General features: G+C 49.4%; 4 protein-coding genes across 11 annotated transcripts; 3 read left to right on the forward strand and 1 right to left on the reverse strand.

Moving 5' to 3' along the window:
* Window positions 1-1,759: 1,759 nt before the first annotated feature.
* LOC105496059 (reticulon 4 receptor like 2) lies at window positions 1,760-18,903 on the reverse strand. Its single transcript, XM_011766093.3, has 3 exons — window positions 18,456-18,903; window positions 11,269-11,750; window positions 1,760-3,131 (listed from the first exon to the last, which is right to left on the reverse strand). The coding sequence occupies exons 1-3, from the start codon at window positions 18,484-18,486 to the stop codon at window positions 2,382-2,384; spliced, it is 1,263 nt and encodes a 420-aa protein (XP_011764395.1). The 5' UTR covers window positions 18,487-18,903; the 3' UTR covers window positions 1,760-2,381.
* LOC105496055 (solute carrier family 43 member 3) lies at window positions 3,097-74,714 on the forward strand. Of its 7 annotated transcripts, none has more exons than XM_071074588.1 (14): window positions 53,500-53,517; window positions 54,727-54,792; window positions 55,028-55,393; window positions 55,714-55,843; window positions 57,360-57,406; window positions 60,019-60,095; window positions 60,339-60,431; window positions 63,445-63,584; window positions 64,673-64,770; window positions 66,243-66,416; window positions 66,618-66,734; window positions 71,537-71,723; window positions 72,347-72,470; window positions 73,760-74,714. In XM_071074588.1, exons 3-14 carry the CDS (start codon window positions 55,210-55,212, stop codon window positions 73,862-73,864), a joined length of 1,476 nt encoding a protein of 491 aa, XP_070930689.1. In that variant the 5' UTR covers window positions 53,500-53,517; window positions 54,727-54,792; window positions 55,028-55,209; the 3' UTR covers window positions 73,865-74,714. The 7 variants fall into 7 exon arrangements, with proteins under 7 accessions (XP_070930690.1, XP_070930689.1, XP_011764393.1 ...); XM_011766091.3 differs by lacking the exon at window positions 53,500-53,517 and adding an exon at window positions 53,866-53,951; XM_011766090.2 differs by lacking the exon at window positions 53,500-53,517 and adding an exon at window positions 54,232-54,318.
* A 16,244-nt stretch (window positions 74,715-90,958) lies between these two features.
* On the forward strand, window positions 90,959-94,323 carry LOC105496054 (proteoglycan 2, pro eosinophil major basic protein). 2 transcript variants are annotated; one of them, XM_011766088.3, is made up of 7 exons: window positions 90,959-91,042; window positions 91,434-91,538; window positions 91,685-91,754; window positions 92,346-92,653; window positions 92,986-93,117; window positions 93,819-93,930; window positions 94,151-94,323. In XM_011766088.3, exons 3-7 carry the CDS (start codon window positions 91,697-91,699, stop codon window positions 94,207-94,209), a joined length of 669 nt encoding a protein of 222 aa, XP_011764390.1. In that variant the 5' UTR covers window positions 90,959-91,042; window positions 91,434-91,538; window positions 91,685-91,696; the 3' UTR covers window positions 94,210-94,323. The 2 variants fall into 2 exon arrangements, with proteins under 2 accessions (XP_011764390.1, XP_011764391.1); XM_011766089.3 differs by lacking the exon at window positions 91,434-91,538 and having other exon boundaries at window positions 90,994-91,159.
* A 6,600-nt stretch (window positions 94,324-100,923) lies between these two features.
* On the forward strand, window positions 100,924-105,641 carry LOC105496053 (proteoglycan 3, pro eosinophil major basic protein 2). Its single transcript, XM_011766087.3, has 6 exons — window positions 100,924-100,977; window positions 101,310-101,443; window positions 102,237-102,550; window positions 103,576-103,707; window positions 104,565-104,676; window positions 105,502-105,641. The coding sequence occupies exons 2-6, from the start codon at window positions 101,383-101,385 to the stop codon at window positions 105,558-105,560; spliced, it is 678 nt and encodes a 225-aa protein (XP_011764389.2). The 5' UTR covers window positions 100,924-100,977; window positions 101,310-101,382; the 3' UTR covers window positions 105,561-105,641.
* The last annotated feature ends 3,235 nt before the right edge of the window (window positions 105,642-108,876 follow it).

Genomic DNA, 108,876 nt, shown 5'->3' on the forward strand with positions numbered 1-108,876 from the left:
ACAGCCTGCCTCTAATTTACCAGCAGCCCCCCTCCCCCTGCCCAGGCCCCAGCAGCCCCTCCTCCACCAGAGCTCTTGCCTGGCTGTCCCCCCAATCCAACCCATTAACCTCCTCAGAGCCAGCCTGATACAATTCCCTGCAAGACCCCAGACTCCGAGCTCCCTGGGTTCCTGGCCAGCTGCTCTCACTCTCCCCCAACCCACCCCACACCCTTAACCACAGTCTACCTGCCTCAGGCTTAGATGCTGATTTCTTCTCATTTCTTCCTCTTCTTCTCAAGATCATTTGACCTACCCAGCCAGAGTCACAGAACCTCAGCCTGCCTCCTCAAGCCCTAGCATCTAGGCCCCCTCTGTCTTTCTATTCCCACCTCCCAAGCTAGATTTTTTTCTTTCTTTCTTTCTTTCTTTTTTTTTTTAAGACAGAGTCTCTGTCACTCAGGCTGGAGTGCAGGGGTGTGATCTTAGCTCACTGCAATCTCCACCTCCTGGGTTCAGGCGATTCTTGTGCCTCAGCCTCCTGAGTACCTGGGACTCTAGGCACCCACCATCACGCCTGCCTAATTTTTTTGAATTTTTAGTACAGACGGGTTTTCCGCCATGTTGGCCAGGCTGGTCTCGAACTCCTGACCTCAAGTGATCTGTCCACCTCAGCCTCCCAGAGTGCTGGGATTACAGGTGTAAGACGCCACACCCCACTTCAAACTAGATTCTTTATAAAAAATGTTTAAGAGACTCGGTCTCGATATGTTATCCAGGCTAGTTTCAAACTCTTGGCCTCAAGTGATCCTCCCACCTCAGCCTCCCAATTAGCTGGGATTACAGGTGCAAGCCACCACACCCAATCTAGCCCAAGCTGGATTCTTAACCCCAAATTCAAACTACCAAACTTCTCTCCAAGTGCTCAGTCTGATGAGACTTACCCCTAAATTCCAATGCAAGTACTTCTTAGCCTGAGCCCTTCCCAGTTCCCAGCCTCTCTTCCACACACCAGAAAGATGAAGGTTCTGATTGTACCTCAAGCCAGTCATGTATCCCAATTTGGGATTCCTGTCCCTCTGATCACCCTAGCTCCTCAGTCCCTCTTCTAGCCTGTTTGGAAACCTGCTTCTCTGACCTGGTTCATCCCTGATGGCTTCTACCTCACAGGAGCTGAGAGAGAGACCATATACCCACAGGGTTGCTGTGTGCAGGTGTGTAGGCTGTGCACTGCAAAAGGGCAGTTAGCCAAGGAAGCAAGTGTGTGCTGAAACCCAGCCTGGGTCTCTGTTTGCTAAGATGTTTGCTCTGGCACGGGGCTGCGTTTCCCTGAGGGAGCAGTGCCTTTTTCACATTTACCCAAAGTCATGTTTGGGCTGTCTGTGATCAGGAGTGTGTACATGATTCCTCCTTGCAGAACTGCTCTTGTTTCCTGAAGGAACGGGGTCTGGAAGAAGGCTGTTAACCAGCCAGGAGGGCTTCTCCAGGCTTCGTTCCTCAGGCGCCAGACAGCTCAGGGTTGGCTGCCGCTCTTCCCCTGGACAAATGAAGAGAAGAGGTGCCACCAGCACCCACTCTTGGCTGCCAGACTGCGTCTCACCTGGAATGCAGGGCTTCAGTTCCTCATCATGAGGGAGAGCGCACACCACCTCCAGCCACCAGGAAGCTCTCTGATGGCGTGGGAAGGCTCCCCTTCTCCAACCCTCCTGGCCCGGAAATCCTTACATTCTGAGACCTCATTCCACTTTTGGGGTCCCAAGTCAAGAAATCTTACAGTAGGTAAAATAATAGAATTTTTTAATAAATTTTTTTCCCAAACAACTTCTTTTGATCTTCACCACGCAGGGGCCACAGTGGAGAGGAAAGTTCTCTCCAGGTGCCCTAAAAAGTGTCCAGGGTAGACTTAGGAGAAAAGTATTCCTCCAGTGTCAGGAGGTTGAGGGGACTAGGGTAAGCAGGGGTCAGGATCAGCCTGGCCCTGACTGAGGCATCCCCCAAAGGGTCCTGGGTGGGGCTCCCTGGGGGAGCTTCCAAAGGCTCTGCTGGTGGAAGATGCTCTGCAGACAAAAGCCCCTTGGGGTCCGCTGTGCGCCCTTAGGAGAGCGGGTCAGCGGCTGCCTGGGGAGCCCCACCCTAGCCATGGGATGGGGAAGAATTAATGGCCAGAGTTGGGGAGGGCAGGGCTGAGCCACCACACGCGCCCTCTTGGGGCTGCCATAAGTCAGGACAGCCCAGGAGGCAGGCAAGGAGAGGAGGCCTGGTCCCCGGGGAAGGAGAGGAGCTGGGAGGGGAAAGGGAACCAGCAAGGCCAGGGGCGGGGGCGGGACTGGGGCCGGAGCCGCAGCCCCGGGTGGACGGGAAGCGGGGATCGGACACTGGCCTCTTCAATCTCAGCACCGCAGTCAGAGGTGGTGGGGCACCAGGAGCAAGAGGCAAAGCAGAGGGCTGGGGAGCCCGGCCGAGAGCGCAGGGCCTCGGGAGTCCGGGGACGCCTGGCAGGCAGCGCCGGGGCACGTCTGCTCCCCACGCTGGTCCTCACCCCCATAGCCACCCCAGTAGTCATCCTCGGTGGGCGCGTCCCCGCCCTGGCGCCCCTGCGAGTCTTCGGCGGGCAGATCTCGGTAGAGGGTGGAGGGGTCGGCGGGGGGCGCCCCGGCGTCTGCCACCCCGTACAGGTGGTTGGAGGAGCTGTTGCCGCGGGCGCGGCTGCCTGGCCGCGTGGGTGAGGCGGGAGGACACGCCTGGAAGTCGGCCTCGCGTAGCGCGCGCAGGTCTCGGCCCTGGCGCTCCGGGGGCGTGGCGCAGGTCACGTCGGAGCTGGACACGCGCGCGCGCTGGAACCAGGCCCAGAGCGGCCGCGCGCGGCAGTCGCACGCCCAGGGGTTGGCGTTGAGCCGCAGGAACTCGAGCGAGGGCAGGTCGGCGAGCGCCTCGCCGGGCAGCGAGGCCAGGCTGTTGTTGAACAGGTAGAGGATGGTGAGGCGGCTGAGGCCGCGGAAGGCCGCGCGGTGCACGCCCTGCAGCCGGTTCCCGTGCAGCAGCAGCCGGTCCAGGCTGCCCAGGCCGCGGAACACGTGTTCTGTGAGCAGCCGCAGGCGGTTCCCGTGGAGGAAGAGGTGGCTCAGGTTGGCCAGGTCCGCAAACAGGTCATCCTAGGTGGGGTGGGGTGGGACACGGAAGAATAGAGTGGGCCTAAGGCAGGGTGCGGACCCCGCTGGGGCCTGGGCTGAGGGAGGGAAGGGGGTGCACCGTGGCAGAAGAGAAAGGGTTGACCTTTTGATTGATTGCATCCTGGATTTGAATTCTGCCTCCTCTAACCTATTTGCTGTGGAAAAAGTGGTATTGGTGAGGTCAGTGGTTTTTAAACTTTTCGAGTGTATTAGAATCCCCTGCGGATCTCTGAGTGGGCGGCAGGGTGGGGGGCAGAGTTTCTGATTCAGGAGGTTTGGGGTGCAGCCTGGGAATCCGCATGTCTACAGGCTCCCCAGGGAAGCCAATGCGGCCATGACAGGACCACAGTTTGAGCTTCAGAACTTATGGTTTGGTGAAGTATGGAGACTGGGGAGCCAGCCTTTCTGATTTCAAATCTTGGATCTATCATTAACTGATGCCACCTTGGGCAAGTCACTCAGGATATCTGTGACTCAGTTTCCTCATCTGTATCATGTGGAGGTTAAATTAAGCAGCATGTATGAAGGTGCTTAGAACACCTTTCCTTGTGGCGTTCCATGAGTTAGCATTTTTTTTTTTTTAAATTTTTGTTTTTGTTAGCCATTATTCTTAACTTGGCCAAGCCAGTCATCTCTCTGTGCCTGTTTCCTCATCTGTAAAATGGGGATCAGTGTACCTACTTCCTGGGTTTGTTCTGAGGATTCCAGAAGATGGTTCACATAAAGATCATATGAGGGCTGTGCTGGACACATGCCCAGCACATAGGGATTCAGTCCAATGATGAAGCCCACAGACTCAGCACTTAGAGCCCTGGTTCAAAATCCAGCTTGCCTTTTCCCTAGCTGTGTTATTTTAGGCAAGTTTTAACCTCATGGAGTCTCAGTTTCTTCAGTATGTGTAACATTCCTTATTATGTATAACTCCCTCAGCAGGCTAAAGGAGGGCTGGATGATAAAATGCTGTTAAGGGTACAGTATCTGGCAGGTGCATAGTCAACCATCAATAAATGGTGGCTACTATGACAATAGAGGCTCAGTTAGAATTGGGTCCTGTCCCTTTTCTTTAAAAGAGGAGCTCCCTGGGGGAACCAAAATCCTGCTACTAGGCTGGGCATTGCGGTGAGGGGCATCAGCTCCACCCCCAGAGGCGGCAGGAGAGGAGAGGAAGGAAGCCTCATTGTATTACTACTCCCCTTAGAGGCGCTGTCCCACCTGCCTGGGGCTAGGGAGTCACCTAATCAGGCCACGTTAGTGTGGAAAGGACCTTGGAACTATGGTTCAGAATTAACGGGGGTGGAGGGGGGTGTGGCCCACGGTGGCAGTGGGGACTCCTGGACTCTGCATTATAACCACCTCACCAGGGTTAGTGAGCTGATGATCAGCTGACTTGGGAGCTAATGCCTTGGCACCCATCAGCCCATCTCACTTTTTTAGAGGAGAGCACCGGGGCTCAAAGAGATAAGGGCTTGCCAGCGAGGGGAGCAGGACTTCAGCTCCCTGACCTCACTGCCTTGAGGTCCTCCCTTCTTGTGCAGGGCATCACTGTGGTCAGCAGGTTCCAGGAGGTCTGGGTCTCAGAACAGGAGCATCCACTCTGCTCAGGCCAGCTCACCCCGGGGGGCCTGTTCCCTGACTGTGGCTCTCCCTCCCTCACTGCCTGGGGAGACACTCCCCTCCCCGTGCCTGCCACCCAGGAGCCTGGTCAGAGGCCTCAGCTTGGGGGAGGGCGTTGACTCCCAGCCCACACCCACAGCCTCCACCTTCCTGTGCTCCTGCCTGTTCTCGCCCCCTCCCATCTGGCTTCCGCCCTCTTCGCTACAGGAACTGAGCCTGCCAAGAGCCCTCCTCTTGGCCACATTGAGATCCGTCCCCCTCAACCTTCTCGGCTGCCTCTGACACCAGCGTTCTCCGCCCCCTGCTGCCACCACCCTAAATCCTGGCTCAGGCCTCCAGCTGGCTCCTTGCACCTCCCTGGCCTCAGACTGGCTCACCATGGCCTGGTGCTCTTTTTCTCTTCCAGGCCCATCCAGGGGGTAGGCTTGGAATCCCTGCCACTCAAACACCTAAATAGGGTTCCTCTTTTTATGGAGTGTCAGCAAGAGTAGGACACACCCAGAGATGTATGGTCAGAGGATCGATAAGGGGCCAGAGGTGGGGGGAGAGGGAGCAGGGGTAATTCACATTTTGGGGACCTCAGGAGGTCAGGAAGAGTAGACCAAAGCTTCAGAGAGCCTAGGGAATTCAGGTACCTTTGACCCACAGCCCCAGGTTTTGGCACACAGAATTTCTTCATTCCAACCTCCTCTCCTCTCCTTTTGTTTCTCTGCAAAAAGTCCCACCCCTCCCTTCTCTGAGCCTCCACCTTGGGGTCCATTGCCCCCTCCTGCTATCCAAGCTGTTGCCAAATCCCGTTGCCACTTCCTTGACTGTAGCTCTCAAATCCGGTCCTTCCTCTCTCCCCTGTTAAAACCATTCTCTGTGCATTAATAAGCTCTTGACTTTCACAGCCCTAGCTCTTCCTCCGCCCCTCCCTATCTCCCCTCCCTCTGGGCTGAGAGCCTCTGCTAAAGTCATCCTTTTCCATTTCGAAAACCACATTTCCCTCACCTCCCCACTGGCCGGTTCACAGCTCCCTGCATCCATTTGGAATCTTAACGCGGCATCCCTGCCCGCTTCCCTGACAGCATCCTGTTCTTAACCTTGCCTCCCTCCAAACTCCCAGCTCTTGGCTCTGACACTAATCAAATCAGCTGCTGGGCTGTGTGACCTTGGACAGCTCCAAGCACCTCTCTGTGCCTTGGTCTTTTCATCTGTGAAACAAGGGCCTTGGGATAGGTGATCTTTAAGATCCCATCCGCATCTGATTTTTATGAATTGGTGAGTTCTGGGATGTGCCTCATTCATTCAACAGAGCTGTACCGAGTGTCTACTCTGTGCCAGGCACCCCCGCTCACAGAGCTCATCAGTCTAGGATGGGTATCATCGTCATCATCGGCGTCAGCAATGTCAAGCAGGTAACTTACTGAGCTCTTACCGTGTGCCAAGCTCTGTGTTACACAGATCCTATATAGTAACTTAATCGTCACAACCCTATGAGGTGGATACTATTATTATCTCCATTTCAGAGATTAGGAGAGGGAGCCTCAGAGAAGTGAAGTGACTCGCCTAGGGTCCAACAGCTAATATGCAGTAACGTGGCTCCCAACTCCAGAGACGACTGAACAACTGCACTGTGGAGTCAGACAGACCTGGGCCAATTCTAGGTCACGTTCCTTACTAGCTGGGTGACCTCGGACTGTGCTTTTATTTTGCTGGGCTTCAGTTGGTGTCCTCCCTGGTAAATGTTAATGGATAGCTACCATTCATTGGATACTCACTTCGTATGAGACACTGGGCTGAGCTCAGTAGTGTCTCCTTTAATCCTCACAACCCCTGCTCCCCAAGGTACAGGTTATCCCCATTTCACAGATGGGTCAATCGAGGCGCAGCGTGGTTAAATAACTTGCACAAAACCATAGAGCAAATTGGAGGTGTGGCTGGGATTTAAACTGAGATCTGATCTGCTTGAGCGTAAAGACTGTTTTTAAACCATTCAGGCCAGCCGTGTACAGTGGCTCATGCCTGTAATCCCAGCAGTTTGGGAGGCCGAGGCGGGTGGATTGCTTGAGTTCAGGAGTTCAAGACCATCCTGGGCAACATGGTGAAACCCCGTCTCTATAAAATTACAAAAATTAGCTGGACATGGATGCACATATCTGTAGTCCCAGCTACTGGTGAGGCTAAGATGAGGGAATTGTTTGACCCCAGGAGGTGAGGCTGCAATGAGCCAAGATTGCGCCACTGTGCTCCAACTGGGTGACATAGTGAGACTCTATCTCAAAAACAAAAACAAAACAAAATAAACAAACAAAAACCATGCAGGCCATTGTAATGATTGAAAGAGAAAACAAATCTCGGCCAGGCACAGTGGCTCACACCTGTAATCCAGCACCTTGGGAGGCCTAGGCAGGCGGATCACCTGAGGTCAGGACTTCGAGACCAGTCGGGCCAACATGGTGAAACCCCGTGTCTATTAAAAATACAAAAAATAGCCAGGCATGGTGGCACATGCCTGTAATCCCAGCTACTTGGGAGGCGGAGGCAGGAGAATCACTTGAACCTGGGAGGCAGAGGTTGCAGTGAGCCGAGATTGTGCCACTGCACTCCAGCCTGAGCAAGAGAGCAAGACTTCATCTCAAAATAATAATAATAATAATAATAATAAAATAGAAAACAAGTATCTTTATCATCTGTCTACACTTGAGTAGGGAATATGCTGTGGGAGAACAGGGCCACTGTTTCTGTTCTCCCCTGAATCCCTAGCACCTGGAACATTGCCTGGCATGTGGTAGGTACTCAGTAAATATCTGTAGATGAATGAACTCACCTGGCACAGTGCCTGGCATACAGCAGACAGTCCCTGAGAACCTCCACCCAACCCCATCTCCATGTCTACCTTCCGCAATCTGAAAAGCTGTGGTCCTCTGGTGGAGCTTCCTCCAAAGCTCCCCTTTAGGGCAGGCCTGGCTCCATCTTGGGTTACACCTGTACCCTGCAGATCTCACCCCAACCCACATATTTCCTCACCTTCCTGTGGCATCTCCCAGCCCAGCTCCACCAGGCAGTTCACAGGCAGAGGCTGTTTTTTCCATCTCCTCTATAAAAGGCCAGGTGTGAAGTTGCTTCCTTCCCATGATGCCTGGTACCATTCATGCCAGGGGCGTGGAGAACAAACACTTCCTATTTCAGAAGACCTCAGTGTCCACCTGAGGTCCCCTCTGCCCAAGCCTTTGCTGACCTCAGGTCCTGATTGCTGTTCTCGGCCCGAGAGTCAATGGAGGATGGGATCATAATAATAACATTTTTTCAGCACTGAACTATGTTTTTTTTTTTCTTTCTTTTTGAGATGGAGTCTTGCTCTGTCACCTAGGCTAGAGTACAGTAGCATGATCTCAGCTCACTGGAACCTCTGCCTCCCAGGTTCAAGTGATTCTTCTGCCTTAGCCTCCCTAGTGGCTGGGATTATAGCCACCTGCCACCGCGCCTGGCTAATTTTTGTATTTTTAGTAAAGATGGGGTTTCACCATGTTGGCCAGGCTGGTCTTGAACTCCTGACCTCAAGTAATCTACCCACCTTGGCCTCCCAAAGTGCTGGGATTACAGGCATGAGCCACCATACCAGGCCTGAACTATGGGCTTTCTATACACTAACTCGTTTCCTATTTACAGCCATTCTTGGTGGAAGGTATTATTTTCATTATTCCCAGTTTGTAGATAAAGTAAGTGAGGTTCAGAGAGGGTTAGCAACCTGCCAAAAGTTAAATAAGTCAGAAAATAGCAGACCAGGGATTCAAGCTCAGGACCTCTGACTCCAAATTCCTCCTAAACAACTAATATATATTGATAAGGAGATTCTGAAAGCATTAAATGCATGATCAATTTGTAGTAGTATTTGATTTCAGTAGTAGCAGTAGTAATTGTTATTATAGTGCCCATATCTTGAGAGTATGGCCTTGTGCTAAATGCCTTACATTTTAATCCTTACAAAACTTCTTAAATAAGGATTATTATTGGCCGGGCGTGGTGGCTCACACCTGTAATCCCAGCACTTTGGGAGGCCGAGGCGAGTGGATCACCTGAGGTCAGGAGTTGGAGGCCAGCCTGGCCAACATGGTGAAACCCGTCTCTACTAAAAATACAAAAATTAGCTAGGTGTAGTGACACACGCCTGTAATCTTAGTTACTCAGGAGGCTGAGGCAGGAACATCACTTGAACCTGGGAGGCAGAGGTTGCAGTGAGCCAAGATCGTACCACTGCATTCCAGTCTGGGCGATAGAGTGGCACTTCGTCTCGAAAAAAAAAAAAAAAAAAAAAAAAGATTATTATTTAGTACTATCCTGATTGCCATTTTAGAGATGAGGAAATGGAGATTGGGAGAAGTTAAGTAATTTGTCTAAAGTTATATAGGAGCCAGGATTTGAACGTAGGTCTTGCTGAGTCCAAAGTGTGTGCTTTCAAACATGAGCCTGCTCATGGTACTCCAGAGTACTGTCCCCTTGTAGCCAGATCACGAGATTCAAGCACCAGCTCTTCCTGGCTATATGGCCTCAGGAACATTCGTTCCATGTCCCTAGTGCCCCTAACTGTCCCTATCACCAGGCTGTTGTGAGGCTGAATGTGATGGTGAGAAGACATGAGCCTCCAGTCACATCGACAATGGTTGAAAGATTTATGATTAGAGGTGACTATATCTCTATAGAGTCTTCAGGGCCCCCAGCCTCAGCTTCTCCATTGTTAACAAGGAGGCAAAAATAATCTCCCAACTGGACTATAGAAATGAGATGAGGTGGCTGAGTGCACTTCATAAACTGTGAGGTGCTAGGCAAATTTAGGAAGAGGACAAAAGGAGGGTGTTGTCTGGGACTCACTCATGACCTCAGTATAATCCTTGAAGTTGACCCACATCTTCAGGATGGAGTCCAAGTTGGGCCACTTCACTGAAACCAATGTTAAATAAGGCTCGTTTCTTTTTTTAAAATAGTATTTTAACAAGCATTTATATAGCACTTACCGTATGCCAAGCACTATTCTAAGTGCTTTACAAATTATTCATGCATTTAATGCTTTCAAAATCCCTAGGAGATGGGTGCTCTTGCTACCCCCATTGTACAGATGAGAAAACTGAGGTCTGAGGAGGTTTAGCCACACGCTTGTAAATGGCAGAGTGGATACCTGTAAAGAGCTTGGCACAGGGACTGACCCTGTGTACCCACTAAGTGGTGGCGGCTACTGCTATTACTGTCACTATTTAGGCAACAATAGAATAACAGAAGACATATTTCTCCAATATACTGTGCATTTTACTTCTTCCCCTCCTCATGGGAATGGTATCTCTGCGAAGGCAGGGGGTTTGGTGTGTTCTGTTCAGTGCTGTATTCTTAGCACCTAGCTCGTAGTGGGCGCTCAGTATATTTGTTAGATTGTTATGGCTATTGTTATTATCATTAGCATCATCAGCACTGACCTGATTTTCCAACCAGCAGATTGGTAACTAGTTAGGCACTAGCCCTGGATGAGGCAGAGGCAGCACCTTCCAGGTTCCAGTAGGGAGAGGGCAGAATTTGGATATCCTCACCCCCTTCCAGCCAGAGGCTCTGTAGCCAAGGGAAGATTTTCTCAGGGTGGCTTGGAGGGTGTGTTATTGCTTCCTGGAGAAATGGAGCGGGAGGATTTGCGTGTCAAACAGTCAGCATAACAACAACAATAAACAATAATTAGATCAATAATAATAACAATAAATAACAATTACTGTTATTCCTTCCATTTTCAGAGCATCCATTCTCCAGCTGCATAACAGAGATTTACCCTTTTCTTTCTTCCTCTGCATTGAGATGACAGGTTTGGACAACGAGAATCTAGAAGGGGTGTGGGCTTCTCCCGTCCCATTACCCAGTGAATTGGAGAGAAGCGCAACTTTCTGTGGGATGCCGGTGGCTGTGGCTCTGCCTTCTCTCTCTACTTCCCTGTGATGTGGGCAGATTTGAGGGTGGGTGAGAAAAACAGCTGCAAAGGCCTTTGGGCAGTGGACCTTGGGGGAAGGCAGAGTACCCTGAAGGCAAACACGTGAGATCAGAGAAAGAGACAGATACACACACGCAGACAGACATGGGGGTGTATGCAGAGTGGGTGTGTGAAGGGAGACAGACAGAAGAGGCAGAAGACAGATGGGGGAGGCAAGTTAGTGAGAGAGGCAGTGATGGATGGAAAGGGATAGACAGACAGACAGGCAGAGGAAGAGAGGTGAAGGTTGTGGAGTTAGAGGGAGAGGGAGAGAGAGAGAGAGAGGAGCAGCAAGGGACCTAAACAGGTAGAGAGACAGAAGGGACAAAGTAAAGCCCCTGGAGAATGTGAAAGAGACAGAAACTTAGAAAACAGACGAGACAGAGAGAAATGGAGATGCTGAGGCAGGAAGGGTGGCCTGGGGAGAGAGGAGGGATGCACACCAGGGTCGGAGAGCAGAGGGGCCCACAGAGAGAGGAAAGCAGAAAGGGGCTGAGGGTAGGCGCAGGGCAGGCTCACCTGTAGGTGGAGCAGGCTGTTCTCCTGGAGGTAGAGGTACTGCAAGCTGACCAGGCCGCGGAAGATGGTGCCGGGCAGGCTGCTGAGCTGGCAGCGGTACAGATGCAGCGACTGCAGCCGCTCCAGGCCCTGGAAGGTGTCGGGCTCCAGCGAGCGCAGGTGCCGGTTGTCACCGAGGTCCAGCTCCTCCAGGGCTTGCAGGTGGCGGAAAGTGCCCGGGTAGATGGTGGAGAGGTTGTTGGAGAAGAGCCACAGGGTGAGCAGGCTGGGCCCGAAGGTGCCTGGCCGCAGCGTGCGGATTAGGTTGTTCTGCAGGAAGAGTCGCTGAGTGCTGGGTGGCAGGGACAGCGGCACAGAGGAGAAGTTGTTGGCCTGGCAGCTCACAGTGGGTGGGGATGAGTAGCAGGTACAGAGCATGGGGCAGCTGGGGGCCGCTGGGGGCAGGGCCAGGAGCATCAGCAGGAGGCAGGCCGAGGCGGGAGCTGTGGGGAGGGGAAGCAAAACTTACAAGGTGGGCTTCCAGGGCAGGAGTGCCAGCCCACCCACTTGGTAAAGGCCTAGATCCGGCTGAATATGGTGGCTCACACCTGTAGTCCCAGCACTTTGGGAGGCTAAGGCAGGAGGATTGCTTGAGGCCAGGAGTTTGAGACTATCCTGGGCAACATAGGGAGACCTCTGTCTTTACAAAAAAAAAAAAAAATTAGCCAGGCACGGTGGCATGTGCCTGTAGTCCCAACTACTTAGGAGGCTGAGGCAGGAGGATCACTTGAGCCCAGGAGTTTGAGGCTGTAGTGAGCAATGATCACACCCTTGTACTCCAACCTGGGTGACACAACAAGACCCTGTTTCGGGGGAAATAATTAAAAAATAAAAATAAAGGCCTAGAGCCCTGGCGCTCCCATGTCTGGGGGCTTAGGGGACAATGTTGCAGCCTCAAGTGGCCTGGCCATTTCCACTTTCTGAGGCTTCTGGTATATTAAGAAATAATGCCAAAAGGCCATTGTAGAAAGCACTGTGAATTGTTTGAAGAATGATCATCTTTTCATTCCTGTGTTGCATGTTTGACCTTGTCTAGAGATTAATGTCAAAAGACTAACGTCAGGGTTTCTCTGCCTCAGTATTGACAGTTGGGCCGGATAGTTCCTTGTTGTGGAGGCAGCCCTATATAAGGCACTTAGCAGCATCTCTGTCTTCTACCCACTAGATGCCAGCAGCACCCTGCCTCCAGTTGTGACAACCAAAATGTCTCCAGACATTGCCAAATGTCCCCTGTGGGGCAAAGTCACTCTACTGGAGAATGACTGGAAGTAACTTGGGACCCTTTGGAGATCTGAGGCCCGTGTGAAATGGACTCACCCTGGGGTCTGGGCTTGCCAGCCCACTGGTGCCTAGTGCCCTACTTTCCTGTACTTTTCACCCTTGCAGAGTCAGAGCCTCTCTGTGCTGGGAGGGGCCTTAAGGGTCAGGGTCCCTAAGTGAGGCCACCAGCCAGTCCTAGGCACGATGCAGAATTCCTGGGGGGACAGCCTGGGAATCTGCACTTTACACCCCAGGCTCTCCTCATTCACAGTTACTTAAACACTTTTTTCTTTTTTTCTTTTGGAGACAGGGTCTTGCTCCATCGCCTAAGCTGGAGTGCAGTGGTACGGTTACAGCTTACTGTAATCAACCACTTGGGCTCAAGCGATCCTCCTGCCTCAGCTTCCTGAGTCGCGGGGACCACAGGCCCATGCCACTGCACCCAGCTAATTTTTAAAAAATTTTGGCCGGGCGCGGTGGCTCACGCCTATAATCCCAGCACTTTGGGAGGCCGAGGCGGGTGGATCACGAGGTCAGGACATCGAGACCATCCTGGCTAACACGGTGAAACCCTGTCTCTACTAAAAATACAAAAAAAAAAAAAAAAAAAAAAAAAAAAAAGCCAGCATGGTGGCAGACGCCTGTAGTCTCAGCTACTTGGGAGGCTAAGGCAGGAAAATGGTGTGAACCTGGGAGGCGGAGCTTGCAGTGAGTTGAGATTGCACCACTGTACTCTAGCCTGGGCGACAGAGTGAGACTCCATTAAAAAAAAAAAAAAAAAAAAAAAAAAATTTGTAGGCATGGGGTCTTGCTATGTTGTTCAGGCTGGTCTCAAACTCCTGGCCTCAAACAATCCTCCCACCTTGGCCTCCCAAAGTGTTGGGATTTCAGGCATGAGCTACCGCATCTAGCCAAAAAAAAAATTTTTTTTTTCCCAAAGTAACTTTTGAAGGTTGAATATGATCCATCCTTCTTACGATACTGATGGAAAAGCAGGCCCAGAGAGCCTGGGGACTAGAAAGTGGAGTGCAGGTGCCTATACTCATACTTTAATAGGGGTGCAGGGACTCCCATCATCCCTGGCCTTTACCTTCCTGCCGTCACTATAGCTGATAAAGTTCTAGGCCGGAACTCGCTTGACCTCTACACTTTCTCATGATTTCCAGGTGACTCCTGGGATTTTCTTCTGGCAGTTTTGCCTGGGGAGAAAGGGAGCCTGCACCCCCAAAGCCAGGCAGTCATTCCCTGGGCACACGGTGACTGAACACCTTCTGCTTCAAGCAACATCCTAGGCTTTTGAAGGCAGAGGGGAGGAAGAGCTGTTTCTGCACCCTGAGATCCTGGGGCTCCTTGGGGTCCAGAGACCCTGGGAGAGACTGAGGTGCTGGTGATTTTGAGTGTGGGATCTCCAAGGCTGCGAACTGCACATGCTTAGTGGTTGTTTTGTATGTGATGTGTCACGCTCCTGAGGTTGCCGTGTGTGTGAATGTGTATATGTGTCTGTGATTTTGGGTAGTGGTGTGAGCCAGGTGCTCACCAAATGCAGTGCTGCTGAGCCAGGTGTGCACGCATGGGACTGACAGGCCCTGAGTGTGGTGCTGGCATCCCAGCTGCCCTGGTGTTCCTCCTCCAGAGCGGGGAGCACACAGGTGCGGGGTGGAAGATCCACACTCCCAGTGTGCTGCTCCCCGCTTTTGGGCCCCACCGTGAGTGTCCCCGGCCCCTCCCGGCGCTGCGTCGGTGCTGCGTCGGTGCGTGCTGGCTGTCCTCCGCGTGTGTGTGAGCGCCGGGCCCCGTGCGTGTGTAGGCTGGGTGTGATGTAATACTCAGTGACACAGCGGCTGCTGTTCCATTCGTTCACACCACCTCCGCGTTTCTCGGCCCTTCTCACCCCTCCCCCGTGCGGCGTTTCACGATTACTTTCTCCTGAGTTTCTCAGACCCACGTGGGGTGGAGGAGCAGTGTCTCTCACCCCTCATCTGAACCAGGCAGAGGTGGAGTGTGGAAGCACAGTGGGGATGCTGAGTGGGTTTCATGAGGGTTGAGGTTTGGGGCTTAGAACTGGAGATTTCAAAGCTGGAAAGGTCCCCTCGATTCCTCTGGTTCAAGCATCTGTTCTACTGAGGTGATGATTGGAGCTCAGAGAGAGCATACGACTTACCCAAGGTCACACAGCAAAGTGTTGGCAGGGAAAAGGCTAGAAAAGTCTCTCGATGCCCAGCCAGGGCACTTCCCTTCCTGTCAGAGTCACCCTCTGATCTCTATCTCACTAAGGACTTGACACCAAAAGAAGCCAAATCCTTCTCTGATCCCTTAATCCTACCCCTTATCCACAAGCTCACCAGAGTGTGAGCCCTGATGGCCGCCAGCCCCTGGAGGATTACAGAGTTCTTCCCCAGCCTCCGCACTGACCGCTGCCCCAGGAGGGACAGAGGGAAGGATGTGCAATCTCAGAGGGCCCCAGAGGCATGGCCCATTCCCCTGGCACCAGGGCTCCTTCCGGCTTGAGGGTAAACTCTGCAGGAGCTGGCAAGGGTGCCTACTCCTCTTTCTTTCCCTAGACTCTCCTGCTCCCCACCTGCCCGCATTAGACTGCTTCTCTTCTCTTTCCCCAGGCTCCTTCCTTCCGTCTTGTTCCCATGTCTCCCTCAGCCAGGGCACCTCCCCCAGCCCATGACAGTGGTCCCTGCAGGCCCTCTGAAGAGCGACCCCGTGCTGGGCGCCCCTCCATAACAGCTGCTGCATAACAGTGACTCTGTTGCCATTTCTGGCCCTTGCCACTGCCGTGCAAAGCAGCTGTAACCCAAGGAGCTCATCCATAATTCACGCTGCGGCTCTCACTGGAGGCAAGGAGGAGGGGAGAGTGGGGGGCTCTGGGCTTCACTGCCCCCAGGCCTGCTGGGGCTGGAGTGAGCACTCCAGGGCAGAGGTGGTGGGACTGGGGGGTTGGAGGACCAGAGAGCTGTGCCTTTCCCTCCCTCTCCCGCCCTCGGTCCCTGCCCTGCCCAGTGTGTGCCCTTTTCTTTCTTGCCATGTCCCTTCCCCACCCCCTGTTCTCACACCTCCTCACCACCACTCCTTCCCTCCAGGCCCAGGCCTCCTCTCTCTCCCGAGGACCACAGCTCTGCTCCTGGCCTTCATTTTGTGAATTCCCGGTGGAGACTGGGGCAAGATGCACAGAGTGTCAGAGCTGGAAAGGGGGATACCTCGGTGGCCACCTAGAGCCGACCCCTCATGTCACAGGTAACACCGCTGAGAGCTGGGGAGGGGCAGTGTCAGTTTCTGAGCACCCCAGGCCTCCTGACCAGATCTCTACAGCTTGCCCTCATTGTCTTTCTCAGAAGCCTTCATTTCATCCCTCCACTACTTCATGGACAGAGGAAAGCCCTTTGTAGCAGCCTCCCCCACCCTCTCTGCTCACCCCTCCTCTAAAGTCAGCAGGGGATGGCTAGAGCTGCAGGGGAGAGTACAGCAGGGTAGGAGGAAACCAGGAAGCACCTATTTTGTCCCAGGCACTGCATTTGTACATGTTAACTTCTTTATACATTAAACACCACACACATAACCCCCTAGAGGTCAGTATTGTGGTCCTCAATTTGCCGATGAAGGAAGGGAGCCCCAGAAACATGACACAGTGGCCTCAGGTCATGCAGCTAGTACAAGGTGGAACCCAGATTGGAAAAGAGGGGCATCAAGCCCATGTCAGAGAGACTCTCTGACCTTTCTTTAAGAGGTCATCACATCCTCCGCAGAAACCACACCTGAATGTGTGAGACACTGCCCTTGAGGTAAAGACAGGAGAAAAACTGCACACAGGTGCCTAGGGCTGGGCCAGCCACAATGCTGAGTCTGTGTGACCATTTCAGGGTCAAGGCAAGAAAGGGACTCCAGCTCTCTCTGCAAATTTCATCTCCCAGGCTTCCAGTTGCAGTTGCTCTACAGTAGTAATTACATTTGGGAGTCAAGAAGAGATGACCCCTGTCCAGAAGATATGGCCAGAACTGACCAGGGGAGGGAGCCAAGAGAGGCTAGAACATGGTATTGATCCCGGAAGGCTGAAGTATCCAGAGCCAAAAGTATCCGTTCACTGAGGGACCACTGTCCAGGACTCTGGCTATTAAACCTTGGAGTACCAAGGCTCCGAAACAAAGTTCTCAGCCCACAGGCCACTCTTTGGGCTGGAGGCCCCTGTAGAAGAAGGAACTTGAGAAGGAGAAAACTAGACCCAAGGTAGGGGGCAGGATCCAGGCTACCCACCCACAGGGCAGAGTCTCTGGTGGAGAGTGGGATGCTCCCTGGAAAGGCAGCGGAGGCCTCTTGCTCTGAAAGGAGGGGTACAGGGTCCCAGACGAGAAGCAAGGGCTCCACACCCCACAGGCTGCTTCAGGGAGGGGCCAGGGCCTGCGGGCAGATGCTGAGGGGGCAGGGGCTGAGGAGGTGGGAGCTGAGGAGTGGGATGGAGGTGGTGGTGATACCAGTGACGCAGGGGCCTGGGGAGGCACTGACGCGGGTGACGGAGGTTTAGAGCTGCTGCAAACAGCTTCTCACTCTGCCAGAATGTAACACCCCAAAATAAGCAGCCACCGTGGTGGTGGCGGTGGCTGCAGAATCCAACGTCCGGGCCGGATAAATAAATGGCAGCACAGGAGCCAGCCTGGTTGCCCACCCTCAGAGGCTGCCACTCCCCTTCCAAAGTCTTCACCCTCTGTCCCTCACAGCCCCCCCCAAGGCTCTGAGCTCAGAGCACCCCCCATCTGGCCCACCAGCCACTCCCTGAGAGAAGCAATGTGGCAGGCAGGCGCTTTGGGAATGGAGGGCTTCCCACGTGGAAGTGGTTACCAGAAGCCTCTTTGTCTCATCCCTGGGCAGCACCCCCCAGCCCCCAGTCCCTCTCTCCCAGCCTTTCTCTTCCTCCTCCTTGTCCCTCCTCTCCAGCCCTTCTCCCACCCATGGTTCCCGGTCCCCAACCCTCTTCCCCGGTTCCTGATGCCCCTTCTCTAGCCACCATCCCCATCCTTCTCTGGTTTCTGATCTTTCCATTCTCCTTTTCCATTCCGGTCCCCAGGGTCCCAGTCCTAATTCTCTTTCCTGCTACCTCCATCCCGGATTCTGGGTCCCCATCCCTAGTCTTCTTCCCACCCCTCCCCTGATCTGGTCTTTCCTCTCCTTCCCTCTTCCTTGGTCTTCACCTGGGTCCCACTTCCCTCCACGCTTTTCCCGTCTAACCTTTATTCCTTCTCCCCCTCCCCCGCTCCATCTCCCTCCTCCTTTCAGCTTCCCTCACCACTTTCTCCATCTTTGACTTCTCCTTCCTATCACTCTCCCCCTGACCCCTCCCCACCCCACCCCCAATCTCTGGCCCACACCCTTATCTGTCACTCAATCAGTAGAACTATCCTCTTTCTAGCGCCCTCCATCTGTCCTACCAAAGAGGGCCACTTGGATTTCCCTCTGCGCCTCCTACCTCCCCAGACAGCCCCCTACCCACACCTCCTGTCTTCCCAGGTGGCCAGAAAGTGCTGAGGCACCGGGCAGGAGGAGTTGCTGAGTCGGCGCTTCCCCAGCCGGCCCGAGTCCTCGGCGTCCCCCGGAGCAGGTGGAGCCGGGACAGTGGAACCTGAGCTTCCCTCCCCCCTCCGGGCCGGGTCCACCTGCCCCCAGCGTCCCACCTCGGTCACGAGCTCCTCGCACGCGCCCGCAGGCTCCTAGCCAAGTGCCCTCCTGCTGAGAGCAGCCCTGGCGGCGGGGGCGCGGCCCCAGCGCTGAGCTTTTCCCCTTCCCCAGGTTACCCCACATCCCCAACTGCCCCACCCTAGATCCCTGAAAGAAGGGACGCCCTGCTTCTCTCCCCAGGATGCCCTCCGCTCTCCCGCCGCCGGGGTTCTTACCTTGCAGCAGGCGCCTGAGCCCGGGCAGCATCTTGTCTCGACGCTCGGGGGAGGGGGCGGCGGGGGGAGGGCGCTCCCACTCGCTCCCTGAGCCCGCCGGATGCACGGCGGGGACCCCGCGGGGCTCCGGGAGGGCCCGGGAGTCCCCGGGCTGCGTGGCCGGGCCGCTGCGCTCTACCCTGCGCCCCCCGGGCTGCGGGCCTCGGGAGGAGCCATCGGCCCCGACGGGACGGGGCGGGGCGCGACGGGGCGGGGAGGGCTGGGGCTGGCCGTCAACGCCCAGCGCCCGCGCCCCGCTAGCTGCACTGTCAGCTCGAGAGTCCGTCAGTCCGTCGGTCCGTGCGCCCAGGCTGCTAGCCGAGGGAGAGTGGGGACAGCGAGGAAGCTCTTCCCAACCACCCCCACTCCTTCCCGCACTCGCTGGCTCCTCCCTCGCTTGCTGACTTGCCGACTTAACCCTTTCTTGACCACTAGGAGGCGGGAGCGGCTTTCTAACCCCCCTCCACCCCACCCCCCTCCCCCCGCTCAAGGGACCCGAAGGACTGTGTTCGATCGTCCTCGCGGCGCCACGCTTCTAAAGAAATCCCTTCTTGGGGGAATGCGGTAGTTTAGGGGAACCCCGTGGACTTGTCCTGTTCCCCCCTCCCAACTTTCCAGGAGAAGATGAGCTTCTGGGTCACCCCCTCCCCCGCCCCCAGCCGCGTCCCTCGCGCCAGTGCCCCGGCCTCCAGCGTTTCTGTCCCCTGGGACAGCTCCAAGATTCCACTTTTCCTTCCATTCCCAGACCTCAAGCCCAGTGTGCGACTATAAGAATAGCATATGCAAGAGTTTGTGCGTGCAAGATCGAGTGCATATGAGCGTGCACGTGCGCGCAAGGATGCTTGTGCAGGTGTGACTCAGGATGCTTGCACGTTACCCTTTGTACGGGCTTGGGGAAGCGGGGGGCACGTGAGTGTGCACACGGGTGAACGGCTGCGAGTCCGCCAGCGTGCATGTCTAGGCTGGTGGGAAACGTGAGGCTGTGAGAGGTTTTGCGCTTGCGATCTTGGGGATTGGTGGAGAAGAAATATGTGCCCGGTGTGTGTATGCCCCTTAGCGCATTTACGAGCGGGTGCGAGTTGGGCACGTGTGCGAGTGTGTGCGTTTTTTTGTGTATGTGTGATGCGTCCGGGAGGGGAGATCTTATCCCCCGCGGGGGTGCAGGAGAGGACCCAAAGCTGGGGAGAAGACTGTTGGTTTCGTGCGAACTTCCTCTACCCCCTTTTAAAGAGGGGCGGATTATGGTCTCACTGGAGCCCCTCTGGCCCTTCATGGCGGTATCAGCCGACCCATCACCTATGCACTTCCCTACAAAGGCTCCCAGGTCTTGACTCGGTCCAGCTCGTCCGCGGAGCCGCCCCGGCGTGGGATACGCTCGGGGCCCTCGGGGGAGCCGCTTCGGGTACGGTGGCCAGGCAGCGCCGGCGGGGTTGGGGCTGCTGGAGCCGCGGGTGCGGCCGTGCGGGACCCCTGAGCCCCCTGCGCTGCCGTTCCCGCCAGCACAGAAGCCCCTCGCCCCGCCGCCCGCGCCGCGGCTCCTCCTTTCCTATCCGTGCCAGCGTCCAACGCAGTGCCTGGCATACAGTCGGCGCTTGATAAATGTTGGTCTTATTCTTCCCATTCATTCTCTGCTCCTTCCACGGTTTCTCGTTCTTCTTGCGTTTTCATTCGATTTCTCTGGTTTTCTCCCCCGACTCTTATTCCTATTTCGTGGTCTCCGTCTCTGTTCCCTCCCTCCCTCTCGCTCTCGGGCCTTTCCTCTCTCTACTCGTCAGTTTCCCTGCCCGGTCTTCTTTCTCACTGTCTCTCCGTGTCTTCGTCTCTCTCCTCCTCCCCCTCGGGGCTCCCTGCATCTCTGTCTCTCGTCTCTGTGTGTCTCGGTGTCTCTGCCTCCCTATCTCTCTCCCTCTCCCCCAGTTTCATTCGCAAGTTCCCGGCCCGCGGGCACCTCGGCTCTCGGGCGCCCCCTGCTGGTCCCATTTTGGACCTTCCGGGGCTCCCAGCTCCTCTCTGTGCCCCTAAATTTCCTCTCCCGCCCCTCTCGTTTTCAGATCAGGTAGAAACAGAAGGGAACATCTCTGGGGTTCCCGTCTCCCCTCACCCCGGGCTCCCCCTATCTCCGGGAGGCAGGACAGGCCCCTGCATTTCCCCAGGACCCACCCCGACTAGGGCCCGCGCCTGGGGGGAGGGCCTGGAGGCGGCGGCGGGGAGGGAGTGTTGGGGGTAGCAGGGTGGGGTTTGGCGTCCTTCCCCGGAATGAGCCGCGGCACAATCTGTCGCTGGGTTTGTTTGCCGAGCTGCCTCCGGAGCGCAGTGGGGCTGGCTCCCGGGGAGCGAAATATCACAAGATGCGGAGACAGACGCTGAGGGGCGGGTGGGCGGCGGGCTGACTCAGGTGTGCTGTCATCGGTTCCCGGGGCCCGCGCTCTTCGGAGAGGGGTGGGAGGGGACCCCGGGCCCCCAGCGCAGGCGGAACCCCGAAGCTGGGAGGGGAGTTCCCCCTCCCGGGACGAGCTGCGAGGAAAGGGAAGCCCCGTCCAGGAATCCCTGGCTCCAGGCAGTCGCAGCCCCTCTGCTCATCCCCGCCCCTTATACAGGTGTCACGGTTTCCCATAATTATCTGCTGACTCATCCCCTCCACACCCAACTAGACTACCAGCTTTTTGCGGGCAGGGAACTCGTGTCATCCATTGTTGTGTTTCCAGCAGGTGCCCACTGAAGACTTTTGGATGGTTGGCTGGTCTCGTTTTACAGTAGGTGCCACAAAGCATTTGGTCTTCTCTGTAGAGAACTCTGACCCCTCTTTCCTCCCGCCATCCACATTTGCTGTCCTCGCTCCACCCAGCTCCAGTTAGGGTTGGGGGGAGGGGGGAGAATTGGAAACCTGAGTCTGGAGATCAGAGTTCTCCAGGTGACCCTAGACAATGTACTCCCCTTCCTTGTGCCTCAGTTTCCTCATCTGTACGGCGAGGCTACCCGGTCATCGCGAGGCTGCATTAAGTCTCCAGGCACTCCACGTATGAGAAAGTGCTTGGTAAAATGAGCTCTGTGTGTGTGGAGGGGTGGTTGGTAGGTGATGTCGTTACTATTTTGGCAGTAATTCTTTGGTGGCGATTGTTGTCCCAGTAGAATCAGACACACCATGCCTGAACATGAGTTGGGCTTCTGCAGTTAGACGTTTTGAGATCCAAGGAGTAAGCTGATGGCAAGGTGTAATCGAGGACTCAGCCTCTGGCTGGGCTCTGGGCTGGAGGCTTGGCCGGGCTTTGGGGTGCTGGGTCTTCAGGCTTCGGCCGCAGTGCTGGCCCGCCCTCTGGTGGCTCTAGGTGGATCTGCAGCCCCACGGGAAGCCAAGATCTCTGGAGATGGGCTCAGCGACGGATTTTCCCTAGAAAGGAGGAGGACACCCCCCGCCCCGCCCACCCCATTGTCTGGAGAACAGCGGGCTTTGGAAAGGAGACCAGGTAGAAGGAGGAGTATATTGGCACAGACTGGATGAGTCTGGACTTCCGAGTTCCCACTTACTAACAGCGCAGCTACTGTCAATGTGCCACCCAAGATCCCACTTCCCTCTGGGCATACCCGCCCAGTGAGTCCACAGAACCTCCCTGGCTCTTCCCTTCACCGCTTTGGCACCTTCACTGTGTAGAACGCTTGGCGGTTAGTGTGCGAGGTGCGGTGGCTCAGTGGTCGAGAGCACAGGCTTTGATGGGTTTGTGCCCTGGCTCTGCGGCTCTCTAGCTAGAGCGGGGACCTTGGGCAAGTCGCTTCCTTTTTCAAACCCCAGTTTTCCCATTCAGAAGATGGGAGGGGCCGGGCATGGTGGGTCATCTTGGTAATCCCAGCAATTTGGGAGGCTGAGGCGGGAGGACTGCTTAAGACTAGGAGTTCAAGACTAGCCCTGTCAACTTAGCGAGACCCCTGCCTCAAAATTAACCAGTCAATCAATAAAAGAAATTGGGGGGTGTTGACGCTAGTTCCGAGCTCAAGTTTGAGACCATCCCTGGTGACTTAGCAGGACCTTGTCTCAAAATAAATAAATGAATAGATAGATAGATAAATAAATAAATAAGGTGGGAGGAAGGAGGGCCATACTGCTTCCCAGCTCATAGGGTTGTTTGAGGAGTAAAAGAAACAAAGCATGAAAGAACATAACAGAGTAGCTGACCCTGTGTTTGATAAATGCTGATAATATTATTTTTACTTTTAGCCTAATGACAGTCTGGAGAAATAGGCATTGCAGTCTAGAGGCAGAAAGAAAAATGATGACCTGCGGTCATTTTTTTTTTTGAGACAGTGTGTCACTCTGTCTTACTCTGTCACCCAGGCTGGGGTGCAGTGGCATGATCCCGGCTCACTGCAACCTCCACCTCCCAGGCTCAAGCAATCTTCCCACCTCAGCCTCCCAAGTAGCTGGGGCTACAGGCAGATACCACCACGCCTGGCTAATTTTTGTAGAGATGGGGGTCTCACTATGTTTCCCAGGCTGGTCTTGAACTCCTGGAATCAAGCAATCTGCCTGCCTTGGCCTCCCAAAGTGCTGGGATTGCAGGTGTGAACCGCTGCACCCGGCACCTGTGGTCTCATAAGGAGTGAGTGGCAGAGCCAGGTCTGGGGGTCATTTTTTAGATATGACTTCCTACCCACGTGAACTACCCCTCAGATGACCTTCACAGCTCCACCCTACCTGGCACTTGCCAGGGATGCCCACTGTGGTAAAAAGAATCCTGGCCCAAATTAAAAGTCCTGAGTTCCAGCGTGGACTCTGCCTCCGGACAGCTGAGTAACTGGGACAGACCTCTCCTCTCTGGGCTTCAGGGTCCCATCATTGAAGGGAATATCTTGGACTCTATATTCTTGAGAGTCCTGCAAAGCTGCATCTTAGTATCATCTGGGTGTCTCCATGACTGCCAAACTAGAAGTTACCAAAAATGGAGCCTCTCAGCTAGATCCCACGCTGCCTCCACTTTCCCAGCTCTGGGCACGGGGGAGAATCAGATTTTCTAGGGATTCCTCCAGACCCCACCCTGGGCTCCTCAGCTCTCCCACTGGTCACCAGACCTGCTCCTGAGCCAGTCAGTGGCCCCACGTGCTGCCTACTGTGCTGGGAGGTGGAGGGACGGAGGTGCACTTGTCACCCACACCCTTCCACAGTGAGTTCCACGCCCTGTTCTGCCTGGCCCAAGGGGAACAGGGCTCCTTTCTAGGCCCTTTCTAAAACAGGGAAGAAAACCTAGATTAGCATATAGGGCAAGGTTGTCAGAACATGTTTTTCTCTTTCCTTGTCTCGTTTTTAGGGTCCCTGTCCATGTATTTATTTATTTATGTATTTATTTATTTCGAGATGGAGTCTTTCTCTGTCACCCAGTCTGGAAATGCAGTGGCAAGATCTTGGCTCACTGCAAGCTCTGCCTCCCAGGTTCAAGCAATTCTCCTGCCTCAGCCTCCCGAGTAGCTGCGACTACAGGCGCACGCCACCACGCCCAGCTAATTTTTTGTATTTTTAGTAGAGACGGGTTTTTACCATGTTGGCCAGGCCGGTCTCAAACTCCTGACCTTGTGATCCACCCTCCTCGGCCTCCCAAAGTGCTGGGGTTACAAGTGTGAGCCACCATGCCCAGCCTATTATTTATAATATAATGGGTATATATTAAGCCCTTGCTTCATGTCATGAACTTATGTGTGCTGGCTGATGTAGAGTAACTCTATGGGGGAAAGTCTATTAATATCCCCTTCTTACAGATGGAGAAACAGGCTTAGAGAGGTGGTGCTGCTCTTAGATCTGGGCAAAAAGAGTCCTTTCCTGAGCCCTGTGCTTTGGAGGGCTCTGCTCTGGCCCTCCTCTAGCCAGTTTCCCTGAATGGGGCAAGAAGTCCCTAAGGCCAAGGGATGTGCCTCCCAGAGGCTGCATCTCTCTTCTAGACCACACTTAGGGTATCCTGGACCCTGGAATCTCAAAAAGCCCAAGTTGACTTCCTGGGCCTTTGTGGGCTTCTTCTCTGAACTACCTTTCTGCCAGTGCATGAACCCATGGCCAAAGGCTAGCCAAGGGGCAGATGTTTGGAGAGGGTGTGGCTGGGCCTTAGACATATGAGTGGGATATTCACATGTATGGATATGAGGCTCTTTGTTGCCTGAGATGGAGCTGTGGTTGGGAAGTGGAGGGGAGCTGGGTGTATTTATTTATTTATTTTTTGAGATGGAGTTTCGCTCTTGCTCTTGCTGCCCAGACTGGAGTGTGATTGCACGATCTTGGCTCACTGCAACCTCCACCTCCCAGGTTCAAGCAATTCTCCTGCCTCAGCCTCCCAAGTAGCTGGGATTGCAGGCATGCACCACCATGCCTGGCTACTTTTGTATTTTTAGTAGAAACGGGGTTTCACCATGTTGGTCAGGCTGGTCTCGAACTTCTATCCTCAAGTGATCCCCCCATCTCAGCCTCCCAAAGTGCTGGGATTACAGGCATGAGCCACTGGGCCTGGCTGCTGGCTGTATTTCTATGTAGAACTTCAAGGAGTTGGGTCATTCTAAATTTGAATCTAGATTTCGAAGGTCAGGTTCCTTTCAAAATGCAAGAGTGATGCTTGCAGTTGGGAGGCTAGGGATGCCTTGTGGACAGGGGTTGCCCGGCTTGTACTAGTGGGTTAGTGATTCCCAAGCTGTGGTACCAGTGCCTCCCTTTGCTCTCCAGCCCTGTCCTTGCAAGTGTTAGGGGCAGCTGGGTGGAGAGGTCACATAACTTCATCAAAGGTTACATGACTTAAAAGCTGCAAAGCCAGGCTATGAACTCAGGTCTGTGTAAATCTTTTCTTCTTTTTTTTTTTTTTTTTTTTTTGAGACGGAGTCTCGCTGTGTCTCCCAGGCTGGAGTGCAGTGGCCTGATCTCGGCTCACTGCAAGCTCCGCCTCCCGAGTTCACGCCATTCTCCCGCCTCAGCCTCCCAAGTAGCTGAGACTACAGGCGCCCGCCACCACGCCCGGCTAGTTTTTTGTATTTTTAGTAGAGACGGGGTTTCACCATGTTAGCCAGGATAGTCTCGATCTCCTGACCTCGTGATCCATCCGCCTCGGCCTCCCAAAGTGCTGGGATTACAGGCAATCTTTTCTTCTTTAATGAAGCTCCACACCAGTCTTAACCAGAAGTCAGAATTTTGGCTCCCTGGAGTTCTCTGGTTAGAAAGTTGAGTCCCATTGTTTCTCGGAGTTACCTTCCAGTGAAGAGAGCCTCCCTATCCCACTTGACTCTGAACTTGCTGAGTTCAGGGTCCATGTTTTCTTTGGCTTTGTTTATTTCGTGCACCTGGCACAGCCCTGACTCAGAGTAGGTGCTCAGCAAATGTTGCTGACCTATCAGAAACATAGTCTGCTGCGGGAGGCGCTCATCAAATAATCGTAGTGTGAGGTGCTATAGGTCACATCTGTGTTCAGCGGAGCCGGTAAAGTCTAGGATGGAGGTGGGGTTGGGGAAGCATTGCGAAGCCCTGCCCAGTGTGGCCGTGAGATTAGTTGCCTGGGACTCTCTCTCTTTTTTTTTTTTGAGACGGAGTCTCACTCTGTCGCCCAGGCTGGAGTGCAGTGGCGCGATCTCGGCTTACTGCAAGCTCTGCCTCCTGTAGTTGCCTCGGACTCTCTTAATCCGAGAACCCTCTATCATGGGGCAAGAGACTGATTATTCCCTGTTGCCTTTTGCACCAACTGTCCAACCCTCCCCCATTTCCTTATAGGCACCAGTTGGGGATGGCATCCCTTCATTAGGTGTCCCCAAGTGGGCAACACTTTTCTCATTTCTACAGTAAGTAAACAGGACAGATCAATTCCTTTCCCCTTAAATTCTGGGGGTTGAAGCCACTAGATTTGCAAGAGAGAGTGAGTACATGTATGCGGGGTATTGTAGGAGGTGGGGCAAATGGAAGTGCCGCAAGCTCTAATATGGGGGACATGGAGCCTCCTGCTACTGGTAGTGGGGGACTCAGGCCATTGCTCCAGTTTAGGCCCCCACTGTAGGATCAAACACAGTAGGCCACTGACACGTGTCTCTGCCTCTCAGCCCATTTTCTCCAATTAATTTAAAGTTAATCTGTCCAGGGTATAGTTTTGATCATGCATCACCCTGCTCAGAAGCCGCAATGGCCAAATCTGGCTGGAAGTGATTAATATCTATCGACTCCAAAGTGCTCGCTCACTTTTATAGGACAAGCCTCAAGACTTCAACAGATAAACAGGTGAAGGATGTGGATGACTACTTCACCCAAGAGGATATGCAGCGAGTAAACAAATACTTGGAAAATAGTTCAACCTGTTAGTGATCAAAGAGATGGAAATGAAAGCCGTGTGAGGATAGCATTTCATACTTATTAAATTAGCAGAATTTTATAAACACCATCACCCAGCACTGGCAAGGTTGGATGACGTCTGTGTTCCTACATCTCTGGAAGCAGTGTGCAAAACTCTGAAAAACAGTCTAGTAAAATATAACAAGAACCTTGAAAATATTATTACTTTTTGACTGACTAATCTCACTGCTGGGATTTGATCTTAAGAATATAATGCAATAGACAAAAAAAGCTCCAGGCATGACCCTGGCATTATCCTCCATTTCCCCAGACAGTGAAATGGTTAAGAAAACCATGGTTAATATAGTCAATGCAATATTATGCAGCCGCAAAATGATAATTATGAAGAATATGCAGAAACATGGAAACCAGTTTATAACATCATATTTGTTTATAAAAGGCAGGATAAAAAAATTGCATGAACACTGATGGCGACCATGCAAAGTAAATATTCGTATTGACAAAGTCTGGAGAATATGCAAAATTGAAAATTATTGAAGGTTGGGAGAAAGATGGGTGTTTTTCCTTTTACTTGAAGAATGTTCTTTGTTAATGTTGAAAAATTATTTTCACAACAGGATGCGTTCTGTAAAAACAAATCCTCTTTTTTTTTTTTTTTTTTTTTTTGAGACAGAGTCTCACTCTGTTGCCCAGGCTGGAGTGCAGTGGTGCGATCTCGGCTCACTGCAAGCTCCGCCTCCCGGGTTCCCACCATTCTCCTGCCTCAGCCTCCTGAGTAGCTGGGACTACAGGCACCCGCCACCGCGCCCGGCTAATTTTTTGTATTTTTAGTAGAGACGGGGTTTCACTGTGGTCTCGATCTCCTGACCTTGTGATCCGCCCGCCTCGGCCTCCCAAAGTGCTGGGATTACAAATCCTCTTTTATTGCTTATAGAATAAAGTCAAGATGCTTCAGACTGTGCTCACTATGATGATTACGATGATCACGTTTATTAGGTACGCTTGCTACATTCCAAAGAAAGAAGTGAGCGCGTTGCACAGGTGATTTATTACTATTATTATTCTTTTCTTACTTTCTTTTCTTTTCTTTTTTTTGAGACAGGGTTTCACTATCTTGTGCAGGCTGGTTTCAAACTCCTGGGCTCAAGCAATCCTCCTACCTCAGCATCCTGAGTAGCTGGGATTACAGGCACATGCTACCATGCACAATAAAATCTTGTGATTTTATTGAGAGCTCGTTTGGAGATTCTGGCAGGGGAGAACAGGTGCTCATATACCCTTGACTGAAGAATGGTCCTCCTCTATCAGGAAAGGTCTTCCTCTTTGACCAAGTGTGCAGTTTCAGGAGGAATACATGTGGAGTGGTGAGGGAGAAAGGGGACAGGTGCCCAGCCAGCCTGATCAGCCGAATCAACTCTGGAGATCAGTGGGGTGACAGAGGTCACAGCCAGAGCGTCCTCACATTTTGTCATTTCATTGAATCTTCACAACAACCCTGTGAGATTAAAAACTAGTATTATCTTGAATTTACAGATTAGAAATCTGAGACTCAGCAAGGTTAGCCCTCCTGCCTAATTTTACACAGTCAGCAAAAAAGCTGGGCTTCAACCCCAGCCTGTGTAATTACAGAATTTGAGCTGAATTCCAGAATTGGCATTGTAGGTTAATGTTTAAAGAACTTCAGTCATTAATGTATCACTATGATGATTTTGGGGATAGCTGTGGCTCACACATTATGTACTGTGACTTAGTAATTTTAAAATTTAAACCAACTCACTTTAATTTAAAGTGAATGCCTACTTTAGCATTTTTTGTAAAAGCAGGAATCCCCTTGGAATCATTCATTAAATGTGTTGATTTTATTTTTCAGTGCACAATAAAATGAAAACATTAACAGTATAGTCATTTGAGATCATATTGTACACCCCCCTTTGGGAAAAAGTGAACTACCTTATGCTCCAGCCTCCCATTCCCGTCTTATCAGCCTCTGCCTGGTCCATCTCCCGCAGAGCTTTCCCAGCCTCACTCCGCTGGGGAAGCTCAGACCACCCTATACCTCTAGTTGCCCCCAGTCTCAGCACTTTCCCAGGTCTTGCCTGAGCCAAATCCAGATCAAAGGCATTAGTGGACAAAGAGGACACAGATTCAGAAGCCTGCACACTACAACAATGAATTTCCATTTCTTAAACTGCTACTGTGTGCCAGGCATTATTCCAGAAGCTTTATATACATTATCTCTATTGGATTTTTATAATGACCCTTGAAGCAGGTGTGATATTTTACTTCTATGTTATACATTAAAAAAGTGAGGCACACAGGGGTTAAGGCATTTGCTTATCACACGATGGGTAAGTAACAGCCAGGATTCAAGGCTAGTCCTGTTGAGCCTCGAAGTCCTTTTTCTTACCATTCTGCTGTTCAGTCTTTTTATTTTTATTTATTTAATTTAATTTATTTCTTTTAGAGACAGGGTCTCTCCCTCTATTGCCTAGGCTGGAGTGCAGTGGTGCAGTCATAGGCTCACTGCAGCCTCAAACTCCCGGGCTCAAGCAATCCTTCTCCCTCAGCCTCCCAAGTAGCTGGGACTATAAGCATGCATCATCAGGCCTGGCTAATTCATTTTTATTTTTATTTTTTGTAGAGACAGAGTCTCGCTATGTTGCCCAGGCTGATCTTGAACTCCTGGCCTCAAGCTATCCTCCCACCTTGACCTCCCAAATTGCTGGGATTACAGGTGTGAGCCACAGTGCCCAGCTCTCTCTTTATTGATATATTGGTACATATTTATAGGATACATGTGATATTTTGTTACAGGCATAGAATGTATAATGTTCGACAGGGTATTTAGGGTCTCTCTCACCTCAAGCATTTATCATTTCTCCCATCCAAATACTAACCAGGCTCAACCCTGCTTAGCTTGCAAGAACAAACAAGATCTGGCATGTTCAGGGTGGTATGGCTGCAGACAAGCATTTATTATTTCTATGTGTTGGAAAATTTCAAGTCCTCTCTTCTAGCTATTTTGAAATACACAATACATTGTTGTTAACTATAGTCACCCTACTCTGCTTATTACTTCCATCTAATTGTATGTTTGCATCCACTAACCGACCTATCTTTTCCCCCGACCCCCAGGCTTGTTAATGATGAGGGTTATATAACAGGCTACCAGCTTCCTCCACCATGCACTCCAAAGTGGGCCTATACATTTTTTTGCCTCTCTAGGGTGTGGGGAAAAAAGGCACTCTCATTTATTACAGGTGGGGGTGTTAATTGGTGCTACCACTTTGGAAGACAATTTGACAAATAGCTATTAAATGTAAAATGCATATCCTCTGTGACCCAGAAATTCTCATTTTAGGAATTTATCCTGCAGTTATTCTTGAAATGTTCAAAAAGACATTTATAGATGGATAGTCAATGCAACTTTGTTTGTAAGTAGCATATGATGCTGAAGACATAACCTAAATATTATCAATAGGAAATTGGTTACATAAATTTTAGAACATCCACCTACAGCCATCAAAAAGAATAAAGAAGGTCTATATGTTCTTTTTTTTTTTTTTTTTTTTTTTGAGATGGAGTCTCGCTTTGTTGCCCACCCTGGAGTGCAGTGGTGCGATCTCGGCTCACTGCAACCTCTGCCTCCCAGGTTCGAGCAATTCTCCTGCCTCAGCCTCCTGAGTAGCTGGGATTGCAGGCACCTGCCACCACACCTGGCTAATTTTTGTACTTCTATTAGATATGGGGGTTTCATCATGATGGCCAGGCTGGTTTCAAACTCCTGACCTCAAGTGATCCGCCCACCTCAGCCTCCCAAAGTGCTGGGATTACAGACGTGAGCCACTGCGCCTGGCTAGGTCTATATGTTCTTATATTGAGCAGTACCAAAGATACTAAGTTAACAAAATAAGGTAGAGAACAATTTAATAATATGCTACTATTGATGTCAAAAGCCTGTGGGATGAAATATAGATATAATAATTGTACACATATGCTGATGCATGCATGGATATCTCTGGAAGAACATGGAGGACACGGGTAACAACAGCTGCCCAGAATAATGTATCACAAGGACTCTGGTTGAGCGGGGAGGGCTGGGGATTCGTCTTGCCGCAGGGTTTGCCCAGCCATCAGACTGTCCTCGAGACACAGGCTAATTTGACGGGTGTGGGAATATGAGTAACACGGGTCATGCAGAATCCTAACTTCTCCCAGTGTCTCCTTCACCGACGTGCCCACAGCAGCCCTGCAGGCACTGACCGATGGATGAAATCTGATTTTTTAAACAGTGTATGGGGCCGGGTGTGGTGGCTCAGGCCTGTAATCCCAGTACTTTGGGAGGCCGAGGTGGACAGATCACCTGAGATCGGGAGTTTGAGACCAGCCTAGCCAACATGGCAAAACCCTGTCTCTACCAAAACTACAAAACTTAGCCGGGTGTGGTGGCCCATGGGAAATCCCAGCTACTTGGGAGGCGGAGGCAGGAGAATCGCTTGAACCCGGGAGGCGGAGGTTGCAGTGAACTGAGATCGCGCCATTGCACTCCAGATTGGGCAACAAGAGCGAAATTCCGTCTCAAAAAAAAAAAAATGGTGTGTGGCACCTCTCTCCACCAACTTTCTTTGGCTTCGGCTCTGGCCACGTGACACGCCTACGCCTGCTTCACCTCCTGTCATGAGTAAAACTTCCTGAGGCCTCCCAGAAGCTGAGCTGATGCTGGCGCCATGCTTTCTGTATAGCCTGCAGAATCATGAGCCTCAGGCTAATAGGTTTGGGAATATGAGTAACAGATCACGGAGAATTCTAACTTCTCCCAGTGTTGCCTCTCACCGACATGACCACACCAGCCCTGCTAGGCACTCCGTTAATTGATGAGAGGCTTCTTTTCTTTTCTTTCTTTCTTTCTTTCCTTCCTTTCTTTCTCTCTTTATTCCTTCCTTCCTTCCTTCCCTCCCTCTTTCTTTCTCTTTCTTTCTTTTTCTTTCTTTCTTTCTTTCTTTCTTTCTTTCTTTCTTTCTTTCTTTCTTTCTTTCTTTCTTTCTTTCTTTCTTTCTTTCTTTCTTTCTCTCTCTCTCTCTCTCTCTCTCTCTCTCTCTTTCTTTCTTTCTTTCTTTCTTTCTTTCTTTCTTTCTCTTTCTTTCTCTTCTCCTCCTCCTCCTCCTTCTCTCTCTGTCTCCTCTCACTCTTTCTTTTTTTTTGAGATGGAGTCTGGCTCTGTTGCCCAGGCTGGAGTGCAGTGGTGCAGTCTCGGCTTACTGCAACCTTCACCTCCCAGGTTCAAGCAATTCTCCTGCCTCAGCCTCCCGACTAGCTGGGATTACAGGTGCCCGCCACCACACCCAGCTAATTTTTGTATTTTTAGTACAGACGGGGTTTCGCCATGTTGGCCAGGCTGGTCTAGAACTCTCGACCTCAGGTGATCTGCCCACCTCAGCCTCCCAAATTGCTGGAATTACAGGCGTGAGACACCGTGCCCAGCCAGGAGGCTTATTTTCTTGATAAATTACCCAGTCTCAGGTATTTCTCTATAGCGATGCAAGAACAGCCTAATGCATCCAGGATCAGTGGACCCAGGTGGGAGAGGTTAAGATGTTAAGGTCTGAATGCCGCTTCCACACACCTTTGGGACCTAGGGACTCCCTCTCTATGTCTCTTTTCAGTAGAAGATGTTATCTTCTCCTTTCTCTGACCAGTAATTGGTGATGGTTTCAGAGATAGTTTTTCAGTCAAGACATATTTCAGTGGCTTCACTGAGCCCAAGTTTCCTCACCTCACTAGGACTTTATTTCCTTGTTTCTAGAAGAGGGATAACACATACTTCATAAGATGGTTGTGAGATTAAGGGAGCTGGTACCGGGTGGTGCATAAGGACAGGATAGAGCAATGGTGAGACCGCTCAAAAAGCGAAAAGTTGACCTGCGAGGGTGACACTTATAAAATCAGCACACAGTAGGAGTAGAAGGAATGCCCCTCATCAGTTACAATATTTGGAGGGTGCAAATTATAGAAAGCCCAGCCCTGGCCGGGCGTGGTGGCTCATGCCTATAATCCCAGCACTTTGGGAGGCCAAGGCAGGCGGATCATGAGGTCAGGAGTTCAAGACCAGCCTGACCAACATGGTGAAACCCCACCTCTACTAAAAATACAAAATCAGCTGGGCGAGGTGGCATGTGCCTATAATCCCAGCTACTCAGGAGGCTGAGGCAGGAGAATCACTTGAAACCAGGAGGTGGAGGTTGCAGTGAGTCGAGATCACGCCACTGCTGCACTCCAGCCTGGGCAACAGAGCGAGACTCCATCTCAAAAGAAGAAAAAAAAAAAAAAAAAAAAAAAGAAAACCCAGCCCTAACTGGCTTAAATAGTAAGAAGCTCTATTGTATTATCTATCTCAGTCAGCAGCAAGTCCAGAGGTAGGGGACTCCAGGGTTGGTTGATCCAGTGGCTTAACGATGTCATCAAGGACCCAGGTTCTTTCTGTCTTAGCACCTCTGTCTGCAAGGCCAGCTTAATCCTAAGTCAGGTTGTTCTTGTCTTGATTACAAGTTGGCTGCTGGGCCAGCCAACGCTGCATGCCTCCCTGTTCATCTTCAGAAGGAGAAAGTGGCTCTTCCCCAGTCATGGAATGAAAGAGTTTCCTTTCTGTCTGGGATTGCTTAGGTCAAAACCCACCTGGAACCAATGACTGTCACCAGGAAGGTCATATGCACTGATTGTCTTAAGTCAGGATTCCTGAGCCAGTCTTGGGCAAGGAGTGTGATACTGTCATGATTGTCTTGGGCTCATCAGGACAGCTCTGCAGATGAGATCAAACCCCAAGCCACATTATTCTGAACAGTGGGGAGATGTCAAACACAATGTTGGGAGATGTCAAACACAATGTCTACCCCAGATCCCTAGGTCCAGGTCACAGCATCTTGGCTGGACATAAAATGTAGTAAAAGAAAGACTATCCATCCATTTATTTACCTATTCATCTGGTTTTTGATTTTTTAAATTTTATTTTATAAGACAGAGTCTCACTCTGTCACCCAGACTGGAGTGCAGTGGCTCGATCATGGCTCATGGCAGTCTCAACCTCCCAGGCTCAAGTGACCCTCCCATGCTCAAGTGATCGTCCTACCTCAGTCTCCCACGTAGCTAGAACTACAGGTGCATGCCACCATACTCAGTTAATTTTTGCATTTTTTGTAGAGACAGGGTTTCGTCATGATGCCCAGGCTGGTATTGAACTCCTGAGCTCAAGCAATACGCTTGCCTTTGCCTCCCAAAATGCTGGGATTATAGGCATGAGCCACTGCTCCTGGCTCATCTGTTTAATAATTTATGAAACAACTACTGGGTGCCAAGCATGGGGCCAGGGGCTGGAGCTAGCAGGGACCAGGCAGATCTCTTCCAAGTCCTTGGTTTCTTAAAGGTTTTGCTCATAATTCCTCTTTTCTTTTCTTCTTTCTTTTTTTTTTTGAGACCGAGTCTTGCTCTGTTGCCCAGGCTGGAGTGCAGTGGCATGATCTCAGCTCACTGCAACCTCCGCCTCCTCAGTTCAAGCGATTCTCCTGCCTCAGCCTCCTGAGTAGCTGGGACTATAGGTGTCTGCCACTACGCCCAGCTAATTTTTATATTTTTAGCAGAGACGGGGTTTCACCATATTGGCCAGGCTGCTCTTGAGCCCCTGACCTTGTGATCCGCCCACCTCGGCCTCCCAAAGTACTGGGATTACAGGCGTGAGCCACCACGCCCAGCCAATTTCCCTTTTCAATGAGGCCTCACTGACCTCCATACTCCAATCCTCCATGTGGCCCACTCAGCTCGACTTTTTCTTCCCCATAGCACTCACGGCCTCCTAACATACTATGTAAGTTATTTATTTACTAGGTTTACTGTTTACTTTCTGTCTTCCTCTACTAGAATGTAAACTCCATGAGAAGAGAAATTGGTGCCTTTTTATTTAGTGTGGTGTCTGCAGCCCCGGCTTAGTCCCTGGCACACGACAGTCACTCCGCCCACGGCTGTTGAATAAGTGACTAAAGGTTCCTGCCCTCATATTGTTATGAGGGGGTGTGCAGGTGGTTAGAGAAAAATCTGAGGCACAAGAAAATGTATAGAGTTTAAGAAAAAAAGCAATCCATGAATTGGGGTAGTTTCAGAGGTGGTTTTTCAGTCATGACAGATTTCAGTGGCTTCACTGAGCCCAAGTTCTTTCACCTCTCTAGGACTTTATTTCTAGAACGGGGATAACACAAACTTCATAAGGCGGTAATGAGAGTAAGAGCTGGTATAGGGTGATGCATAAGGACAGGATAGAGCAGTGGTGAGACCGCTCAGATGACAAAGCGTCAGAGAGCAGTATTTACGAGGGAAATGTGGAAGCATGATAAAGAAATTATTTGGGCTGGGCACAGTGACTCACAACTAATAACAAAACTTTGGGAGGCCAAGGTGGGAGGATCACTTGAACCCAGAAGTTCAAGGCTGCAGTGAGCTCTGATTTTGCCACTGCACTCCAGCCTGGTCAACAGAGTGAGACCCTGGCTCGAAACATTATTTGATTGGTTACAGTTATACAAGTGCCCTGTCTGGTCTATTCCATTTGAAAGTTCCTAGTTCTCTAATTTTAAGTTTGTTGGCTGTTTCTGATCGGTTAAGCTTAAGTTTTGTTTTCCTTTAATACAGTTATGTGCCCCATAATGACATTTTGGTCAAGGACAGACCACATACACAATGGTGGTCCCATAAGATTATAACGGAGCTGAAACATTCCTGTTGTCTATGGCGTAGTGGTCCTGATGTTGTAGCACAACGCATTACTTATACGTTTGTGGCAATGCTGGTGTAAACACACCTACTGCACTGCCAGTCATATAAAAGAATAGCAGATACAGTTACATATAGTACATAATATTTGATAATGATAATACATAACTATATTACTGGTTTATGTATTTACTATACTATTTATCTTTATTTTATTTTATTTTATTTTTGAGACACAGTCTCACTCTGTCACCCAGGCTGGAGTACAGTGGCGTGATCTTGGCTCACCGCAACCTCCCCTTCCTGGGTTCAAGCGATTCTCCTGCCTCAGCCTCCTGAGTAGCTGGGATTACAGGCGTGCACCATGACACCCTGCTAATATTTTTTGTAATTTTAGTAGAGACGGGGTTTTGCCATGTTGGCCAGGCTGGTCTTGAACTCCTGACCCCAAGTGATCACCCTGCCTCGGCTTCCCAAAGTGCTGGGATTACAGGCGTGAGCCACCACGCATGGCCTATTTATCATTATTTTAGAGTGTACGCCTTATACTTATAAAAAAGCTAACTGTAAAACAGCCTCGGGCAGGTCTCTGACGCTTTGTCATCTGAGCGGTCTCACCATTGCTCTATCCTGTCCTTATGCATCACCCTATACCAGCTCTTACTCTCATTACCGCCTTATGAAGTTTGTGTTATCCCCGTTCTAGAAATAAGGAAATAAAGTCCTAGAGAGGTGAAAGAACTTGGGCTCAGTGAAGCCACTGAAATCTGTCATGACTGAAAAACTACCTCTGAAACTACCCCAATTCATGGATTGCTTTTTTTCTTAAACTCTATACATTTTCTTGTGCCTCAGATTTTTCTCTAACCACCTGCACACCCCCTCATAACAATATGAGGGCAGGAACCTTTAGTCACTTATTCAACAGCCGTGGGCGGAGTGACTGTCGTGTGCCAGGGACTAAGCCGGGGCTGCAGACACCACACTAAATAAAAAGGCACCAATTTCTATTCTCATGGAGTTTACATTCTAGTAGAGGAAGACAGAAAGTAAGCAGTAAACCTAGTAAATAGATAACTTACATAGTATGTTAGGAGGCCGTGAGTGCTATGGGGAAGAAAAAGTAGAGCTGAGTGGGCCACGTGGAGGAGTGGAGTATGGAGGTCAGTGAGGCCTCATTGAAAAGGGAAATTGGCTGGGCGTGGTGGCTCACGCCTGTAATCCCAGCACTTTGGGAGGCCGAGGCGGGCGAATCACAAGGGTGGGCGGATCACAAGGTCAGGAGTTCAAGACCAGAAGAAGACATTGTTATCATAGGAGATGACAGCTCCGTGCCTATTATTGTCCCTGAAAACCTTCTAGTGTGGAAGTGGAAGACAGTGATATTGACGATAGGACCCAGTGTAGGCCTAGGCTAATGCGTGTGTTTGTGTCTTAGCTTTTAACAAGAAAGTTTAAAAAGTTAAAATAAAATTAAAAAATTTTTAAATAGTAAAATGCTGCCCAGGAACAGTGGCTCACACCTGTTATCCCACCATTTGGGGAGGCCAAGGAGGGTGGATTGCTTGAGCTCAGGAGTTCAAGACCAGCCTGGGCAACACAGTGAAACCCCACCTCTACAAAAAATACAAACATTAGCCGGGTGTGGTGGCATGCGGCTATAGTCCCAGCTAATCGAGGGGCTGAGGTGGGAGGATCACTTGACCCCAGGTGGCTGAGGCTGCAGTTAGCTGTGACTGTGCCACCACACTCCAGCCTAGGTGACAGAGTGAAACCCTGTCTCAAAAGAAAAAAAAAACAAAACAGAAAACATCTTAAAGAATAAGGATGTAAAGCAAGAAAATATTTTTGTGTAGCTGTTCAATGTTTGTGTTTTAAGCCAAGTGTTAATACAAAAGAGTCAAAAGTTTTAATTTAAAAGTTTATAAAGTAAAAAAGCTAATAAGCTAGGGTAAATTTTTTATTGAAAAAAGAAAAATATCTTTGCATAAACTTAGTGTAGTCTAAGTGTACATTGCTTTTATTTTATTTATTTTTTATTTTTTTGAGACAGAGTTTCACTGTTGTTGCCCAGGCTGGAGTGCAATGGCATGATCTTGGCTCATGGCAAACTCCGCCTCCTGGGTTCAAGTGATTCTCCTGCCTCAGCCTCCTGAGTAGCTGGGATTACAGGTACCTGCCACCACGCACGGCTAGTTTTTTTGCATTTTTGTTTTTGAAACAGAGTTTCACTGTTTAACCCAGGCTGGAGTGCAATGGCATGATCTGGGCTCACTGCAACCTCCGCCTCCCGGGTTCAAGAGATTCTCCTGCCTCAGCCTCCCGAGTAGCTGGGATTATAGGCATGTGCCACCACACTTGGCTAATTTTTGTATTTTTGGTAGAGACAGGGTTTTGCCATGTTGGCCAGGCTGGTCTAGAACTCCTGACCTCAAGTGATCCACCCGCCTCGGCCTCCCATAGTGCTGGGATTACAGGTGTGAGCCACCATGCCCAGCTGTTTTTTTTTGTATTTTTAGTAGAGATGGGGGGGGTTTCACCATGTTGGCCAGTCTGGTCTCGAACTCCTGACCTCAGGTGATCCACCTGCCTCGGCCTCCCAAAGTGCTGGGATTACAGGCGTGAGCCACCACGCCCGGCCAGTATACAGTATTTATAAAGTCTCCAGTAGTGTGCAGCAATGTCCTAGACCTTCACCTTCACTCACCACTCACTGACTCACCCAGAGCAACTGCCAGTCCTGCCAGCTGCATGCATGGTAAATGCCCTATACAGGTGAACCTTTTTTTTTTTTTTTTTTTTTTTTTTTGAGACGGAGTCTCGCTCTGTCGCCCAGCCCAGGCTGGAGTGCAGTGGCGCGATCTCGGCTCACTGCAAGCTCCGCCTCCCGGGGTCACGCCATTCTCCTGCCTCAGCCTCCCGAGTAGCTGGGACTACAGGCGCCCACAACCACGCCCGGCTAATTCTTTGTATTTTTAGTAGAGACGGGGTTTCACGGTGGTCTCGATCTCCTGACCTTGTGATCCGCCCGCCTCGGCCTCCCAAAGTGCTGGGATTACAGGCGTGAGCCACCGCGCCCGGCCAAGTGAACCATTTTTTAATATTTTATACTCTATTTTTACTGTACCTTTTCTATGATTAGCTACACAAATGCTTACCATTGTGTTACAACTGCCTACAGTAATCAGTACAGTAACATGTATGGGTTGGTAACCTAGGAGCAAAGTAGCCTAGGCGACACCATGTTGCCTACGTGTGTAGTAGTCTATACTGTCTAGATTTGTGTAAATACACTCTCTCGTGTTTGCATAAAGATAAAATCACCTAATGACACATTTCTCTGAGCGTATTCCTGTTGTTAAGCAACACATGTATAAGCATTTACAAGAAATAGCTCAAAAAAAAAAATTTTTTTTTGAAACAGGGTCACGCTTTGTCACCCAGGCTGGAGTGCAGTGGCGCAATCTCGGCTCACTGCGATATCTGTCTTCCCGGTTCAATCGATTCTCTGACCTTAGGCTCCTGAGTCGCTAGGACTACAGGCACGCACCACCATGCCCAGCTAATTTTTTTGTATTTTATTAGAGATGGGGTTTCATCATGTTGGCCAGGCTGGTCTCGAACTCTTGACCTCAGGTGATCTGCCCACCTTGGCCTCCCAACATGCTGGGATTATAGGCATGAGCTACCATGTCCAGCCATTATGTTTTTTTGGTTGTTTAGTTTTTTTTGTTGTTGTTTTTTTTTAAGAGACAGATTCTCACTCTGTCATCAAGGCTGGAGTGCAATGGCACAACCGTAGCTCACTGCAGCCTCCAACTCCTGGGCTCAAGGGACCCTCCTGCCTCAGACTTCCCAGTAACTGAGACTGTGAGCCACCATGCTTAGCTAATTATTTTTTGTAGAGGTGGGGTCTTTCTATGTTGCTCAGGTTTGTCTCAAACTCCGGGGCTCTATCAGTCCTCCTGCTTTTACCTCCCAAAGGGCTGGGATTACAGGTGTGAGCCTGAAAACCTTCTAGTGTGGAAGAGGAGGATAGGCCCAGGCCACTTATGTTTTCAAATTAAGCAAGGTTTAGGTCACTTATGAAGCCTAACTAGTTTTGCTTGCTCAAGGGATCTTCAGGCCTGACCTCGGTTTTCATTTGTTTTAACAGTGTTTATGTGTATGTGTGTGTGTTTATGTACGTGCATGATGGGGGGAAAGCTCGGAAATCAAGTAAGCCAAACACAAATATATAATTATAAGCAGGGATAAATTCTATGATGAAGGAGTATGGGCCACGGGAGAGCACTTGTGCCCGTCTGGTGATCAGGAACAATGTCCTTCAGGAAGTGACATTTGAGCCATGCCCTGAAGTATGATAAGAGTTAGTTAGGGGTGAGGCAGTGAGACCCAGAGTTGGGGCTTCCTGCACGAGCTCAGCTGGGCACTGAGGACCCAGTGGACTCTCCTACAGGGCAGTGAGGAGCAGAACGGCTGAGGAGGGCTGAGTGTGGTGGCTCACACTTGTAATCCCAAGGGCTTTGAGAGGCTGATGGGAGAGAGCTCCTGATGGATAGAGCTCAGGAGTTTGAGACCAGCCTGAGCAACATAGCGAGACTCCATCACTGTAAAAAGTTTTTAAAAATTGGCTGGGTGTGGTGGTATGCATCTGCAGTCTCAGCTACTCAAGAGGCTGGGGTAAGAGGATTGCTAGAGCCTAGGAGGTGGAGGCTGCAGTGAACCATGATTGTGCCACTGTACTCCAGCCTAGGGGACAAAGCGAGATCCTGTCTAAAAAATGAATGAATAGGTTGTGCGCAGTGACTCATGCCTGTAATCCCAGCACTTTTGGAGGCTGAGGGAGGTGGATCGCCTGCGATTGGGAGTTTGAGATCAGCCTGGCCAATATGGTGAAACCTCAGTGCAAAAATTAACTGGGCATGGTGGCTCACATCTGTAATTCCAACTACTCGGGAGGCTGAAGCATGAGAATCTCTTGAACCTAGTGGGCAGAGGTTGCAGTGAGTCGAGATCACGCCACTGCACTCCAGCCTGGGAGACAGTGAGACGCCATCAAAAAAAGAAAGAAAGGAAAGAAGGAAGGAAGGGAGGGAGGGAGGAGGGGGAGAGAGAGAGAGAGGGAGGGAGGGAGGAGGGGGAGAGAGAGAGAGAGGGAGGGAGGGAGAGAGAGAGAGAGAAAGAAAGAAAGACAGGAGGGAGGGAGGGAAGGAAGGAAGGAGAGAAAGAAAAGAATAAATAACAATTAAAACAAATAAATAAAGAAAAGGCCAGGGAGCACTGGCAGCCTGTCCAAAGTTTCAGGTCACTTTAGTAAAGGGAGAGCAATGGCTCCTCCCAGGACCTCTGGGATCTCAGCATTGATATGGCAGCCATGGATGTGCTAGGGCCCAGGCAGACCATCTCAGGGAAAACAAGCGGCTCTGCCCCGCCTTGGCCACTTCCTGGCCCTCTGCATGCCCCAGGGTCTCAGCACCAAGCTGTTCTCAGTGAGTAGCTCTCACTCTGCCAGGGCTCTTGGGCTTACATCCTATGATGACGATGGAGTGCATAAAGGATGGGACTGTGATAGCCTAGAGCTAGGGGTTCGAATCTCATGAGATGTTCATGGAGCCCTGGGAGGGAGCTCAGTGCAAGTTCGTTTCTCTTTTTTTGGTTGAGATGGGGCTCAGAGGAGGCAGGATTTGTTCAAGGACACACAGGGAGTGTTTCAGTGCGGGACGGAGGTTTATGGAGAAAGGGTGACCATCCAAGGCTTGGACAAAGATGTTAATGACTTTGACCAGCAAGCCTCAACTCTGTAGACTTGGTGGGGGCCAGGCCCTCCCAAACACACCTGACAGGTGTCTGTGGTCTTGGGGACATTGTCGCTCCCCCTCCTGCTGATGCTGTGCTGTCCCCTTCCCATGACGCAGATCTCCTGTCCTTGCTGACAGAGGATGGGTTCTCTTCTTACCAATACTGAAGATCTTTAGTAAAAGTTCTCTTTTTTCTCTATTTTCATTTTCTGAAAGTCCCTCTCTTGAGAAATCAGGACAAGTGAGTCAGGGCCAGGGACAGAAAACAGTGTGGGCCGGGTGCGGTGGCTCACGCCTGTAATCCCAGCACTTTGGGAGGCCAAGGTGGCAGATCACTTGAAGTCAGGAGTTTGAGACTAGCCTGGCCAACATGGTGAAACCTCGTCTCTACAAAATACGAAAATTAGCCAGGTGCAGTGGTATATGCCTGTAATCCCAGCTATTCGGGAGGCTGAGGCAGAAGAATCACATGAACCGGGAGGCAGAGGTTGCAGGGAGCTGAGACTGGGCCACTGCACTCCAGCCTCTTGGCAACAGAGCCAGACTACCTCTCAACACAAAAATAAAAACAAACAAAAAACAGTGTATACTTTGTGTTTTTCTCGAAAGCACTGTCAAGCCAGTGCCTGCAGCAGTGGGCCTAGACACCTCCAGAATTGCCTCAGGGTCAGTTTCCAACTTCCCTGGACACTTTCCCCAGGTACGAGTCCCACCTCCTTTTTGATTGTCCTAAATCCAGAGTCTGTGGCCTGACCTGGTTCGTCACAGCTCTCAGTCCCTCCTCGTCCTGAATCCCAGCGAGCTGCAGGTGTGTGCAGAAGAGGCACACCACGCTCAATACATCTTGCATCCTCGCTGGACCCCATCCATTGGCTTGGTGATGTACAGACTGAGCCTCATGGTAGCTGTTCGTTGCTGTTGTCCTTTCCAGAGCAATCTGCCAGCTTGGCGTCCCTGAGTTCTACTTGTCAGCAATTCCTCCAATCCCATCATTTACTTTGGACTTCTTTGTTTTTTTTTTTTTGTTTTTTTTTTTGAGACGGAGTCTCGCTCTGTCGCCCGGGCTGGAGTGCAGTGGCCGGATCTCAGCTCACTGCAAGCTCCGCCTCCCGGGTTTACGCCATTCTCCTGCCTCAGCCTCCCAAGTAACTGGGACTACAGGCGCCCGCCATCTCGCCCGGCTAGTTTTTTGTATTTTTTAGTAGAGACGGGGTTTCACCGTGTTCGCCAGGATGGTCTCGATCTCCTGACCTCGTGATCCACCCGTCTCGGCCTCCCAAAGTGCTGGGATTACAGGCTTGAGCCACCGCGCCCGGCCTAGACTTCTTTGTTGGGTGGGTTGCTTTATCTAAAATTTTCAGATTTGATTTCAGGTCCCTTCTTTGCCCTTTGCCCCTTAATATGGCTTAATGGCAGACCCTGTCAGAGGTAGAAAAAAACCCGAGGAGCCCCGACGTTGAGGTGCACAAGTTGGAGGGTTAGACAAGTCCAGCCACAACCAGCCCAGGCCGCAGTGTAGGGAGGCCTGCCCAGCCGCTCCGTGGTTGAGGGTGGAGCATACAGGAAGGCTTCCTTCTTGCAGCAGCCCAGGTGCTCTGGCTGCCCCAGCTGCCTGGCTTTGGTAGAAGAAAGAAAGGTTCTTTCTCTGACTTGTCACCTAATGGCACAATGAGATTGCACATAAAGAACACTTAACTTGGGTCTGCTCTTCCAAAAGCCTTGGGCCTCTGACTGCAACATGGAGTCTGGGTATCGCTCCCCACCCCTGCCCCGGCCCACCTGCTCAGGTGCTAGGCGTGTGCCTAATCACCTAATTTCTCCGTGTCACCTCTTAGGTATCACCTCCCCTGAGCCCAAATACTTATCAGGTGGGGGCTGACACCTGAATAGTTACTCGGGGGAGGTATCTGCTTCTTATTGGGAACTCCGAAACCAGACAAAAAGCAAGGTCAAGTCCGCCTAAACGACGCTTCCTCCATGACTTCAGGCTTGCAGGGGCTGGAGCGTGGGGGTGGGAATGGAGTAGGGGGCCTCAGGGAGGGCAAGTGGAAGTGCCTTGCTTTGCAAAATGTAGAGAACTGTGTAAATAGGAGTGATTATTCTGTCCCTTCCCTTTCTTTCCAACAGGAATCAGCATCCCACGGCCCATGTTCAGCTATGAAGAATGGAAACTGAGGCTCTGGGAGGGGTATAGGGAGGAGCCAGCAGGGTCTTCAGTTCATATTAGTGCCCTTTCCTCCACAGGCATGTCTGTGTTTTATTTTATTTTATTTTTTATTTAATTTTTTTTTTTTTGGCAGAGTCTCGCTCTGTCACACAGGCTGGAGTGCAGTGGTACGCTCTTGACTCACTGCAATCTCTGCCTCCCGGGTTCAAGTGATTCTCCTGCTTCAGCCTCCCGAGTAGCTGGGATTACAGGTGCCCGCCACCACACCTGGTTGATTTTTGTAATTTTAGTAGAGACAGGATGATTTCACCATGTTGGCCAGGCTTGTCTCAAAATCCTGACCAAGTGATCCACCTGCCTCAGCCTCCCAAAGTGCTGGGATTATAGGTGTCAGCCACTGCGCCTGGCCACATCTGTGTTTTAAATGGGAGGAAAGGGGATAATGTGCATTTTGTGGAAGCTTGGGCCATTTGTGTCTAGGACTCTTATGAGCTTCATGAGTTTTCCCCAGGGAGGACACCACTCCCCTAAGGGGGTGAGGACCTCCAGTCCTTACAAGATTCAGCCTTTCAAAATGGAGGCAGCAGTTCCAGGCCTGGGCGGGTTCTGTTCATACTGGGAGAGGGCAAGTGAGTGGTGTTTGGGACATGGGAAAGTCTTATGAAACCAGAGATGCTCCAATTCCTAGTGATAGGAAAGCATTAAGCTACTTGGCACCTTAAAACCAAGAGTGGTTCCAGTTTGGAGATTGTTAACACACCTTACAACACCGTCGCCGTTATTAGGAAGAAGCTCTGTTTGATGACATCCCACCCTGTGGGTACCTTTATGAACAGGAATTTGCTTTTTCAAATCCCAGAGAAGTAAGATTAAAGTTGGCTCTTCTCCATCCTTGAAAAATTTGGTTTTAGGGTGAATTCAAGAATGACTGACCATACAGAATGGGGAGCAAACTTGGGAAGAAATAAGGCACAGTTCAGAGCTCTCCCAAGAGTCACCCCTGAACTGCACCCAGGCCATCAGGTATCTCTGTGGGTAGAGCTTAGGAATCTACAATCCATTTTAAAATTAAAGTACATCGGTGCTAGGCGCGGTGGCTCGCGCCTGTAATATCAGCACTTTGGGAGGCCGAGGTGGGAGGCTCATGAGGTCAGGAGTTTGAGACCAGCCTGGCTAACATGGTGAAACCCCGTCTCTACTAACAATACAAAAATTAGGTGGGCATGGTGGCAGACGCCTGTAGTCGCAGCTACTCGGGAGGCTGAGTCAGAAGAATTTCTTGAACCCGGGAGGCGAAGGTTGCGGTAAGCCAAGATTGTGCCACAGGACTCCAGCCTGGGTGACAGAGCGGGACTCTGTCTCAAAAAAAAAAAAAAAAAGATGAAAGTATGTCATACATACTACTGTTAAGGGCACAGACCTTAAGCATACAACCCAATGAAATTTTACACATCTATACAGCTATATAACTACCACCTAGATCAAGACGCTTTCCAGGCACTCAGACTCCATCATACCCCTCCCCAGCAGAGGTAACAGACCCACCTCTCCTGCTCCAGTGCTAATGAACCACTATTCTGACTTTTCTCACTATCAATTAGTTTTGGCCATTCTTGAATTTCACACAGATATACATTGTCAGGCATGGTGACTCACGCCTGTAATCTCAGCACTTTGGGAGACTGAGACGGGAGGATCACTTGAGCCCAGGAGTTGGAGACTATTCTGGATAACATAGTGAGACCTCCAACTCTCCAAAAAAAAAAAAAAAAAAAAAAAAAAAATTAGCTGGTCATGGTGGTGCATGCCTGTAGTCTTAGCTCTTTGAGAGGCTGAGACAGGAGAATCTCTTGAGCCTGGGAGGCTGAGGCTGCATTGAGCCATGATTGCACCACTGCACTGCAGCCTAGGTGACAGAGTGAGATTCTGCCTCAAAAAAAAAAAAATATATATATATATACACACACACACACACACACACACACACACACACACACATTATGTACTTTTTGGCATCTGGTGTCTTTTGCTCAACATCGGCGAAATTCATCTACACTGTGCGTATGAAAGCTTGGTTCTTTTTGCTGTGATGCAGTATTCCGTCGTGTGACTACAGGATGATTTGCTTATCTGTATTCCTTTCGGTGGGCATTTGGGCTGTTTCCAGGTTCTGGCTATTATGAATAAAGTTGCTATGGATATTCTTGTACACGACTTCGGGTGAGCATATGCACTCATTTCGCTCATGTAAATACCTTGGGTGGAATTACCTGATCATAAGGTAGGTGTGTTGGCTTTGTAATGGGCTGACTTGGTTATCCTGAATTCCCTTTCTTGTGCATTTCTGGTTAGACTGGAACATGAGGGTGACTCTTGGAGGAATGTGGAGGGCAGAAGGGAAGCAGCAATCCGTTTGTGGCTCACACACGTTGTGGCTGAACTGCTGGTACACCTGGTTGGCAGGCAGCTGGCTTCTCCTTTGGCTTCGCCTACCGTAGGGCCAGGTGTGCCTGTGGTTAGATCCATGCAGTGAATCCGGGCTTCTGCAAAATACTCACATTAACAACGACAGAGACAACAAAAGCTGATGTGGATTTAAAGGCTTCAGTTCATCCTCCTGGAGTTCCAGTTCATACTTATGGGCCTCAGCTTGCTCTGTCTTCCCCACTTTATATGCATCTTCCCTTCCCAACTGCCTGACCTGTGGCATTCAACTGCAACATGACATGCAAAGATAATAGCCTTACAAGATTGCTTAACCACCTCTTACAATTGAGTAAGGCCAAATCCCTGCAGCAATCCACAGAGAGAGTGGTTCCGCATCCCTGGTTGAACTTGGCTGATTCATTAAGTGTTTGTTTAACTCATTTCAAAACTGCCAGACACTTTTCCAAAGTGGCTGTTACTGCTCACTCCCTCCAGTTGTTCTGTGTCCAAGCCCCACCTTGATATTTTCATTCTTTAAAATTTTACCCATTCCAGTGGGTGGATATACCTGCAGTTTTGAACAGCTTGTTATGAAAGCAAGTGGGTAAGAAACTAGTCTGAGGAAAGAATTCAGTGCCTAAAGGATGCCAGTTTGATTTTCAATGATATCTTCACCACTTATTGGCTGTATGATCTTAGTTGACTTTTTCTCTCTCTAGGCTTCAGTTTTCTCATCTATGAAATGAATTCTTAATCATCGCTAACAAGTATTGACTGCTTACCAGATGGCAGACACTGTTCTAAGCACTTTATGTGTATCCCCTCATTGAATCCTCTTGACAAATGTTGAGGTGGGTGCTATTATTATCCCCAATTCGGAGAAAGGGAAACTGACTTAGGTAATCTGCCCGAGGTTACAAAGCTTATAAATAACAGAGCCAGGATTCAAACCCATACAGTCTGGCTTCCAAGTCCATGTTTTTACCATCTCTGTCCCTCCATTGTAAGGAAGCGCGAGGATACAGTGACAACACGGAAGTGAATTATCTGCAAAGGGCAGCACAGCTAGTGTGTATTGATTATTTCTCTTCAGTGGGTCTCAATGGGAAATTGCCTTTCAGTTCTATTAAATATGCAGAAATTAATCTAAGCAAACAAGGAAACACAAGCCTTCCACAATCATGATAAATGGAGCCAGAAAAGTAAGCTCTTCCTAGGATCCAGAAAAATCCAGCACTGTCCAAAGGAGAGGACACCCAGATGGCTCCTTGCCTTGGATATTCTGATCCTTGGCTGGATGGAGGCTTTATAGTGGTATGTCAAGCTTCACCTATGTGTTAATCCATCAACTCCCTTCCCTCTGACTTTGTACTCAACAAAGAACCTTCTGGTATTGATTTCCTTTCCCAAAAGCCTGTCCTTCCTGAAAGAGATTGTGCTGACCAGTCAGCCTTAGGATTCCCGTCTGCTGGGTGGTTTTATTTCTCAGTGTAAATTAATAAATTGCATTTCAGGTTTATCAATCAGTCTCTTATGAGTTGGTTTAGTGTGGGTCATTTCCCCTAGACTTAATCACAACAACTAAGCTCCCAGGGAGGGGCGGGGAAGGGAACACCACTGGAGTAGTATAACAGAGATGTCCAAAGAATGGTATGAAAAGATATACTATTAGGCTGAAGAGGACACAGAGAGGACTTCTGTATGGGGAAGGGAACATCAAGACAGGATTCCTGGAGGCAGATCACACTGGCACAGGAAAAGAGGTCCTTCAGCATAATGGTGAAAACATGGACTCTGGAGTCTGCCTATCTGGGCTGGAAGTCTATCTCCTCCCATTCACTGACTGAGTGACTTGACCAAGTGACTTCATCTCTTGAGGCCTCAGTTTCTTCGTCTTTAAAGTTGGCGTAATGATAGTACCTCCCCTCCTTATGGGGTGGCTGTGGGCATTAAATAATAATATATATTACATAGAGCTCTCAGCACAATGCCTGTCCCAAAAGCAACACTCAGTAAATGATCGTCATTACTGTTGCCATTATTAATACCCAAAAGGGTGCTTTCATTGAGAATTCTAGACAGGCACACATTTGAGGCCTGCTGCCTCCCTGAGGCCCCTGAGGCAATTTTGTCTTAAAAGGAATAAGAATTGAGTCTGTGTTTGCTTTAAGACCTGGAGGGCAGAATGCTTTTTGCAGATAGGGCTCTTTCCTTGAGAGTGGTCACAGCCCATCTTGCGGTTTTGCAACCCACGAGGAGAGCTGCATGTACAATCTATAAGAACCCATCAGCCCCGGGAACTTCCGTGGTTTCTGAGTCACTCTCAGGCCACTTGAGCTTCCAAGCAGAGGCTCCCAGGGCAGACTCACCATACAGGCCTTTTCTGCCCTCTCCCGTGCCGCATCTGGAGGCACACTCCTGCACCCCACGACAGATCCCTGCTCACTGTCAGCCTCTGTATGGAGTCCCAGCATTTCAGCAAGTCAGGGCTAAGAGAGGTTCAGCACTCGCTTCACAGAGGTAGGAATGGAGGCCCCAGGAGAGAAAGGTGCCCGGGGTAGCCCACCCAGGGGGCTCCAGAGCCGGGACTGGACCCTGGGTCTCCCACTTCCTTGTCCAGTGCTCTGTCTACAGTCCCCAGTGGAGCCTTCCCTAATTTCACCACAGACTTGCTTCCAGTCTAATGCCATGCCTCGAGTATCATCTGGGGTTCCCATCCTACATGGGCTCTCCTGGCAAGTGGAGGTTCCCCTCCGCCCCAGCTTCTCCTTCTCCCTCCAGCTAATCCCTACCTGCTTCCCCACCCGCCAGCGCCATGGAAACTGTTCCAGTCTTTTCCTGCTTCCCTTTGCCTTTTTTCACAACAAAAATCCAATGTTCAACTGGCCCCAGCAGTTTCCTGCTCTTTTCATCTTGGGGGAGTTGGGCAAAGCTCCCAGTGTGAAAAACCCCGTTGTTTTCACTCAGTAGTCCTGTCTCCTCCTCCTGGATCCATTTCCTCTTTTCATGATCATGCGTGTGGGTGGGTGTGGGTGTCTGTGTGAGCAGAGCAGGGGGACACAGAATCACAGACAGGCAGCATTACTCTCTTTGTTTTCATCAAGGGTGCCATCTGAAAGAACTACCCATCTTCATTCCTATTGGTGATAACTGGTACCCCCATCAACCCGATTCCAGAGTTCCTGCTCTGTCCAGCTCTTGGGAAGCCTCCCAGGAAGGCTGCGTAGGGCACAGATTAAGAGCATCCGCTGGCTGGGCATGTTGGCTCAGTCCTGTAATCCTAGCACTTTGGGGGACCGAGGCAGGCAGAGCACTTGAGCCCTGGAGTTTGAGACCAGTCTGGCCAACATGGTGAAACCCCATCTGTACTAAAAATGCAAAAAAAAATTAGCTGGGTATGGTGGCGCACGCCTGTAATCCCAGCTACTCGGGAGGCTGAGGCAGAAGAATCACTTGAACCTGGGAGGTGGAGGCTGCAGTGAACTGAGATCACACCACTGCACTCCAGCCTGGGTGACAGAGTGAGATGCTCTCTCAAAACAAAACGAAACAAAACAAAAAGCATTCGCTGCATTCAGAGCATCAGGTTTCTGTCCCAGTCCTGGCACTGCTACCTGGTGATGTTGGGGGAGCTGCTTCATCCCTCTGGGCCTCAGTTGGCCCAGATAATAGATGCTAATAACAACACCTATCGTGAGATTCAGTGACAGATTAAGCAAAAAGCGCTTCGAATCAGATACATAGTCATTGCTCAGTGCACTGCAGGTATTATTGATATTTCTTCTTTTTCTTCTCAGGGACGGGACGTGCCTGCACGTTGACACACTGTTCCCCAGCCTGGTCCTCAGAGTTGCAGGTTTAGATATTGTCAGTGCACTGAGGCATTCCTTTCTGGCAAAGTCTATTGGGAAGTCCAGTTACCAGTAAACGGTTGCTTGATGAACATGGAAGTGGAGCTGGGGCTTGGGAGGGTGAGTAGCAGGAGCCTCATACGGCCTGGTGTGATGGGGCCTGGGGCTCCTCTTTCTATTAGGCCTGGCCCAGCGCTTCCAGTGTTTGGTCTGGTGGAGGAGCTCTGTTTTCTGCATGATGAAAGGGAGGCTGATCCAGGTACAACCTCTGCTGCCTCTCGCATCCACTGAAGCTGAGCTGGCTGCTCTGAGGGGCCAGAGTGGCCCCCTCCCTCCAGTGCCTCTTTGGGTGTCCTTTCAGATTCCTCTCTGTTAAACAGAAAGGTCTCCCCAGAGCAAGGAGGCCTCATGTTGGCTGTGTAGTAGCTCCCCACCCTCCTGAGAACTGCTTTGAACACACTAGGAGATACCCTGAAGAGTGCAGCTCTAAGGCTCCATCCCCTTCCTGTCTACTCTGGCTCACGAGCAGACTTCCCACAGCTTACAGGACAATCCAAGCCCCTGCCTTAAGCCCAGACAGTCTTGGGGGGTTGCACTTGGGGGATAACATTTGGGTGTTATCTAGAGATCAGGTCTCTAGGGTGGGGCTTCTTAAGCAAGGTAAACTGAGCTCACCCATTACTTAGTGGATTTTTTTCACTCCTAATTTATTTCTTTTTTGGGTTAGGAACACTTTAAAATTCTCCCTAAATGTGACTTTGTTTTCTGGTAAGTCAATCATATTTGTTAACAACAGTAGCTGCTATTTATTAATAGTGTACTAATTGGGCAGTTTTCATACATTATCTTTAATCCATACAACTCGATTCCAATTTTACAGATGAGGAGACGGAAGCTCGGAGATAATCAGTCATTGGCTTGATAGCAGTGTGCTTGTATTATTTTTGGCACTGCCTCAAGAGGATTAGAACTTTCTCTGCAGGTGAAATGATGTTTGCATTTACCTTTTGCTCTCTGACTTCCAAAACAGGCTCTAGAAATCCCTTTCAAGACCGTAGGTGAGAAAACTAAACATTTTAATTTGCAGGAGCCCACTGTGAAAGGAAAGCTGATGTTTGTTTGTTTATGTGTTTGGGGTATGGGAAATCAAAGCCCTTTATGTGAATGGCTCAGAGTTTATCTGCATATTCAAATTTAGAAAGTGATGTCAGAGGGTAGGAGAGAACATCTGGACTCGCCCAGGGAGTGGCAGCTGCCCTCTCTGAGGTTGTTCAGAGGAAGCTTGAGGAGAGAGGTCCGTGGAGAGGTGGGGGCTGCATTGGAAGGTGGTGCTCTTGAGGACTAGAGGATACTAGCCTTTGCTTGTGCCAGGGGGATGATGGAGTGCAGCTCACTTACACTGCCCTGTTTGGCAAACCCTCTTTCCCTGACCTCAACATATCCATCTTCCCACTCTGCCCATAAAAACATCCATAGGGTGGATCCTGGGTATCCAGATCTGCTGATGATGGGAAGGAGAACCGCCTCCTGCATTGGTACTTCGGTAGCAGGATACAGGAGACCCCGTTCTATGCTCCCTCTTCCCCTCAAAGCAATGTCCCATGGCTGGCATTCCCAGACCCTGGACTGGTCCTTACCAGCCAGTTGACTGGACCTCAGAAGGGTTTTGAGCAGTTAAGTGAAGTCATCGAGTGGCAACCATGGAAATAAACTCTTGCAGCAGAATGGCGATGGCTTGGAAGCAGATGATGCCTGCGTGAGAGATGATAAGTGTCTGCATAGAGCAGTGGTCAAGGATGGATAGGAGAGATATTAAGGGGTGAAATCAATAGGACATGATTGACTGATGTGGGCTGAAATGTTAATGTCCTCACTTAGACAGTGACGCTGGCCTCAAATCTTGCCACTTTCTTCACAAACCTGTGCTCTAGCTGGTTCCCAAATGTTCTTGTTTTGTTGAGGTTCCGTGCCTTTCAATGTGCTGTGCTGGCCTCTGCCTGGAAGACCATTCTCTCACTCCAGAAATCTTGCGTTTCTTTGTCTCTCCCACTAGAGAAGGAGCCCCTTGAGGGCAGGCACTGAATCTCTTCTCTATGAATCCCAGCACCTGGCACAGAGCCTGGGGTGCCACAGGTATTTGTTGAACCAATCAATCAATTAAAAAAAAAAGGATGTGAGATGATGCAGAAGGAGGCGAAGAGAAAAGGGATGAAGACATTGGGTGTGCCATCAGACCTTATTATAGTCACTTCTCTCTCCAATGTTACTCATTAATCCTCATCGGAGCCAGGCAGGAGAGTGATCAGAATAGCATCTGCCTTTTCTAGCTGCTGGAATTCGAACCAAAGAACATGGGAATGGTTCAGAGGATATTCTAATTTCCTGTCCCAAGAGTTCAGTAAGACGTGTGTTAGTAGAGGCCCATGTCTTCTGCAGACATTGTTGGGAGGTGTGTAGTGGAGGCTCTGAGTCAAGAGAGGTAACAAGATAAGATTCTCTCTTTGCTTTGACTTTTTTCGGTTTCTCCCTTGCTACTTCCACACTTACTGATCCCTCAAGGTCCTCAGGAGACTAAAAGACCAGAAGATAGGGCATGCATTAATTTCAGAGTCTGTCTTGCAGTAAAATAGAAAATCTTGCATCTTAAGCCCTGATTATCCCGGGCTGCTATATTTTTGTGGATTAAAATGTATTTCTTAAAATAACTTAAAATGTTATTTTAAGAAGAGACTTGTTTCCTCTAATGTCCAAATGTTTGTTAAGATGGGGTGATGAGAGCATAGGTTTCAGAGTTGGGAAGGTACTGCGGCTTCGTAGAGTGACCATGGGCAAGTTCCTTTAAAATTCCTCCCCAAAGCTGCTTCTCTGGCTCTGTCTACATAACTGCAGACTAGAAATCCACTACCCTACAATCTGCCTACAGCACCTGCGCCATGCAGGGACCTCATACACCCATCTCATACTTCTTTTAAGACAATTCCTATAATTAAGGTCCTATTGTCCTTGTCTTACAGGTGGGGCAGCCAAAGAGCTTGCCTCAGGTTGTATAACTAGCAAGTAGCTTGGGGTACAGGACCCCAGCCACCCTTCCTCCATTCAGTCAAGTCACTAGAGTGGTCACAGACTTTATCTTTTGTGTTTTGGTGGTGAACTGGAAAATACTCAGTTGGATCTGGAAAATACTCAGTTCTGGCTGTCCCCTATCCTAACCTCTATTTCTTCCTCTTAAAAAAAAGAGGAGTGGCCGGGCGCGGTGGCTCAAGCCTGTAATCCCAGCACTTTGGGAGGCCGAGGCGGGCGGATCACGAGGTCAGGAGATCGAGACCATCCTGGCTAACACGGTGAAACCCCGTCTCTACTAAAAATACAAAAAACTAGCCCGGCGCGGTGGCGGGCGCCTGTAGTCCCAGCTACTCGGGAGGCTGAGGCAGGAGAATGGCCTAAACCCGGGAGGCGGAGCTTGCAGTGAGCTGAGATCTGGCCACTGCACTCCAGCCTGGGTGACAGAGCAAGACTCCGTCTCAAAAAAAAAAAAAAAAAAAAAAAAAGAGGAGTGGGCTTGGAATAGCTGGAGTTCCTGGGCCCCCACGGGATCCAGGTAGCTGGGGTTGGGAGTCTGCAGACTGCATCTAATATGCAAGAAGTTCTCCCCCAAACTGAGCTTTTGACAAGGGAACAGCCACTCAGGCCAAAGAAGACATCAGCTCACGTGCTCTGGACTGGAAGGATGGTAAGGCAGCTGCTTAGACTGGCTACCTCACGCTGATCACAAGCTCCGATGGGCAATTATATATGTCTTTGATTAATAAAAAATGGGGCAATGAATGAATAGTTAATCAATGCAGTCTGCTGGGAAGGCTCTTTCAGAACCTGGGGGTGGGGGTGAGGCCGGGAGTCATCTAAGGGGTCTTCGGGAGCGAAAAGATGGGGCAGTCCTCCAGGCGGTGGTTTCTGAAAAGCCCTCAGTCCTGGTTCTTGGCTGCCTGATTCTGTGGTTGGGATGTTTTTGGCAGCTGTGGGAGTGTGAAACTGGGAGAGAGGGTTGAGGTGGTGAGCAAATAGGAAAAATATGTTCCCTGCCAACCCAGCGGTCAAGGCAAAATGCACAAATAGAGAGAGTGTGTGTGTCCCTGTGCCCGCATGTGCTGTCTGCGTGTCCTCTGGGTAAGTGGATGAGTGGGTGACATTTTTCCTAGGTGGGCCTGAGCGTGTAACAGCATTCAACTAACTTGGTTAGGGGAGGCAGAGGCAAGGGGGCTGGGAGGCTGAAAGGCAGTGAGGAGGGAGGGAAAGACACCGCTGGGGTTATAGGGGATCCTAGAGGGAGAAGTTTCAAAAGGGAGAGGTAAAAAAAGGCGCGGGAGGCTGTGAGCAAGGAAAAAGAAGAAGGAAGTGATGGAGAATGGGAGGCCTGCCCCAACCCCTTCCGGGAGGGCAGGCAGGGGCGGAGGCGAGCAGGGGACTGGGAGGGGCGGCGAGAGGCGCGAATGCGAACGAAAGGGCGCGGAGAGCCCCGGCGCGGAGCACGCGGGTAGGGCGAGGGGTCCCCTTTCGGGGGCCTTGGGGCTCCGAGCCCGGGCTGGCCCCTCGGGCTCCTCTGCGGGGAGGGCCGGCCGCAGGCTGGAGCGGGGTGCGGAGGCTGGCGGGGAGCGGCCCCCCGAGGCTTTCCTGGTAGAAGCTGATGCGAGGAAGGGCAGCGGGGACCATGTTTGCGAGTCCTAGGCGAGGGTCATGGGAGCTGTGGTATTTCTGGCAGTAGAATGGCCTGCCTCGTGACTAAACTAGCCCTGTGATCTTGGGCAAGTTCCTGAAATCTGCGGGAGTTTTTGTTTCATTGTCAATAAACTGAAGATAACACCAAGTTGGCAGCGGGAGTGTGTGTCTTCTGTGTAGGGCCTCCCTGCCCCTGCACCTGGTTGAGTTGCTGTCATTATTTTAGTGGACGGTATTCAGAATTCGAGCGCAGGAGCCTCCGCTTCTCCACCTGCTGCCGGGGAGCTATTGGGTAAGTCGTTTATCTCACCTGTGACTCCAGGTGGCAATTAAGATCTGCCTCTCTACTTACCACGTGGTTACTCAAATGCAGTGCCTAAGATAGTGTATTGGAGTATCTATTCCCCATATTTGCTGCCAGCGGCCATGATCACCCTGCCTCTTAATGCACCCCACAAATAACTCTAGTCCACCTTTGCCTTTCCCGCAGGCCTCCTCTTCCAGCAGCCTCTGTCTTTATTTTACAGGATCCAGAGAATCACCCGCTGACGGTTTTTGCCCAGGCCTGAAACAGAACCAGAGAGCTACGGGAAGGGAAGGGCTTGGCTTGCCAGAGGAATTTTCCAAGTGCTCAAACGCCAGGCTTACAGCGCCTGTGATCCGTCCAGGAGGACAAAGTGGGATTTGAAGATCCACTCCACCTCTGCTCATGGCGGGCCAGGGCCTGCCCCTGCACGTGGCCACACTGCTGACAGGGCTGCTGGAATGCCTGGGCTTTGCTGGCGTCCTCTTTGGCTGGCCTTCACTAGTGTTTGTCTTCAAGAATGAGGATTACTTTAAGGAGCTGTGTGGACAAGATGCTGGGCCGATTGGCAATGCCACAGGGCAGGCCGGTAAGGGCAGGGATGACTCTTCTAAGGAAGTTAAGTCTGGCTCCCAGGTGGTGGCAAGGAGCAGGAAGGACTCTGCCCCCTGCCCACCCCTCTTTCTATGATGAGAGGAAGGCTCAGCAGCCCTCAGCCCACTTGGTCTGGGAAGTGCCTGGAAGGGAGGCACCAGCTCCTGAGGGGTAATTAGGGGCAGCCACATTTCAACTGAGCTGAAGGGACGAGCTTCTGACTGACGAGCTGTCCGAGGTGGAGGGGGGAGCCCAGGCTGTGTGCTCATTTGGCAGGAAGGCTGGGATGCATGGGAGACCTTTGTTCTTCTCCAGACTGCAAAGCCCAGGATGAGAGGTTCTCACTCATCTTCACCCTGGGGTCCTTCATGAACAACTTCATGACATTCCCCACTGGCTACATCTTTGACCGGTTCAAGACCACCGTGGCACGCCTCATAGCCATGTAAGTCCGAAAGGCCCAGCCCAGGCAAAGGTGGGCGATAGGAATCCTTCAGGCTGCAGCCCAGCTTGGAGTGAAATCCAGGTCAGATGGCCCGGCCGCCCTGCCAGGCACCACACCTGCAGCTAGCTCCCAGCGGCTGTTAGGAACAGCCCCAGGCAGCGGGAATTTGTAGGCTCCCCACTTCACCACAGCCCCGCTTCCATTTCCTTACCTTTTTCCCTGCTCCGCCTGAATGTGGCTTCCCTATCACGTGCTGAACTGAGCCGGAGGCCAGGCTGACTTCCTGTAAGGGCTGGCTTAGAGCCAGGTTACAAAATTAGCAAAAACTAAAATTGCTCTTCTCTTCCTTCACCCCAACGATCCTTGTCCTCATCCCCTGCACAGCCTCACATCCAGGTTGCTCAGGCTTCATCCTCATCCTCCTCACCGCCTCCCTCCCCCATCACTCCCCAGGGGCTTAGCTAATAGGAAGTTTCCTTGGTATTGCCACTGGTGGAATTTCAGGTCCTTTCTGACTGGAGGGGAGGCAGTGGGGGTTTCCTGTGCAGATGAGTCAGAAGGTTCGGGACGTGATCTCACACACACAGTGTGTTGCTGCATCCTAATCTCGTGCTCTGTGGGCAGCCTCAGCGATAATCAGCGCCCTGCTGGGGACTGATACAGCTCAGAGCAGGTGCTCCCAGGGAGGCACATGTGAGATCAGCTGTCAGAGAGAGGAACGGGAGGGCTAGCTGGGCCTGCCTTTCTGGACATAGCCAGAGAGTAAAGCCAGTCCCTTACATTTTAAGCCTTTGGATGCAGAATGACTGTATCTCAGTCCTTCTTGGTCCTTGGCTCCCTGCTACCTCCCCTTTCCTCCCCTTCCTTTGTCCCCTCCCTCTTCTCGAGCCTTAGGACATTGCTTTTTTTTTTTTTTTTTTTTTTTTTTTTTTTTGACTCCATGCCTTACAAGACCCCTAAATGCTAAGGGAGCCTTATAACCTTGGGACTGTAATCCTGAAATCATAGCACTCTGAACTAGTCAGTCCAATCATTTCTTTTTATAGAAAAGGCTCCTGAGGCCCAGAGAAGGACAGCGCCTTGCCCAAGGTCACAGAGTGAGGAGGAGTTAGAACTCAAGGTCTTGATTTGCAGACCAGGCACTAACCTCTTTCTCCAAGGGGTTGGGCTATTGGGGCTTCCAGGTGGGAGGATCTTGGCTTTGCCCACTCTGTCCTGGCTAAGTCCCAAGCCAACCACGTCATCAGCTGAGCTCCTTGTCCAAGGCTGCCTATGCTAGCGTTGGGCCTCAGAATGAGCAAAATGCACTGTCCATGAGGTCAGGACCACATTTCAGTCTCATCGCGGCTTCTCACCTGGTTTTGAGCCTGGGGCTCAGAGGCATCAGTGCCCGTTGCATCCCAGGCTGAGGGTGCGGTCAAGTCCTACACTTGTGGGCTGGGTGAGCAGAATCACGTTTGTCTCCCAGGTTTCTCCTTTCTTGACAATATTCTCCTTTTCCTGGTCTGTGTTTCAGATTTTTCTACACCACCGCCACACTCATCATAGCCTTCACCTCTGCAGGTGAGTGCTGTCAGGTGGGTGGGAGGGATGCAAGCTCAGGGGCACCTGGTGGCTGGGGCAGGTGTGAGCAGAGAGCTATAGGCAAGACATACAGACCACATGGTTATTCAGAGATCTGTAGCTTGAAAGAATCCTGGAAGGATCTTGAGTTATTGCTGATCTGTGAAAACAGTTTAGTCTATTGAGAAAATGTGAAAAGCAAGGACAATGGAGAGGGATTACTTTATAGAGTAGAATTTATTCAAAACTTTACATCTGGCAGGGCGCAGTGGCTCACTCCTGGAATCCCAGCACTTTGGAAGGCTGAGGTGGGTGGATCATCTGAGGTCAGGAGTTCGAGACCAGCCTGGCCAACATGGTGAAATCCCTTCTCTACTAAAAAAAAAAAATACAAAAATTAGCTGGGCGGTGGTGCACGCCTGTAATCCCAGCTACTCAGGAGGATGAGGCAGGAGAATTGCTTGAACCCAGGAGGCAGAGGTTGCAGTGAGCCGAGATCACACCACTGCACTCCAGCCTGGGTGACAAAGTGAGACTCTATCAACAAACAAACCCTAAAAAACAAAACAACAAAAAACTTTTACATCTTATATGTGTTAGTTAAAATGTTCTCTTTCTTTTTAATGAAATGATTATATGAATGACCATTTTGAAAATATCCTTACTTAGCAGGGTAAAAGTTGACAACCCTATTGTACTCAAAATCTTTTTTTCAAATTTTACCAGTCTGTAAGTCTGGAATTCCAATCTGGTTTGTTCTCCACCACCCTTCCACCGACTACACAGAGGAGAAACTGAGGTCACAAAGGGACCCTTTGCAAAGACACGTCCATGGCCACAGAGAAAGCGAGTGGGAGGTGGGCCTGGTATGCAGGCCTCCTGATCCCTGACTCTTCTTTCTCTCATTGCCTTGGTTATGGTGGCCACGAGATGCCTCCCGAGGTTCCTCCCTAGTGTCGGACCTGTGGCTCAGTTTTTGGTTTAGGAGAGAAGAGTACATTACTCTTGTGTGTGTAAGCTCTGCTAAAGCCCACCAGCATCATGAGATTGTCTGCACTCACGCTGGGCAAACACAGAGACTGAGTGTCTTTGTCCACACAGATCTCACGAGATGGCCTGGCACCTCAAACCAAACATTTCAAACCACTCTCCTTATCAAACCAGCATCATCTACTCTAAAAGCCTGTAAATGATTTTTAAGCGACTGGATGTGGAGGTGGTGGCTGGGTAATATTTGACTCGTGCTTGCAAATTGTCTGAGCAACAATCTTCCTCTTCCTCCACAGTAGAGGGATTTTCGGTTTTGAAAAAAGCATTGAGCCCACAAGGACTGTATTGTGAAAGAAGCCTCCAACCTTTAGCAATAGGAGAGATGTACATTTTATACTGACAGAAATTGAATGGTAAATTGTGTGAATACTCTAAAATTGGCTCTTGGCAGTGCTTCTTAAGGTATAGCACGGTAGTTAAGAGGATGTTAGGGGCACACGCATACTACATCAACTACACTAACAAACATCAAATCACCTGACAGAACAGCTATTCCCTTTTTATGTCTCTTTCAGTCCTTCTGATTTCATGAAAGAATGTCTTGATGTGGGGCCAGTGTGATTTTAACACTGATGGAAAGAGCAGGTCTTAGGCTTTGAACATTCTAAGGGCAAATGCATCCAGCTACAATTGAATAACATTGTTTTCCTTTCATTGCATTTATTTTTACAGTTACTTCCTATTCATGACAAGCAATGCCAGTGTTTTCATCTACAGTAGTGAAATAAAGTGTCCTTTAAAAATAGATTTTTTTTGGGATAAGAGTGAGTCAACTTAAAACATTTTAGCAAATAATAAGACAGGCATAGGTTATGGCCAGAATAATGGTGGGCAGAAGTCTGGTTTGGGGAGGAATAATTTGTCAAGGGTTCCCCTCCCCCAGCTCTTGAGCTTTTCTGCTGTGGTCTCACACTTACCAGACCTGTTATAACCATTTGTTTGCATGTCAGTCTCTTTAAGCGCAAGGAGTATCTTTTATTCATCCTGTATTTCCAGTGCCAAGCACACTGCCTGGCACCAAGGAAGTGCTCAGAGTTTAGTGAACAAAGAAAAGACCATTGTCCTTTTCTCACTCAGTTCTCGTAGCACCTAAGCCGGAAGAGCAGGAACTGTTGTTCCCATTAAACAGATAAGATGACTGAGGCTCAAGGCCAATGCCATGAATTAGGGGATGGGCTTGAGGGTTGAGCCTGGCACCTGAGTCCAGGGTCCTCTTTTCCTAGAGTGTCAAGGATGAAAAGGAGAGGCAGCTTGTGGTTTACTGAGGGAAAAGAGAGGTGGCTTCACTTAGAGCTCTGCCTCTGTCTGTAAACTTCCTGGCCTGCCACAGACTGAGGACCCACTTTGGCTGGGAAGAAGGTGGCTCAGGAGACTTCCACAGAGATATCTGGGGAAACCTTGGCCAGTATCCTAAAAACCCTTGAAGGACGCTGGAATGCTGGCTCGAACTGGGGCCTGGACACTAGGATTGTTGGGAATTTGGAGCAGGTGGGAGCAGAGGTTGGGGCTCCATGTTTGGGTTGCACTATGACGCCATCCTGCTTCTGACTTTGATGGTCCAGGCTCAGCTGTGCTGCTCTTCCTGGCCATGCCAATGCTCACCATTGGGGGAATCCTGTTTCTCATCACCAACCTGCAGGTGGGAGTCTTCCCTGATCCCAGGCACTTGGCAGGGTGGAGGGAAGGTGGAGGGAAGGTGGAGGGAAGGTAAGACCCTTTTCTATAATTGGCTGCCTCAGATGGGGTTGGCTCAAGCTGAGGTGGAAGCTGTAGCGGTAGAAGGTGACTTTGGGTATAAGGAGGGCCTGCCACATGCTGGATCCTCAGGAAATATCTGTTTCATGAATAAATACGTGATCCAGGCTGGTCCTATCATCCGCAGATTGGGAACCTATTTGGCCAACACCGTTCGACCATCATCACTCTCTACAATGGAGCATTTGACTCTTCCTCGGCAGTCTTCCTTATTATTAAGGTAAATATAGCAACAGCCTACATTCATTGAGCACTTGTATATGCCAGGCGCTTGTCTTGTGAACCTTGCATTATTTCTCTCCATCAACTCGGTGAGGTATGTACTATGTTGCCCCCATTTTACAGACGAAGCATTTGAGTCTCCGAGGTTAAAAAGCTTTTAACAATGAAGGTTCTGCCGCTAGTAGCCATGATACTGGAACTCAAACCCAGGCTTGTTGGTTCTAGAGCCTGAGCTTGTAACCGCTAAGCCCCTTCTTCAGCCTTGCCCAAGCTTTTGTGGCAGTGGTCATGATGTGCTTGGGCCAATGTTGGGCAGAGTCTGGGGGCCCTTCAGAGTGGGGTGTTTGCTGCTGTGAGCTTCTAATTTGGACAAGAAGGTGGCAAGTGGCTAGTGGGTACAGCAGGGGCAGACACGGAGGCTTGTCCAGCTGTCCCAATGGCTGATGTTGAGGTTTCGGGGGATGAACTGTTGCCAAGGCTATTAGAGGTCAATCAACAACCATTCTGCCTTATTCATTGCGAATGGTTTTATCTGGGCAGTGACCTGCTTAGCCCAGGGGATGAATCCTGATTGATCAAAGCCAACCACGGCAATCTGTTTACCCCTTGCTAGTGATGGATGGAGGTCAGCATAGGATCCAGTCCTTTTTAATGAGATAAAGGGGGTGTGTATATTAGAAGACTCAAGGGGCTTTTCTTCCCTGACGGAGGGTGAAAGCAGAGTACAAATGAAGTCTTCCTCATTGAATGTTGCGGTGTGAGGATGTGATAGCTGGGGCTGTGGCAACCATGCTTCAATTATGAGACAACAAGCTGGAGTACTAAAGCTGGCACGCCACAGATGGCTGAGTGAAAGGAAGGGAAGAGTGTGGATCTCAAGCCACCCAACCTGGGACTTCTCTCTGGGCTTAGTGTTAGGCCAGAGGTAGTTGGCATTCCATGTCGGTTATGGGGGCAGAGAAGAGGATCTCTGGCAGTCACTACCCAGACATGAGTCTAGCTTAGTCCTATAAGCTTTGGAGGTTTGGAGAGTCATACAGAGACTGAGTCCCTGGGGGCACTCAAGCCTTTCTACTCCTGGCACAAGAGCCACTTTCCAGGCTCTTCCTCCTTCCCCTGGGTATGCCTCCCCTTCTTTCCTCTTTTTTTTTTTTTTTTTTTTTTTTGAGATGGAGTCTCACTTTGTCTCCCAGGCTAGAGTGCATTGGTGGGATCTTGGCTCACTGCAGCCTCTGTCTAGTGGGCTCAAGCAATTCTCCTGCCTCAGCCTCCTGAGTCACTGGGACCATAGGCTTGCCACCACACTTGGCTTATTTTTGTATTTTTAGTAGAGATGGGGTTTCGCCATGTTGGCCAGGCTGGTCTTGAACTCTTGACCTCAAGTAATCCACCTTCCTTGACCTCCCAAAGTGCTGAAATTACAGGCATGAACCACCATGCCCAACCTCTCTCCTGTCTGTCTAGAGTTGGAAGGGGAAAGGCAGCAGGAGTGGGAATTCTTAGTTTAATCTGACTTTGTTGCTGCTTACTCTGACAATTCATTGAGCAATTTACTGCACCTCTCTGGACCTCAATGTCACTCTCTGTAAAATGGGAGGAGGTTGGGCTAGGTCAGTGGTTTCAAACTGAGCATCGAGGAACTTAGGGATTCTCTTTGATGTCATGCCAGTCACCAAGGAGAATAAAGAGGGAGATGACTGGCAAGCTCCCCATTGATGTGTTTTGTAAGTTGAATTTTTGTGTAAAATTTCCTTTGAACAAAAGGCCTTTGCTGTTGTTGGGGGAAGAAAGGCACTGGCTCCACCGGCTGTGGGGAAGGGTCATATGAGGACTCCTCTACTGCCGGGTGTGTCTTGGAGTGGCGCCATATGTGTACCAGGTATCCCTAATCAGCTTCCAGGATGGTAGGTGATGGCTTGTACTCGGACTCCTTAGAAAACAGGGTTCCAGCTCCTGCCTCTTCTGCTGATGTTTTTTGTGTGTGATAAAACATGCATAACATAAATATTACTATCTTAACCTTTTTTTTTTTTTTTTTTTTTGAGACAGAGTCTCGCTCTGTTGCCCAGGCTGGAGTGCGGTGGCAGGATCTTGGCTCACTGCAACCTCTGCCTCCTGGCTTCAAGCGATTCTTCTGCCTCAACCAGCCGAGTAGCTGGGATTACAGGTGCATGCCACCATGCACTGCTAATTTTTGTATTTTCAGTAGAGATGGGGTTTCACCATGTTGGCCAGGCTGGTCTGGAACTCCTGGCCTTAAGTGATCTGCCTGCCTCAGCCTCCCAAAGTACTGGGATTACAGGCATGTAATCATGTAATCATGTAATCACACCCTCTCACCTCAGCCTCCCGAGTAGCTGGAATTACAGGCATGCACCACCACGCCCAGCTAATTTATCTATTTATTTTTAGTAGAGATGAGGTCTTGCTGTTACCCAGGCTGGTCTCAAGCTCCTGGACTCAAGCAATCCTCCTGTCTTGGTCTTCTGAAGCACTAGAATTACAGGCAGGAACCACTGAGCTCAGCCCTGCATAGTGCTCTTAAAGTTCATCCATGTTGTAGTGTATGTCAATTTCTTTCCTTTTTATTTTTTTTGGAGACAAGGTCATGCTTCATTGTCCAGGCTGGGGTGCAGTGGCCCAGTGATGGCTCACTGCAGCCTCAAACTTATGGGCTCAAGTAATCCTACCACTCAGCCTCCTGAGTAGCTGGGACTACAGGTGTGTGCCACCACACCCAGTAGAGAAGGGGTGATGTTGTCCAGGCTGGTCTTGAACTGGGCTCGAGTGGTCCTCCTGCCTCCCAAAGTGCTGGGATTATAGGTGTGAGCCAGCATGGTGGCCTCCTTCCTTTTTAAAGGCTGAATAATATTCCACTGTGTGTATAGATCACATTATGTTTAGCTGTTCATCTGCTGATGGACCTTTAGGTTGCTTCCATCCTTTGGCTATTGTGAATAGTGCTGCTGTGAACATGGCGTGACACTGACTTTTTCCTCCTCCTTCTGCAGCTTCTTTATGAAAAGGGCATCAGCCTCAAGGCCTCCTTCATCTTCCTCTCTGTCTGCAGTACCTGGCATGTAGCACGCACTTTCCTCCTGATGCCCCGGGGGCACATCCCATACCCACTGCCCCCCAACTACAGCTACGGGTAAGGACTATCTGGCGATTGTGGGCCAGAGCCCCTCATTGGCCCTAGGGTGGGATGGACAGGGCAAAGCAAACCTGTCACAGGAGAGGAGGAGGACTGGAGCAGTGCATCTGTTAGCTATTGCTGCATAACAAACGACCTCAAAACTCAGCAGCCTAAAACGTTCAGCATTTATCATTTTTCACAAGTCTGTGGGTAGCTGGCTAGTTCTACTGATCAGGGTCAGATGTAGATGATTTTGACAGGGCTCATTCATGCATCTGATCATTTGGAGGGTTACAAGGGGGCTGACTATGCTAGGATGGCCTCATTCAAATAGGTTTGGAGTGACAGGGATGCCTGGGTCACGTGGCTGTCATCCTCCAGCAAGCCAGCGTGGGCTCATTCACACCGTGATTTCAGGGTTCTGAAAGAGCGCAGAAACGCACAAGTGTTCTTGAGGTTTAGGCTTGGAATTGGCACAACCACTTCTGCTGCATTCTTTTGGCTGAAGCAGTTCACAAGGCTGGCCCAGATTCAGGGCATGGGGAAATAGAGCTGCAAAGTCTCATTCAAATGGGGGTAAATACAGAGGAGGTGAAAACATGTGATCATTTTTGCAGTCAGTTGCCACAAGGAGTAGAGGAAGGGTGCTCCTTTGCTGCTCACTTACTATTTGTCAGACCCCATGTGCTCTCTGATTTCATCCTCACAATAATCCTCTCAGATATCCTTATCTCCATTTTCTAAATGAGAAAAATGAGGCTCAGAAGGGTTAAGTCTGAGCCATCTTTCTGTTGCTAGGAAGAGGCAGAGCTGGGATTTGAACTCTGGCCTGCCCTGCTCTTTTCATACTTCCAGTGGTTCCCAAACTTTGCGGCATATTAGAGTCACTAGATTCACATAGAGATCTTAGAAAAGGAAGCCTGACTTTCACCTCCAGACATACTGATTTAATTGGTCTGGTCTGCAGCCTGGGCGTCAGGGTGGCTAAAAGGTGATTCCAAAGTGCGGTGAAATGTGGGATTCACTATACTGTTCCCTCCAGTCTGAGTCTCAGGTTCAGCTCACAGTCCTTGGCCTTGCTGGTGGGGCTTTTGTTTCCATAGCCTGTGCTCTGGGAATGGCACCATGAAGGAAGAGAAGGAAACAGCTGAGCATGAAAACGGGGAGCTACAGTCAAAGGAGGTCCTTTCAGCAAAGGAAGGTGAGCCCTGCTGACTAATCTCTCTCTCCTCCAGACCTGAGTCTCTCCTTGTGCCTTTCCTGGCCCCTCACCTCCAGAGCTCCCCCAGAGGCCCTGAATCAGGAAAGGCAGGACAGAGAAAGGACCTTAGGCATCTTTCCAACCCCCTCACTTAATGGAGGGTCCAGAGAGGGGGCAGGGCTTTTGTCTCTTTTCTGTCCCTCTTTTCTCTCTTTCACATCCCATCACTTTCCCCTACTTCCAGCCTGCCTTCCATGGGTTGCCCTCCCTTCCCCCAACTCCTCGGTTCTGCCCTCTTCTGTGATGCCATTGCACTAAGTCTGGTGCAATGTCCCCATTTCTCCAGGTCTCCTGGGTCTGTCCTCTCTTATTGTCTCAACTCTATCACTGCTTCCTTTCCTTCCTCTCTGTTCTGAGTCTTTGATTACACACATCACAAACCGCAGCTAGCTACAGTAGAAATAAGAACGGGGTGGGAGAGGAGATGGGAGATGCAGGTTGAAGGACATGAAGGAGCAGATGAGCAGGAGGAACAGGCCTAGAGATCTAATGCACAGCATGAAGACTCTAGGTCATCAAATTGCATTGTGTCTGGGACTTTGCTAAACAAGTAGATTTTAACTGCTCTTGCCACAAAACAGGTAGAAATGTGAGATGATGGATATGTTAATTTGCTTTACTATAGTAACCATCTTAGTAGCTATATGTATCCTATGACCTCATGTTGTATATCTTAAATATACACAATAAAATTGATTTTTTTTTTTTTTTTTACCATCTGACAGTTGGATCCAAAACACATATTTATTTATTTGTTTTAAAGAAAGAAGAATAGGGTTCTGGGAAGCTTCCAAAATCAAGGGAGGAAATTGAACTTGCCAGGATGTAGGACCTATTTTAGATTAGGTCCGTCCTAATCTAAACTTACGGCCGGTCTGCCTTGTTAGGAGGAACCATCTCATTGGTTAACCTTGAGAGAGGAACAGAACCCTGAATTCACGGTGCCATCTGGATCATGAAGATTAAGGTAGAGGAAGATTTCCTAAGGAAACTCAGGATACTGGTACCAAAAGAGAGGGAGGCACTGAGGAGCAGGTTAGAACAGTGTCCACGCTCATCCTCGTCTTCCTTCTGACTTTCTCCTCTCCTTGTCATTCCTTTCACCTTTCTGGCTGAGAAAGATCAGGAAGGTATTACTGCAAGAAGTGTCATTGACCAGGCTGTGAGAGACAGATCGGATTTCAATAGAGAAGAACACAGAGGGTCATCCAAGGTGGTAGGGCCAGCATGACAAAGCAGGGAGGTGGGGATGTGTGAGTCTGAGGCAGGCGCAGAGCATGCCGGGTGAGTTATGGGAGCCAAGGGTAGAAGGTGGGCCTGGACCTGAAATGTTCCACTGAAGCCTCCACCCTCCCCATCCTACCTGTCCACTTTCCTCGCAATTCACGCCCAGATCCTCCTCTCCCCGTTAGAGACCCCAGGGAAAGGGCAGAAGCAGGAACCCCGCTCCTTCTGGAGCTACGCTTTGTCTCGGCGCTTTGCCTGGCACCTGGTGTGGCTGTCTGTGATACAGTTGTGGCACTACCTCTTCATTGGCACTCTCAACTCCTTGCTGACCAACATGGCCGGTGGGGACGTGGCACGAGGTATGCGGTGGGGCTGGGAGGTAGCCCATCTGCACATCCCAGCTAGGAACACAGAGCCTCCCAGCAGGGCTGTACACACCAGAGGAGGGTCTGATGGTGTGGGGAGGAGGGACGTGCAGACAAGAGCAAGGTGGGAGAGTCCCTGCCTGGAAGGGAGTTTTGGAAACTTCTCATCAACCAACCTCTCTCTTCCCTCTGTAGTCAGCACCTACACAAATGCCTTTGCCTTCACTCAGTTCGGAGTGCTGTGTGCTCCCTGGAATGGCCTGCTCATGGACCGGCTTAAACAGAAGTACCAGAAGGAAGCAAGAAAGACAGGTGAGATGCGGGGGAGGGCAGGGCTGGTCAGAGAACCAGGAAGGGAGTCTTCATTTACCCCATGACGTCTTCTCTCTCTCTTTCTCTCTTTTTTTTTTTTTTTTTTTTGAGATAGGGTCTCACTCTGTTGCCCAGGTTGGAGTGCAGTGGTGTGATCTTGGATCACTGCAGGCTGCGCCTCCTGGGTTCAAGAGATTCTCCTGTCTCAGCTCCCCGAGTAGCTGGGATTACAGGCGTGTGCCACCATCCCCTACTAATTTTTGTCTTTTTAGTAGAGATGGGGTTTCACCATGTCAGGCTGGTCTTGAACTTCTGACCTCAGGTGATCTGCCCACCTCAGCCTCCCAAAGTGCTGGGATTACAGGCGTGAAGCACCATGCTCAGTCTTCTTTTGTGTTCTTAACCCTGTCTGGTTACACTCATTGATTCATTAAAACACTAGTCACTGAGTGACAGTTATGTGTCAGCCATGGTGCCAGATACCAGGAATTCAACAGCGGACAAGACAGTTGTGTTCTTTTTCTCAAGGTGTTCTCAGTCTAGAGGGTGGAGAAAGGCAGATAGGCAGTTACAATCCATGAAGCAAGCCCACAGGGGGCTATGGGGGCACAAAGAAGGGCACATAATCTATTCTGGGTGAGGATGGGATTGGTGCCAGGGAAGGCTTCCTGGAGGAGGTGGCATCTAAACCAAGACCTGAAGGATGAGTAAGAAGGGAGGAGATGAAGAAGTGGGGCCTTGGAGAGTGGCCCAGGAGCACAGTGGGGTCGAAATGGTGAATGACAGAGTGAAACACTGAGGGATCTGGGCAGGTGAATCAGGCTGGCGAGGACACAGAGCACTGGGGAATCTTAGGGAAGTGGCTGGAGAGAGAGAGGTAAGAAGGGGTCAGGCTGTTTACCACATCAGGGAGTTTTGGCCTGGTCCTTGGACATGGTTGGAGGAGTAGAGATATGCTGAGGTATTTTAACCTGCTGGGGCAGGAGGGACAAAAGTAGACCAACATTTTACATACTTATTTCATCTATCCCTTCTCCCACCCCATGCACCTGCTTCTCCCACACCTGCTAGAGTTTTCAAAGCAAATCTTAGACATCATATCATTTCATCTGTAAATATTTCTCTATACCCATAAATGTTTCTCTAACATATAAGGCCTCTTTTACTTAAACATCCCCATAAAATCATGGCCACACCTAAAAAAACCAATAATTTCTCATATCACCTACTGTGCAGTCACTGTTCAAATTCCTTCAATCATTTCAAATACATCTTTTTACATTTGGTTTGTTCAAATTAGGATCCATGCCTGGTCCATGCAGTGTATTTGGTTGCTGTGTCTTCTATAGCTTTTAAAATCTAGAAGAGTCTTCCCCGCTTTTCTTATTTATTTGTTGAAGAAACTGGGCCATTTCCCCATATTTTGGATTTGGCATTGTTTTAATGTGTTATTTAAAAGTATTCCTTTCCTTGGGTATTTCCTGTAAACAGTGGGATTAGAAGCTTGGAGGAAACACAGTTTAATTGTTTGGGTTTTTTTTTTTTTTTTTTTTTTTTTGCATGAATAACTCAGAGGTAGAGCTGTGGGTTTCCTCTGGTCTCCCATCAGCAGGCCCTGGTGTCTGTTGTCTTGTTGCTGTGTTAAGATTGATCAACTGGTTTAGACATTGCCAGTCTGATCTATCCGCTGTAAAGTTTCCCATCAACCATATACTTAGTGATTTTAGCAGCCATTAATGATCAATGCCTAGGCCCATTATTTTATTAGGATTACAAAAGGATGATTTTCTTTTCTTTCTTCTTTTTTGAGACAGAGTCTCACTCTGTTGCCCAGGCTGGAGTGCAGTGGCACAATCTTGGCCTACTGCAACCTCCGCCTTCCAGGTTCAAGCGATTCTCCTGCCTCCGCCTCCCGAGTAGCTGGCTTTAGAGGCACCCACCACCTGGCTAATTTTTGTTTTTTTTTTTTGTCTTTTTATTTTTTGAGACGGAGTCTCGCTCTGTCGCCCAGGCTGGAGTGCAGTGGCCGGATCTCAGCTCACTGCAAGCTCCGCCTCCTGGGTTCACGCCATTCTCCGGCCTCAGCCTCCCGAGTAGCTGGGACTACAGGCGCCCACCACCTCACCCGGCTAGATTTTTGTATTTTTTAGTAGAGACTGGGGTTTCACCATGTTAGCCAGAATGGTCTCGATCTCCTGACCTCGTGATCCACCCGTCTCGGCCTCCCAAAGTGCTGGGATTACAGGCTTGAGCCACCGCGCCCGGCCCAATTTTTGTATTTTTAATAGAGATGGGGTTTCACCATGTTGGCCACGCTGGTCTCGAACTCCTGACCTCAGGTGATCCACCCGCCTCGGCCTCCCAAAGTGCTGAGATTACAGCCACTGCTCCTGGCCAAAAGGATGATTTTCTATTTCTATCTTCTGCTTTTAATCACTAGAATTCTTTTAGAAAGAAAAACATTCTTTACTATTTTGTTACCTAGAAATAAATGCTTGGTTTACATGTTTATTTACCAGTCCGAAATAATGAATTGGTACCCTAGTGACCTCCAGACATGGCTACTAATTTTTTTAAATAAAATTTCATTTTAAAATATATTTGACATGTTTCAATCTGTTCTGTCATGATTCTTCTTGATGCTCAAATTGTCTCACCTTTGGCCGTTGAAAACTTTACCAACCCAGAATCTGTGTCTTTTAGACAAAATCATATTATTTCTAGACAGTATCCTTACTTTCTAGCACAATTAAATGTTCAGGTCCATTTCACTAGGTGTGTTTCCTGCCCCAGACCTGAAATCGTCGTTTTTTCCCAACTAACCCTGGGTTTCTTTAATTGGAAATGGTATTTAGAGGCTACAGTCTGGATGCCAAGGTTTCTTATTGCTCCTGCGTTGTCACTGCTTTTGTGCTTTGGATAGAGTTAACATGTATATAATTTTTGATAAGAAAAATATCATAAATACTTAATACTGATATTTTATTCGAATTTTTATTTCCTTGATTTTACATTTGCAGCCCTTTCTCTTCCTCTGATAATCTTGGTTCCTAACATATGCATATATACACGTACATACACATATATAGTATTTTAAATATAATTACTGGTTTTAGCAATATTGATGTTACTTGATAACAGTACAATTGCTAAATACTGTTGCTACTTCTTTCTTTCCTTTTTTCTGTCCTTTCTTATTCCTTTCTCATCCTTAGGATATATCCCATGAGAGATGTACAGTCAAGTTGCCATATTTTCTTTTTTATTTTTAGGGATGAGGTCTCACTCTGTTGCCCAGGCTGTAGTACTGTGGTACGATCACGACTCACTGCAGCCTCAACCTCCTCGGCTCAAGTGATCCTCTCCCTTCAGCCTCCCAAGTAGCTTGGACTACAGGCGTGCATTACCATGTCTGGCTAATTTAATTTTTTTTTTTTTTTTTTTGTAGAGAAAGGGTCTGTGTTGCCCAGGCTAATGTCGACCTCCTGGGCTCAAGCTTGCCCTGACCTCCCAAAGTGTTGGGATTGTAGGTGTGAGCCACCACACTGGGCCAAATTACTGTATTTTAAGGATTACCAGCTTGGTATAGAGTTATGTTCATTGGTTTCATTTTATTTTATTTTGTTTCCGATTTTTTAGATTGTTTTACTTGTTTTCTTCCTATTATTATTTAATTGTATTTGTAAAACATTTACATATCAGACATTTACATTTTCCCAAAGCTAAAACTGTGAAACAAGATATATTCAAAAAAGTTTAGTTTCCCTCTCTGTTTCTTGTACCCCTTTTCCTCTTCTTTAGGTAACCATTTTTATGTTTTTTAATATAAACATTGTGTAGGTGTATATACATGTATTAGTTTTCATGCTGCTGCTACAGACATATCTGAGACTGCGAAGAAAAGGAGGTTTAATTGGACTTACAGTTCCACATAGCTGGGGAGGCCTCAGAATCATGGCAGGAGGTGAAAGGCACTTCTTACATGGTGGTGGCGAGATAAAATGAGGAAGAATCAAAAGCAGGAACCCCTGATAAACCCATCAGATCTCGTGAGCTTTATTCACTATCACAACAATAGCATGGGAAAGACTGGCCCCCATGATTCAATTACCTCCCCAACCCAGGTCCCACCCATAATAGGTAGGAATTCTGGGAGATGCAATTCAAGGTGAGATTTGGGTGGGGACACAGCCAAACCATATCAATACGTCTCCCTCTCTTTTAGATAATAGGTAGTATACTGTACACACTATTCCGCAGGGTTGTTTTGTTTTGTTTTTTTTTTTGGTGTAGCTCTATCCTGAGGGTGCTGTGTAGCAGGGACCTCTCCTCATGCCTTTTAACCACTGCCTGGGTCTCCATTATATGGCTGCAACCTAGTTGCTGCAGCGTTCCCGTACTGACGGCTATTTGGATTGTTTCCAGCCTTTTGCTATTACCAGTAGTGTTACAAAGAGGATCTGGCCACATGTTCAGGGCGGGGAGGGGCAGATGTGTGTAGCCTGTAAGGAGGGCATTGCAGTAATCCATGACTGAGTTAATGGTGGTTTAAAGCTAGGACAAGTCAGTGGGGTTGCAGAGGAGTAGGCACATTTGAATGGTATGTAGGAGGTGAATGATCAGCATCATTGATGAATTTGAGGTGGGGCCTGTGGGGAAGGGATTCGAGGATGACTCCCAGGTTTCTGTTGGGGCAGTGAATGGATAGTGGCTCCTCCCCCTTTTCCAGTCTTCCTTGGCCCTTCCCTGACTTCTGTTGGGTTGGCCTACAGAGACCCTCTTTTTCCTCTCTGTTCGCCCAGGTTCCTCCACCTTGGCAGTGGCTCTCTGCTCGACGGTGCCTTCGCTGGCCCTGACATCCCTGCTGTGCCTGGGCTTCGCCCTCTGTGCCTCAGTCCCCGTCCTCCCTCTCCAGTATCTCACCTTCATCCTGCAAGTGATCAGCCGCTCCTTCCTCTATGGGAGCAACGCGGCCTTCCTCACCATTGCGTAAGTGGCCTTGGGGCGGGCTCTTATGCAATGGGACACACTGGGGCAAAGAGAAGCTGGAGGTAAATAAGTTGGGATGTGAGGCTGGGCCTGGAAGCAGTCAGGTGTGGGAGACTGGGTTTGGGGGCAGGTGTGGAGGGGGTGAGACCAGAGGCGGTGGGAAGGATAGAACATTCATGCACTTGAGCCTTTACATCTGCGGTGCCCTCTCCCTCTGTTTTCTACTTGGTGAACTTGTATTCATCCTCTGAGGCCCACTTCTGTTCCAGTTCTCCAGGGAAGAGATGGAAAAGTGTCTTCCCTTCTTTGTGTCCTTAGTACTCTAGTCTTACTTCCTTTGCTAGTACGTGCATTGTCTGGCATGCCTGTCTTTTCTTCCCTGGTGTAGCCTGCATGAGGGTCCTCTCTGTTTGTCCAGGGCCCCGCATGTGCCTTCTCTGGGTTCTATGGGTCAAATGTCTGAGCAGAGGTGAAGAGGGAAAGGCCAGACAGGTGTGGGTGGAGGGCAGGCCTAGGACAGGGGAGCTGGGAACAAGCAGCTGACAGAGGCCCCTGAAGCCAGGCTCCTGCTTGGAGGGAGGGTCCCTGAAGCTCACTGGAACTCCTCTGGTTTCTCTCCCCAGTTTCCCTTCGGAGCACTTTGGCAAGCTCTTTGGGCTGGTGATGGCCTTGTCAGCTGTGGTGTCTCTGCTCCAGTTCCCCATCTTCACGCTCATCAAAGGCCCCCTTCAGAATGACCCATTTTACGTGAGTACTGGGAGGATGGGCATCCCTGGCAGGAGGCCTTGGCCTTAGGCCTTGGCTGCCCCAAATCTGGCTGTGATGGCCTGGGTATGTAGCGTGGCGCAGCTTCCCAAAGAGTGTGTTATTCAAATATTTGGGGCAAAAGTATTTTTGTGTGTGAGGAAACAGACATTCTGGACTAGGGTGGAAATTCTCACAAAACTTCAAGCAAAATCCTGAGACCTCAAAGGTGTTGCCTGCCTGTGGTGAGTGTGGGCCCACCCTGGCCTCTCCCCTAGGCCCACGCAGGGTTTCCACAGTTGGCCCCAGGGACAGGAGCTCTGTGCTTTCACCTCTGTGTCCTTACACTTGGAGGGATGCTCTGAGGTCCTGCTCTAGGAAGTGGGCATGACTCTCCTGCTCTTTGCAGAAACTGAGGCTCAAAGAGGTTACTTATGTGTTCAGAGGCACTGGCTAAGGAGCAAAAGTCTTTCAACCTTGAATTCTGTATTTTGACCACGGCACAGCTCTTATTTGCCTCATTTTTTTAAAAAAGAGCAGCAAACTGTAGAATAGGAGTTTAAGTCCATCATTGGAGAAAAGAAAGACTAAATGTTTTTTGTTTTTGTTTTGGGGACAGGGTCTTGCTTTGTCACCCAGGCTGGAGTGCAGTGGCACAATCTCGGCTCACTGCAGCCTCGATCTCCTGGGCTCAAGTGATCCTCTTGTCTCAGCCTCCTGAGTAGCTGACACTGCAGGCATGTGCCACCATGCCCAGCTTTTTATTTTATTTTATTTTTTATTTTTTTGATAGACACTGGGGTTTCGCTATGTTGCCTGGGCTGGTTTTGAATTCCCGGCCTCAAGCGATCCACCCGCCTCTGCCTTCCAAATTGCCGTGATTACAGGCGTCAACCACTGTGCGTGGCCAAAAGACTAAACTTGAAATCTGAGGCGAATGACTTGATTGTGACATCAGATGACCAAGTAATCAGATATGTATTCTAGCTGGTGCCTCTACCAGCTTCACATGTGACCGTGAACATGACATTGAATGCTCGCTAGGCGTCTGTTTCTTTACCTGTGAAATGGGCTTAATATTCCTCCCCTTCCCCACCCCGTAGTGCAGAATGAAAAGTAACTGAAAATCCTTCCTCCAGGGCACCATAGTGTCTGGGTGAAAAGTAGAATATAAACTCGGTAGACTTCTGGTCCCTTCATTGGTCATGGAATGGATCAGTGCTTCCTTCATTGAGCAACAGTTCTGTTGTTCAGAATCCCTGGATTTCACCTCACTTCTGCTCTCCCTGCAGGTAAATGTGATGTTCATGCTTGCCATTCTTCTGACATTCGTCCACCCCTTTCTGGTATACCGGGAATGCCGCACTTGGAAAGAAACTCCCTCTGCAATTGCATAGTTCAGAAGCCCTCACTTTTCAGCCCTGAGGATGGTTTTGTTCATCTTTCTCCACCTTTGAGGACCTCGTGTCCCAAAAGACTGCCTATCCCAGCAAACACACACACACACATACACACACACACACACACGCAAAGACATATTTAACTGTTAACAAGGACGTTTGAGCAGCAAGAAAAGAATCTCAGTTGCCAAGCAGATTGATATTGCACAGACTCAAAGCAAAGGCATGTGGAACTTCTTTATTTCAAAACAGGAGTGTCTCCTTGCACTTAGCCTTGGTGACTCCAGGGGAGATGACACGGGGGAGGAAGTGTGTCACCTACTTCTTTATGCCTGTTTGGCTCTGAAGCCCATGTGTGCCTGGATCCTCTGCCACGGGTTAAATTTTCAGGTGAAGAGTGAGGTTGTCCTGGCCTCAGCTATACTTCCCAGCTCTCCCTCAAGAGTGCAGCCTTGGCTACAGAACTCACAGCTCTGGGAAAAAGAGGAGCAGACAGGGTTGCCTGGGCCCAGTCTCAGCCCAGCCACTGATGCTGGATGACCTTGGCCTGACCCTGGTCTGGTCTCAGAATCACTTTTCCCATCTGTAAAATTGAGATGAGTTTTGGTGTTGAAGGTTCTTCCTGGAGCAGATGTCCTAGAAGGTTTTAGGGACAGTGACAGAGTCAGGCCACTGCAAGGGCCATGGGAGCCAGCTGACCTGCTTGACCGAAGGATTTCTGACAAACTATCTTTGGGGATGTTTTCCTCTTCAAGAAGGGATATAAGTTATTTACTTTGGGCATTTAAAAGAAAATTTCTCTGGGGAATAATTTTATAGAAAAATAAAACTTCTGTGTCTAAGGCAACTACTGTTTGCATCTCTCTAGGCTTTGGGGCTGGGGTGTGTGTGTGTGTGTGTGTGTGTGTGTGTATGTGTGTGTTTCTGAGGAGGCCCTACCCTGGCATGAGAAGAGCGTAGGGAATCTGGCTACACATCCTAGTGTGGCAGCTGGGCCCAGAGGTGGGGCGAGAACCCTGTCTATGATTCACCCCGCTGGTCCTGGCACATGGGCCCAGAGACTTCCTCCTCCAGGAACCCCTCTGCTTCCTCTTCCTCTCCACATCCTTAACCTTCAGCAGAACCCTACCCCTCACTCCGCATCCCCAGCTAGAGCACTGGATGGAATCAGAAAGTCCTAGTTTGAGTTTCAACTCTGCCCCTCAGCAGCTGGGCAAGCCCCTTAATCAGTCTGAGACACTAGTTCCCCACTTGCAAAGTACAGGTAATCATTTTTATCTCTGACCATGATGGTGAGAGTGTAAAGTCATTTCGACTGCCTAGCACGTGGTGGGAGCACATGAGGGTTTGCTCCTGTGTTTACTCATGACCCTCAGGGAGGACGGAGGCAAAGAGGGAGAAGTTGAGGGTGCAGGAGGAGAGATGGCAGGTGGGTGGGATGGGAGAATCTGGGGCACACCAGCTGTCTCATTCCCACCTTGTTAGCAGAGGGATTAGGGAAGAACGGTGGGAGGCGCAGGGATGGGGGTGGAAGGCAGGGGGCTGGCAGGCAGGTTCATCCATCCATTCATTCAATAAATGTTTATCAAGGACCTGCCACGTGTCAGGCCCTGTCCTGGGTGCTGGGGCTATAAAGATGCAGAAGGGTCTGAAGCCCAGCTCTTCCTTCTTCCTGTAGGCATCGGGGTATACTTTCCAGGGGCCCAAGAGCCTGGGTCTGAGGGTGGACACCAGAGTTCTAGTGGTGTCTGTGAGCAGCATCTAAATCTAATGGATGAATTTGGTCTTGTTACCCTGCTCAAAAGCTTTCAGCAGCTCCCCACTGCCCACAGGACAAAAACCCAGATGCTAGCCTGACATTCAAGGCTGTCACTAGTGTGATCTCAACCTCTCCCCTGCCCTCTTTACCTCCTACCAACAGAGGGGCAGAACCCATCCCCGTGGACCAAGATTCCCGGTCTCTGGGTCTGTGTGTGCACCAGTTCCTCTGTGTGGGCGGCTCACCCTGCCTCAGCTTGTGAAATCCATCTGGTCTGCTGGGATCCTGCTCAAAATGTCATCTTCTCCAAAAATCATTACTCAGGCTTTCCAGCATGTCTGAGTCCCTGGCACTTGGTTACACCCTTCCTGGTGACTGGCATCTGCCTCCACATCATGACCCTCCCACCCCTTGCTTGGGCAGCAAACTCCAGGAGGCAAGGTCTGGTCTCACCTGGCTCTAATTAATCTGTGCTTACCATCCACATGGTGTCAGCTAATTCTTGTTGAATGAATGATCACTGAATGAGTGGATTCTTGTTTTGGCCTCAGAACCAATTAGAAGGAGCCAGAAAAAACACATGGGGGTAGGGAAGGTGCAGTGTGGTGCAGTGGAAAAAAACCCTTCTGGAAATCTCAGCTCTGTCACTTACTTTATCAGCTCTGTGACTTTGGATGGACAACTTCTTTGTCAGTATGGTGGGAGAAATAGACATGCCTCTCTGGGCTGTTGTAAGGATTACAAATTCGGTCGAATGCTCGGCACCTGGTAGGTTGAACAGATCACAGTTAGCATTACAGATGATATATTAAAACCAAAAAAAGATGCCTAATGTCCATCAGTTGGTGAACGGACAAAGGAAATGTACCATGTTTGGGATATTATTTGGCAATCAAGAAAAGTACTGACGTGCTACAACACGAATGAATCTTGAAAACATTAGACGAAGTGAAAGAAGGCCAAACACAAGAAACTGCTAATGATTCCATTTAAATATGAAATGTCGGGCCAGGGTGCAGTGGCTCATGCCTGTAATCCCAGCACTTTGGGATGCCAAGGTGGGCAGATCACTTGAGGCCAGGAGTTCCAGACCAGCCCGGCCAACATGGTGAAACCCTGTCCCTACTTAAAATTAGCCAAATGTAGTGGCATGCACCCGTAATCCCAGCTACTTGGTTGGCTGAGGCACAAGAATTGCTTGAGCCTGGGAGGTGGAGGTTGCAGTGAGCCAAGATTGTGCCACTGCACTCCAGCCTGGGTGACAGAGTGAGGCTCTGTCTCAAAAAAAAAAAAAAAAAAAAAAAGAAAGAAAGAAAAGAAAAAAAAAAAAAAAAGAAATTTCCAGAATAGGCCAATCTGTAAAGGCAGAAAGTAGATTCATGATTGGGTAGGCCTGGGTGGAGGCCATGGGTAGTGATCGCTAATGAGGAAGGGGTTTCTTTTGGGTGATGAAAACAGGTGGACTTATGGTATGTTAATTATATCTCAATAAAACTGTTATTTAAAGGAAGAAAAGATGCCTGGATTCCCCAGGAAGTGTACAGTACACTTCTGTGAGAATCAGAGATGATTTCTGGGGAAGATGGGCAGGAGGAGAGTAAGTGGGAGAAGCGGCCACATGCGAAGCTCCCATCGTTCTGTCCTGAGAGGCTTTCTCCTGCAACTTTATTTATTGATTGATTTATTTTGAAACAGGTTCTCACTCTGTTACCCAGGGTGGAGTGCAGTGGTATGATCACAGCTCATTGCAGCCTCGACCTCCCAGGCTCAAACAATCCTCCTGCTTGAACTCCTGAGTAGCTGGGACTACAGGTTCATGCCACCACGTCTGGCTAATCTTTTATTTATTTATTTATTTATTTATTTATTTATTTATTTATTTATTGAGATTGGGGAGTCTCACTCTGTTGCTCAGGCTGGTGTCAAACTCCTGGGGTCAAGTGATCCTCCCGTCTTGGCCTCCCAACGTGTTGGGATTATGGGTGTGAGCCACTGTACCTGGCACCTCCTGCAACTTCTTCCTCAAGTGGAACCAATGAGGAAGCAAGCAACCCAGGGGTTTCACAAGTTTTGATTTCAATCAGCAATGGGCTTCCAATGCAACCCTTCTCTCCTGCAACCAGCCTCAGTAGAGAGGAACTGGAGATGAATTGGCCCCCATCACACCCCCACAGTGCCAACCTGGGCCCTTCCATCGGGGGAGAACACCTGCTGTGTAAGGAACAGAAAACAGCATGAAATAGGAACTTTGTGTGATGATCCCCTTTAAGCCTATTCAGCCCAGGGAAGTGCATATGATCAGCCCCATTTCACAGATGAAGAAAGTCAGGTTTACCCATTAGTGCATTGTGGGGCTGGTATTTAAACCAGGTCTGTCTGACTTGCAAGGTCACATTCATTTAGACATTACCTTTACTTTACATTTCTTCCTCCTCCTCCTCCTCCTCCTCCTCCTCCTCCTCCTCCTCCTCCTCCTTCTTCCTCTTCTTTTCTTCTTCTTCTTCTGGTGGGGTCTTGCTCTATTGCCCAGGGTGAATGCAGCATCATCATACCTAAATGCAGCCTTGAACTCCCGGCCTCAAGCAATCCTCCTGCCTTGGCCTCCAAAAGTGCTGAGATTTCAGGCATGAGCCACCATGCCCAGCCTGCATTTATTCTCTTGTAAGAAAGACATCATTGTAAAACAGATGAGAAAATAAAGAGGGGCGTGAAAAAGACACATCACTATTAAATGGACAACTCAGAGATAATCATGGTTAACATGTTGCTATGTTCCCTCCTGTCATTTGACTGGATGTATGTGATAATTAAAATTATCTCATAAGCTTTTCCTTATGTAATCAAATAGTAGCCAAAACCATGATTTTAAATGGCTGCTCACAACTCCATCTCATGGCTCTGCCATACCTTATTTATCCCCATCCACCCCCTACTCCCTTTCCCCTTCCCTGCTTTTGCAGGGGTCCTAGATGGTGGTGAGCCAGAGGGCAGCTTCGGTCAGCAGACTAGAGAGTACAAATAATAATAACACTCAGCGGACGGGCGAGCAGTTGTCAAGTGGGCTTATCACAAAAGAGCACCTTAGGATATTCCAGAGAACGACCTCACACCTGCTAATCACCATCCATAATCTGGTGCTAACTGTGCTTTAGCTGAAGGTGCTGGCAGGTCCTGCCCAGGTGCTGCCACGAACACTTCTATTCTGTGAGAATCAGAGATGATTTCTAGGGAAGATGGGCGAGAGGGAGTAAGCAGGAGAAGCGACCCACAGGCACAGATCTCATCTTTCTGCCCTAAGAGCCTTCCTCCTGCAACAATTTTTTGTTTTTTTTTTGTTTTGAGACAGGGTCTCAGTCTGTCACCCAGGCTGGACTGTAGTGGCAAGATCATGGCTCACTGCAGCCTTGACCTCCCAGGCTCGAGCAATCCTTCCCAAATTCAAAGCTTGGAGTGATGGTCCCAGTGGTTATGTCTAGGAGCCCTTTTTCCTGCCAGCCCCTCAGGGGATAGATGATTCTCAAATGCTTCAGGTGTGACATGGGCACAGCAGTGAGTCATTCCTCTGACATTCTTTGGGAAGAACATTTTCCATCCAGGCTTCCAGGCATAATAAGCTCCAGTCCTTTGGTGATAAGGAGTTCACAGACAGGACAATGTCTGAGTGAGTCTTAAACCCAGGACCATGGCTTGTGTTCACACCAGACTCTTCAGGGATTTTGAGGTGTTTGTTGTTGTTGTTGTTGTTGTTGTTTGTTTGCTGGAGTGCAGTGGCACAATCTTTGCTCACTGCAACCTTCACCTCCTGGTTCAAGTGATTCTCCTGCCTCAGCCTCCTGAGTAGCTGGGACTACAGGTGGGTGCTACTACGCCCAGCTAATTTTTGTATTTTTAGTAGAGACAGGGTTTCACCATGTTGGACAGGATGGTCTCGATCTCTTGACCTCGTGATCCTCCCGCCTCGGCCTCCCAAAGGGCTGGGATTATAGGCGTGAGCCACTGCAGCCGGCCCGATTTTGAGTTTTTATGTTCTAATTCCAAACATCTGCGCACAGGCCCCTCAGCATATTCTTTCCTGGGTCCAGTGTCACCTCCCAGGCCTGCAGGTAGGCTAGAGCAGTAGGGTGTGTGGGAAAGGCTCTGTGCTTTGCAGGCACTGACCAGCTGTGTGACCTTAACCACCCTGAGCCTCAGTTTCCTCAGTTGTAATGGAAATAGGTACCACAGGGGTTTGTTGCAAGGACTAACCTTGGGAATAAAAGGTAGCAGCAGCTTGGGCTCTGGACAGTCCATCTGGAAATGGACTGTCCAAGACCAACTTCCAGTTCCTCCCAACACAAGCTCTGGCACTTAGATTCCTGGTACCTCCACTGCTTCATCTGTAAAATGGAGTAACAATAGGAATACTTTATAGAGTCGTAAGGATTGAGTGGCTGGACGAACATCAAGCACTTCAAAGAGGACCTGGCATGTAGTGAGTGATCAATACCAACCACCTGGCTTGTAGCAGATGTGCTGTGTGTGGCCGCAGGTATTATTAGTAACATCTGTGCGCCCTTCAGAGCTTGCACCACATTTCACTCCTGGTGGAGTCTGGAATGCCACTACTATAGGTCAGGATGGAAAACCTCCCCGCAAGCACTTGCCTTAGCTTGTTTCCACCTAACAAAATAACACAAGTTCTTTACTATTTGGAATGGGAAAACTTCAAAGGCAAAAAAAAAAAAAAAAAAAAAAAAAAAAAAGACTTTTGAATTACTCCAAATCTTAAGCCAAAGTCAATGAAAAATATCAATCTTTACATTCAAATTTTGCGATACTTTTGTCTCCCCAGCAGTCAACAGAGAGAATCCAAGTGCACAGGAATGTCAGTTATCAGGGGCGAGGCTATGAATTCCTTTCAGAGCCCTGGCCTGGGGAAGAGTGCAGGCAGACAGATCTGAGTCCTGTTATCACGTTCTCAGATCAGGTGTCATTTTAGGAGTCATGAAGCATCTTAGTGCCTTTGTTTGCTACCTATAGTGCCCACCTCAGAGAGTAATAAGGATACGTAAGTCTCCACGTGAAAAGTGCTCGGCCCTGGCACATAGTAGGTCCTTCATTAATGGCAGTTACTAATTTTTATTACATATGCAAAATCATATTACAGGTCAAGTACACTATATGACAGTGAAACAGTTTTTTATTTGTTTGTTTGTTTTTGAGACAGAGTCTTGCTCTGTCACCCAGGCTGGAGTGCAATGGCGTGATCTCAGCTCACTGCAACTTCCACCTCCCAGGTTCCAGCAATTCTCCTGTCTCAGCCTCCTGAGTAGCTGGAATTACAGGCATGCGCCACCACGCCGGCTAATTTTTTTGTATTTTTAGTAGAGACAGGGTTTCACCATATTGGCCAGACTGGTCTCAAACTCCTGGCCTTGTGATCCACCCACCTCAGCCTCCCAAAGTGCTGCGATTACAGGCATGAGCCACCAGGCCTGGCCGTGAAACAGTTTTATTGTGTTTCTGTGGAATGCATCCTACCTAATCTATAGCTAACTCCTATAGTTCCCTCAGTTCTCAGCTCAGATATCCCTTCCTTTCTGTACTGTTTCCTAGTACTGGTTTTCATAGCACCAGGTACCTCTCTGGCATAGAGCTTGTCACAGTTGCAGTTTAATGTACCATCATAGGATTTTAAAAATATTCAGGTGTGTCTTCCATTAGGCTTTCATTCGGGAACTCCACACAGACAGTAACTGTATATTTTTTATTGCCTACTGTATCCTAAGAACTTTGTACCCTACTTAGCACAGAATGGAGGCTTCATAAATACTGGACACATGGGGCGGGGGGGAGAGAGAGAGAGAGAGAGATTCAACCTACAATCCCAACTCTGAGCTTCTAGTTCCCTGATGGTGGGGACTGTGATGTGTCTCACGTGGTAATGAGCATTTATGTAGAAGAGGCTCAGAAAATTTCTCCTCACGAACAACTAGAGTTCTTTTCCAAGCTCCACCATTTACTGGCATGCAAAATTTGGACCACCACTTAAGTTTTCCAGGCCTTGCTTTTTCTATCCCTAACATAGGACAATATTCAGGATTGTTGTTTGTTTGTTGGGGGCACCATGTTTCAGGCACTTAGTAGTCACCACATTTCAGTTGGTCCTCCTCAAGCCCTGCAACATCTGTGAGGTGGTCATCCTTAACAACTCACACATGAGCAACAGGAGACTGGGGGGGATGAGGGAACTACCAAGGTGGTCCAGCAGAACCAAGAATGGAACCAGGGTCTTTTAAAATCCAAGGACCACATTCTTTGTGCTTTCCAAATCATCACCTACCCCATGCAACTTACAGGATAAGCTACATTAAAGAACATAGGCAAAGGGTAAGTTACATTAACGAACAGTACGCAAAGGGTAAGTTACATTAACGAACGTATGCAAAGGGTAAGTTACATTAAAGAACATACACAGAGGGTAAGTTACATTAAAGAATGTACATACAAAGAACATAAGCAAAGGGTAAGTTACATTAAAGAATGTACATACCCAAACGGTAAGTTACATTAAAGAATGTACACACAAAGAACGTAAGCAAAGGGTAAGTTACATTAAAGAACTGTACGCAAATGGCTTTGTGCTAGTTATTCACTACCCCGGGGAAGTGAGGCATGCACAAGAACGCAGCCTCTTCATTCGGACCCTGGCTCTGACACTTGCCTGGCAAGTGACTTAACCGTTCCCAGGATCAGTCTTTTGTCTGTAATTTAGGAAGTTTAATGGCACTTGCATCCTAAAGTTGTTTAGAAGATTGAATGATATGGAGCACTTAACATACTTAGCACCTAGAAATTCCTGCCTAAGATCTCATTTCAGGGAGCCCAACTCAATCTTTGACAGGCTTAAACAAAAATTGTTTTTCTTCATTTATTCACTTACACAGCAAACATGCATTGAGCCTCTACTGTGTTTCCGGAACTGTGCAGGACCAGAGAGGCACAGGTGAAGGAGGCAAGGCTCTGGCTGTACTGGGGAAACAGCAAGAAGATTGCTACAATGAGGTGGGAAGGGGGCTGGACTAGAGAGAAGCCCTGATTAGTCTCCTTGCTACCTTTCTCCGGGAGAGCCAAGGCAGGCTTCCTGGAAGAGGTGATCCTTGGTTGAAATTTCCATGAAGAAAAGGAATGAGCACAGTGGTTGGGGAGGAAAGGACATTCTGGGCAGGTGAAATGACATGTGACAAAATATGGGCGATCATGGCACGTTAGGAAAACAGCAGGGTGTTCAACATGATTGGAGCACTGTGTGTGTGTGGTGAGGGGGAGAACTGAGGTTGTCAAGAAGTGGTTCTCAGCTGAGCATAGTTTTGCCCCAGAGGGGACATTTGGTAATGTCTGGAGACATGTTTTAATTGTCACAGCCCAGCAGAGAAGGTACTACTAGTACCGTTTTGGTAGAGATTAGAGAGGCTGCTAAACATCTAACAACGCACAGGACAGGCCTCTGTAACAAAAAAGTATCCAGTCAAAAATGTCCACAGTGTTGAGAGGTTTAGGTAAGTAGGGGCCAAAACATAAAGAGAGTGTGCCCGAGAGCAAGAAGGAGTAATTGGAAAGTGCTGGTGTAATCAGTTCTGGGTTTTAGAAAGCTCATTTTGGCTGCTTGTAGACAGTGCATCAGAGGTGGAGGAGTTGGTAAGACTGGAGGTAGGGAAAGTAATTTGGGAGCCACTGAAATGATCCAGATGAAAAATGGTCAGCAGGTGACTAGGAAAGTGGCAGAGGAAATGGGGATGGGTGGCTGGATGAGATGGTGAAGAAAGCACTACAACTTACTAATGTGTGGATGACGGGCAGGAGGGATGAAGGATGCCCAGGGTGCTGCCTTGCAGGTCTAGTTGGAAGGTGATGATTTCTTCTGAGAAAGTGCCCACAAAAAGTGAAGCGGGTTTGTGTGTGTGTGTGTGTGTGTGTGTGTGGTGTGTGTGTTTGTGTGTTGAGCTCAGTCTGAGATGTGTTGGACTCACAATGCCCATGGGAGTGGAGAAGCATCTTGGGTGATTATATGTGTGAGTGCATCTCAGAAGCAGGCCTGGGGCTGGAGATGAAGACTTGGGAATGACCTGTGTATATATTTGGTAGCTTGAGCCACGAGAGATGACATAACCTGTGGAGGGTGTGCAGAGTTGGGAAAGACGTGCACCAAGAAGCCAGGTGATGCCCAATATTTAACCATCCAGAAGAATAAGAGGAGCCTGCCAACAGAAATTGGGAGGGAATGGCCACAAAGGCTATTGAGAAGGGAAGTAGTTCTTAAGAAGGGGGAAGTGAAGAGGTATCACTACTGCAGAGGTCAAGTAGAATAATAACTGAAGAATGTCTGTTGGGTTTGGCAATGGGGTGGTCAGTGGGCACCTTGGCAAAAGCAGTTTTGGTGGAGCAATAGGGATAACAGAAACAAGATTGCTATGGTATGAGGAGGAAGAGGGTGTTGAGGAAGTGGTCAGCGAGTCTACACTGCTTGCTGGAGGAGCTTGGCTTTGGTGCAAATCAGAGAAGCCCGCTCACTCATTGACTTAACCTCCAAGAAACACAAAATCATCCATATCCTGGCTCAAATTCCAGCACTACCAGGACATGGTTGGCCCCCAAAAATGCCATCCCACTTCTCCTCTGCTTATCCTATCCTGTCTGTCAGTCTGTTGAGCCCAGGATAAGCACTTCTCCTCAAGAAAGCCTTATTCTGCCTACCCTTGCCCTTTATGTGATCCTGGCAGCACTGAAAATGTGTGTGTCTTCCATTAATGTTAGTTCTACACTTCTGAGTGTCTCCTCAATATATTGCCCTGTTTTACTAATATGTTCATCCTGTTTGCCTTATTTATCAGCTACCTTAAACCTCCCTGAAGCTAGAGGTTCTCTTTAAGTATTTATTGAATGAATGAATGAATGGATGATCCAGAGTCTGGCGGAGGCTAGTGTGCATGGTGGATGAGGCTCAGAAAATACCTGCAGAATCGAAATAAATAGACTTGTACTCTGACCTAAACACAGTTAAACTTTCTCCAGGGGGTAAAGTTCAAGTTGATTAGTCAATTGATTAATTAATTCATGATGTAATGGAAAAACTCCTTCTATGATCTGGGTAAGTTATAGGGCCGTGAACGAGACAGACAAGGTCCCTGTTGTCATGAAGTTTAATTTCTGAAAGAGACAGACAATAAACAAGAAACCAGTAAGAAAGCAAGATTGTATCATTTTGGTAAATGCTCTGGTGGAAATAAATATGATGACGTGGAACAAAAGTTCCAAATAGGAGAATGGGGTAGGTGGGCTTCTTTTAGAAAGAGTTCTCAGAGAAGGCTCGTCTGAGGAGGTAGACTTTTAACCAGTACAAATGCTTTAGCTTGGCCAATGGAGCGGGGACCAGTATGACAAGGGTCACTTGGCATGCCAGTGAGTTTGAGCTGGTAGACAAGAGCCTGATCATGAAAGACTTTGCAGATGGTTGTAATGGGTTTGAGTTAATTGCTAGTATGTGGGAAGACTTTGAATGGGAAGCATGGGGACAATGGCTTGTGATACATGTTATCAAATATGGTCACAGGGGCTAGTGAGGTGGCAGCAGAGGTGGGGAGAAGTAGATGGACTGGGGAAGGTGGAAGGTGGGGCAGGGGAGGCAATTACTGCAAAGTCATATTCCTTCTAAGCTCACTGAATGTTCATGGTCTCTGGGAGCAGAGGTCCCTGGAGGGGAAGGAGGATAATGTCACTTCCTGAGGAAGCAGGAAGAACCTATCTGAGCATGGGGACAGGGCTGGCTCGTTTCTAAGGGGCCTTCCAGATCTCACATGCCAATAGTCTTGGTCTATGTCAATCATTGGGGCATCCAAATGGGGAACTGTTGTCCAGGCCAATTTCACAGAACAACAGCCCAGTCCGTATCTCCCGGGCCACTCGCCCCTGCGGTGGTGTTAGCACTTTCACCAGCTTTTATCTGCCCCGTGAGGATATTGGCCAAGCCCAGCTAACAAGCAGTTGATCAGCCCCAGAGGGCAGGTCCCTGGAGTCCATCACTTTTCTGAGGGCGGGGAGAGAATCCTGGATCAGAACTTGTAACTAGAAGGGCCACCTGGCTTCCTGTGGTCTGAGGGAGAGAATGGTGAGATCTCTGGCCTGAATCAAACCTCTCTTTCTCACTGTCCATCTTACTTCTCTGCTGTCCCTGGGTTATTTTCCAGCAGCTGCTCAGCCCATTCTTGTGGGACCCTTCTCTGCCAATTCCTGCACCCACTGTAAATTTCACCATGGGAGGGAGATGGGCCTTGAGGGCTGTATTAGTCTTCTATTCTGCATAACAAATTGCCACAAATTTAGCAGCTTCAAACAACTCATGTTTATTAGCTCACCGTGAGTCCATCAGCAGTGTGGGCCCAGCGTGGCTGGGTTTTCTGCTCAGGGTCTCACGAGGCTAAAATCAAGATGTTGTCTGGGCTGTGTGCTCATTTAGAGTTTAGGGTTCTCTTCTAGGCTCATGTGGTTGTGGCAAAATTCTGTTCCCTGGGGTTGTTGCAGGGCTGAGGTCCTGTTTTCTTGCTGACCGTCAGATGAGGGCTGCTCTCAGGTCCTTGAGGCTGCCCGCATTCCTTGCCACGTGCGTGGTCTTTTCCATCCTTGAAGCCAGCAATGGAGAATTTCCCTTGTATTGAATCACACACATGGTTGGAATCTCTGACTTCAGGAAGAGAGCCCTGTGCCTTTTAAGGGATCACCTGATTAGATCGTACCCATACAGGGGCAGTCCCTTTTCCTTAAAGTCAACTGTGGCATGTAACATCACACAACCACAGGAGTAAAATCCATCCTATTTACAGTCCCAGCGATTATGCAGAGCGCACCAGGGGACAACTGAATCCTGCCTATCAAAAGGGCCAAGCAGAATTATTTTGGTAAAGAACAGTGGGATGTCATTCTTGGTTCTTCTGGAAAAAAATCACCCAGTAAAGTTAGAGGTTCTCTTGCCTTTTGGGAAGTCATCACAGAATCTCATGGAGGGTTTGGACCCTCACCCTAGAAACATCACACCATATGTTGTCTATAATTGCAGGGTTCATGGTCCCTTGAAGCCTATTCGTAGTTTCCAGTTTGAAAAGTTCTGCTGCAGGGTGTGGGGAGGGATGCAGGTGGAGGTGAGGGCTAAATAGTGTGAGCTGCGTATCTAGAGCTGTGATTTTTTTTTAGTCTTTAAGCTGCCATGTGTTGGGGGTTGGGCATGCGACGGGCATCCCAAGAGCTCCTTGGTATTGGCACCATCTCCAAGGTGATCTGTGCTCTGCCTGGTGCACACGTTTTTCTCCTGTTGCAGCAGCCTACCCTTGTAGAGGAGCAGATCCCTCAGTGCCAGGTCTGACACTAGACAGGTTGTACCAGGGGCTATAGCACACTCTCCCACAAGTCCCCGAGAATGAGATCAGAAAAGACTAAATGCAGTGGTGATCTGTCAGGTCCCCTTTGGGAGTGCTGGTATGGAGAGGATTGACTGAGTCTGTTGAGGAACCTCCAAGCCTCTGTAGTAACTTTAGGGCTAGAAAGGAGGATGCCTAAGATTCAGGATCCTGCAGTGTTGAGTCAACATTTCTTGGGGAAGGAGGCAGGGCCGAGGATTAAATGGAGATGATGGGTATCAGTTCTCTTGCTCAAAGGCACCGGACCCAAAGGCCTCCAGCTCTTTGCTCCTATTGAAAATTCAAGTCCTGAGCACACCATAGTTGTGATGCAGAGAGAGAATGTACTTATCAGAGAGCCTGGGCAAGTGGGCCCCGTGTGAGTACAGTTCAACCTCATTTATGTCATTGGCACCAGAAGTAGACATCAGTCTCTTGAGAGTTTGATTAATGTCGGTCACACCCAAAGACCCTGGGTAGCATTCATTTACTAAGCAATAACTAAATACCAGTTCCTGAGCTAAATGCTGCATCAGTCGGGGCTCTTAATGGCAGGCAACAGAAACTCTTCACGGCAGATCTGAGTAGAAAAATCCAGGACCGAAAGGAAATGGAGTAGCTCATGAAATTGCAGGAAGGGCCAGAAAACCAGACATGGAGCCAAAGTCAGGCTGCAGAACAGGTCTAGGGAGAATCCCACTGCTGCTGAGACCTAGACCTTGTGGCTGGCACCCAGGATGTTGTAGGGCTCAGACCCTGGATCAATGTATCCTGCAGTGCCTCTGTGGGTACTGCAACTCCAGGTACTCAATCTTGCCAACGCCACTGCCAGAGAGAGGCCTTCTTGGCCTCCATCTTTTTGGTCACTAGCTCCAGATTCAAAGTCTTGAACAGACACTTCTTCTCTTTGATAGAGCCCAGTCATATGCCTTAGCTGCAAAGGAAGCTGGAAATCTATTAGGCACTTTTGTCTTAAAAAATGAGAGGCCTACCCTCCACCAAGATCCATAAGAAATGGAATCCCAGAAACCACAGAAAGGGGTGAGGTGGTTGGGCATCTCACAGCATGCATGCTACATGTGAATTATCTCATTCATTTCTCACCCTACCCCGTGGGGTAGGTATTGTCATCTCTATTTCATAAATGATGATAATGAAGTACAGAAAGTTTAACGAACTTGTCCAGGGACACGACACACAGCTATTAAGAGCTAGACCCAGTCACTTTGAGTCTGACTTGGACTGTCTGACTCCAGAACCCACCCTCTCAGACACTGCTGTATACTTCCAGTGAATGTTGATGAAATGAAATTTTCAGGGTTGCTAAGCTGTGGATTTCAGATCCTGGATTGTGTGACCTAAAAGAGAGACTTCCCTAGGGGTGAGTGTCCCTGAGCAGTCAACTGGCTTCCAAGAATGGGCTCCCTCTCATCACCTTCTGATGGTAATCCTCTGTCCAACTGCCAAAGAGGCCCTGCGGGGAGGGCTTGCAGATGGGAGTGGGCAGAACCCAGCTCGAAGCTCCTGACGAGGCTCTTGTTGAGTCTGTCCTTTTCTGCTTCTGTCTTTTAAATCAATGGAGACAGTGGACGGTTATCTCCATCCTCGGCTCAAGATGAAATGCATCCTTCCTTGTTTTTCTGATTCCTTCCCAATATGTGTACTGTTAACTTTAGTTATGAAGGCAATAACAGTGTCCTGTGCATACGCCAAGGTTGTCCAACCTCCACATCTTTGCTCAAGCTGTTCCTTCTACTTGAAATGCCTGTTTCCTTCCCTTTTAGTTGCACCTTTCCATCCAGGTAGGAATCAGCTCCTTGGTTCATGGAGCCTTTTCTGCTCTCTTTTACTATGGATGGACTTCCTTCTGAATTAGCAGAGGGTGTTTCCTAGGTTGGTCTTAACCCTTTTCCTTTTGTTTGACGTCGATTTACTCATCTTACAAATTAGGTTGTAAGCAAATTGAATACAGGATCTATGCTTCGCTCTGTTTTTATCTCCACCTGGACAGCATCATTTTTGACACATAAGCAGACACATGGGAGGGGAGAGAAGTTTGGTGCCAGAAAGAACTGGATTTGAATTCTAACCCTGTTATTTACCTGACCACGTTACTTAACCATTAATTACTTCAACATATGTTTATTGAGTACCTACTATGTGCCCAGCACTATACTAAGCACCAAGGATACAATGGTGAGTAAAGAGATGCAGCCTTCTCCATCATGAAGGAAGACCGATGTTAATCCATTAACCAAGTAATCTCACAAGAAAAGTAAAATGACTGTGATAAGGACAAGCCCTTGGAGCTACAAAAGGGTGTATACAGGGCATTGATCCAATAAGGGCAGTGTTGCGGGGGGGTCAGGAGCCACACAGAGCCTGAGTTTCTCACTTGGAAAATGGGGTATCAACCACCTACCTCACTAGGTTTTTAAAAAGAGGCTAAATGAGGTGATACTTGCCATGAATGGCATTTTATTGATTAATTGATGGATTGATTGAAATGGAGTCTCACTCTGTTGCCCAAGCTGGAGTGCAGTGGTGCAATCTCAGCTCACTGCAACCTCCACCTCCTGGGTTCAAGTGATTCTCCTGCCTCAGTCTCCCATGTAGCTGGGATTACAGGCAGGCACCACCATACCAGACTAATTTTTGTATTTTTAGTAGAGACGAGGCTTCGCAATGTTGCCCAGGCTGGTCTCAAACTCCTGACCTCAAATGATTCGCCCACCTCGGCCTCCCAAACTGCTGGGATCACAGGCAGAAGCCACTGCATCCAGCCGCTTGCCATGCATGGCATTTAAAAATGTTCAGTAAATGTTACCACATGAAGGCTGGTAGGTTGGCCAACTCAGTGGTGTGATTCAGAAGGAAAGCAGTTAGACGTATGTGAACATTTCCTGTACTTGAATATCCTCAGGACAGTCACTCCTAGACCCATCTTCCATCACGATCAGCTGGGAAACTTTAAGCAAAAATGCAGACATCTGACCTTCACTCTAGACCTGTTAGCCAATCAGAAGTTTCTGGTCAGGGCATCTGCATATTTTAAAAAATATTTACTAAGGCAGCCTCAAAATTACAGGTTCAGCACACATTTGCCATAATCACTGAAGAAGTGCAAAGTTATAAAAAGAGGATAAACAACAATCTGCCTCCCGCTTTCTTCCCTCTCCTCCCCTGCTTCTGGAGGCAACAAGGTCAACTATTTGGTGTGATTCCTCTTAGCATTCCCTCCATCAATGGCCACATAAGGACGCCCACAGATAAGCACCTGTGTGGGTTTGTTTTCCTTGTAAAACTATTCACATACTAAATACTTTCCTCAGTATCTTGCCTTTTTTCACTTCATAATGTCACGCACACATCTCTTCAGGTTTATAGATACAGGTCCAGCTCTTCTTTTCATAGCCATATAACTTTCTGTAGAAGAGAGATAACACATTTTATTCAGTGTCCGATTGATGGATCTCAAGATTGCTTTCATTTCTACAAACAGACAAGCAATAACACAACTCTGTAAAAGTTTTCTTACTTATAGGTGCTTTTATGTCTAAAGGATGGTCTCCAAAGAGTGAAACTGATCAAATGTGCATTTTTTATTCTAATAGATATGGACAGATTTGCTCTCAAAATGTTTGTGGCAATTCAAAACACCAGTAAAGCAGGGGAGATGTGTATTTTGGAAAAGCACCCAAGGCGATTCTGAAGTGCAGACCAGGATAAGAACCATTGCCCAGGGCTGTTGCAGATGGTCCCTGGGTTCCTGAAGGAGGTACCAGGAGAGAAATCTTCACTGAATGAGTGGACTTCCCCAGGGAAGTGATGAAATGGTCCTTATCAGCCTTGCTATCTCCCTCTGACACAGGCAAACTCTCTCCCCCTGGGGGAAGTTCCTCCAAGGCCTCTATATAAGATGTCTTTGTGAGAGGGAGCCGAGAAGGACCTGGGCTTTGGGAAGATCTAAAGACCCAGGAAGGTCTCTAGGTGAGTGAGTGCTTTCTCTGCTGTGGTGGAGCTGGCGACAGTTTATTCTCCCAGGAGGTCCCTAGCTGTGGCTGACGGTTTCTGGAGGGCTGGCAGGGGTCTACCAGTGGCTTTCAGGTTACGAGGTGTCGGCAGGGGCAGCCTGCATCCTCTGCCTTGCACATTCCTTCTGTGGGATGTGAAAGCGCTCCTTGGCTGGGGAAGACGGTGGAGACATGAAGGAGAGCCTGGATGGCTTCTTGAGCTTTGAGGAGGGGACATACCTTCTAAGTCCTGTGTGTTCCTAGGAAAGCCAATAATCATTGCTTCTCCCTCCTCTTTTATGTCATAGACTCTGAGGGACCCATTAAGTACAAACAAACAAGTGTAATAGTTCCTTCTTTACTTCCAGGCCTGAAGGAAAGCCAGCCTCAGCCACCCCTCAGGGTTTGCTGCGTCCTGTTTGGAAAGAGGTCCTTGTGTCCCGGATCCTGGAGCATCGGGAGCTGAGCGTGGCGTGAGATTTTCTGGCCCATCCCGATTTCTATTCAGGCCTTCTTTTTCTCCACCTGACTCCCACAGTCCCCTAATGGCGTGATTGTGATGTGTGTGTGTGTGTGTGTGTCTGTGTGTGTCAATGACAAACTGTGTTCTCCATTGCAGGATAAAGCCAAGATGAAACTCCTCCTACTTCTGGCTCTTCTATTTGGGGCAGTTTCTGCTCTTCATCTGAGTAAGTGTTGTTTGCCTTCAGTCTTTCTTTCTCCATTTTTTTCCTTTCTATAGTAAATGAGATCAGAGTTACACACCCACCCCCTTCTTTGATCGTCTTCTATTTCTGAATTTCTTTGTGCTTAAAGGGATGGGGACCCTATGGCCATGAGTTGAAAGAATTTTTCAGGGCCTCTGTTATGTCTGTGGTCTTGGTTTTGCTGTGACACCCCCAATTTTGTCCTTTCTCCATGATGCTTACTTTGAGCTTACTGGGTACACAGCACTTTCCATGCCTTCTCTTCTTTAACTCTCTTAGCATCTCCATGAAGTAGGTGGTATTGTATACCCATTTCACAGATGAATAAATAAAGCTAGTGGATGATAGAACCAGTACCCAAGCCCATGACTGCCCAACTCTAAGTCCATACTCTTAACCACCCTGACCTTGTCAGGCATGTTGGGTTCCCCTCATGGAGACTGGGTTCCGGGTTCCTCTTCCCAGGCAGGGTTGAGCACTCTGATGCCCAGGGCAAGGTGGGAGCTGTCCGTGGTTCTGGGGAGGAACAAGGGGAGATGTGAAGGAAGGACACTTGGCCATCCTCCCTGCCAGGGCCTGAGACTTCCACCTTTGAGAGCACTTTGGGTGCTAAGACCCTGCCTGAGGATGAGGAGATGCCAGAACAGGAGGTGGAGGAGATCCTTTCCAGGGAGCTGGAGGAAGAGGAGGAGGGGGGCTCTGGAAGTGAAGATGCCTCCAAGGAAGATGGGGCTGTTAAGTTGATCTCAGTCCCAGATATGGTAGACAAAAACCTTACATGTCCTGAGGAAGAGGACACAGTAAAAGTGGTGGGCATCCCTGGGTGCCCGACCTGCCGCTACCTCCTGGTGAGAAGTCCTCACACGTTTAACCAAGCTTGGGTGAGTGACCTGTGGCTGAGGCTGAGGCGGGAGCATGGGAGGGGTGTGGGACATGTCTCCAGCATTGCTATCACTGGCTCTTTTCCCCATTGAGGCTCAGTAGATGTCCCAGAGGCCCTGTCTCAGTAGATGTGAGGGCTCAGTAGAACCTGAGCCTCACAGAGGTGTTGGGGTAAGAGGGGAAGTCCACCTAGAAACAGAGGTGGCATTTTGGTCTCCAACCTTTAAATGGTTGTGGCAGGGAGGGAGGACATGAATTGTGGGAACTCAAGACCCACATGAATTCATGTAGGAAGGATGCTCCATTCTTTGTCTTTTATCCTGCCCTGCAGTTTACTTGCCAGAGGTGCTACAGGGGCAACCTGGCTTCCATCCACAACTTCAATACTAATTCCCGAATCCAGTGGTCAGTCAGAGCGCTCAACCAGGGTCAAGTCTGGATTGGAGGCAGGATCACAGGCTCGGTAAGAGAGGTGTGAACACTAAATGGTGTGCACCTGCTGATCTCAGCCAGTACTGAACTTGCGGCAGATTTGTCTGTTTTTCTCCTCTATAATCTCCAGACGAACCGGGGATAGATGGACACCCACAGACAACACCGAGGGGGCTGCCTGGGCATTCAGGGAAGAGCTAAGAATTTAGAATCAGGAGGTTTGGGTATAAGTTCCTTTCCATCTCTCACTATCTACGTAACTTAAATTATCAGGGCATGGTGGTGCATGCCTGTAATCCTAGGTATTCGGGAGGCTGAGGCAGGAGAATCACTGGAACCTGGGAGGCGGAGGTTGCGGTGAGCCAAGATCAAGCCATTGCACTCCAGCCTGGGCAACAAGAGCGAAACTCCGCCTCAAAAAAATATATAAATAACAATAAATAAAAACAAGACCGTGAGTTTGCTTCCTCATCTCTAGGATGAGTTGGCAACCCCTGTTGCCAACCTTTTGTTAGGGCTGGAAGGATAAGCCTGTCACTGGGATGCATAGAATCTGATGGTGATGATTGCCATGGATCAGCATTTCAGATGACCAGGACAGTTCCCATCATGGTCCAGCAGGGAAGGGCCCATTGCCCAGTGGGCAGCAGGAGGAGCTGGCAGATACAGGGCCAGATCTGCCTCTCTGCCTTCCCTCTGCCCCATCCCTTCTTCCCCTCTTGCTTTCTCCAGGGTCGCTGCAGACGCTTTCAGTGGGTTGACGGCAGCCGCTGGAACTTTGCGTACTGGGCTGCTCACCAGCCCTGGTCCCGCGGTGGTCACTGTGTGTCCCTGTGTACCCGAGGTGAGGTGGGGCTGGGGATGAACGATGGAAAGGTCTGGGAGGTGGGAAGTGCCCCAAGGAGGAGTTGCTACGAAGAGCCTGACCCTTTGAGGGAGAGGTTTCCTGGGTCTTTTGTATACTTCGACTCCACAGTGGTGTGTGGGTGGGAGAAGAGGCCCTCCTGTGGGTTGAATTGGGGTGGACAAGAGGCTGAAAGTCCCTTTCTGTTCTGCCTTTACAGGAGGCCACTGGCGTCGAGCCCACTGCCTCAGAAGACTTCCTTTCATCTGTTCCTACTGAGCTGGTCCCAGCCAGCAGTTCAGAGCTATCCTCCCCTGGGCAGCTGCCTCCCCTCCTCTGCTTGCCGTTTCTCCTTCCACCTCCCTGCAATAAAATGAGTTTTACTAAAACAGATTTATTTTCTCATCTGATTGCTGATCCACTCTACTTAGCCCTCATTGAAACTTCTTCCTTATCATCTCTCCCCACACCACACCTTTCATAGAAGGGTCAGAAGCTAACACTCCTTGAGGAGGAGGATGGAGGGTGGAGTTGGGTCTATGGAGCCTTTTGGAGATGGAGAAATGGGTTCAGCTGGCTCTTTTCATAGAACATCTCATTACTGGGCACCTAAATAGGTGCTGCTAGGGCCTTTCAAGGTTGTAGGTAGACTCCCAATGGCCCAGTTTGCGTCTCTGTACTCAAAGGCATTCTCTCTCTCTCTCTCCAACCCCAGAACTGTGGTTGGTTTGATATGTAAGGAAATTAACATGTCCCTGAGAACAGTCCACAACTCTCAGGAATGAATGTATAAGTACCCCAATCCCCGACCCCTCAAGTGGAATAAACCTAACATGTATTGGGCACCGTTTCCCAGTGGCCTGCTGTGGTAGTTGGCCTTATTTCATGCATTTTATGGGTTGCCTTCCCTTCCTCAGCTGCATTCTCTGCTCCTTCCTACTCTCTGCAACTCCCAGATAAACACTTGTATGCAACTCCCTGTCTCAGGATCTCCTTCTGGGGAAACCTGATATAAGACAGCTTGCCGTGTGTCAGACTCTGAATGAGGCCTGGGAATACAAGACGTAGTTCCCTGGCACTTGGGATATATGGTTGTTTGTAACATAGGCACAAAAACATCTACTAGTTGTTACCGCTTATTGAGTGCCTACAACATACCCCCTGCTGTGGCGGGCACCCTGCCTAGACGACCTCATGTGATCAATAATTATTAGCCCTATTTTACAGAACCAGGCTCAGAGAAGTTAGGACCTGTCAAAAGACTTGCCCGAGACTGAACCTCTAAATGCAACCCATACTGAAATTCAACTCTGCTCCAAAGCATGTTCCTTTAACCCTTGTGCTTTTACAGCTGGTTACTCCCCTTAGGATCACACGGGGATGAAGCACAGCGGGAGGAAAGATAGACTGTCTCACTCTTGGGTTCATCTTGGGACACAGGACTCTGGCCCAGCTGGAGGTGAGACAGCTTTAATCAGAGGGGAGGGAGGAAGGCATTCTCAACCCCTTCTCTACTGCAGAGGTCAGCAGAAGAAAATAATTCAAAGTTCTAAAGCCATTTTTTCTCCACCATGCCTCCAATTCACAGATCTTCATATATGATTGGAGGCTCAGAGAGGGGTGAAACAAGAACTCTATTTTTTTTGGAGTGTGGCACAGAGAAGGGATGCTACTTGTCTAAGGTCACACAGTAAGTTGAGAAGGAAATCAAACTCAGGTCCATTTCAACTATTGCTCTACGAGAATCTGTTGATTTCAAAGATGGTGGACTATGGGTTCAGCCCTGTGATGAGTGCTGTGAGGATGCAACTGAGGTGGAATTTTCACTCCTCGCCCTATTGGACTTCATATTCTAGTGTGGGAAGGCATTGCTTCCCTTATTTCAATATTAACAACAAAGGGTAATAATATTTCCCATTTATTAAGCATTGACTAGGTATCAGGTTTTGTGCTAAATGGTAGGTGAGCTTTGTCTGGTTCCTCATAAATCTCTGCTGCTATGGGTGTGTGCTTTGACAGAAGTTTGACTTCCAGTCCACAGAGATCTTCTTTGGGGGAGTAATATCAAGAAGTGGCATGAAGGAGGCTGCAGGGCTCCTAGTCACATTCTGTATCTCGACCTAGGCATGTTCACATTGGTGTGTTCACCGCAAAGACTCCCCGAGCAGTCCACTCTACAGTGTGCTTTATAGGAGCACAGTGTACATTCATTTAAAAATTTTTCTTGGGCCGGGCGCGGTGGTTCAAGCCTGTAATCCCAGCACTTTGGGAGGCCGAGAGGGGCGGATCACGAGGTCAGGAGATTGAGACCATCCTGGCTAACACGGTGAAACCCCGTCTCTACTAAAAAATACAAAAAACAAAACAAAACAAAAACAAAAACAAAAAAAACTAGCCGGGCAAGGTGGCGGGCGCCTGTAGTCCCAGCTACTTGGGAGGCTGAGGCAGGAGAATGGCGTGAACCCGGGAGGTGGAGCTTGCAGTGAGCCGAGATTGCGCCACTGCACTCCCGCCTGGGCGACAGAGCGAGATTCCGTCTAAAAAAAAAAAAATTTTTTTCTTGGCTAGGCACGGTGGCTGATGCCTGTAATCCCAGCACTTTGGGAGGGCGAGATGAGCAGATCACCTGAGGTCAGGAGTTTGAGACCTGCCTGACCAACATGGAGAAACCGCGTCTCTACTAAAAATACAAAAAAATTAGCCAGGCGTGGTGGCGCATGCCTGTAATCCCAGCTACTCGGGAGGCTGAGGCAGGAGAATCACTTGATCGCTTGAACCTGGGAGGCGAAGGTTGCAGTGAGCCGAGATTGTGCCATTGCACTCTAGCCTGGGCAATAAGAGCGAAACTCCATCTCAAAAGAAATAAATAGATTTTTTTTTTCTTAAAAAGTAAAAATCATGAAATAAAGGGACTGGGCTAATATTGCAAAATATGGGTTTGTGTGTGCATTTTCCTCTCCTGTAAGATACTAACTAAGCTCTGTGAAACAGTTTATCAATGATTCTTTATCATTGAATCCATGGAGTTCCTTACACAGTGCAGAGCACAGAGTAGGGGTTCAATCAACAGTACACTCATTGCTTTTTCATTGACAAGGGGCACCCTCACTCAACCCATGTGCCAGACATATTTCTGAGAGCTTTGCTTAAGCTGATCTCACAGGAGGCAAATCTTGTCATTAGCCTTAGTTTACAGATGAGAAAGCTGAGGCAGAGAGGGGCTGACCCTGGAACTTGTGATTTCATTATACATCATCCTACACTGCCTCTCAAGATGGCAAGGCCTACCCTCTGAATAATGAGGGGATGGACTGAATCTTGGAACAAGAGGCAGAGTTTGAAACCCCTATGAACATAAATGCAAACATTAAGCCAGAGGCTTGGGGTTCCACGGATGCTGAAAACAATGTTGGCATCATTGGCCAGATCATCTGGAAGTAACACATCTGGGTGTGTCAAAAAAAGCAAAGATTTGGGAGTCAGACAGGCTAGGATCTGATGCATCATTTGTTACTAGTTGTGCAAACTTGGATAAGTCATTTGACTTCTCTGAGTTTTTGTAGTATATATATAGACTAGAGATGGCAATGCCCAATTTGTAGGATGACTTTTAAGGATTAAGCGGTTGTTAAGTAACAGATGTAAAAACCTTAATGAAGCATAGTGTCTGGTCCATGGAAGACCTTCAAAAAAGTTTTTTCTTGTTTTAAATCAGACAGAAAAGGTCACTGAGGTCATTGGAATATCTTTGCCAAGGGTTTATATACAATGAAAACAGGGTTGACATGAAAGAGGGAATGGTCTGTTCAGGAGGGAGGTTGATGGGAGGAGGCTAGAGAAACACAGCTAGTGGGTGTATAAGGAGCTGGGAGCCTATGGTTCAGGCCTGTCTCTACTTACTGTGTGACCTTGGGCAACTTGTTTAAAATCTCTGAGATGCCATTTATCCATCTGTGAAATGAAACAACGAGGCCGGGTGTGGTGGCTCCCGCCTGTAATCCCAGCACTTTGGGAGGCCAAAGGCAGGTAGATCACCTAAGATCAGGAGTTCAAGACCAGCCTGGCCAACATAGTGAAACTCCATCTCTACAAAAATAAAAAAAATTATCCAGGCATGATGGCGGGTGCCTGTGGTCCCAGCTACTCGAGAGGCTGAGGCGGGAGAATCGCTTGAACCTGGGAAGCGGATGTTGTAGTGAGCCGAGATCATGCCATTGCACTCCAGCCTAGGTAACAGAGCCAAGACTGTCTCAGAAAAAAAAAAAAAAAAAAAAAATGAAAAAAGAAAGAAAGAAAGAAAAGAAAAGAAAAAAGAAACAATGAGTGAGTGTGAGGCTTAAGGTGGCATTGGTTCCTGAGAGCAGCCAACCTTATTAGTCATCCCAATCACCAAGTGAAATGGTACCCCTGACCTGGATCAATGGATGAGGAAGAATAATGGCAGATGGGGGTCTATGCTTCTACCCTCCACCACTAGGGAGGTCTCAAGCTTGGAATTCAGCAACCAGGTTTTTAGGTCCTGGACCTGGCCCATCCTCCCACAGTCAAGTAGATAAGTGGAGGGTTTGGTCCGTTGGGCTAAGGAGATAGTGATCAAGGCCGTTACTCTGCAATCAGACTCAGAAGTGGCCTCTCAGTTACTTCTCCATTTGTGGGTCACCTTGGGAGAGCAGAGGAGGGGAAGGAATTTAGGTCTTCTTATCCTCTGGGCTGCCTGTCCCTGCTCCCTGAGCCCTGGAGGGCTGGGGTGGAATATGGAGAATAAACCTGTACCTATTTTATTTTATTTTTTTTGAGACAGAGTCTCACTCTGTCACCCAGGCTGGAGTGCAGTGGCATGATCTCGGCTCACAGCAACCTCTGCCTCCTGGGTTCAAGCGATTCTTCCATGTCAGTCTCCTGAGTAACTGGGATTATTGGCACCTGCCACCATGCCCGGCTAATTTTTGTATTTTTAGTGGAGATGGGGTTTCACCATGTTGAGCAGGCTGGTCTCAAACACCTGACCTCAGGTGATCCATCCGCCCAGGCCTCCCAATGTGCTGGAATTACAGGCATGAGCCACCGTGCTCGGCCCTACAAATCTGCACTTTCTAATTGACAAGGGTCACCCTCCACTCATGTGCCAGGCATACTCATGTTCTGAGAAGCATTCCACAAGGATGCCTCTGAGTTCATCCTGACAAGTCCACGAGCTCTTGGCAGAGATATCTGGCAAATTCAAGGTTTGAGACATGCTGACCTCTCTTTAACATGCAGCAAATTTGGTTAGAGCTTGGTCAGTTAAAATTTTGATGTTTTGTTTTGCATTAATTTCAATTTATAAGAAATATTTCATTTCTATTTCACTATTTCATTTATCTCGAATAGTGAATTTCTTAGTATCCCCTTAATTTCTTAGTGTCCCTGAGTTGAGCACCTCCCCTGCCTGATTCTAGTCCAGACCTTGGGGTGACACAAGGCTGGTGGGAGATGGGAGGTGAGGAGGGGAGGGTTGGGTGGAGAGGATGATCTACAGAATGCTGGAGAGACTCCGCGTGGAGCTTTTCATGCTGCCTCTTGCCAGCCCTGAAGCTATGCCTTAAGGTTGGACAAGGTGGCATATTCTAGATCAGAGATCCTCAGCTGGGGTCATTTTTCTCCCCAGAGGACATTTGGAAACATGTGGAGACGTTTTTGATCATCTGCGGGGGTGGGGAGAGGTGCTACTGATATCTGGTGGGTAGAGACCAGAGGGGCCATTAAACTTCCTACAACGCCCAGGACAGTCCCCCACAACAAAGAGTTATTTGACCTCACACATTAATAACACAAAGGTTGAGGAACCTTGATCTAGATCCACAGCACAGAAGAAGGGATGTAGATTTTTCACACATTAAAGATGAGAAAGCTCATGCTTGTAATCCCAGCGACTCAGGAGGCTGAGGCAGGAGGATTACTTGAGCCCAGGAATTCAGGGTTACAGTGAGCTATCATCGCAGCACTTCACTCCAGCCTGGGTGACAGAGCAAGATTTTGTCTCTCAAAAAAAAAAAAAAAAGGGGCAGACAGGCGCAGTGGCTCGTGCCTGTAATCCCAGCACTTTGGGAGACCGAAGTGGGTGGATCACGAGGTCAGGAGTTCGAGACCAGCCTGGCCAACATAGTGAAACCCCATCTCTACTAAAAATACAAAAATTAGCCAGGTGTGGTGGTGGGCGCCTGTAATCCCAGCTACTCGGGAGGCTGAGGCAGGAGAATCGCTTGAACCCGGAAGGCAGAGGTTGCAGTGAGCCAAGATCGCGCCATTGCACTCCAGCCTGGGTGACAGAGCAAGACTCCATCTCAAAAAGAAAAAAAAAAAAAGATGAGAAAGAAGAGTGAGAAAGAGGAAGGGAGAGAAAAGAGAGAGAGAGAGGAAAGAAAGAGAGAGAAGGTTTTGGAGTCAAAAAGACTTAGAAATTCCAGTTCTTCTACTTCCCACGGAACCTTTGCAAGTTGCCTTCTCTGTTTCTCTGAATCTCACATTTTGCCTCTGTGAAGTAGGGGTGGTCATACATGCCTGGTGGAGACGAGGTGGAGATGAGGGTGAGGGGTGTGTTGCCCACAACACCCCTAGGATGGGTGAGAGCTTGGGAGCACTGAGCCTCCCCTTCCCCTCTTACTGCCTCCCCTCATTGTCTCCCACAAGCTCCCTGGGATCTCCACAAACAGGAAGCTACTCCTGGAGTTAAGGTGCGTTGTTCAGACTGGGGCGCTTTAGGGGGCATAAATAATAATTATGCCTGGACAATGGACATAACATCCAGGGCCTCCTGAAGCAAACCAGGGTATGGGGCACCCACACATGGCAGTAGGCCCCAGGAGGCAGGTCCCTGCAGTCCCAGCAGAGAGCAGGGCACAGGGTTGAGATAACTGAGCAAACTTCGTTATCAGCTCCTTTGTACCCAACGCTGACCTAGAGCAATCATTCTGGCCTCTTCCCACTTCCCCAAAAACCCAGTATAAAGGCTGCTTCTGGGCCCCGAAGGCAGAGGCACTGAGAGTGGAGGTCTCAGACTCTTGGAAGGTGAGTTCTCTTCCGGCTGCCCAGGCAGGACCAATGTAGGCCCTGGGAAGAAGAAGCACCTCATAGGGCAAACAAGTAGGAGGCCTGTCCTTAGGAACATCATGGCTAAGCAGACCTGTCCCCGCCGGGGCAGGAGTCTGGGCTGAAGGTGATACTGGAGAGCAGCAACGGAGACTGGAAGACGAACGAACTTTTGTACCTGAGTTATCCCTCCCACTATTCCTTTTCTAGACTCTCCAGCTCAGCGTCTGTTCATGGCAAGAAGAGAAAGCAATCGAGTTTGCTCTTTAATCAAACAATTAAACAAACATTCCCTCTATACTATGTGCCAGGGGCTACACTAGATACACAAAGACAGCCCGCAGAAGGAAGGTGGAGTAGCGTCCTCACTAAAAGACAGTAGATATGCAACGCCTCCTGTTCCTGCCCGTTCTTCTGCTGGGAACAGTTTCTGCTCTTCATCTGGGTAAGTCTCTCCCTTCCCTCTTCATCCGTCTTTCCCTTTTTTCCTTTTTCCCACACTCCCCTCCCCCAGCTTTTATTTGCACTCATGAGGTCAGGACCACAGCCTTCCCTCTTTAGCCGATACAGCTCATCTCCGGTAAGATATCACCTGGACTCAGAACTGTAACCTGGAACTTTCTTTTTTGTTTTTTTGTTTTTTGTTTTGAGAATGAGTCTCACTCTGTTGCCCAGGCTAGAGAGCAATGGCACGATCTCGGCTCACTGCAACCTCCGCCTCCCGGGTTCAAGCAATTCTTCTGCCTCAGCCTCCCGAGTAACTGGGACTACAGGCACATGCCACCACACCCGGCTAATTTTTGTATTTTTAGTAGACGGGGTTTCACCATATTTGCCAGGCTGCTCTTGAACTCCTAACCTCATGATTCGCCCACCTTGGCCTCCCAAAGTGCTAGGATTACAGGCTTGAGCCACCGTGCCTGGCCAACTGTAACCTGTACTTTCAAAAGGAAAAACCACCCACCTGTTAAGATGAAGGGCTGGTGACTGCTCTGGGCTTCTCACACGTGCTTTCTCCCACCTTCAAAACATGCACTCATGGTGTCGGCCAGGAGTCAGGTTCTTGTCCATTTGTGGGTGTGACCCGAGAGATCTCTCCTTACCTAACACCAAGGAAATCTTCCAGGCTTGGCTACAGGTGGAGTTCCTAGGAAAGCTGGAGGGAAGTTGCTGGAGCTGTCCACGGTGCTGGAACAAAGAAGCTCTTGACCTAATGGCAGGTTACCTCTTTTTCCCAGAGAATGATGTTCCCCATCGGGAGAGCCTAGAGACAGAGGCAGACCTAGGCCAAGATCTAGCTAGTTCAAGGGAGCAGGAGAGAGACTTGGCTCTGACCGAGGAGGTGACTCAGGCAGAGGGAGAGGAGGTCAAGGCTTCTGCCTGTCAAGACGCCTTTGAGGATGAGGAAGCCATGGAGTCGGACCCAGCTGCCTTAGACAAGGACTTTCAGTGTCCCAGGGAAGAAGATATAGTTGAAGTGCAGGGAAGTCCAAGGTGCAAGGCCTGCCACTACCTATTGGTGCGGACTCCTACAACGTTTGCAAATGCTCAGGTAAGTAGTAGGGAGGCTACTGCGGAGGACCTGGGGGAGAAGAGAGTACATTCAGTCTTCTGTTCCCTATTCATTTAGGCTAGTGCATCAGAGTCACCTGGAGGTATTGTTAAAACAGATTTATGGGCCTCACTCGCACAACTTCTGATTTAGGAGGGGTGGGGTGGAGCCTGAGAATTTGCATTTACAACAAATCCCCAGGTGATGATGATATTGTTGGTCTGGTGGAGAACCACTGATTTAAACAAAAGGCTTCAGTGTTAGAAACACCTGTGTTAAATTCTGGTTCTGCCTTTTATTGGCTGTGTTACCTGGGCAAGTCGCTTTGCCTTTCAGAGCACCTTCCTTTGTAAAATGAAGATATATAGCACCAACTTCTTAGGGTTGTGGTGAGTATTATATGAGATAATACATGAAAAGTGTTTGGAATAGTCACTGGGTCATAATAAACTCTCAATAAAAGGTGGTTTTATTGTCAATAATAAATATGACAATATTTATTATTGACAATATGTTTATGCCTCAATAAAAGGCAGGATTGTCCTGACAGCTAATGAAAGAGCAAAAGATAGGATTAAGGGAGGCGAGTAGGTTTATTTTTATTATTATTTTTTAATTTTTATTTATTTATTTTTTTGAGACGGAGTCTTGCTCTGTCGCCCAGGCTGGAGTGCAGTGGCCGGATCTCAGCTCACTGCAAGCTCCGCCTCCCGGGTTTATGCCATTCTCCTGCCTCAGCCTCCTGAGTAGCTGGGACTACAGGCGCCCGCCACCGCGCCCGGCTAGTTTTTTGTATTTTTTAGTAGAGACGGGGTTTCACCGTGTTAGCCAGGATGGTCTCGATCTCCTGACCTCGTGATCCGCCCATCTCGGCCTCCCAAAGTGCTGGGTTTGCAGGCTTGAGCCACCGCGCCCGGCCCAAGTAGGTTTATTTTTAACCTGAAAAGGGATGCTGGGCTCTTGCCTGGAGACTCAGAAACTTGAAATAAATAAGAGGAAATTCTCTACTTTGTTTCTGTCTGCAGAACATCTGCAGCAAATGCTACGGAGGCAACCTTCTCTCCATCCACAACTTCAACTTCAACTATCGCATTCAGCGTTATGCTAGCACAACCAACCAGGCCCAGGTCTGGATTGGAGGCATCCTCAGGGGCTGGGTAAGTCAGGGGCGAACTCTCGGGTGCAGTAAGTTCTTTCTGATTGTGTTAAAGTAGCACCTGATGGTGCCAAGCTTCAGGCCAGCAGCTAAAGTGTCCTTAATGTGGCAGGCAATGATGTTCTGGAGCTGGCGTGTACTGGCTCAGGAGAACTGATGGTGCACATCTCTTCCCAACTCCATGCTCGGTGACTACATGCTTGCAGCTTGACATCAGCCATGGTGGGAGTATTTACACACAGGAAATTGGCAATTGCTACACATCAGGGCTCCTTTCTACTCCCCATCCTTCCACCCACCCCAAGAGCTGGTATAAACATTTACCAGCATACCACTGGAGTCACGAGACAGAGTCCAGGCCCACCCAGCTTAGTCACTTAGAAAGCTAGCTAAATAAGTTTCTCAGAGCCTTGTTTTTTTTTTTTTTGTTTTGTTTTTTGTTTTATCCCCGAAATGGGGACCTTCTTCTCTCAGGGTGGTTCTGGAATTGTGGGTGAAGAAGTGACATTATATTTGGTACTCAAAGTATGGTCCATAGATCAGCAGTGCCACCATCACCTGGGAACTTGTTAGAACTGTAGAATCTTGGATCCCACTGCAGACCTCTCGAATCAGAACCTACATTTTAACAAGATCCCCGGGAGATAATGTACACACAGTAAAGTTTGAGAAGCCTGCTCTGTGTGATGGCTGACAGAGATGGTTGCTCTTCTTGTCACTGCCTGGAAACTCTTAGGAGTGGGTCTCTAGGGTGTCTGGCTCCTGGCCGGGTAGGCAGTGAGAGAAGTCAACAGGGGGTATTCTGTGAGGTCCTGGATCTGAACCTCTGCCCTCTGACCTAGCCTGTCGCTTCTCTAGTTCCTGTGGAAGCGGTTTTGCTGGACTGATGGGAGCCACTGGAATTTTGCATACTGGTCCTCAGGGCAACCTGGGAATGGGCGTGGGTGCTGTGTGGCCCTATGCACCAAAGGTGAGGGGGAAGGGCACCAGGGCAGGGAGAAGGGGTAGTAAAGTGGAATTCTTAATACTACCCCTTTGAGCTGCCTGAACACACCTCCCCAGACTCAGACCCTCCTGCTGACTTAAAAATCAAAGTCCTGTGTGTGAGGAGGGCTGAGACATAGGGAATCCTCAAAGCAAAACCAGGTGATAGGAGTTCCGGAGAGGGGGTGGGGGGTGGGCTGGAAGGTGTGTGTGTGGGAAAATTCTTTGCCTCCGTCGATATGAGGGCAATAGATTCCAACAACAGATGTGACCAATGAGAGTGGCAGAAGTGGATATAAGGTGTGGATGAGAGAAAAGGAAGGATGGGGAAATTAGGGATGGCTGAGAGACAAGATGCCTGCCTCCAACAGCAGATGTGGGCGGCAGCATGGGTGCCGGATGTGACGGACTTTAGTATAGTGGCTAAGACCATATGTGCTGGAGAAAGACCCTGCAGTTCACATCCCAGTGCAGCCACTTGCTGACTGAGATACAGGCACATTGTTTATCTCCACTAAGCCCCCGGTTTCCTTATCTGTGAAATGGAGATAATGGCAGCACCCACCTCTTGGAGTCGTGGTAAGGATTAAATGCAATAGTCCACCTAAGTCCATCTAATGCATTTAGCACACAGCCTAGCTCGCAGTAAGAGTTCAGCAAATGTGAGCCAGTAGGGATGTGGGGCAAGCACACAGCTGGCAGATGACGATGGCCATTGATGGGGACATAGGGGGCCCCTGAGGAGGGAAGGAGATGAAGCCCAGGCCAGACCCCGCGGGGCGGTTGACTTCACTGTGCTCTCTGCTGCTAGGAGGTTACTGGCGACGAGCTAAATGCAACAAGCAACTGCCCTTCGTCTGCTCCGTCTAAGTCAGCGGCACTGAGATCCTGCCAGCAGCCTCCTCCTGCCCCCCAACCACTCCTGCTCATAAATCCAGACTTCTCACAGCATTTCCTGACTCTCGTTTCTTTATTGCTCACTTTGGGGGATTACCCCAGTTCAGGAAAATCCTGGAAGCATTCACTCTTTCGGGAAAGTGACCGATGGGCCTGGCGGCTGTGCTGGGAGGCGGAGCGGGACCCGGGGTGGCGCGGTCCCGAAGGCCTCATTGGGCATGGGGTAGGGATGGGGGGATTGGGGCAGGGGTGTGGGTGGTGGGAGTAGAGGTGGTAGAGATGGGAGTAGGGGTGGGAGTGGGGAGGTGGGGCGATGGGGTAGGGGTGGAGGTAGGAGATGGGAGAATGTGCGTAGGGATGGGTGTGGTGGAGGTGAGGGGTTGGGAGTAAGTGTGGGGGTGGGAGGTGGGGGGATGGGAGTAGGGATGGGTGTGGTAGAGGTGAGGGGTTGGGAGTAGGGGTAGGGATTGGGGGTGTGGGGGTGGGAGTAGAGGTAGTAGAGATGTGGAGATGGTAGTAGGAATGGGAGTGGGGAGGTGGGGGGATGGAAGTAGGGGTGGGAGGTGGGGAATTGGGAGTAGGGGTAGAGGTGGGAGGTGGAGGGATGGGAATAGGGATGGGTGTAGTGGAGGTGAGGGGTTGGGAGTAAGTGTGGGGGTGGGAGGTGGGGGGATAGGAGTAGGGATGGGTGTGGTAGAGGTGAGGGGTTGGGAGTAGGGGTAGGGATTGGGGGTGTGGGGGTGGGAGTAGAGGTAGTGGAGATGGTGGTGGGAATGGGAGTGGGGAGGTGGGGTATGGAAGTGGGGGGGTGGGAGGTGGGGAATTGGGAGTAGGGGTGGAGGTGGGAGGTGGGGGGATGGGGGTTGGGGTGGGAGTGGAAGGTGGAGGGATGGGAGTAGGGATGGGTGTGGTGGAGGTGAGAGGTTGGAAGTAGGGGTGGGGGTGGGAGGTGGGGGATGGGAGTAGGGATGGGTGTGGTGGAGGTGGGGGAAATGGGAGTAGGGGTGGGGGTGGGAGGTGGGGGGATGGGAATAGGGATGGGTGTGGTGGAGGTGAGGGGTTGGGAGTATGGGTAAGGATTGGGGAGGTGGGGGGTGGGAGCTCAGTTGGTGTGGGGTGCTTTTCTGGTCCTCTTGCTTTGTTTGGATTCAGTATGGGGTGCAGGTTGGGATGGATGGCTTTCCAAAATAAAGGCCATGGAGCTGATTCAAGAGTTGGTGTAGAACATTGAGGTCCCACCTAGGGAACACCACGAGGAGGTGGGGAGAAAGCAGTCTTGTCTTGGGGCAGACTGCTCCTCAGGCCCTGTGCCTTTCTGGCTTCTGGTAATGGCCCCCAATTCCATTCCCAGCCACCTCTGTGAGTCCCCAGCCTCCTCTGAGGCACGTTCCCCATCCATTGCCAGGATGGTGATGGTCCTCCCCTTCCTTCCTCCTGGCCTACCTCTGCAGAGGGGCCACATCCTTAGGAGGGAGCGGCTTCTCCCCAGCAGGGCCCTGGGCGCAAAGCCAGGGTGTCTGGTAGTTCCCATTCCCAGTTCGGCAGCCCCAGGCCTCTGTGTCTCTCCATCACCCACTTTCTCAGACCCTGGGGACATTGAGAGAGATTATTGTTGTTGCTCTTAACTTTGTCACAGATGACGTACCGGGCTCCAGGAAGGATGTAGAGTTGATGAAGCAGGAAGCTCACATCTGAGACTGGGTATCAAGAGGGTAGAGAGCCCTGGATTGTGGGGGGTGGAGGCAGAGAGGAGAGAGAGACTTCATGGGAGTGTATTTCTACATGGGGCCCAGGGAGAATACAGAAGTATTTCTGTGTGTGCACATGTACATGTGTGCGTATATGGTGTGTACATGAGTCAGTGTTTGTGTACGTGTATACCTGTATATGTGTGAATTTATATATGTAAATGTGCATAAATCTGTGAGTCAGTATGAATTTGCATGTTGACTGCATATATTTACATATCTCTGTGTATTTATGGATATGTCTGTCTGCGTACACCTGTGAGTGCATACGTCTGCAAAGCTTTGCAGCCTTATGTTCCTGAATCTCTCTGTGTATGTGTATGTGTCTTCCTCTGTGTCTTTGACTGGTATGTACGTGGGTGGGCATATGTCTCAGTGTGTGTCTGAGCATACCTGCATACCGGACTATGTTTGTGTGTATGTGTATATCTGTACCAGCATCTGATGGGATGTGGTTTCAGGAGCGAAAAGAAGTTTTCCTGGATGTGCTGTGTTTCTAAGGGTGCTAAAGTTGAGGGGACAGGATCAGAGAGCCCTGGGGAAACTGGGTGATGGAGAGAGCACAGAGATGAGGCCCTTAAACATGGGCAGGCCTCTGGCAACAGGAGAATGGGTACTGGCATTGCTAGGGACTTTACCCATGCTGGGCCCCAGGGACTGTCTCTACATGAAAAGGCCTGTCCTCAGTAGAGGGGTCTGTCCAACTTCCATGGATGGAAATTGGGTCAGGCAGCTCCTAATCACAGCATATCAGGTGGTCCTTCTCCCCAAGGGCATGGAAGGGGAGCTACCTGGGAGTAGGGCCCCACACAGGTCTGCGCACTACACACTACAATAGTCCATTCTTTTTTTTTTTTTTTTTTTTTAACTTTATTTGAGGTTCATGGGTACTTGTGCAGGTTTGTTACATAGGTAAACTCATGTCACGGCGGTTTGTTTGCTGTTCAGATTATTTCATCACCCAGGTACTAAGCCTACTACCCAATTTTTTTTTTTTTTTGAGACGGAGTCTTGTTCTGTTGCCCAGGCTGAAGTGCAGTGGCACAATCTCGGCTCACTGCAAGCTCTGCCTCCTGGGTTCACACTATTCTCCTGCCTCAGCCTCCCAAGTAGCTGGGACTACAGGCGCCCGCCACCACACCGGGCTAATTTTTTGTATGTTTAGTAGAGACGGGGTTTCATTGTATCAGCCAGGATGGTCTCTCTCTCCTGACCTCGTGATCCACCTGCCTCGGCTTCCCAAAGTGCTGACATTACAGGCGTGAGCCACCGCGCCCAGCCTACCCAATATTTTTCTGCTCTTCCCCCTCCTCCTACCCTCCACCCTCAAGGAGACCCTAGTGTTTGTTGTTCCTTTCTTTGTGTTCATGAGTTCTTATCCTTTAGTTCCTACTTATAAGTGAAAACATGAGGTATTTGGTTTTCTGTTCCTGCTTTAGTTTGTTAAGGATAATGGTCTTTAGCGCCACCCATGTTCCCAAAAAAGACATGATCTCGTTCTTTTTATGACTGCATCGATTCCATGGTGTATATGCACCACA

The sequence above is a fragment of the Macaca nemestrina genome, chromosome 12, assembly GCF_043159975.1.
Source record: "Macaca nemestrina isolate mMacNem1 chromosome 12, mMacNem.hap1, whole genome shotgun sequence".
Taxonomy (NCBI): Eukaryota; Metazoa; Chordata; class Mammalia; order Primates; family Cercopithecidae; genus Macaca; species Macaca nemestrina.

Excerpts from the sequence above, each read along its gene's own strand:
- LOC105496059 (XM_011766093.3), bottom strand. The coding sequence starts at position 18,486 with ATGCTGCCCGGGCTCAGGCGCCTGCTGCAAG. Across the intron at positions 11,751-18,455 it reads GCTCAGGCGCCTGCTGCAAG|CTCCCGCCTCGGCCTGCCTC; the intron begins GTAAGAACCCCG and ends CCCTCCCCACAG. Across the intron at positions 3,132-11,268 it reads ACAGCCTGCTCCACCTACAG|GATGACCTGTTTGCGGACCT; the intron begins GTGAGCCTGCCC and ends CACCCCACCTAG.
- LOC105496055 (XM_071074589.1), top strand. The coding sequence starts at position 55,210 with ATGGCGGGCCAGGGCCTGCCCCTGCACGTGGCCACACTGCTGACAGGG. Across the intron at positions 60,432-63,444 it reads CAGTCTTCCTTATTATTAAG|CTTCTTTATGAAAAGGGCAT; the intron begins GTAAATATAGCA and ends CTCCTTCTGCAG. Across the intron at positions 66,735-71,536 it reads GAAGGAAGCAAGAAAGACAG|GTTCCTCCACCTTGGCAGTG; the intron begins GTGAGATGCGGG and ends CTGTTCGCCCAG.
- LOC105496054 (XM_011766088.3), top strand. The coding sequence starts at position 91,697 with ATGAAACTCCTCCTACTTCTGGCTCTTCTATTTGGGGCAGTTTCTGCT. Across the intron at positions 92,654-92,985 it reads ACACGTTTAACCAAGCTTGG|TTTACTTGCCAGAGGTGCTA; the intron begins GTGAGTGACCTG and ends CCTGCCCTGCAG. Across the intron at positions 93,118-93,818 it reads GAGGCAGGATCACAGGCTCG|GGTCGCTGCAGACGCTTTCA; the intron begins GTAAGAGAGGTG and ends TGCTTTCTCCAG.
- LOC105496053 (XM_011766087.3), top strand. The coding sequence starts at position 101,383 with ATGCAACGCCTCCTGTTCCTGCCCGTTCTTCTGCTGGGAACAGTTTCT. Across the intron at positions 102,551-103,575 it reads CAACGTTTGCAAATGCTCAG|AACATCTGCAGCAAATGCTA; the intron begins GTAAGTAGTAGG and ends TTCTGTCTGCAG. Across the intron at positions 104,677-105,501 it reads TGTGGCCCTATGCACCAAAG|GAGGTTACTGGCGACGAGCT; the intron begins GTGAGGGGGAAG and ends CTCTGCTGCTAG.